Consider the following 144,179-nt stretch of genomic DNA (forward strand, 5'->3'; position numbering starts at 1 on the left):
TGGTTTGTTGAGCAGTAATTTGATCTCTGTTGTTTTAAAATGTGGAAATGCCATCTCACCTTGGCACCTGATACCCCCTCACTCACAGCAGTGATCCTCTTTCCTTCACCTCTCACTGTTGTCAGCTTAGCTACTTTATCAGTATAATTAGTCACCTCTCATAGAAATCTCTCTAGAAATCTTTTATAAACAAAAACAACTAGAAACCAAACGAGCAACTTTTGGGACAAGCCATCTCCTGTACCGCTGTCAGAGATCCTACTCGCCTGTTGCAAGAACACGTCTATCTGAATCTACTCTGCTCTGTCAGCAGCAGAGAGCACCACCTGTGAAAGAGGGCACATAGAAGTTTTGCACAATGTGAAAAGGGGGGGGGAGAGAGAGAGAGAGAGAGAACCCCCCCCCCCCCCCACCCAAAAAAAACCACCCAAAAAAAAAAACCAAGACAAGACATACTGTTGGTTTCTCTTTGAGTGATAATTAAAAATTTTAAAAAATATACCCCACACTCAAAAAAAAGGGAAAAAAAAAAAAATCACGGCACAACCATTGTCTTATCTCGTTGTCTTATAAAGCTTAATATCCTCATTAGTCCACACTGTGCTGGTCGAACGTGCCAGCATTAACAACTTTTCTGAAAGAAATCCTGTTACATCCCGTATGAGTTTGTCATACAATGCTGCTGTTATAAACATTAAAGCTGGTAAATAAACAGTCTTGCTCAGCAGCTGTAAGCCCACCCCTTGGTTGTAATTTTGAACATACTTTCTGTTGATCGTTACTGAAACCCCAGAGGGCACGGAGAAGCCTCTTTGCATACGCGAAAGACTAGCAGTGAATTATTTAAAAAAAAAAAAAAAGACAATTTCAAAAAAGCTCAGCACCAAGGAGTTGTAGTGATACTTCAGTTCTCTGCAGGATCATTTGCTTTAATTTTTCATTCTCCTCAATGGGTGAAATTACTGATGCCACTTGTTTTCTGAGCAGACATGTCAAAAACACTGGCATTATCTCACAAATTTTACTAAAAATACAAGCTACTGTAAACGAATAACATGTTAACATATTTGATAGAACTGCCTATATTTTAGGTTTTGGACCAAAAACACTGGGACATGTGTAACGGGCACTTTGCTTTCAAAATGATTTAGTGAGCAGTTGTTAAAAAGGAAAATATCCCCTCTTATTGGATTTGTCTGTAACCATCTGTAATCTTTCTTAGTTGTTTGAACAAGACACAGAGCATGTCACACAGTTTTCCATGTGTAGACATAGATGTTTTACAACACAGTGAGGAAAAACTGAATCACACAGCCCATCTCGTATGTTCTCTCGTGAGACGCTGCAGACACAATCATAACGCAACAGGAAGTAACAGACGACTTCTATCCAATTGAAGGTCAATTTTCCCTTCCGATTGCCATCAGTTAACCATACGATGCCTGCGCAGAGGGTTCTGTAAAAAGGCAGCAAGCCTAAATCAGATAAACACTGAGCTTTAATGAAGCCAGGGTTGTGGTGACAGGGGAAGTCTGTTTGTCAATGGTCTCCTACGGTGCTAAATATGGATCATGCTTCATCATCCAAAACAATAATCCAGTTCCAACCACTCTCATTTCTGTTGTTCTACTAGAGAATGAAAAGCTGGAATTATCCATCGTGAAAAAGGCATTCATCATACAGAAGCTGTAGGGGGGAAAACCCATACAATAGAGTTTGATTTAGTAAACACCATAGGCCAATATAGAAATTCCTAAAACACACATAATCACACAACAGCACACTCATCAGCACTAAGCAGCACTGTGCCGCTAAATGAATGTCTGAAATCCAAGCAGAGGAAGGGCTGTCTGCTATTTGGATTCAGCTGCAATGTCTGAATACCACGCACTATTCAGCTGATAAAGCAGACAGACACTCCAGTGTGGAGGAGGATAATGCCACCAATCAAACTCTTGATTCAAATAACAGATATTTTTCCTCCATTTTTAAGCGTCTGCTTCACAGTATTCACTATAAACACTTTCCACATGTCTAATAGTTATAACGGATGAGAAAACTTTAAAAGAACAGGACAGACTAGTAAAGAATTAAGCAAGGGTGGGTGAGAAAGACTTTTCCCCCACCCCCAGATCCAGCTCCCGTCCCCCTGATGTAATTCCAAGAACACCAACAGTGACATGCTTTCTCTAAATTAATATACAAGTCTTGTATCCAAATGATTTTCTTGATTCCCAACGACTGCAGCCATTGCACGCTCTTTTAAGATACTAAGAGAAAGTGAAAATCCGCCTAGGAAAATTCTTAGGTCATTAATTAAATCCAGTGTCATCATTTCCAGAAAATCCCTGAACCAGAGACTCCAGGGGGTTTCCGGCTCAAAATTAGCACATGAATTGGTTTGTGTGGTAGTCTTATTAGAGGGAGTGCTAAAAAGGAGGATTTCCTCTCACGGCACTATGCTGTGGCTTTCCCTCATGGCACATCAACACTTACTAAAGTATTCACAAACAGGTTTCTGGGATCCTATGCAAAAGAACTGTCTATTTTCTCTCATGCTGTATTATTCATTCATTAAATGAGTGTAGTAGTGGCAAGCATGTATCCAGATGGCTGAAATAACAAAAGGTAAGCACATCATCTAAGTTTGTTTTCTTAGCTGTGACAGTGAGATGCAGCTAAGGCTGTGTCTGTTGAATGAGCTTCAACAGTGAATGCGCTAGTATGTGGTGTGCTGGTTGATCCAGAAATTTTAATTTCAGGCCTCTTAGGAAAAAACAAACAAAAAAACCTCATCCCTGTGAATAAATTAGAAAAAGAAACCCCGGAAAACCAACTCTATTACTCTGTAATTGATTCATTATAATTTTTTAGGCATTATCTGCTGCCCTGAGTCTGAGATACAAAAATCAAATTCAGCACATCTACCTAGTTTAAAGTAACAACATAATCACCTGTATGTCCCTCATTTAGGGATGGTGATCATGCAAACTTGGGAGGCTTAAATGACAAGCTGAATATTAGATTAAAGGCAATGGAGGAAATCAAAGAAAACTACAGACTATAAATAGGTGCCCTTTCATTTCAAAGAGTCCCAGTTGCTACCTACTTTATTACAGTATAAAGGTCTTCATTCAGGCTGCAAGCTTTCAGAGGAGCAGATGGTGTCCTGTCTGGTACAGGGGTCACAGCTTAAAAATCTGAAAGACGGGTCTTGAATAAACACCATCGTTTGAGTTTGATTATAATTTCAAATCTGATTAAATGTTGTAACCAAAACCTGTTCTTTTGATCTGTTCATCTACCACAGCCAATCTTAGTTGAGAAAAATCTGAAGCACTCAAAAGAAACAAAAATCTGATGGGCATATTTATGACAAGAATAGATAAGAGGCACGTTGTTGACATAAAGAGCAAAAGAATTCAGCAGGGGTTGCTACAAACACAAACAGCTGGTACTTGGTGTCAAACAAATCCCACCCCCACCCAAAACCAAACTGAAGGAGGTGGGATAACACTGAAACTGCAATCAGTTGGCCACAGAAATCCCTTTTGTCATCAGCATTTAACACATTTCAGGACTTTAAAGAAGTCTGACTCATACTCACCTCACAGAAAGAAGATCTTGCTCGTTGCCTCTCATCGTCTTCACAAGAAGGAACCCACCGTGATGCCATCATTTAGCTTCAGTTAAAATGCTGATGTCTGTAAAGCACCACATGAAAAATGTAGCTCCACCAGGATGTTAAAAAAAATGCTCCAATCCGATTCACACCTCCATACTTGCTGGATTTCTTAATCCATCTGTTTGAGAGATATGAGATGACATATGTGTTTAGTGCATTTAAAAAAATGAATTCAAAGGCAGATTTAGGAATCAGCTGCACAGCAATTACATCTCACACTACTCCAAGAGTCTGTACAAACAACATGAATGAATACCTTGGTTGTTTATAATAGCAGACCACTCGTGATTAATTCTAGACAATCAGCATTATGCAACAGGGTCCTAACCAAACGCTACTTCTAAATGCTGTTTTTGTGTCTCATCCTTGGAGAGCTTCACACTCAGGTGCTTGAAAACAGGCTGATTCAGGGTAATACTATGTGACGGCACATAATAAAAAGGTAGAACAAACTTAATTTGACAGTCAACTGTAATAATAATTCATTTTAACTAACTTAATGAAGTCTAACAATGTTGTAGTAGCCAACACCAGGACTATAACCAGCGTAAAGCACAACAACGTGGAGAGCCAGCGGTGCATTAACTGAATAGCCAGCAACAAGTGGACTGGGGACTGTCGGGAGGCTGGGCGAAATATGTCCGTCGCATTCAAAATTGAGACACGAAACCCCACAGAAACTATTTCTTACAAAATAAAAACACACGAGCTTTATTTGCCGTTTGTGTTTCACGACAAAGCCGACGTTTGTGCTTTTTAGAGGATGGATTTCAATCACTTGATTGAAATCGATGTTTAAATGAGACACGAAGGGAGCATGCCGAGCTGTTGTTCCCGAGCGCTCAACAAAAGAAGCTTTTCCCTTTGTTACTTTACATAAAATACCACAATAAAAGCGGTCCAAACGTCCACACGAGGCACTGCTGCCCCTTTTGCGTGTTTATGGAAGCTCCCTGTAAAACTAGCAAAGTGGGCAAAAGCGACAACCAAGCAAACTGCGGCAACAGGCTGCTAACAGTTAGCCTCCATGCTAACGGTTGGAGTTAAAACAAAGTTACCTGTGTAGTTGAGAAGCGTCATTACAGGCTGTCAACGACGGCGATGCTTATCCATAAAAATCCACAGAAAAAGTACAAACATATCGTGTATGGTCCAGTGTGGAGGGCGTTGTCATAATTTAATAGAGTCTGAGTACAAACGACTTTCCGGTGATTAATCCAAACCTACTCAGTGGAGGCGCATGGTGCAGTTCGGAATTTTTTTTTTTTTTTTTTGTGCCTCCACTGTTCCCGACTCTCTGGGAGTCCACCTTCGGTCAACAGGACACTATCAGCCAATCAGGAGCGGGGTTGTATTTGACCGGGCCAATGAGGCGCGAGTTTACAATAAGCTTGTATCTGCGCTTGTAAACGGTGGCGTTTTTTTTAACCGTTCCCGTGAACTATTAGAGCAGTATTCCCGGGAGAACAGGGGAGAAGATGAAAAGATGCATCGTGTAACAAATCCGCAATTCAAGCCGTTCAAAAACTCGTCGTGGTTTTGGTTTAATACGCACAGCAAGGGTGAACGAGGAGTCACATGCCCCGGTTCAAAGTGAGGTCGAGCTGAGCTAGTAATGTGGAGGGCAGTGGTGATTTCACACATACCACACAGCATAAAATCTTTTCTTTCATCTTATCCACGAAGCAGATAGTTAACAATAAATGGACACTCCTTCGCTGCACTTTAGCTGCAGACTGAAATAAGTGCTCGGATTCTCGGGCCCCTGACAAATGCCCCTTTTATGCCTCTCCAACATAAGGAGCCACCTGTTCCTGGGACTGGCAGCTTTTGTTACAGAGGTCAGTTAGGGAGGAGAATTTCACAAAGCTGTCCTGTCCAGCCGGTTCTACTTTCAGTGGGTCCAAGTGGGATATATCAGCTCTGAAAATTGATATAAAACCTAAATACTTAGCATTATATCTTCAAGCAGCTGTTTTTCTTAGATTTATGGTGTACATATTATTTATTAATGCAATTTGAGCTTTTCTCTTACACAGTACCAGTATTGTACTGTTAACTTCATTTTAATTTTTTTTTTAAATAACTATATTGTTTATTATTGTGTATTGTAAATGTTGGGGTTTTTTTTTTTCAATTATTTTTAGTTTCCGTTTGTATGACTTTGTAATTCTGGAGAAATCACTCATTTCAGCCTCCATTAAAGTCAGCTGCACTAAAGCCTGTAGTTATTTAGATCCAAAAACATTTTTTTTATTACAATGTGATGTGTAATGCACATGTAGCACCCATGCACCCATAGTGCTGAAATTGCACTAATTCTTTCAGACATGTAATGCTGATATAAACACATATTTATGTCACACACATTTATATTAAAAGGTTTTTGTGCATTTGTTTAGCTGGACTACACAGCTCACTTGAGATTATATTGGGCTGAATGTGGCCTGTTAATTAAAGGTAGTTTGACACCCCCGCTTTAAAATATTACAACTATATTGAAGTTTGGTCCATAGTAAACTGAGAAATGCTATTGACATCCAATTGTAAGATATTATACATGAACTTTTTCTGTAATTGTGAATATTTACAGTGGTGCATTGCTGCTTTTGCTTCTGAAAAAGATCAGACTACTTCTTCCACTACTGTAAAAAGTACTGACTACAAATTTAGGGGTTGCAATAATGTAATTCAGTTGTAGCTCTTACTTTATCACTGTTGGAGGTCTGGTGAGTCAAAAAGGCAAAGTCTATTCACTGTCCCAAGAGATGGTTTTCTTTATGGCACGTTGTGCTCAGTGCTTAAGCAAAGGGAGTCACATGTCAAGTGCATACAAAGAGCACAGCAGCTCAGCACAACGAGCTCTCTTTTGTTCATTTTGTAAGTTCACTTACAGTTAAAACCCCCTTTTTAAAACAAAACAATGGCAACCTGATGTTTCAGGATGCTTTTGGTTTAAAGCTTTGCTACTTCAGGGCCTATATAGGTGCCAGTTTTCCATAAAATTAAGAGAAGCTCAACACCATTAAAAAGACATATGAAAAAAAGAAAAAGACTCCAAGCCCCTTTTGTATATCATCAGCCTAAGAAACATATTACACAAGGTCTTCTTTATATTCATAGCTCAGCCAAGGAACCATTGTAAATCAATTAGTACTAAAAACATTCATTCATAAAATCATGTGGGAACATTAATAGTAGAATGCAGAAATCTTAAAAAAAACATTTTATTGTATGTTAGAACATAAACTGATACAGAGAAATGACAAAAGTACTCTACAGCAAGTGAAAAAACAAGCAAACACACACACAAAGGAGGTAGTAATGGCACTTAGTGTTGACAAGACTTGAACTGTTTCTCCCCTGTGTGTTAAAAGTGATGGAAAATCAGATGAAACTTTAAAAAGGCATCGCACAGGTGGAGAACAAATAAAAAAAAACCCAACTTCCTTTCATTTTAGGTTTTGTTGGTATTCCTCACATGCAGTGGTTATTGAATGCTTTACATTTCATAAAAGAAGCAGTACACCTGGGATGATTGGATGCTTTAGATATAGAGTTAGAACAGCATTCCCCCCACTTAACACTACACGTTTTAAACCTGAATCACCTGTGTCAAAGCAACAAAGCTCCGACTTATCCTCAAGCATGCGCTTTTTGTGTTCAAATCTCCAGTTAAATGTTGCAGTGTGTGTTGTTAAAAATGTTAACATGTTCGGAACCAGGAATGTTATAACAACGCAGGCATGATTGGGATCAGATGTCACCATAGCAGCTGTAAGTCAATGGCATCTCACAGGAAGTGTCTGGGCTTGCTGTCCGATGACATCTGCTCGACAGTCGCCTCTATCGCCGGCCCTCTCTTTAAATCTTATATTTCATCTTCCCGGTGTCGCTGATCACGCAAATGTGCTAAAAGAAGCACCAAAGCACAGGTCTTTATTGTGTTACTGGATTCCCAATACAGTCGTCAAAAAAAAAAGAAAGAAAGAAAGAAGCCAGACACTGACTTACACTGAGATCTCTAAAATACTCATTGTAGTCTAAAGCATATCCAACCACAAAACGATTGGGTATCTCAAAGCCGACATCTGAAAGCACAAAACGACAAAGGCAAATATTTCCAATAGTTTGGGACTCGGCAAATGCAACAATTTTTTTAACTGTGAATGACTCACTGAGCCATAAAAGGGTTGGTCAGGTACGTACAGTCAGGAACACATGCTGAGCTATGCGGCACTCTCTTCACCAGCAATCTGAGGGAAACAAAAGCAGACATTATTTACAACAGCCGACTCAAACCGTCTCAGGAGACAGCGTCACTTCAAAAAAACCTGCGGTACCTGAGATCTGCATCACAATGTTAGTCTTTGCCTCTCTGTGTGTCTGTGTGTGTGTCTCAACTGAAAGGGGAAAACAGTGATTCGCAAAGCAGGAAATTGAGCTGGTTTTGTTTGGCGGCTTTACCCTGCTACTTTGATCATTTTGGGCCCGAAGGCTTCGACGTGCTTCAGGAGAGTCTTCATCGTCTTTCCGGTGCCTACAATGCCCTGTGAGGGTGGGGGTGGAAGATGTAGAAACTGGACTGAGAAAGTAATAACATGGCAGTGAGGAAAAAAAAAGAACAAAAACTCAATTCTTCTTTCTCTGGACTAGAAGTGATACAGAAACTAAGTGCAGTCAGTGTCACACTGTACTCAAATTACGCAACTGTTTACAAGCATTCACTAGGAATTACTTGAATTCACTGAAAAGAGGAATTTAAACACAAACATGTGATATTCAATCAAAAAAAAAAAAAAAAACGTCATCTGACCTCTTGCTCTACGATGTAGGCAAACGCTGAGGCGAACCAAAGCCACAACAGTACGCTCGATCATGTCAGTGTGCCGCTGGTCAGTACGCACTACAAATATGTGAAATGTGTGACTGTCCTCACACATTTTTCATCTGTCACTGAATATGAGCCAGAACAGACTAACAGCCTTAGCCTAATTATAATACTGCAGGAATTTAAGATTTTAAAACCTATTTTACTTATTTTTAAATGCACTTTGCTTGTTTCCTTCTCTCATTTCATTTAAATTAAATGACCCATATTTAAATTCCTTACACAAAATAACTATTATGATGTAGTATGATCTGTTTTCTGTCAAGTCAGCTCAAGAGCCTCTCACTACCACAGTGAATGCTTTATAAATACTTTATTATCACAGTCCTGGTAAAAGTGGGGTTTCTATACAGAGGTCAGTCACTACATTGGCTGCACTTGCCAATAATGCCAAATCCTGTGCTCAAAACGTTGGTATTACTTTTGACAGGTGTTTGAGTTTTGAATCTCATGTCTCTAAGCTCATCCAGTCATCTAAGACCACACTGCAGATTTTTATCAATCACAAAGCCCTGCATGGCCTGCTGAGGTGTTATATCACCTGATCTCTGATCACCTGATCCGGGTCTTTTAACTGCTCCACGCAGGGGCGTCTCCAGAATTTTTTCATAGGGGTGGCCATATGGGAGGTGGGGGGGGGGCACAAAAAACAGAACTTCCAGTTTTATTATGCTGTTGTCAAACACAGGTTACTTGAAAAATATGGCAAAAAAGAGAGGAAGAAAATATATATACGCTTAGTTAATTTCCTGATATTAAAGTTGATATCACTGAAAATCGGTACCTGTGTGTATTTGTAGGTACTGTTTGTTGGGATATGTACACTTCTTTAAAGTATTCTCCTATCTCTCTCGTATCTAGTGAAACATTTTGTAACCTTGTGTGTTTCAGTGCGTTAGTATTAAAGTCATTACTATCTATCAGTGCTTGTATTTTACCCCTTGTAAATACCATGGAGTGATGACTGCCATTTTACAATACTGATAGCAAAAAGGGTTTTTTACTGACCAACCCACTGCACAAGTCAAAACTAAGACAAGGTTGTCTTTTTAAAAATGCAATTGCATAACAAGTACACAGCAGTATCTATGTCTTATAAATATGGAAAATTCTGCCTGTGGAAATCCTGTCGGCTGAGTCATCGACCTCCTTAGAGCCTTTCCTGATTTTGACTTTTTATTTCCTTTTAACTCTGTTACTTCCTGTACAATGTGACGCACCTGATGTAATGTATTGGTTTTTATGAGACGCTAAGTCTTTCCATCTTGCTTTATCCCGATGACGTTGACACACAATAAAGATTTTAATATTACTTAAAGCTGAAGCGGCCACAGATTGCGAGTTCCCTGTCACACACAGTTGTGCACTGACTAAAGGGAGCTGTTTCAAAATGTTTACTCCTACAATCTTTTTACAGTAAGTATCATGAATGCCCACGATGATGACTGCAGGCCTACATTTCCTTTTTATTTTTTTGCAGTGCACCTATTCCAGTATGTAGGGCAAGGCAAGATTTTCAATGATGTTAGTTAAAACACACACACACACACACACACACACACACACACACACACACACACACACAAAGCAATAAATCTATTTGGTTTCTCAAATATGGGTCAGGCAATTAAAAAGTGTCCTCATGTTGAATTCAGGACCTTCAAGAAGAAGATAAAAATTTTAAATGAGTTTTCCTGACCTGGAAAACATCATCATCAACAACAACAACAACAACAAGGAACACAATAAGGTCCATTTGGTGAACACGGGGAAAAGCAGAGTAGCAAAAACATGGCTGACTCACCTCCACAACCAGAACATTCTTATGGAGCGAGCATGTCGAGGAGAAAAGAGAGGGCAGGAACAAACAATTACTCTTGATTGAAAACTGATAATCTGCTCCACACTTACTCCAAGACTAAAACTCACACGTTTAAAAAAAAGACAAAAGCCATTTAGAGGTGATTTAAGAAGCAATTAATTATAAACAGAGAAATACACTTTGTTGTGTTCTAAAGTGCAAAACAAAACCAACTGACAAATAATGTTTCAGGAAATGATCAGGCTGCAGCTGAAATAAAAGCAGAAGTACTGAAATATGGCCAATATCAGCTAAACCAACCACATTTTTTCATACACTACATCCGCGAGACTCTTTGCATTTATGATATCAGTGATTCAGCTAAACGAATGATCCTAATCCAGATTGGAAAGCTATGTTCCTGCAGCGCTGCCCTGAATGTCGCACAGAAATAGCTGAAATTCTGCGAATGTCTGTCTAATAAACTGAAGACGACTGGGCAGTGTCTTTATTAAGAGCCGCTATCTGGGCTTCGCTTCAACTTAGCTAGGACACGATGAAAAGTGAAACTCTCTAACTGCCGGAGTTTACTCCACTTTTTTAAACAAAGGGTTCATCCGAGGGTGCAGTCGTGCTTTGTTTAGGAATCATTATTCATCCAGATTTATTTAGAGCGCACTAAACCCTGGAGAAATGCAAAAGCAATGAGCTATACAAGATATGTAAAGCTCACTGTCTGAAAACTACATTTCAGGGAGGTCAAAAAGCAAATGAACAGTAATGTGTACACTGTTAAACAATTAGGTAACCTCTTCCTGGAAAGCATCACCTCATTCTGTTAGGACCTGGGACAAAAATTAGCAGCACGTCACAGTGAGCTCAGGGATTTCACAAGCACACTAAAGATTCTGTGAGGAAAGCAGTGAGTCAAGCCTACTACCTCATATCCTATTCAAGTTTTAGGCACCTGGCTACTGTGTGCATGTACTGCTGAGGTATGCGTATGACTGTGAATGTTCATATCAGCTGACTTTAATTATCTAAAAATACCACTGCTGACTTGTAACTCCCATAGTAACGGTTAATGATTCATCCCTCTGTATGCTTACATAGATATGTGCACGTGTGTGTGTGTGAGTGGGAGTTAAAGCTGCTTACTTGGCAAAAAGGTTGTACACAGATTCTTTTATAAGAAATATATGGGTATGAACAGCAGAGCTCACATAATTGTGAGATGGTTCAAATCTCTGGTGAAAATTGGAATTTAGGCCGGTTTTATTTATTTATTTTTTTCTAATAAACCAGATTTAGTAAACAGAAATGTGGTTTGAATGCTCTGTTATGCCAAACACATTTACTTAATGCTAAGAGGAGTGCTGTGTGCTCTCTATAGGCTCATCTTGTCTGTCTTTTTCTTTTCTTTCTTTCTTTCTTTCTTTAATTGTGTAATTTAGGCCACTTTCCCTGCTGAATAGTCTTTGAACCTTTTAGGACTTTCCAGATTGAATATAAGCACACAAATATTTTCTCATTAGTTTTTATTTCAATTTTTTGTTTTGAATTCTGCTTATTTTCAGTTAGTTTCTTGTTTCAGTTTAGTTTTTATTGTATAAAATGTTTACTTTTACTTTAGTCTGAATTAGTTTCAGTGTTAGTTTCCATCTTTGTATTCACCATTGTATGGTGGGCACATGTCCAAGGCAAGATTTGGGCAAATCAGCAGAGGTATTACAATAAAAACACAAAACCATTTGAAAGCAGTTGACTCACTGTCTCATGGACATCTAAAGACATCCATCAACGCCTCATCAGGCATGTTGTAACTACATTTTTACCAACCTAAAACTAAGGGTATTTCCTCTATACTTTTAATTTTATTTCAGTTAGTTTTCAAAGTTCACAATATTGTTTCAGATAGTTTTAATATTTTTTAATTTGTTGCTTTTATTTTTGTTTTAGTTGACTAAAATGTTTTAGTTTGGTTTAATTTCACTTTAATAATACCTCTAGTGGTCACTCAGCACTATGAATGATCTGCTGCCGTCACAGAACCCCATCATGCTGTAATCAGTGCTGATTATTCTTTCTAAATCAAACTAGTTACATGTCATGTAATCAGGGCCTTTAATGTTAGATTGAGTCCTTCCTAACCTGCTGTAAACAAACAAATAAAATGTTTTCTTTGTCATATATACAATTATGTATATATGTATTTTACAAGAAAACAGGATGAAAGCATCTAAAAGTTTTGCTTTTCTTATTTCCAATCCTGGAAATGATTTTACAACTCTTTATAATAAGGTGACTGTCATCACCACAAGTCTGCACTGTTTCACTGAGACCCTTTGTTAGGTGGCATGCACTATCAAAGGCTGGCAACAGCCTGCACACACACTCGAGTTCTGTGAGCTACCATCTCTAATTACAGGATAACACGACGAGCCGTAGAAGAGGGACTGTGTTAAGTAAATCTGTCATCCCCTTGATCTACCGAGGTACGCACTCAGTATGGCCTCCAATTTACACCATACATTTTGCTTCACTTGAGATAAAATGGAATAAACCTTTTGTCATAGCTGGCATGTGATCAGCGCTAGGTGTGTCAGAAACTGCCATCTTTGATCTCATTCACTGAAGTGAGGCAAACAGCACATTAGAGGGAAGGGTGCCCTCTTGAGGCTGCTGTCTATCAACAATCACCATCTCCATGCTACCTATTTTTACAAAAGCAGGGCCCATCATAAGGCTCAGACGTCTCAATGATAATGAAAATCTTACCTTTCCAGCTAATAAAGACAAGTCCTCTCCTCCGAGGATGTGAAGATCCTCTGTTGACTCGTCATTCTGTGGACATAAAATACAGGAGAAATATTTTCAATTATCCATTCATCTATCTATAAGAGATATGATCTCTCAAGAATGCACTGAGTCTATCCTGGAGCTTCATCTCATTTGGACATGGCTGAAAAAACACCTCACCCAGGAGGCATTAGGGGTGGGGGGAAAAATCGATACTGTGTAGTATCGTGATATTTTGTTTGCTAATAATGTATCGATACAGGGACAGCAGAAATCGATATTTTGTTACAAAAAAAGTTTTTGTGCTCTGACTTCAGAGCATGTTGATCAGCTCCTTTTTCTGAGTAAGAATCCTGACATTCCTTCACTGTCCAAATGTGTTTAACTTTTTTTGGCAGCAATAAACATGACAGTTTACTTATTTTAATTTAAGACATGTTTTATTTTAATTAAGTTTAAAACTTTTTTATTTAATGTAAATTTATATTTTGTTTTAATTTACTTTCAAATTCTTCAGTTGCTGAAGGGGCTGCATAGTTTTCACAAATTGCATAGTTCAGAATAGCTATAATTGTACCAGATGGTTGCATTCAGTTAAGTTGGACTAGACTGTAATACAAACCGTTCAGTTTGTCAACAATAAAACTGACTGAAATGAGAGAAAGACTGAGTGTGAGACTTTGATATTAGATAAAATGAATATTGATAAAGTTAACCTTTATGTACAGAATCTGAATTTCGCAGATATTTTAAAAAATCGCAATAATATCGTATCGTGCATTAAGTATTGTGATAATATTGTATCGTGGGATGTATGGTGATTCCCACCTCTAGGAGGCATGCAAGTCCAATGCCCGAACCAGCTCAACTTGTTTAATGAGGTATATCTGTTCAATTCCTCATTAACTCAGATATAATCAACTAATCACATGACAGCAACTCAAAGCTTTTATGTATGTAGACATGGTTAAAATGACCAGCTGAAGTTCAAATCGAGTTTCAGAATAAGGATAAAAGAGGAATTAAGTGACTCTGAGCATAGCTTGGCTGTGACTGTGCCAGACCGGTCTGAGTATTTCAGAAACTGCTGATCTACTTGGATTTTCCCACAGAACCATCTCTAGGGTTCATAGAGAATTGTCCAAAAAAGAGAAAATATTCAGTAAGTGCCAGTTCTCTGCGTGAAGATGCATTGTTGATGCCAGAGGTCAGAGGAGAGACTTCATTGATCTGATAGAAAGGCAACAGTAACTCAGATATATCTGTATGCACATCACACTGAACCCTGGAGCAGATTGGCTGTCACAGCAGAAGACCACACCGGGTGCCACCTTCGTCATCTAAGAACAGGGAATAATTCTCCACAGAGAAGTTTAACCCTGTGTAGCTTGAAGGTGTACCCAATAAAGTGGCCAGTGAGGGTATCTCACCAGCAGTACTTCACAGCTAAAAAAAATTGTCAGCAATCACATCAAATCATAACAGCACTTTCAAGGCAAAGTTAGAGGAAGACACCAATGTTCTAATGCATGAAAAATAATACACATCTTGTGACTAACTCTAAACTCACAGGTGATACTTTTGAGCGTGAAAATGCTTTCCACTTCTCACACAAATGCCACTCAAGATAAACTGTCAGCTTTCTTTGCTGGAGTGGGCAACAGCTCACCAAGTAACTCTTGAGACGAATGAAGTGTACCGTCATGGGGATTGTGCGGTTGGAGTTGTGGCTAAGGTCCTTGATCCTGTCCACCAGGTCGGCACAAAACTGGTAACCTCCTTTCAGCACGCACAGGACCACAATGGCGTGGTTCCCCAGGTCATCCATGATGTTTCTAGCGAGACGTTCTGTTCTGTGTACAATGAAGAAAAGGTGAATTACCTCTAAAAGACCTCTTTTCTCGTCAGTTAAGACAGTTTTGAAATCCCTGTCGGTCCACAACCATATGTGATGTTTAAATTTGTTTAGCTTTGTGTTATTATTTCACCATATTGAATAATTCTGGTTAAATATGCAAAGACAGGTAAACTGATTGATTAACCGTTTACTACATTTAAATAAATGTTTTAAATATTTTATAAGAAAGAAAAACAGATGGCTCACATGTGATTTAAACTGACTACTGGCAAAGCACTTTTTGACACTAATTGAGCACCTAAAACGCTTATTCAGCCAGTCGCACGCACATTCCTACTGCACTTTTTATTCTATGCCTAAGCAACTTGTTTAAACATCTGACCACAACTATACATAGTAGTACATGCCCATGCTTCAGTACTGTTCCGCCCGCTCATGCTGTTTGACATGAAATGATAATCATAAGGTGTTCTACGTGCGTAAATTCTAAAGATGGTTGATTTGAGCCCATTGCTAGCTGGTTGCCAGAGAACCTCTTTTGTAGATATAAATTACAACTACTGTTATTACATAAAACTGACATAGTTCTGTTAGTGCACGGGTATTAAGAACAGATCATTTTAGACCTTTGTTAGACGATTGCTGGGAAACATCATGATGTCATGATATCGGTAATAGATTAAAAACTTCAGGTGCATAAAATGTACCCGTGTGCCAAGTTTGGTTATTCGGCTCCTGATCGTGTAACGGCAGGTAGCAGAAACATAAACAAACCCACATACAGAGCTTTTGTGTTTTACAGTAAGATAAAAAGCTTTGTGTCACGTGACAAAAACACTAATTATTTAATTAAAAATTCATTTTCTGATTTCTTTTATAGACATACAGAAGTTAATAAGTACTATTTAAAACAAAGTATGATTGAACTCCTGCTGGCTTTTCTCTTTTTACCAAAAAAGTATGAATACACGCGGGGAGTTACTGTGGGATTTGAGCTTTCATTGGGGAGCTGTGGTTTTTTATTTGTTTTGTTTGTTTCTTTGGGGAATTTCTAAGCTTTACCAGGATTCATTTCAATAAAAGCATGCCAAAACCTCCGTCAAGTTCATATCGCATAATCTGTGCATGATATCCCCTGGATTTCCCCAGAAACTGTACAAAGGCTTTTATGCAGCCCCCGTGCAAAAGCATATGGGAACATTACTTCCTTGATGCACGATTTTATCAAAGAACAAAGAAAGCGACTTCCCAGTTGTAGCCATGTACCTGTCCATAATCACGCCATGCGGGATGATGACACAGTCTAAATCTCCGGAGTAGTGTGCTGGATAGCTGAAGAGATCTAAACTGTAGCCTGGCCAGTCATCTTTAATCTGCAGGGGGGGAGATAAACGCAAACATCATGTTTCTGCTGTACTACAAGGAGAAAAACAGCGGGTACGAGTTTTATCTTGTTTGCACCAGAAGCGCATGTGACTTTAAGCAATCTGCAAGGCGCGCAAAGTTGTCTGCCTGCGCAAATTGTGCATCCATACACGAGCGACGCTTTTCTTCGACACTTGTCCCTTCCCCGTCAGCCCCCTAATTTAATTACCACAATCCCCTCGCTTCTTCCTTCGGACTGGACGGCAAATTCTGCCATGTTGTTTTTCCACCGCCACAAAAGGAGCTTTTGTCTCAGGAAAGTTGATAGAGGGAGTTGGCACCAACAGGAGAGAGGAGGAGCATCGGGGTGAAGGAATGTTAGGAAACCGAACACTTTGCATTTCTCGCTGTCAAACAGCAACCATCCAGCAGGGGCGCTCTAACATTACATTTACATGTAGTGCTGCTTTTCATGGGGCCCCACCTTTCTGTGTGTACCTGTTCAAGGGCTAGTAATGAAGTGATCACTTTTTGGCACAAAACCGGGCAGTGTTGGAGAGAATACCCAAAACTAACAGTATACTACAGCATACAATCATGAGGAAAATCATGCAACAAAAAATATATATATTTATTAAATGTTTTTATTATTCAGAACGGGCAGTGCCGTGGAGATCGTTTCATGAAATCTGCCTTTTTCTAACCATGCATCATTTTTACAAAGTTACAAGTCTTTCAGCTGAAAACTTCTTCTGTAAAAAGGAGAGCAGCTCTGAAATGCAATCATCAGTATTCACCGGAAGGCTTGATATTTGTTGATTTTGAATTGCCATGTTTTTCACATATGCATATCATTCTGCTGTCACTGTTTTTCCATGAGAGGAAAATACACAGAGACTGAATCTGAGTGGTTTTCTGAGAGAAAAGAGTGAAAGAGATGGATCAGCTGCAAAGAAAACAGAAGAGGCGTCATCACTCTGGGGATATAACGAAAGTTTTTAGTGTTGTGCAAGAGTAACTGGGGGAAAAACCCAAAACTGAAATGCTGATTACTGATAGGGTAGGGTTTTACTTCAGTCAAAACATTCCCACTGGGAAATACTGAAAGCAATCTTTCCTGTTCCATATCACAGTGTGGAGGATGTGAAAGTTTTGACAAAATGTGTTAAAGTCGCCATCTAGTGGAAGAAGACAAACACTTCTGGCTCTTCTGTACACAGCTTTTCTTCTGATCAATCATTTTGTCTTCATGTAACTGAATCTTTAAACAGCCTGGATACATGACCCCTCTTAAACATTCATTAAAACGTTGCCTTGTGCCATTATAAAAATAAGAGATGAGTAACAGACTGTAATACAGAAAAATTCAGGGGCCACACCCTGTCTCCTGTGCATGATATAATCTGTGGGTTACAGTGTGTGAATAAGTGAATTTAAGATGAAGCATCCAGGCAATGTGTGAGTGGTAGTTTCACTGCATATTCAAGCAGTATGGGCTCTGCTGAGAAGAGGGAGACACAAGGTGTCTGAGCCACTCATCCATGCCCCTTCCACAGCAGCTGCAATTTAAACAGTGCTTCACTGACAGCTGGAAAACAGATGTCAACAGCAGCATTATATTTCAGTCGGCCTGTGCAGTGTCACCACCTCGGCGGTGTGAGAATTACGCTGCATGACAAAAAAAATCCCTCAAAAATTAAGTAAAACTCAGTCTGCGTGAGTTATCTCACTTGATGTTATTGTTTCAGATGACAAAGCTGCAGGCTTGACACTGGAATAATCTCGCTCATGAGCATCTACTGCAGCACTGCAGAGGCCAGGAGATGAGAAGTCTTGTCAGATTGTTTTTGAGGCCCTCTCTGCTGGTGAGCACAACCCGGCTCCTTCGCTGCCCTCGGGGTGCAGGGGAGCAGTTTGGCTTTGGCACTTCACACTCGCTCAGCAGTCAAGGCCTCTGACCGTCCGCAGACTATACCACCAACTGCTCCCACATACCCTCGGCCCTGTTGTTTGGCCAATTATGAATATTCACTTGCTATGAATGTAATTCTGTCAGACATGCAACTGTCCATTCAGATATTGTCAGCGGTGTTGTTTGTATTTGAAGAATCTGATCATTTTCTCATTTTCTATCAGATTTTGAGCCAAATCACGGACTTCAAGTGATTTTGCTTGAGCAATGTCCTGCATTGTTATCCTACTAAGACACATCATGAGCCACACTAAGAACTGAATTTTAAGCTTACAGAAAAACTCAATAGACCATAAAAATTTATGTAAGGTGTAAGGTGAGACTTCTTTGTTTGAATTTTGGGTTGATGAGGGGAATCCAATCAGAAAAAAATTGGGTTTTAAGGAGGAGGAAGGTAACTGGCAAGTGTAGATGAACAGAGGAGTCGCACCAAGCTGTGAATCATACAAAGCTACTTTGGTCCAAGAATAAATATATCGAGCTGGAAGAAACCAAAATAGGTCTCCTTTAAAGGCCTCCTTCCTCAGCAGGACACAAAGAGCTTGGAGCTTGGTGAGTATGACAGAGTAAGAGATTTTTTTTTTTTGTCTTGGTCTTTGGATTTGTCATGACATGACGTGAATCACATTGATTAATGCAATAACCTATTGTGCAACAATCTAAACCCCTGGGTCCTGACATTCATGTGAATACTATGCAGACATACTAAGCACAACCCACACAGCAGCAACAACCGCCATCAGCAGCAGCCTCCCCCAGCACGACAATTTGTCATCATGAAAAACTGCTCGAGCAACATGACAAGGAGCTCAAGGTGTTGACCGGGCTCCCACGATATCAACAAACATGACAAAAAATTATATTAACAAGACCAAATCTACTTCAGTCTGTAACAACTGCTGAAAAATACTACCAATTAAGAAAGAGCCTGTCAGTGTCAGCCAGTGAGAGGTGCTGATGAGTATATACAGAAGCTTTTGTGGCTCACAGTCAATACACTCTAAGTTTCTGGATGGCACAGTGGTGTAACACCACTAGTCACAACAAGAAGATTCCCAGTTTGATCCACAACTCCCTCAGTCCAAACACATACCTGTCAGGTTAACTGGTGATTCTAAATTGGACTTGCTTGTGAGGTAGATAAAGTGCTTTAAGTGTACAGAATAAATTGCTCTATGAGTGTATGGCTAAGGTACAACCTGAAGTTAAAAATGCTACATAAACACATGTGTGTTACATTCTCAGTACACACAAAACCCTCTGTTCACTGTAAATGCTTGGATTTGGTTCAGTGTGCTTTTATCTGAGTGCATGTGTCCAAATATGTTGAATATGTTTGGACAAGAGCCATCATGAATGGTAGGAAGATGTGGAGCCATTAAGGGAGTGGGGGCTCACTAACCTTGGCTGACTTTCAGTTATCACAGCAGTGATTACCATCGCGCCATTGACGCCTCCGTGTGAGCAAAAACGTAGAGTCGTTGCTGTCTCGTAAAGCCACAATAATAAAAAATGCTGGATGTATGATCGCTCTGCATTACATATCATTTTAATGTGTTGAAAACCCTTTTCCAACAAAGCAAGTCAAGCACAGTGGTGCACATTAACACATGTTGAAAACCCATGAGCTAATTCACAAGAATAGGAAAACAAACAAACAAACAAAAAAAAAAAAATAGGAGCCTACATTAAGCACACCATAAAAAAAATACAAATACAAACAAATAGGCCACACAACATAAAAAGTGTCTATAAACAAGGTTAGACTGCTCAGAAAACACATTATTTGACAGAATGACTCGTCCCTTCTTTAAGTACTTCATCGTTAACGCTTCCTTGTAAAACTTTGATACTGAGAAGAATCAGCCTGATAGGTATGGAGGCAAGCATGACTTTAAACATCTATATTTGTTTTGGTGTCAGTTCTAGAGTTACTAAAGCACTTCCAGCAGAATAATGCACTGATTTATATGCAAATGAACATCCTAACAAGGACACAATTCAACAAAAAATGCGTAACACGTCAAAAACTGTCCTCAGCTGAGCCGCAGTTCATCCACCTGCTCCTTCCGTCGTGACGGTGATCATTGGCTTCATGCTACGAGCATCTGTGGGCCTGCGCCGCAGCTTCAGGAGCAAAGATCCACTGTGCGAGCATGTAAAACTCTATTAGCATAATGACTTCCCTGTTTAAGTGGATTGCAACAAACTGAGTTACATGCGTCTTTGACAAACTTTTGTCTGCGATGAAAGCAATATTTCTTTTCATCTTTCTCTCGGAAAGGATCGGGATTAGTAACAAAGTCACCAAACACGGTGAGTAAACTGAGCAGTTTTGTTTTGGCATGATCAGAATCTGCTGCGATAAAGAAGAACTCAGAAAAACACAATTCTTACTTTTCCTATTAAATCTGTCATTCGTGTATCTGCAGAACCAAAACCAACATTGTGTAAAATCGTCTAGGTTAATGATTCTTAATGAATAATGTCAAGCTTGTCTGATTTGATGACAGGTATTTATTTATTGTTTTACAGATAACATACTTCACAGGGTTACCTTAGAGGTAAAAATCTCCTGACAGAACTTGGTTTTGACTCGTCGGAGACAGCGAGGGGAAGATGAACATACTTTTTGTCAAGCACACATTGTAAACAACTGAGCAATATTTAAGTCTAAATGGCGTACCATAGAATAGGTGAGAGACAACAAAATGTAAGTAAGAAGATGTGCCTCTTGCTCGCAAAGACAAAAGTTTCATTTTTACAAAACAAATAATGGTCACTGACATTTTTCTACTTTTTTTTTTTTTTTAAGTGGCTGAGAGGTAGAATGAAGTATTTTCAGTTAAAACCAATGATTTTATTTCTTTGCTTTATCTTATCGTCATAATGAGCGAAAACATTACGAGTGAATAAGGAACCCCAGCCCTCTGATTATAATGTGAAATCTGTACAAACATCTCCATTGATTGCAATATCGTTTAATTTTTTGAAATATTTTTTATTGTGAAACTTTTTGTTTGTATCCCAAAAGTCCATCGTTATAAGCAGAGGAAATATTATTGAATTTTTCTGGTTAGGATTTCGTGGTACCTCGCCGTACGGTGGGGCAGTGAATTCCGTTTTTTCTTCTTCTTTTTTTTAATACTGCGAATAGCAACGTCAGTTCATGTTTTTTACATTTTTTGTTTGTTTTTCGTGGATGGAGTGTAGAGATGGATATATTCAGTTGGAAGTATCTGAATGAACGCTTCCGGGTCCTTCTGTGGGCGATGTCACTGACGAAGGAGTCGGAGCATCTTGCCAGCCACCGTTTGTCTGTAAAGACACAAGAAGACAAAGTTAGCGTGAATATGAATGTGATATGAAATATCATCATTCTTTATATTAAGGATGGGCTGCTAAATTGTGTCAAAAATCTCAAACACGATTAGCTTGGTTATTGTTCAGGGTTGTTATTTAACTGACTTTGGAGTCATCATGCATTTACAGAGCTCTTTTCTTCTTTAGTTTTCTCCAAACCAAATCACTAAAATTAAAACAAATAAACACAAACTACAGTTAATATGAAATAAAAAAAAAAGAGTGGTTCTAGATTTATAAGAAAAGAGTAAATAGAAGGAAAAAAAACATGTTTTTTACCCCAAAATAAAATATTCTTAGTAAAAACTCTCCTCCTCCTGTTTGTGTTGTGAACAAGAGTTAGGTGAGGAGTTTACCTCACAGGTTCATGCAAACCATGAGGCTGGAGCCTGGAGGTGTTTAACTCGGCTGGTTCTGATCAGATATAATAAAAACAATCTGCACGTTGGCATATTGCTACTCACTAACACATTATGTCCTGTTTTCTTTAAAATCAAAATATGCCAGGGATGACGCTGGTCACAACTTCTACACTTCGGTTTTGTGCAGAGTAAATTAATACGTTATAATGCGTTAATTAATCTGCAGACTCCTGTCAGAGCGAGGCTGGAATATTTTCTTTATGTTGAGCCAAATGACCACACAGGACAGTGGTATTAATCTGCCCATTGGACTCTTAAACAGGGAGACAATAAGACGATTTATAGAGCTTTTTGCTGTAAAAATGAAACTTCATCATATGCTCTCATTACAAGGGACTACCGGTGCACTACACCCTAGTTTTATAAAGTACCCATACGCCATACAGCTACACTGTAACTGATTATACTCTAATATCTACAGGAAGATACTATAATAGGTGTGTGCATATGTGTTAGTATGCTGGGTCACTACTGTAATTCACTGAGGTAAGGTTGCTTGGAAAAACTAATGAATAGTGAAGATTTCTTTGAAAATTACAGTTTTACTTTAAAATATACACAAACCTTTTTACAGTGTGCTGTACAGACTCACCCGTCCCCCCAGATATGTTCAAATAGAGCCAAATATTGAGCCCAACAAAAGCACTCTTTGCCTTCTATATGACATCTATGTAATATAAACCACACTACTTAATATTTACATCTTTAGTGTATTGATTGAAGATAATAAATGTGGAACTACACCTGCCAATAAAAAGGAGTACGCTATAGGTAACGCCTTCGAAAAATATTCACAGCAGAAGGTTTTGCTTAGCAGGTTTTGTTGTTAAATATATATGAAGAATACCAGGTAAACCCTAAACGTAAAAACAAATATAAAAGACTTCCTCAAAAGCAGTGATGTTGCTCCTAAAACCTCTAAATGAAAGCACTAAAAACTGTCAAACGATGCTTTCAGAAAAAGAAATAAATTATCATGCCACTTCTTTCACTTGGACCTCCACATGGTCGACATAATGTGAGATAAACAGCAAAGATAAAACAGCGAATACGCAGACCTTTCATATATCTCAGAATATACCCCTGAGATGGATGATAAAAGAATAAATTATCACAATAAAAAAAAAGCTCTTTAAAATGGAAGCCTTCTCAAATCATCATAAAAGGTTGGCTAAAGACCATTAATTGCAATTTCAACGCTATTAGTGAGTGCTGGGAATGTGCTTTGGCAGCCTCTTATTTCCAAACCCTGTTATTTTGTGTAAAGACCGTCTGTCATCTTATTCAGAAGCAAGAAGAGGGAAAAAAGAAAGAATGAGGAGGGGAAAAAAATGCATTTCCAGTCTCAGAGAAAGTCGACACCCACTAGCAATTTGAGGGGCTGTAATTGCTGTTCAAGAATAAAGAAGGAGAGGTGAACCACGAGAGTTCAGTCAGTAAATCTTAGAAAGAATATAAAAAAAATATCATTTGGGCTAAATAGATGCACGACTTCATTCATAAGCTTCAATAAAACACTGCAATTTTTGTTAGTAAAACTGTAAAAGAGCCTCATATTGTTAAGAATTTCCGAAATAGTTATTTCTATTCTTTTCTAAAGCTTTCAAAGTAAGTGTTTCTACTCAGGCTGGATCTGCGATCTATTTCACAACAAACAGCACAATTAGTTTTAATTATTTTTAATATATCGATTACTGCAATTTGAATTTTGCAGGGTGGCTCATTTGAGTTTTGGTGGGGTGGGGCTTGCCTTGACAATAAAAGCACTTAAAAACCAAATGCGTCGTTGAGCATCCAGTTCCAATTTATTAATGAAGCCATTTATGGTAGCTGCAGTTTAACCACTCATTTATGTATGACAATTACACTGCAGTCATGATACGCTACGTTTCTCTGAATTACTAATTCATTTGATATTTGATGTTTAAAAAAATCCTCAAAGACTAATGAAGATAAAAGAAAAAAGCATTTAGAGCAGAACAAAGTTTTTTATAATCCTCTACTACCTCCACATATAAAAAGCGTTTTTTTATGAACAAAAAGCAAAATTAATAAGAAAAAGAAAGAAGCCAAATTAGCTGCGCGACTGAGGTCAGAGATTCATAATTTGGTGTGTTGTTATTAGTCTAAATTACAGATGTAAAATGAGCCTGTTGCATGCTGCAGCGCGCTGGACGCGTCCTCGTTCTTATTTTAGCACGAGGGGTGTTGCAGGCTTGGCTGTCAGTGCTGCTGTTCCTGTGGATGAATGATCTGGCCAATGTGCTTGGACTGTTAGCCCAAAGCCTCGCTCTTTCTGTCCCTGTGACTGTCGTATTGATTCTGTTCAGCCCCGCTCGGCCTGTCGCTGTGGATCTACATGCTAACACACTGCCTCGAGTGCTGCCTGTCCCGCCCTGCCCGGCCCAGCAAGGAGACCGAGACAACTGGCTGAGGCTTTGACAGGCTGCTTAACGAGTTATTTTAAGGATTAGCAGCAACTCTGAACTTCTTTTTTTTCCAAGCCAGTCTTGGAGGGGGAAATAAATATGAGTCGTCCTACAGTGGCAATGACAGAGCAGCGTCTGGTGCGACGATGACACCTGTGTCCTTGTTTCTGTCGACTGCAGGTGCCTCGCTAACGCTAATATCCTCCGACAGGCTAGGAGCATGTCCAGCTACTCAGCCTGGTAGCTGCCTCGTTGCCTGCCACCATAGGGCACGACTGGGGCAGAAGACCGAGGGGGGTTGGGGGCAAATGGCTGGACAACAGCCCAACCCCGGCAAAGTCTGCTAAGTGGCATTTTAGTGTGCATACAGATTTAGGCGATATCACCAACATTGTGCAGCTGGGGAATCACTGCAAAGTAAAAGAGCAAAGAAGCACTGAGAAGGACAGAATGAGATTGTTTACAGGTCTTACGTTGATGCCCTGTGGACTGTACATCTGGCTGGCTGCGAGGCTGTCACTGTATCCTCCGGTCTGGCTGATAACATGGCGAAGGGTATCCACCTGGAACAGCGGGGACACAGACAAAAGGACCAGTAAGACAAAAGCTCTGGATAACAAAGACAGTAATGCACAAGGAAAGGTCAGTCTGATAGTAAAAGGGTATCATAAACAGGAAAAGGTTACAAACAGCGAATCAGAATGATTTGGCCTCTATTACAAGCTCGATAACAGACGCCACAAAAGGACAAAAACACAGGAGTAAATATAGGATAGCTAATTATCAATGTATTTGTTGTTCTTGTTGTATATTCTTATGTCCAGACTTGTGTCTTTTCTTTAAACTATTTAAAGTCGAGCAAACACTCAGATGAAGTGCCACAGTATCACCTGCTGCCAATAAAACCATGGTGTGATGCAGGATTTGTTCTACTGTTAACATTTTGTCATGCTCTTTCCAGATTCCACAGTCCAATTCATATTTCTTTATATTTGTTTTCCCCAGAAACACACTTTCCATATGGATTTCACAACAAATCTGACTGCTCTACCAACTAGACAAACATATATGAATTTGTACTTTGTGCCTTTTTTATACTTGCAAATCTTTGAGATTGAGGTCATTCATTCGTGATCAGAAAAATAAACCCTTTCGGGTTCAATAATTAAGGGCAAACCCCGAAGACCTTTTTATCTACGATAAGGGCCGTCCCTTCTGCATATTCATGAACAACCTAAAGCGATTGGCGTGCTGATCAGAACAGAAGAGGAGGAATGGAGGGAGAAGGAAGTGATGCCGAAAGCACTGAAACCAAATGAGGCCTTCACTACGGGTGGTGATTCCTTAATCCGTGGTGAGAGTTGTAACACTGCGTTGGTCATGACTGTCCACTGGGGCAAGGTCAGGGAGCTACAAAGTGCACCAGTGGCTATGTGAACTCTTGTCAGAGGTGCTGATGAGTGTTGCACCATTTCCAAAACTGTCCGCAGTCGTCTACTCAACTGTGGCTTGACAATGGTTTCTACATTAATGTAGTGCTTCAGGCTAAGTATAACCTCCGTTTCACAATGTAGGTCAAGTTATTGTGGGCATCTAAACTCCCAGACTGGTCAGCGGTTAAACCACATCACAAACGAGCTCAGGAATGTGCCAGTTTACGGCCACATGGGATGCTAAACTTGGAGAGGCGCCTACCTGGGATTGTATGTTGGCCCCAACCTGCCCCCCTTGGTACGAGTCCCCATTGAGGGACTGCACACTCATGAACAAGTCTCCGGAGTTTGACATGTTAAAAGAGCCAGCAGAACCTGAGAATACACAGAGGCAGAAGAAAAAGAAAGACGCGCAGACAGGAGGAGAAGGATCAGAAGAAAGGGGATAGTAACAGAGAAGAAGAGGGGGACAGAAAAAGGAGTTAAAATGAAATCATGCATAAGCACAAAGGCATTGAATGGGTTAGTTTGAGAGCGTGGCAGGCATTATGAAAAAGACTTTTTCTACAAAGTTGCACACAATAGACGCACTGAATCAACCAGCAAGAACAATCCGACAGGTTCTCGTTGTAAAACTGTTTAAGATCCAATTAAAACGAGCCTCATGGATCATATTACTGTTACATGTCCGTGCTGCTAGTGTTTCATTAAGGAAGTAATAATTGATCTGCAGGAAGACCCAAAGAATCGTATTCGTCCTTTAATGGACCCCAGCTCCCCAGATGTAAAGAGACCATCGCGTAACTTGATTTCAACACCCGGTCCTAATCCAATACAGTCGCAAAGTCTCTATATGACAAAAGACTCCGCTTGCCCTCTGAGCAGCTTAATGGCATACATGAGGTCAACCGGACAAGAGGCAGGAAAAATTAACGTCCACAAGACCAAGAGGTCAATAACAGAGAGAGAGAGTGAGAGAGAAAGAGAGAGCGAATGAGTGAGGGAGGAAGATAACGACGGCAGAGAAGAAAGGAAGAAAAATGGAAGAAGAACGGCAAGAAAGCCAAAGTGTATTACTGGGTTAATTAAGGAGAGCGTTCTGTTAGTCTATAAGAAACATCACCAGAGACTGAATTCTTGAGTTGTGGCTTTGGTATGAGAACATCAATACGCTCCATCTTACGCTTCTATCTGCTCTGGTGAACAACAAATATTGATAACGCCTCTATTGATGGAACTTGTTTCACTATAGCCCAGCGGCCTTTAATCAGAGCCCGAAGCTCACCTGCTGAATTGGGAGTAGATGGGGAGTTGGCCTGGCTGCCGTGAGCGGACACGCTGGTTGCATTGACTGCAGTCCTCGCTGCATACATGTTGGCCTCTTCTTGGAACTTGCTGATGTTTTTCTTGTATCGGATCCTCTTGTTCCCGAACCAGTTTGATACCTGTCAAGACGGTAGCAAGATAAATAAAAGCAAATATAAGATGATACTCTGCACACCTAAAAAGTCTGAGTCATGCCATGTACACCAGTTAGCACAATAACCTCCTCTCTTCTTTGCACGGTATTTCATGTTGCTTGCGAATTAATTCTCATGGAACAGAGCAATATGGAAAGCCCTCCATCCACTTTCTTCTGCTTATACAGACACCCAGACCTCCCTCTCTCCAGCCACCTCCTCCACCTTATCTGGGGGAAAACTGAGGCCTTCTCAGCACTACAGAAATATAACAGCAGTATTCCAGTAGCACTCTTCTTGTTTTGATGAGGACTTCATGGACCAGATTTAACTTTTTCCTGCAGTTGAACTGCAAATGACTGTTACCACCTAACCTAGAACCCATTTCATGTATTTCTACAGAAAAATAATCTGCTATTGAAGATAAGTCAGAAAAATAATCTTGTATTGGTGCAAAAAACCCCAAAACAAAACAAAAAAATTTGCAGATGCATGACACTGCAAAGCTGCTGAGTCCAAAGTTGAAGCAATCACAAGAAATTCACTAACGACTCTTATATGCAGATTCTCTGACATTTACTGTCATAGAAATGATACCAATTCATGCTGCATAGTTACACTGGCTGGCTGACTGGCTCTCCAATAAAACAGCCCAAGGCAGAAGTGGCTCTGCACTTCAAGCAGGTAAATGATCAACTTTCCATATTCAGCTTTTGCCACGCTCTACATGTTTGAATTTGGTTGCTATTCCCTGTGAGTTTTTTAGCCCTATTCAAATTAGATTTTTGGGTGGTCGTCTTTATTACTAGTATTTATTTAAGAAGTGATGGAAAATTATAGCCAGCGTACCAACTGAGTAAAAAAACAAAACAAAAAACAATGAAACAACCCAAAAAGAAAAACGAGGATCCATGATAAAGCAAAAATGTTACAGTACAAAAAGAAAATGCATGCAAAAAAGAAGCTTTTATAGTTAAAGTCTTTGTAACTATCCAGTCTTTCCATGAAAAAACTGTGAATCATTTTTTCATCAACTGACTGTCAAATGCTCCTGGAAAGGTATTGGTAGCTTTGGAAACTACTGACAACTTGGTAAGAAAACCAACTGTTTTTAATGTGAGTGTTTCTAATGGTAACCCCAGGCTGACAGGGCTCCCGACCGCTGAAGCACAGAGCCCTGCTGATTTAGAATAATTGAATTGTTTTTGAGCAACACACTTACCACAGAGCCTAATTTTCTCAATTTGCCTAGGATCTTACCTGTGACACTGTGATGCCACATTTTTTGGCCAGTTCTTCTTTGGCCTCCTCGCTGGGATAGGGGTTACTGAGATGGGAGTAAAAATACTCGTTTAGGATCTCTGTCGCCTGTTTGTTGAAGTTCCTCCTTTTTCGCCTGATCAGAAAAAACACAGAAGAGAAAAATGACTCCTCCCTTGCACCATCAATAATCAATAACTGTAATAACAAAATCAAATGGAGTGATAACAAAAAAGCAGCTTAGAGTCAAATAGAAATATAAGTACATATGAATAAGATTTAGTTGGGGGCGCACAGACACACACCTGGCATCAAGAAAGCGTGAGCGCAGGATCATAACAGCTTCACAGGTGCTCTGCTTCAGCTGCATCTGAATGGAGCTGAACTTGCGGTGGATGATGCTGACCATGCGCTCGATCTCTTTGGGCGAGATGGGTCGTGTTCGAGACTGCTCCCTCAGCAGGTTCATCACATGGGTGGTGAACTCATTGCACGCCTGGATGCACAGACAGGCAGGATTCATAAAAAGAATAACTATCGCAGAGGCTCGACAGCTTCAGACAGAACAAAAGGATGAAATTGGATTCTGGTGAGCCTGCACCTTCACTGGTAAGCCTTGGCACGAGCAGTGCTGACAGTGTAACAGCAGTAGTGTTAGAGGTAATAAGAATAGTCTGAATTAAAGCGGCAGACACGCAGCGATGTTTCAAGCCAAACAAATGTGGCAGCGGAGTCATACAGCGGAGGCAGCGAGCACTTGCAGTGCTCTGAATATTAAAAAGACTTCTCTTCAATAGCAGAGAGAATGTGACAAGTGAAGAGAAATCTAAAATGACAGCAGGCTTTCAGTCCCGTTCATGTTCAAGAGGTTTAAACTGTCTCCCTCTCTTTTCACTCCATCTTTCCGTCTACCTCGTTCTCTCTCTGTCTGAATCAGTCACTGGATATGACTGCATTCAGAGTCAAGGTGTCTGTTGCTTGTCAACACCAGGGTTACGTCAGTCAAAGTGATGCACTGAGCAGCCGTTCTGCTTGCACACACACACGCTAGACACTACTCACTCATACCACGTGAGGTGTACATAGCGTGGTGACACAAAAATGCTCAGGTGTATATTGGCTTTGACAGTTAGCGATGACTAGCCTTCCTCGGAGAAGATGACAAACCCAGAACGCTTTGACTTCCACGGGAATGACAAGATGTTACAGTCTTTGGAAAAGAGCTGGTGTGTGACTGATATAATGGCTGTTTGCCTGCTGAAGATAGCATCTCCGAAAGGCTCGGCTTGCCTGTCCCACGAGTGCTGATTTCAAGAACATTATACTCTTAGACTGACAAAATTACTTAAACATCCTCAGGAAAATATCTCGTCTGTCCTTTACCAACTTATTCCTATTTAGGCTGGCAGCGTGGAGCCTCTCCCAGCATGCAAAGGGCAAGAAGATCTGGTCTGGACGGGACGTTAGAAAGCTAAAATGAAAAGCCAGATCCTCAACATTACAAAAACAGTGAGGTCATACTGACAGAACGGCAAGATCTTCCATCCACATTGATTTTTGGAACTGCTGAAATTTATGCCAACAATTCTCACAAAATACAGATTCTGTATCCATCAACATGAAAGTGCAACGTTTTGCCTTTTTTCAAACACTTAACACCAAAGAATAGAAAAATCACATTTTTGCTGACAAAAGGTTTTCTCTAATAAAATAATGAATTTACACACAGGATTCCTTGTTACATATATCCATATACACAATCCAGGAAAAAAGGGAGTTTCGTACCATTGACTGGCTCATGGGCACATCAATACGGGAGATCATCCTTTTAAAGGGGGGTTAAATTTATGTGTCTTTCGTTGAGCAAAGGGCTCAGTTTTCAGGAAAAAAGCCTCACTTACATACAGCTTATGTATGCACTCGCATTATACTAAAACAGCAACATAAATAACTTGTGCACACAGAGGACCTGAGCTAAATCCGTGATCCATGATAGCTGAGGAAGTGTTGAATGTGTTTTGAAGCAACGTGTAATAAAGAATGAGCTTGCTTTACCCCCACCTGCTCGTACTTCTCCAGCTCCGTGTGGTAAATTTGCCGGATCTGAGACAGCTTGGCCCGATAGTCAGAGTGCTCTGCTGAGTTGTCGGCGCCAACGCCGCCGGTGGCTGCCGCTGCGGCGGCCGCAGCTGCCGACCCGCCGCCTTTCTCCGGTCCGGCCACGCCCTCCGCCAGCAGCATGTTGTCCAGTCTCATCAGCTGGGGGTCTGGAGGCTCCTCCTCCTGGGCACCTCGAATACTGAGCACTGTGGAGGACAGAAGAAGAGGTCACGAGAGCAATGATGTAATACGGGCCGATCTGCATGGGTGTTCAAAATGACTGTGGGTATAAAAATTTTACAGCGCCTGAGAAAGGAGTCTTAAGTATTCTTCCATTTTACTGAGTAGACACCCTGAAATACAGGCGTCATTAAAAGAGTTCAAGTCCACGCCATAAAAACCTGCAGCCTTACACAGGCTGGCAGCTGAGCGAGAGCATAAAACTATCATTTCATTATTTTTGACTATCATTTCATGCAAAAAAAGAAAAAAAGAAAAACGACACAGACTCCTACCAGAGTTTATGTTTCATGTCTCTAGCTGAGGTTCAGTTTCTAGCTGAGCGCTTTATTATCCTGTTAATGTCTAAACAGAAAAACAAAACAATTATGAGTCCTGCCAGAGTTTGAGTTAAATAAAATAGTCCCAGTGCCATATTTACACACAGAAATGAAAAATGATGAGTACATTAAAGAAATATAGTAACATTAATCATAATTAAGAGTTCAAAATGCATCACTTAACAAAGAAAATATTCTTTCAGTAGGAATAAATCTAACATTTGTTTCAAGCTGTATCCATATCTCTCCCTTCTGTACACGGCCTAATAACAGCACGCCTCGGACGCTGGTGCCACAGCCACTGTTTAGATAGGACAGCGTCTGAAGCTAAACTGAAGCTTCTCATACCTACAGGCGCTCAGCTCTCGGCTGACACTCATCTCCCATGGTGTGGAGAGTGAAGTGTAAACACAGCAAAGACAGGCCTGCTGAGGTGGACAAGCACAAATGACATACCACACCACAACACGCACAAGTGCAGGCTCAGCTCGCACGAAAACTCTCCGCCGGTGGCTCTTCTAACACTATTTTAACTGTGCACAAGTGGTTCACCCTCACTTTCAAACAGAGAACGAGGTTTTTTTTACTGCCCTGCCTCTTTCTGCCACCAGAAGGCTCCCTCGGTAAAGAAGCAGAGCGTCCTGCTTTTCAGCGAGCAGCTGAAAACAGCCGACCAGGTGCAGCCCCTCCGTTCCATCCCCTGTCTTCAAGGACAAAGACAAAGCTGCCACGACATTTGTCATGCACACTTTAATCCACACATCAATCAAAATGCTTAAAGAGGACGGTCTTACATTACATACTGTACGTCCCTTCCGTGATGGCTGTAGGCAGTGAGGGGATGTGACAGGCTGTGTGACAGAGAAAGCCATATTGTAGCTAAACAGTCTCAGGTCACAGCGACGGCTCCTTTGTAATGAGGATGTAAGGCTGAGACGCCCTGTGACCTTTCCGGGGAGCAGGGGGTCCAGATGGATTCCAGGAGCCGCGTGGGGAGCTTGTCTACCACAGTCCACCTCTTTTCAACTGCCCCCCCGTCACCACCCCGACCACCACATCCACCCCCTCCACCTTTTTCCCCCCTTCCCTCCCTTTTTCTCCTCCAGCAATAACATCATCCATTCCCATCAGCTCCAACACGTGAGCAAGCGCAGCTCAGGAGGCAAATGTCAATGGCTATCAGACGGCTGGAAAAGGTCAGGAGTTCAGATGGGGGGGAGTGGGCGCATGTGCGCGAGTGTGTGTGTGTGGGCGCATGTGCACATGTGCTGGTAGATGAATATGTGGATATTTTTCATGTGAATCACACCAGCGGGAAATTATAACACTCGCCAATTTGATTCTGACAAAATAGTGGCACATCCCTACCAGAGGGGGAATCTAATGAGCCTAAGAGTGATTTATTCATTCCCTCCAAGTCCCCGAGTGCACAACTAAAAGCATGAAATGGATTAAATAAATACAATTAATAAGGAAAATCAAACAATTCACTGTGCTGTGGCATAATTACCCCAACCACAGCCATCAGCTTTATTTATTTCTGTTCAGTAATAGCAATGAAATCGATTAGACCTCAATGCCAGTCAAAGCGCTCGTCGTGAACTCTGCGACCACGGACTATACATTAACGTAATCACCTGACAAAGGCGAGTGCCCTCTATTAAAATAAGTCACCCGCTCCCAACAGTTGCACAACAACAACAACAATGGCAGCAAAAAAGAGAAGAAAAACTCTTTAACACACACTTTTGACTTTCTCTGGTGGCGACAAAGGAGCGGAGAACGCCCCACTCTGCGATTCTCTTATTCCACGGACAGTCACAGATTAGTATCTATAAAAGGAAGATGGCCATCATCTCATCTTGATCATTACCGACAGACTTAATTGAACAATGAGAGGACGCAATTCCCCTCTCTGTCGCTTCCTCCTTCCCTCCCTCCCTCCATCCTTCCTCCTGTCGTCTCTCCTTCCCTTTGTTTGCACGTTCTTGTGTCAATTCTTTCCCGAGATTTGGGCCACCAACCCCACAACCACCAAAAAAAAGGGCAAAAATAAATGTGCATCGCAAACTATTCTCGAGCCACTTCCTATATGATGAATGGACTTCTAAGAATAAGCCTTTGTTTTGCTTATTGACAGGATTAATTTATGCCGTTTTACTTCCTTAAGAGCTGGCTCATGCCCATCGCCGCACTGCCTGCTGTTTGCAGACAACAGGAGTGTAAATAAACATGACGATTAAGCCACCCACTCATACAGGGAGACTCAAGGTACAAGGAACGCACACACACACAAACACACATGCAAACACACTGGATGAACAAATGTAAGCACTCTTAATAATGAGGAAGCACACAGTAAAAAAAATACACAGCTACGCACATTGCCGGACTACCCTGAGCACCCAGCCTGGCGCCCTGCAAGCTTTTTTAAATGAAAACATGTTTAATTAATGACGTCAAAGTATTCTGTCACAATTAGGAAGATTTACAATCAAACAAGGCAGCAGTGATGTCCCTGACAGCCACGATGAAAGTTTAGCCTTCTTGCCTCTGACTGGCAGCTAGCAGCCAACACTGGACTGGATCCATTTCCCATCAATACAGTAATGCAATACACTCCACAGCCCCGTAGTGTGTATGTATGTGTGCGTCCTCTCTCTTGCCTAGCTCTTGTCCACATCACATGACCCCAGAGAGGACCAGGCAGTGGCTGTGCTCTGTATTGATTGTGTGGGCAAACGTCATCTTGGGTTTCAGCAGTTAATAAATCAGGCCTGCTCCTGACACAAACGCGTGTGTGTGTGTGTGTGTGTGTGTGTGTGTGTGTGTGTGTGTGTGTGTGGGCCTGTCACAGACCAGTCAGCAGGAGTGAAAGCGACAGCCACATGATAATGTAACATCACCACCATTCATCCCTGCCACACAGCATTCTGAGACAAAACAACAACAACCTAGGAACCTGAAAAAAGCAGCGTGATTTACAGCAGACATGACAAGTATCACTAATACAAATCCTCCCCCCCCCCCGCGCCTTCAAGGAGTTCACCATCCTGCCCTCATCTGCATCTGATACAAGCCCAATAACGCAGTCTTCATAAGAGGCAGCACTGAGCCATATCTCATGCAGACACGACGTAGAGGTGAACTACATTTCTACACAATGCTATTATCATCAGCGAGAGCACTAAATGAATATTGCGTTACATTACGTCCAATTTACGGTATGCGCTGTGTGATCATTCCTCCCGAATTCGATTTGGGCTTTAATAAAGAAAAGGACAATCGTTACGAATTCGCCAATCAGACATCTCGACAAAATATCAGCCGTGAAAACATTTAGATTCTTCATCCTTAAAGTCCTTTTTTGCCATGTTTCTGCAGGATGTGTGATTTATGCGCGAACTTTCTCCGGCTCCGTACGTTCTGTCAATGAGATAATGGAAAGCTGTTTAAAGATTACTGCGCCGATTTAGCGTCGCGCACCTATAACACTGTCTGACTCACAATGGACAGTTAAATGGACACATTTTAAATTCCATTCATTCTTCCTTAGTGTCAAAATATGGCACCTACATTACCCACAATTCAACGGCTCAAAATAATACTGCATAATAGCAGAGACGGCGACATGTGTCAGCCTCTTTCTAGTGCTCCTTAAGACCTGCAATCACACTGTGATGTGGAGCTCTCTTTAAACGTGGCCCAGAGATAATTCTCCTCTCCAGCGTGCATTGTTTCATTGAACTGCTTGCTTTTGGTTTATTTCTGATGCACTGAAACTATTTTAAATTTGATTAATATCGCGGCAGTTCAAAGGGTAATTCCTCTCAAAGCGAGGTGAGGAGCTCACAATTTTAGCCGCGAAAGAGTACGTATTTCAGCATCGATCTGTAATTTCCAAAGCCCTGTCGTTTTGTGCGAATTACAGCACCAAGCTCAAAGATATTAGGTTACTAAATCGACTGCAAAAACTGGAATCCTCACGACAGGGAGCTGCAGCAGGCGATGCCGGTCAGTTTTTGACCCCTGCATTCGTCACAATACTCTGTGATTGAATTTTCTGTCAACTCGCCGATCAGGTAATCACTGTTTCATCTGTACAGACGAGTCCGACGGCACTGATCTCGGCTTTCAAGCTCGACACTTCAATGCTCACAGTTACAAACACATTTCACTTGGTAGCGGGAAAGCAATCATCATAAAACGCGGTATTGTGACATTTTTCAAACTGACCCCACAGAGTTGAGGTAAACTACTGAGCAATGCAATTATCATTACCGAGAACACTGAATGAATATTATGTTATATTAAATCCAATTTACTGTATATGTGGTCATTTCTATTGAATTGAATCTGGGCTTTAATAAAGAAAGGACAATCATTATGAAATTACTAATCATAGCTCACAGCCTGCGCATGAAAACTCTTTAACACTGAGCTGTTTACAGGGGCAAGAGACGAGTTGGGGTTCTTTTTTTCTGACTTATTGTCATGAAGTAATTAAGGCTCGATTGCGTAACCAAAGCAGGAAGAGGATATAATGATGGACATGGAACAAGTATGGAAACCAATATGGAAGCAAATATGGAAACTGGCTGACAAGTGAAAAACACCCATGTTTGTTGGAGGAAAGCAAAAAAATAAAAGGAGAGTGAAAGAAACTGAAAGTTTAGCATTTTTTCAGTGTATTTGTTTTTTTTTATTCGCTTTAAAATTTTCCATTTACTGCCAATTAGTTTCCAGCTCATTTCATTTTAGCTTTTAAATTCCTTTTTAGTTGAATTTTTATCCGTATTCGTGTTTTTTCTTTATTAAGTGAGGCAGGGGTGGGCCATTAAATTTCCCAAGGGGCCATATAGAGTAACTGGGACACCAGTGAGCTTATAAAGAGATAAAAATTAATACTGAGCAGAAATGAGTTCAGCTTACTGGTCCCAGTTACTTACTGTTGGCCCATGGGAAAATTAATTATCCTTTTTTTTTTGTTATACAGCTAATTATTGTACGTATTTATTATTATCAGTGAGTAGGGGCGTGCTTGTCCGGTGCCGCTTTAAGGAGTCCTAAAATGTTTTCCACTTCAAGCTCAAAGCGAGATTTGTGGCTATCCATGAACTCATGGGAAACTTTCTCAGGCCCAAAATGTTCTCTCCATCACCAGATAATGGGAAGCTGTACAGCCTCAGTACACAAGGGCATAGTCATAAAGTACCGCTAAAAACAGCTTTATGTTTTATCAGCCATCTCGAGTATCATGTGCAGAAAAGGGGCAGAGCTGAAGTGTTGTATCTGTCACTGGGTGGGGGGATGGGGACACAAAAGGACAAGGAAAAACACCAGAGAAATACTGGAGAGACAGACAGAGATGAGGAGATGTGGATGGTGCTGGCAAGGAGTGATGGAGAGAGAATGAGAGGCGAAAAATAGAAATGGAATAGGAAAGCGAGGTGTCAATTAAAAAAATGAACCCCAGTGCATTTGGGAGGTGACAGCTGGTGGGAGACGAGCTGACAGGCGTCACATTAGGCGGATTTGGTGGCCGCTCCCCTCATCCCTTGCTTTTTTTTTTCTTCCCCTCTGTCTCTCCCCTTCTCCGGCTTTCTCCACTAGCGACCGGCAGTTTCTCATTCGGCGGCAGCAGCGGCGGCGGTGGCAAGAACTCAGCTTGGTGTTTTTCAGAACAAGTTCCCCCTGCAGCTACTCCTAATAACGGTAATTATCGTCATCATCTGAGGCTTAAGCAGGCCAGTTTGAGGCCTGAGGGGCTGGCCTGATAATGAGGCAGCCAGCGCCAGAGGAGAAGACCATTCAGTGCACCGCCCTGCCACCAACGCAGAGCACTCCCATTTAAAAGCCTTCATTAAAATAATTCATTATTCAAAATAGGCAATACATTAGCCCCTGGGTGTCTGTCTCTCTTAAGGTGTCTTAAAAAATATATATCTCCTTGATTGAATCAAACTCATGCTCAGCCCATGCAGTTCCAACTGCTCGAGGCTGCGTAGCAACTGAATAGCTGAGAAGTCACAAGCTTGTGGACCAGCGAGCTGCACAGGCGGCCTGCAAGCAGAGAGACAAAGATGTCTCTGTGGAGAGAGGACAGTCCACAGGATACCACAAAGTACACAAAGACTGGTCGTATTCATTTTTGGATAAACGTCAGGCAGGGTTTGGCTTTTTTTTAAAAATCTATTTATTTTTAGATGTTTTATAAGATTTTTTTCACAATAAGACAGGTGACAAGAAGAAGAGAAGAAGAGGGACGAATATACAGGTGCCAGAATTTTAACCATACATGCTGAATTTATCGTCTGCCCATTTTTTGAATCTGATATTCATGGACTTTAAAGAGAGTGGCCGGGCGTATGAAACATTGGCGTCAATCCTTCATGGGCTTCAGTACTGGCAGAAAAATTCTAGCCTCATAAAAGGGTGGGCCAACGCATCAAACAATGTCTCAAAACTACTGGCAAAGTAAAATGAGTTTCAGCACTGATGAGATATTTGATCCATGAAGCCCCATTTTTTAGGCGAGCTGTCAATATTTTTTTTCCCCTGCTGTTTAAGTAGCTAAACAAACCCCTTTTTTTCAGCCTCTAATCAAATGCCAGCGCACTGACGCTGTCCTGGGCAACAGTTGGTGAGGAGGTGATGTGTGAAGTGTTCGGAGCCAGGAGGAGGTTGTCCGTGATAGTTAGCGTCCTGCCCTAACTGCTGCCCTACAAGCCCTCCCAACGCACCAGGACGAGACACAAAACAAGAGGTCCACTAAAACAATCCTCCTCGAGTCCCCGCGGTGTGTGTTCCTGTGCATGGCACATTTCATAAGGCCTCGCTCTTTGACTGGTGATGAGTTTATGCGACGGTAATTAACAGTAATTAATCCTTAATTACAGCAATTAGCAGAGTCGCAGTAAATTAAGCCACATCTGGAGGCACGGAGCAGGGCGAGACGAGTAGGGGTGGGTTTTGACTAGCGGGGGGAGGCAGAACCCACGTGACCGAGATTGTTTAGGTCTACCTGGGATGCCCAGGGTTGCCATCCCTGCTCAAGGCAGTTTGACGGGAGCTGTGATACACTGTGAGATCTCAGAGGTGGATGATGGGGCAGGGTCTGATGAACACGAAAGGCTGAGAGACGAGGTTCATTGCTGAACAAAATTGTTTCATCTCAGGGAGAAAGGCTCCCTTAAGCTACCATGCAAGGACACCCACCATATGGCCGCTCATAGACAGTAGTGCTTGTGGTTCTGCTTCGCTGTGCTCGGCTTCACTCGACAACATGTGAACATGAATTTTTACACAACCGTCACCGCAAAGCAAACCTGGCTCACAGTCTGTGGAAGAAGGAGAAGGAAAAAAACTACACCCACTTTCTTTTTTTACAGGGGAAAATATAGAGAGAACAGAAACACAGAGATGCCGCCGGGACATTTTATTACTAACATGATGCACAGAGCCTATTCACAGTCACATGGCTCAGTCTGCGCTATCCTATACTATTAAAAAAGATTCTGAGTGGTTACTTAGATTATCCCATGATACATTTCATGCCCACTGGGAGCAATATCTCCAATGATGACAATGCGTCCCTCCATAAAGCACAAGTGGTCACTGAGTGCTTTGAATGGCATGATAATGATGTTAGCCATATGCCTTCTGCAAATAGATCCTTTTGTCTTTTCTATATATAGATAACCTACAGCATATACATTATCTGTGCATCAAGGAAAAGTGACATCAGAGCCAGATCCAAATGAGATAAGTGCTAGTGTTGTGTGCTTCTTGACTGGTCAGTAGTTCATTTGTTCTGTTTTAGAGACAACATTTGTATATTTCATGGATTAAATCACTGGTAGCTGTTCAGCTTCCCTCATTTGTACCATACAGCAAAATCTCTGAAGCTTTCCACAAGTTTAGATCACACTCCAGCAAATCCATAAAAGACACTTTTGTTGCCACATGATAAGTCACAGCAAAGCTAAAAATATCAGCACACTTTCCTGGAGGATGAATTTCCGGGATTTAAGCTATAGCCGCAAGAACAACTACTCTTCTTCACTCGAGCTGCTGCAATTAAGCACAACGTGGAGGAATTTTGGACCTGCAATGCTGTTTTATGCTTCTGAACTACATTTCAGAGGCAAATTTACTTTTTACTCCACAACATTTTCATGACAGTCATTATTTTGCAAATGGCAGATTTACAAAGAAAGCATATCTTAAATGAATATCAGTTAAAGAGTAATTAGTTTAAATGACTGCAACGAAAATTATGTTCATATTAATAATGTGAACATCTGTTTAATCAGCACATTTTTATTACTTTTGTTACTTAAAGTATTTGATTGAATTCAAATAACTATCACAGAAGCTTTATTAGTTAGTGTGTGGGCCTCAACGTATCTCTGCTAATAACAACAGAGTTTAACTTTACAGCTTTTCTCGATCGCTTTGGTGCAATTCTCACATCAGAAAAGACATTCTCACTACTCTTGCAGTTCTCAAATCAGTAACGCAGCCACATTAGACGTGATACACTTCTCACTTGAATCTCGCAACTCTAATTTATATGATGTAGTCCCGAAGTGGGCCATTAATTTTCCAAGGGACATGCTGTGTTGGACTGCACTGGTGTTTTCAGCCAAATTACTTCAAACTTGTATAAACTAATAAAGAACAAGGCCAGGAACACAGGGCCAGTAACAGCACTAAAACTGCCCTTCAGTTAGAAGCAAACATAAACACAGAGCATACTCTTAGCCTTGTGTCATGGCACCTGTGACATGGCAATGACACACGGGCTTGTACTATACGTATGCACTCATTGGTCACTTTATTAGGTACACCTTGCTAGTATGCGGTCGGACTCCCTTTTGCTTTGTTGCTGTGCTGCTCAGCACAACAAGGTGCTGGAAACAGAGAATTTGCTCCATGCTTACATCATAGCATCACACAGTTGCTTCAGATTTGTCAGCTGCTCGTCCAAGTGTGGTCCAAGTGCAGCCCATCTGTGCCACGTTCGATGTGCTGCGTGTTCACGGATGCTCTTCTGCACACCTTGTTGGTAACGAGTGGTTGAGTGAGTTTTTTTCTTGCCTTTGTATCTGCTTGAAGTAGTCAGGCCATTCTCCTCTGACCTATGATTACGAAATATAAGGTATTTTCATCCAGAGAACTGCCGCTCACAGATATTTTTAGACCGTTCTCTGTAAACCCAAGTTGTGTGGGGAAAATCCCGATCGATCAACAGTGTCTGAGATACTCAGACCAATCTGTCCGACACTAACAATAATGCAACGTTCAGTCACTTTAGCAGGCTGTCTTGACCATGTCTGCATGCCTAAATGCTTTGAGTTGTTGACCTGTGATTGGCTGATTACTTATTTGCATCAAGGAGCAGCTGAACAGGTGTACCTAATAAAGTGGTTTCTTAATGTATGTAGATGAATTTACTGGATTACACAACAGATGGTGCTGTGACCAGATTGTATTTATTTTCTTTGCCTGTTTTCTGATGCATACAGTTTCACAAGTATTTAGCTTTTGGAGATTTCAGCAATTTTGCAAAGTTTTAAATAAATCCTTCACATTTTATTTTTGTTTCTGGACACTTTTTAATGTACATTAGGCCTTCATCTTTGCTCTACTCTCTGTCAGTAAGATTTTTAATAAAAATGTTTTTAAAAGAATTTGATGTCTAAGTTTCAATACAGTGGTGAAATGTTTGTTTTTTTCATTCATCAGAGTTGAAGTGCTTGACTGATTTCTCATGTTTTGATATGTGTGAAAAAGAGAACTGCATTAAGAGTGCTGACAATGATTTTTCTGATGTGAGAATTGCACCAAAGCAATTGAGGAAAAACTGTAATTAGCAAAACAAAAAATGAACAACTTTAACAATTAACTGTATTTGAATTTGTTTTATCTGATCTATTCAGGTTTTGCACATAAACATGAAAAGGTGAAACAAGTAACAGTCTGTCTGTTCTTTAATAAAAAGAGAGGACAAATGTTTATCTAAAAGATAAAAATGACTCTTCTTTATAAAATCCTGAGGTGGGCCATTCGTTTTCCCAAGGGATCTTATGAGAAACTGGGACTGTTGTGGAGGGCCGCATCAAAAAGCTTATAAGGGGCAGTCTAATCACAGATACCCACACCACCGTGTATCCAGCCACCTCCTCCAGCTCTCCTGTAGGCCAACGAGGTGCTCCCAAACCAGCTGAGAGATGTAATTCCTCCAGCAAATCTGGGATCTGCCCAGGGGTCTCCTCCCAGTAGGACATGCCCAGAACACCTCAACTAGCTGCTTTCAATGTAGTATTGGAGTAGTATCAAGTTTCAACTCTACTCCGAGCTCCTCCTGGATGAATGAACTCCTTGTCCAATCTCTAAGGCCCGACACGCTCTGGAGGAAGCTAACTTCTGGTTTTCTGGTCACTACCCCCAGCTCGTGGCCATAGGTGAGGGTAGGAATGCAGGGTGACTGGTGAATCGACCAAATCACTGGCAAGGATCTTACGATCTTATCGCCGAATAAAATAATTTGTTTGTAAATGTCAGAAATCTGCAACTGAGCATTTTGTTGCATGAAGCCATTCTGTTTGTGATGCAAAGCCGAAAAACAAAAACACTCACATTTGAAAAACTGGAGTAAATGTTTGATCATTGTTTTTGTAATACAATATGTGCGATCAACTAATTTAATCAAGCAATTAATCACCATGAAGTATAATACTTGATTGAAACACATTATGCACTCAATATTTGCACACTAATAGATCCTTTGAAAGCAGAACGGATTCGCTTATCTCATGCTCGTCATCAAAACAAAAGTAAAGACTGCACCAAGGCTCACATTCATGCCCGAATGCTTGATGGGTTACAAGTTGCCAATAATGCTGCAACACTTGGGAGATATGCCCGAGCAGGAAATATCATCTTTCCCCGCATTTATCAGGCAAGCTTCACACCAAGAGAAAATAAGTCATAGTGGCTTTGTTCCTGCTGCGTGTGCAGTTTGTTAGGGTGCTGTCACAACTACAGAAATCCCTCTGAGGTTTGCTGTTTTGCCAGGCCTGATGTTCAAACGCAGACTAGTAATGCTCAGTGTGCCCTGAGCTGTAAGGAAAGAAAAACAATGTAAGCAATCACTGTCCACGAGTGAGACCACCTCCGCTGCATTCACTCATTTTTCTTGGCTTAAAATGTTTGTTAAGATCTGCTTATAGCATGCCATATGTGCGACTGTTTGCCTTTGACTTAAAAAAAAAAATAGCACCAGACACTTTGCATAAACAAAACAGAATACTTAGAAGGAAAATGCATGCACTTTTTTTTACATGGGGAACCTCACTAGACACTACTAGAGCTGCCTTAATTTCAAAATAATGCAAATAGATTTGGCTAATGACTGCTAAGGGAAGCATTCTCACTGAGTAAGGGTTAGAGCGAGGTCAACTTGGGACACCAGTTTAGAGCTGTAATAGTGAATATGATAGTACAATGGCTGTAGGCAGAGAGAGTGAGACACGAGTGTGTTTACAGCAGAGGTAGCGGTCCAAGCAGTCTAAGTGGCCCGGCTGGCAGGCCTACCACACCACTAGCGGATAAAGCCTAGTCATTAATCACTGGCCTGTGGGATCGTCCCACTGTAGCAGAATACTAGGTCAGGGGGAGCTCCTGCTGTCAATCAGCACTAAAAAACGTGCGTGAGAGTCTAAGTGGAGTGGGACTGTAAGCGGAGAAATGTGCTTTAGATAGGAACGTGTCATTTTCAGCCTGCAGCTACAAAAAGCATACAGTACTGAGAAATTAATGCATTAATGCAAACACCGGCGTGCAAGTGCTAGACGCCATTTACATGAAAAGCACATCAAGTCATCTGTTGGGAGTGAAAGCAGCATTTTCTGCCCTAAAAGCTGAAACTTGATTTTAAAAAATAGAGACAACACTGCTCTATTTTTATGTTTTTTTAAAGAAGAAGAAGAAGAACAAGGAGCAAACTGATATATGGTGCAGACCGTCCTGTGGCACTAAGACTGCACGCCGGAAACACTGATATCCCGCTCAGGTATGAGAAACCTGTGCATTGAGGGACTGCCGAATGCAGGTTCAACCAGTGTTTAGCCCTTTTTTTTTTTACGGTGCTTTCATAGGCTAATTCAGAGTCATCACGGCATGAAAACACTTGCATTGGCAGAAAACCAGCGTGGCTTTAACATGGGTCATGATGCTGGGCTGATGAGGTGATAAGAGAAGTGAGGAAAACGCAAAAATCTAAAGCCGGTGAAACGCACTGAGCTCCTCCGACCGGCTCACTGTAGATGAGAAGTGCAGATAGGCAGCATACTTTTATAGTCTCCGCTCTATGCAGCTTGTTTGGTTATCTACTCTGACACGCTGTACTCAGTTTACTCTTACATCATGCAGACCCTCTGCTCACGCTGTGTTCAGCTGTGTCTGTTTCGCAGGGGTCACAAAATGTAAACGTGAGGTCGTATCTTTCCTAGTAAACTGAGGGATTAATAAAATATACCGTGCATTCTTAAAATTAATGACAGCCTCTAATAAGATCATTATTACTAAAATGAAACTGAGTCCATATCAGTCACAATTACTGCAGTTCTACTTGTTTTTTTTCTCTCCATTGACCCACATATCCTGTGTTACTGCTCACAGATTTAAATAGACACTCTGAATATTTTCACTCAATTTGTTCTGCAAGCTGAAATTCCACATGCTTCCTTCAGGGGTTGAACCTGTGCAGATGGCACGAAGAAGCACTGCTAAGAGCCCTCCGCAGAAACTCGCTCAGATCGCTGTAACCATGGAAACAATGTCAAACATTTTATCAAGCTTACAGATGCCCAGCTGAAAGCGAAATCACTAACGAAAATGAATAATCCACCAAACACCACCATCATTTGACTAAATTTAAGGCGTCTGATTTCTTCTCACACTCAATTCACGTTTTTTTGTTTTTTAAGTGATAAAATGTTATCCTCTTGTTACTACTGCTGATGTCCGAGTTTCTGTCCTTATTGTGGTTTTGTGATTTACTTCAGCACATGACGACAACGCTAAGATCATTAAAACAGCAGAACGGCAAAAAAGGACAAAAAGGAGGGTAGAAACGGGTTTTTCAGAGGCACACCGTTAGCTGACACCCCTTCATGAAATGGGAAAAAGGAGCAATGAAACACCATTCTCCCAAATCTCTCTTATGTATTCAAATAGGTTGAAATCTTGTGACTGCGAAGGCCAGCATGTGACTCACATCATTTTCATATTTAAAACATTCAGCGTGGCCAAGTGAGCCCAAGAGACCATTCCCAAGAGAATAGAAATGCTTCATTGTAGGATCAAGATCAAAGTGTCCTGATGTGTAGTAACCATTCCCTCTAAGTGCGGACAAGCAGACTCAAAGCATGCCAGCAAAAATGCTGTAACAGCATAACAGAGTTCATGGATCCTGGATGGAGGTCAAAGGTCTGCTCTGCTTGTTTCTCAGTCTTTGTTACGTGGAAGTGCACTGACAGTTTTCCTGAAAAAAACAGCAAATTGATTTGGATCCGTTTATTTTTTCTAGTTTTCCATCTTTTCATTCATTCAGAATTAAAAAATTAATATTATGCTGAAGTTCCACTTCTTAAACTGGATCATGCTGCAGCTTCACCCGCCCTCCCCGGCCCCCTGGGTGAGACAACAGTCATATACTGTCGGTCAGCTTCTACACACCTGCATCCCCAGCTGGACCTCAAACTCCCTCCCCCTCCGCCCAAGCTCCACAGCGCTCTACTCCCAGCTGCCTGGGCTATTTATAGGCCTTGTTTCATTTCCACACCTGCAGGGGGGCAGAGTTGTCACAGTGGGCCCACAGAGGCTCTCTGGAGTACTGCACGGGAATGAAAATGCACCTTGCTGATGCAGGAACTTATTCTTGTCACTCTCTCCCTGCAGACTCGCACGGCACTATTTTGTTGTGCATATGCGGTGCAGTATGTGGTGCAAAGATAACGCGAAAAAAGCAATGCGTGTAAATAAGATTCCCCCGTAAGTAGCGTGAGGTGTATTGACATGGATTACACTTTGAATAATCAGGTGTTTGCAGTAACACGCACACACACACACACACACACACACACACACACACACACACACACACACACACACACACACACACACACACACACACAGAGCAGCTTGATATTATATCGGCACATTCCCTCACAACATCCTGCATGGACACTACTCTTTTTTAAAACTTGATTAAGCGGAACCAGCTAGGTGATATGCAACAACACCTTAAAGTTGCTATTTTTCCTCCTACATTTCTGTTTTTTTCCTGTCATGCTTTTCTACTCTGGATGTAGTGGGCTGAGGATCCAGTCAGCGGATTACATTATCAGTCTGACCTAGTTGCCAGCTATCTCCTGAGACCTGAGGAGCCAGGCTTTCTGCACAGCCTTCCGCTGCTACAACTGTGTAACTTTAATTTATCAGGGGGAAGAGGAGGGAGAAATGTGACAGGTTGACAGTTCTCTTTGCCTGCCACTCCGAGCACTCCCCTCTCCCCGCAGTGTGCTGGTTAAGTGTCCTCGCTATAGAACAGTGCATTACAGGAGCGACTATTATTCAGCGCCCTGGAAACTCATCAGCTAGGTTGGAACCCTCTTATTAACGCGAACACTTAAAGTGAGATTTGCACGGAAATATGCGATTCAGGAGGTGAGGCGGGGAGCTATTTTTTTCTATTTTGTCTAAAAAGAGCAAAGAAGTCGATACACGATGTAATACACGGGAAGTAGTCACGTCATTCGCTTATGCACCTAAGCAAAAGTCTAAAAAGCAGTCCGTTACAAATAAAACAACGAAGAAAAGCAATTCTTAATATCTCTGTGGAAATATAGGTGGTACTATTTAAAGTATAACAAATACTGGCTATAGCCCTGAAAATACTTGATCTGGGTCACATGTTAATACATATCACCCAGGCTGTCACTTTATGATTATCATTATAAAAAAACTAACCAAACCAAATGTTTTTCCTGTGTGTTGTTGTGGCAAATTAATTTAACAAATGCAAGGAGGTGCTCAGACTAATCTGGTGTGCAATATTACAGAAATAATTCTGACCTTAACCTCAGAATTCCAACATTTGTTTCAGAACGACTCAAATTCCTCTAAATTCCAATTTTATTGTTATCATTTAATGTCAGAATTCAATTAAATTTAATGTTAATTTCAAGGTTACAGTCAGAATCTCAGATTTTCTGACATTTGTGTCAGAGTAACTTTGGAATTGTACGGCTGGTGTCGGGATTTGGACATTCTGACTTACTTTTTCTCAGAATCCTACGATTTGTTTCAGAACAACTTCTTTTCTCAGCGTTCTAAAGCTGAAGTCAGAATTCAGACTTTTTCCTCAGAGTTCCGATTTTTAATAAATCAGAATTTATTCTAACTTACTCTGTTTTGTCATCAAAATTCCAAAATTGAAGTTACATTTCTAACTTTTTCCATTAGTATTAAAAATCTCAGACTGCTGACATTAAAATCAGAATTCTGATTCTTTGTCTCAGCATTTTAAAAAAAGTCATGACCTATTTTTGTTTGTTTCATGCGCTCTAATCCTCATGATTGAAATGGGATTGACATTTAGTTTTTGAATATCACTATTAATGTCGTTGCAGTTAACTTGACAACCCTACTTGTCGTATTTTAGGTGTGAAATGTAAGAACATTAGTGGAGTACTTTGGTTTCCTTCCACCAGTGTCATCTCACGTTAAGAAAAAGCCACTGCCTAAAGTCATATTAATAAAATCATATTAAAGCGCACACTAGCAGAAATTATTTCTTACTGTAAGAATATGGCCTCCATACTGGGCGACTACAGGAGCTTTCATTTAATTTCATAAAGTCAATCATGTAGCAATTAGTCAAGGAAAGGCATAATAGGCGCGCAAAAGAAACAATTTGGGGCTGTTATTCTGAAAACACAAAGGACTTTAAAAAAATCACAAAGCAGTTTTCAGAAGCAGAACTGAAATCATGACAAACTCAGACATGTGAAAGGCAGCGCGATGACAATATAGTCTGAGAACAAAAGACTGGACTAATCAGCCTGCAGATTTAAAAAAAGAAAGAAAGAAAGTTTCCAACAATAGCAGCTCTGACGTCTGGAAAAGGAAAGACGAACCGAAAAAATCGGTACGGCTCAATTAAATAAAACCTTGAAAGAAGAAGGGAAGTAAAAATTCAGGAGAGGAAATATTATTTATCCTCCATGTTGAGCGTGCGGTGATAGATGATCAGTCGAAATATCAAAACAGGCTGGATTAATGGAGCCATTCTGAAATTGTTAAATATCAACATCTCACATAATATTCAGGCTGAGGAGAGCCGAACGTGCATATGAAAGATTTTTGGGTCATGACTGTTTCCCCCAGGTGGAAGAAGAAAAAAAAAAAGAAAAAACAGCCAGTATGGTTTTTCTGTGAATATTTGGGGGTGGGAGGGAGGTGGAGGTGGGGAGGAGAGGAGAGGAGAGGGGAGGGGGTGCTGCCAGATTAGGCTACAGCCTGTGCCAAGGTTATAAACAGGCTGTTATCAGGCTTCCAAACAGAATAATCCTCCCTGTATCAGCGCCCAAACATATGGGGCCACACAAAGCAGCAGCAGCCCCTGACAGACACCCCCTTTTAATTACATAGAGGAGGGGGGCAGGACCTTTCTTCCAGTGCCTTTCCCTTCTCCGCTTTACTTTCTCTCCGTCTGGCTGTCTTGGAAATATATTTATTCTCAGATGTAAGATTGCATTTGTCATAAAAAAAAAGAGCCTACAAATGAACATTAGAGAGTTTAAATTGCCTCAACGTTTTAGGTATTTTAGATCAGACAGCTGGTAGATTAATCTATTAGATGACTGTAACAAACAGTGATAATTCATTTTTTTTGTAATTGTATACTATCTTTGGGATTTCAGCTGTTTTTTGGGCAAAAAAACCAAACAAAACATAAGAACATATGCAAACACACCTCAACAGTGAGTTCCTGGTTCAGTTCCTGTCTGTCTGGGCCATTTGCTGCATATGTCTTGTCTCTCTGCAAAGTATCAATCAACCAAATGCTCATCAACAATGAAGTGATCTTAGAAATGTATTTAAACATGTCATTTTATGCTTTTTTCACTTTTCATCCTTTGTCCATATTGTATAGCTGAAAAGATTAAAATGACTAGCAGACATTAGTAATGTGATGATTGCACCTTGGGTGATTGATCAAAGCAGCTATGATGGAGACTTTTAACTACTGTGTAAAATTTAATTCTTAAAATCGAGAAAATATTTTGAAGGTAAAATAACAGCTTGTTGCAGTAGTTTAGATATTAGAATAAAAATAAAGCTATCAATTCAAAAACATGCAAAAAAAATTGCGTTTCTGTTTCAGTCAGCGCTTAGCAGTTTGGAAGGGGGGGGGGGGGGGGGGGGTTCCTCCCATCTGAAAGAGATAAATTCCTCATTCTTTTATATACTGCCTACAGATTTTAAAGTCTTGTTCAATAAAGTTTAAATGTCACAGAGGTGTAATAATGGGGATCATATAAAAGCTGGGCTTGGAAAAGCTATGCAAAAATGATGGCGTCCCGTTCAGCTCGTGCAATAAACTTTTATTTGGCTGAATCGGCCAATAAAAGTGAGCTTTGAAGGTTGTCAATGGGGAATAATTGGTCCATTTTACAGGAGCGATCATATTTCTTTGAGGCTTCTTTTTTTTCCTCATAATGTGCGAATGAGTCTCGACACGAGGAGAATCTTCTCGTTAGGAATGTGACTTATCCACCAACCTTCAGCCAGCACAGAAGGGCATATAAACAGCGACACAAAAAAAAAAACATCTGGAAAACCGATGCAGGGCAGGTAAATGACACCATCTGCAGCTCTGGTCGCCTGCGCTGCAAGCCCTCCTCTTTTGTGAGATTTCACCATGAATGATGGAGATACACAATAACGGTGCACGCTTTTGGCAGCAGCAGAGCCCATTTCACACACCCCCAGACAGAGGGAAGAGTGTAGACCTTAATGACGTCCAATCTTCTCTGTCACGCCGGGCTGGAGGCTCACCGGGGCAAAAATCGACCGACAGTTCCAAGTGCTGTTAACCGGTTTTGAGAACTTCTCGCTGATTCACAAAGCACACCTTTATTTCAAACGCGGCTGTATGTCATCGCTTTCTTTTCCCACAATTAAAGTCGGGCGATCACAGTCACACTACATATGCAGACACATTCACAAATATTCAGCGGCACAGCTTGAAATGCTGGCTCTTATAAAATAAGATGCTCAGTCTGGAGGCAGTTTCGCTTGTTTCAACATACCTGGTGAGACATAAATGTCAACCACTGTAAACAAACACAGTCCAAAGAGGATGATTCGCTCAAAGAAAACAGAAGGGGTTACCTTCATTTGCCACAGACAATCATTCTGAGATCTGAAGGCCTTTTTTTGTCTATGAGCCTTTCAGACCATCTCTGTCTGAAGTCTTTTCTCTTTCTTTTTTGACTGTGACTTTAGCTTTTTAACAACAAAAACATGTGTTGCGGCTCGTAACAAATAAAATCAGCGGCTTCCTCTTTTGATATTTTCAAGCGGCTCCTTGAACAAATAACTCTTATGAACCCAAAGGTTTTTTCAATCCTGCTTTCTCCTAATAACTGAATGACATTCGGTAAAGTAATACTCATTTAAGCGAAGGAGAAAAAGAGTTTTGTTTTTGTCATCAGGTCTGGGCTAGCTCGCCGATTCGATTTCACAGCTGCAGAAGCATTTGGTAAGAAAATATCTGAGTGCAGCTGTAAGCCAAAGTGTCAGCGTCTATCCATCCTGGTAGAAAAGGCCCAAAATAATAATCAAACACTCGAGCCTCTTCGGAGCAACGCTGCCAGTGCCACACAAAAGCAGACAGACAAATACAATGAGTATCTCCACACCCCTGCTCTGACAGGAGGCGCTGGCAGAGTCGGGGTAAACGGACTGCGCTGTGCGGCACAGCAACCCCTAATGATCTCCCCTCTGTTTCAGCGGACTGAGAAAAGCCATTACCTCCCGCCACATTACCCTGCCATCCCTCACATGGTGGATGGCTCCTCTCTCCCATGAGCACCTTGCTCCAGTCATGGCTGGCAGTGCTCACCTCCTTACCGCCTCCTCCTCAACCCCGTCGCCCCCCTCCTCCTCCCACTGAAACCCCCAGCTCTATACATCACATTTAACACTTTGACACTAACAGTCTATAATGTTTCTATTCTACAAAATCACTCTGCCAACTCCAGGATAGCAGAGCAGAGTCTGAGGAAAATAAATACCACTCTCAGCCGCTGGCAGTAAATTCTAAAGGAAAAGGAAAAGTACAAAAAAAGAGGCTCTTATACACTCGGCCTCTTCACTCGCCATCTAAGAGGTCTTCTGGCCGCAGTGGAAGCGAGGGGGTAATTTCAGTCGATACACATTACAGCTCCCACTGACAGCAACAGCTCGCGCTTTTTTGCATGGAAGATCGTCGGCGTCACACAAAGAAGCCACATAAAACGTGGACGTTCTTCGCGAGCACTTTATCGGCGTATGAAATAAACATCTCGCTGCTTTAATTATTAAAATCAAAAAGTGGCATGAATAAATAAAAAGCAGCCTGAATAAGTGATGCGACAAGACAAAACTCCAGGCATGACCTTTGAAAGTGTCTCAATGTGTCAGCAGACCAAAATAGAGGGAGGTGCTTTAAGGAGGAGGTTTAAAGAAAAAAAAAGAAGGAAGCAAGGAAGGGAAGAAGGAAAGGGAACAACTGGGGGGGGGGGGAAACACCAGCCATAAATGAAAGACGTCAGAAGAGATTAGTCTACTCAAAAACAGAGGAGAAACAATAAACATAGAAGGCACCCACACCTCATTGCATTACAATTTGTTTCTTTTGTCTCTCTCTTTAATATAAGTGTTTACTTGGGCAAAATCCAATCATTTCATTCTCTCCGAGCGTATTTCATGTATATAAACAAACATTTGCTCGACCTCACTGGTGTATTAGCTTTAATGTATCGTCAGCAAGCCTGGCTTTGAGAGGGCATTAATTTCAATTCGCCGATTTAAACACTCCAGTTTGTCGCAATCCTTCATCGCAGTACGCCACCAAGTCAACACACACAATGGGCCTATTTTTCAATCTAATGGCGGGGGCTTACTTGCCATTAGTTGGGGGGGAGAGGAAAAAAAAACTGCTTTTGCCTTTTGAACAAGCCACTCAAAATGTAACCCTGCATTTCAAAATGAATTTGAATAATTAATTGCAAGTTAAAACAGCCCACGAACCCCAAGAAACGGGCTGGGGGGACGGCAGCTCGGAAATATATTTCTTGCCCCGAGGCCAGGAGATGTCTCATCTTAGAAAGCTGGAAAATCGCGTGTTTGAGGATAGAGTGTGTAATCTCCAGTGAATCTAATGAAACAAAGTAAAAGATAACGCCACATTTCATCACATTGGAGACAGAGAGCTTCCTCTGGCTTGCCCTTGAGGTGGCAGGAATCCATAATCTGAGGAAATCAGTCTTTTTATGTAGTTGAGGTATCACGAGCCCCTATTTGACCTGACTCTCGCGACAATTGATTTATGAGCGGATCGGATACTTGAATCAAAAGTCTACACCTCTCCCCCTCTCTCTCGCTCAAATGATTTATTTTGAAGACAAGGCTTTCTGGAGAAAATATTACAAAACCAACCACCGTCACAAGTCATTTCGGATGGCACGCGGCCCGTCGACGAGACAACGGGTCTTAACCAAAAATGTGCACTCGATGATAATAAAGCACATCTGCCATCAAAGCAACACAATCTCACACATGTCAATAACACACATTTACAGAATCTGCCTCTTCTCCCGCCGTCCTTGGCCCATTCCTTTGCAGCGAGCTTGTCTTTATTATTTAATTAAGCCACTACGGCCATTACATTAATAATTGAGTGTGAGAGGAGACCCAGGGCAGCCGCAGGCTCTGGCGCATTGGGCTTCCTGGTGAGGAGTGTATTAAAAATGTGTGTGTTTATGTCCCCGGGGCGTCTGTCCTGGCTGCATAAAATTGAATTGGTTATATCTAATATATCATCCCCTAAGGGTGACTGGGTGGGTGAGGAAGAGCAGGGAGAGCTGGGGATGGTCGCATCCTGCCAGCAGGGAACGAGTCTTAGAGATTCAGAGAGAGAAAGAGGGAGAGAGAGAGAGATGCATGAGGCTGTGACGTTAATGTCCCTCAGAATCAAATCGATGGCTGTCCGAATCCTCAATGAGCATGGCCTTAAGCTACGAAGCACAAGACAAGCCCAGAACCAGATTAAACCCACTCGTTACCGCAGTCTTTGTTCACTTCTGGTGTCTGGTGATGCATTCAGTGCATCAGTGAGAATGGGTGGAGGATTTCTTATGAAAACGGATTACAACCGGATACCAAATACATGCGAGAGATAGAAAGACAGACAGAGGAGAAGAAAAAAAAAAGCTTATGGCATTCATATGGATACTAAGAGGATGAATGTTGGTGACAATGTAAGTGTCTGAATGTAAAGGCAGGAGAAACATCACTCATGATCCCTTCCTTTCACAGACTGAGGGGCTGACTGCAAATGCACTCTCCCTCTCTGTCTTTCTCCACCTCTCCTCTTATCTGCTTTTCCCACCATCCCCCCGCTCCCACCTCCACATCCAACGAGCTCCTGCGCCTTTATCCAACTCCTGCACCTTTAAGGCCTCCAGACTCCAGAGGAATGAGCATTTTAACACCACCATTAAGGTCAGGGCCTAAATTATTGATCTGCCACCTCTATCAGCATAACGGTCACGTAGCCAGTATCACAATCTAACCCTCGGCCAGCTCGCTGCAGCTACCTCAATTAGAGAGAGATTCTCATTACAAAGAGAGACGGCGAAAGTGAGAGAGAGCGAGAGAGAGAGGGAGAGGAGAAATAAAAAGAGAGAGAGAGAGGTCCACGTCGGATGATGAAAAAAGGGGACAGAGAGCATTCTTTACACCCACCCTCCGCCTCCTCCTCCTCCTCCTGCCCCCAGTCCACCTCCTCCTTCCCCTTGAAGTCTCCCATCATCTCCCCAGACAAGACCCAAAGATGACAGGTCTTATCCTCACCAAAATGCGGGCGATAAGGCAGCTGTAAAAGAATAATAAAAGAATAATGCATGGAGGATGAAAGAGGAAGGCAGACAGGGAGTGAGGCGGAGAGAGAAAGAGAGAGAGAGGCAGGCCAGGGAGGGGGCAGCAACATAAATAAAGATGCGGCACTGTAGGGCTGGATCTCCTAATGAATTCGGAAGGTCCTGGATCAATAACATCAGCACGCTGACGACACATCACAAATGCCAAAGGAGCCGTCCGCTTCAAGCGGCGCCTGAAGAAAAACAGACGTTTACTGCGTGCCTCTTCTTCTTCGCAAAAATGACCGAGAGCGTCGGAAATCGTTGAAAACCTCTCTTTTAAAAACGAGCCGAAGTCGTGAAGTGTGTGTTTGTGCGCGATACTGCTGCAAGGAGCATCAGGAAGCAGGAAGCAGCTTTGATGCTTGGTAATGGGGATGATTTCCACCTAGGAGATGCGGTTGATAGTGGCCGTGCTATCAGTGCCATTAGTAATGCTGATGACAGATGGTTTCTTTGTCTCTATTCAGATTTATTTTCACAGCTGTCAGAGGAAAGAAGAAACACACTGAGTACATCATTACCCAGAGCAAATAGCCTGAAATGAAACAATCCCTGATATGACGGTCAAAATGTCTGCTGATCTGTGAGGGGGGGGGGGAATAAAAACTGGAGTATATGTTAGAAAGTGTTATAGCAAAGAGTCTCTTAAAAATGGATCAAAGCAGAAGTTGAGGTCGGTCTCGAAAACGTGCCCTCTCTCCCCATTCGCTCATACACAATCATGGCCTAATGGCATCCATTAACATAATTGCCAACATAACTAGTGTTCCGTGTCTGAGAGCCGTTCCCCAACTATACGGGGTAAAAAAATACAGATACAGAAAGATGAGAGGAGATGAAATTGAGCCAAACTGGGACCATCCCCAAAAACATATTGTGGGTGTTCAAGCTGGAATCGCCTCCTCCTCACCCGCTTTTCAAAGCTACAGCGCTTTGTGGAGACCCCCTGGGAAGACTCTGGCATCTCAAGGAATGTGATGCCAGTATGTGTGTGTGTGTGTGTGTTAGAGAAAATTTTTTGTATGCAGCACAGATAGCGGGTGAAAGAGCAGAGAGCTTCCTTCACATGTTGGTAGCTGCCTCTGCGTTCAAAGATTGGGCCCCGACGCACCAAACACAACCTGCCAGGCGAAATGAAATTCCCATTATTTTTAATTAATCCCTAATTAAAATATATTACTCCACAGATTCCACAAATCTCTCTTAATATGCAAATGTGGCCAATTCAAGGATATTTACATGTCATTAATTAAGGCAAGCACATTCTCTTAGTCTAATGAGCTGTGGCCCGGGTCTGCCAAGGAAAACTAAACACTGGGCTCAGGAGTGAGTAAGCACAGCCACGGGGGGATGCCGAGTCTCTGTTGAGTCAGGACTATCAAACACTAATGCCGGGGTGAAGTAGACAACAGCTCTGCTTGGGCTCACAGGAAAAAAATCCACCCTGAAACAGTCTGACATCATTAAAAACTGCTACCGGTGACGGAGCTTACATCTGTGTGCTTTTCTTTTTTAACAGCTGGCGTGTGATCTTCTCAATCCTGAGCATAACTGGCCAAACGCAGCAGCTGTAACATCAAACTGATGCACTTCAGCAGAGCTCTTTGGTTGCTATATGCTACAACTTCATGTACTTACATCTGCTGAAAGTACGGCTTAAACAAATAACAGCCTTTCAGCGCCGGTGAACAATCTTATGTTACTCTTTGATTTTGTTTCAGCTCCTTACCGAGGCCCCCTTTTTTACGACTACGTCAAAGTCTGAATTTTATCACCATGACGTAGTTTTTCAGGGATTTTTTTTTTTTTTTTTTTTGCATTTTTTGGAAACTTTAAGATCTTGAACTAAATTTAAAGGTGTGAGTTGGAACAGTGTTCGGATGCATAGCAAAGAGAATATTAAATTACTACTCTGAGATACAACCCCATTCCAACACTGGGAATGCCCCACAACACAGGACAGTATACGTGTTTACCACTGTGGACTATGTGAATTGGCATTGTCTTGATGATATAAGCAACACCTTCCCTGCTCCAAACCCATATTTAGGTAAGTCAGTATTAATAATGCCTTCACCATCTGCACTAATGCACTTGTGCTATCATCACCATGGATGTTCACTTTTGAACTGTGGTGCTTATGTAAAATTCAAACTGAACGCTAATTAAAAAAATTACATTAAAATGGCTCAATTTCAACATTTGAGATGTTGTATTTACAGGTCACAAATAATATTAGACAATCACTGAATTCTTTCTTTAAATGGCAACCTGTCTGCAGCGTACTGCCTCTCTCCCAGTGACATCCGAGACAGGCTGCAGCCCACCCATCCCCCCTTCCCACGCCTCTGAATTGGATAAGCAGGAAAGGAAATGGATGGATAGATGGATGGATTGCTGGCACATCTACTGTATGTCACTCGAGTTTTGAAACCATGCTCTTGCTGCACTGCATGTCAGCAATTTGACACCTTCACTGTTTACTCTGTATTCAGGAATTTAGAAACTGAAGTATTTACACCACAAATACTGTGTAACACATGTCCTTCAAGTTTTGCCATGAAAAACTGCCATGAAGCAATCTGAGATGTTTAGGGAAAAAAATGGAAAAATATTCACAAGTCACTGAAATATGCAACAAGGACACGCTTCTTCATTACAGGCCTCATAAAAAAATGAAATCACCTGCACCTTGACCAGAAACAGCACTGAAATTACACTAATGCTAATGATCCCGTAACATATTCAAATGCTTGAAGGGCAGACCTTATCCAATCATCAAACATCATAAACGTTTATACAAAAATAATAAATGATAACACGCATACACAAATGAGAGGACACTTGAGAAGCAAATATCAATTAACAATAATAATTACTGCAACTGGATAACAAACTCACATTCTGGAAAGACCTTTTATTGCTCATGTAAATACCTCCAACCCCTAAACACTCACCACCCTGCAAACACATGGCCCCCTTTTTTGTGCTACTGTGACGTCAAAGCCAATTGTCCATTAGTAGTTTAAAGTCAGCCCTCAGGGACCTCCTAACAGCATCGAAGCCCCAATCAACAAGTCACTGGTGTGATGTATTTATAAAGTAAATATCCAAGCTTATTGGATTCTTCCTTTGACCACCTCTTCATCAGGTCATTTTGCCGAATGTAGTTGTTTTCGACTTTTTAAACACTTGCCTGCTTTTACAAAATCGTAATTTCATACTTTTGTGTTATTTTACTTATTTTACTTTAACTGCACACCAGTGCATGAGGAGCATCAATCCCAACACCAGCTTCTTAATAATTAAAGAGAATATGTGTAGTGTATCCAACCATTTCCCCAGTTGTTACATGGATACTTTTCATGAATATCATGTTGTATGAGGTGATTTGAAGGAGAGTGAGGAAATGAGCTGGGGTAAGATGTACCTTGCTCATCTCCTTGTTCTCCCCTTTTCCAGCTGCTCTAATTTGACACCTTGAGCTGGGGGAGGGTGGGGGCGATGACGATGGGGCGGTGGGCAGGGTTAACTAGGTGGGGGAGTGCAAAGACATAGCGGAATTCATTAAGAATAGCAACCTGTCTCTCCCTTCAACCTCCCTCTGACGGTAATGATATCCGAGGTTAGCAGAGAGCACACCAGCCAGAAGATGGGAGGAGAAACAAAGACAGAAAGAGGGAGAAACCGAGAGAGTGGGGAGCTCCGGAAAATTAGAAAGACCTCAAATACATCTATTTCCAGTGGAACAAGTTCATGGTTCAGCTCGTACATCGGGCACTTGCACTGAACCATCTCACTGAGGACCCTGTTTGCCTGGTTGCTTCTGAGTGTATTTCTGCATCCTGTTAACATTCACATGAAATGAAAGAGGTTTCAAAAACTGTTATTTTGCCTCTGACAGTCCTAATGCACTATGATGACATACCAACAACCAACTGCAGACCTTCGAAAAACCCATTTACGCCACACTTTGTAGGTTGGATGGAGTGCAATCAGACCTTTTCAACATTGTGATTACCACGTACTGGCACAGTAATCTGTGGCTGAGGAATTGGCTGGCTAATGGCAGTTTCACATCAGCCATCTATAGGGACCTTGCAGACAGGTAAAGTGGTAGTTGCAAGATATTGAAATGGCCAGTGCCACCTGGGATGAAAGGCCTTTAAAAAAAGTATTAAGAACTTATTTTTTCCCCCCACTAGAAGCAGAGGCACTGAGTGTAAGTCGAGCAGCTTTATCTCTGCAGTGACTTAAAACATCAAACACCTCGCTTTCCCTCACAGCCACCGAAGCTGCAGCTTGATTTTAGAGCTGGAGGGGGAAATGATTGAGGGGTGAGAGGGGGAAAAAAGTTTCAAAGCTGAGCTGAAATCCTCGCTGAAACAGTGTCCCGAGACCTTTCAAACACTCATTTCCATTTATCTAGCAGCGACATTTTTCATGACGTACTCTCTGGCAAACTATCTGACTCATAAATCCAATTCAAGCCTATTACTGGAGAACTTTTAAAGCTATCCTTCATTAATGTTAATGGGGGTTTTTAGTGGAGGCCAGTGGTGGTTAGGACTACATGGCTGCTTTCCCAAGCTTGTTTAACAGGCTCCAGACAGAGATGGATGCTTCTTGCAGTCCGATAGGCTCTCAAAACCATCTATCACCCAGAGGACCCACCCACAGAGCTGGCGTTCCATAACAAAGGGCAGGCAGGAGAGCTCCTGATTGACAGCTTTATGCGTGTGGTGGCTAGTCAGACAGCAACGAGGAGACACGGTATCTGTTTGTGGCCTTGGCGCTGGCCCCCCTTTCTGAAAATGAGTTGTGAAGAACAGAACAAAATAATGAGTGAGCAGGGGAATCGATCAATATGCCGACACGCGAGATAAATGAGAGAATCAAACACACGCACACACACAGAAAAAAACCCCATCCCTAATGCTGCTGAGTAGGTACAAAACTAATCAGGCAAATGAAGCTGCCTGAGCAACATAAACTGTGAATGGAGAGCAGTGTTAAGGCATAAACAGTTATTATCACAAAGATCATTACCCTTACACCTCCAGACTCACTAATTACCACGGTAAACAGCCATACTCTAAAAATGTATGGCTGGAGCATGCAGTAAAACCCGCTGCAACATGTAAATGCAGGTACGAGTCACAAATAAAGGGCTAACGCGCTGCTCAAAAACACTAAAATCTATAATAACATATATTTTAAACAACGTTAAAAAAAAGGGCCAAGTGATTTGCGTCTGTCACAGCTGCAATCATTTTACGAGAGGCCACAGTAGCTCTCAGGGTGTATATATTCTCGAAAGGCAGGCCAAAAAAAAGGAAGGGGGTGGGGTGTTTCAGAAGAGACACACTAAATTTGGACAGTAAGTAGTATCACCCCGTCTGCGCGGTACACCGCACATTCGCAACGCCCCATTTAACCGCACACGGCGCTTCCCTCTACTGCCTTCATTTGCATACTTCAGAGGGGCCCTGACGGATGAAGACGGATGGGGCAAAATCAGCCTCACTGAAACAACTGTTTTATCAAGGTTAAACTATCCAAGAAGCTCTTAACCCCCACGCCTTTATCACACTACAGCTCTCCCAATATCAATCTATCAATATGATCTTATCGGGAGGGAGGTGGGAGAAGACGCTCTTCATAAACTCAAGTAATAGGAACATAAAGGAATTTTATGTGTTTAGGGGAGGAGACTGCTAAACATGGTGCTGAAGGACATCAATAAAATCCAATAAAACAGGCTGCAAGGTGGTGGCAGCAAAGCCAAATAAAAAATATTAGAAGAAGAGCTGCTCCCCTGAAGGCGTGAGAGGCATGCGCGGAGTCACGGGGTCGTCGCTTCATATCTTGTGAACGACTCGTGAAAGCATCGGCGAGAAAGCACTAAAATCCTCCTTTTACAACATGGCGTGGGCGAACCTGCACATACTGTCATGCGGTCTGCCTCAGGGAAGTCTGAAAATAAATTATCCATGTACGCTCACTCACTGAAACTTATTCAATGAAGTGGTAATAAATGCATGTCTAATATTACTTGTCTTTGTGTCACGTGACCTAGTTTAACGTAAAAACGAGAGGTCTTGTTAGGTTAAACTAACACAGTTTGCCTTCCTGTAACAGCAGAGGCCATGCCTGTGTGTATGTGTGCACATAGAAAGTGAGGGATTTCGAAAGGGTAGTCCATAAACCTAGACATGAAAATAAGAGTAATTAATAATGCACACAATGGGAAGATTCCTATAATTCTTCAAATGAAGTCAAGCTGACTACACCCAGAGAGTGACATCAGAGCATCTACCCCTAACCTTCAGGCCTACCCGTACCTATAAGGTAACTTAAGTGGTAATTAGACTTATACTGGAGGTTTTTGCTAGCTTTTACTGCCTGTGACGTTTATTCACACAGATATGTGAAAACACAGATGTGCAAGTTAATTTATCATGTCATTCTTTTTATCTTCATAGAGAGACAGCAACAAACGGCTGTTCACGAACACCAAACAAATGAATAATAAATACATACAGGTATTTTTCTTTTTGTAAGCTACACTTTTTATTGTATGAGATGCACAGTTTCAGTGTTTGATGAACACTTATTTACACATATTCGTAACAACAGCGTGCACATGTAAAGTACCCACAGTATCAAAAATGTACACGTAATGTAATGTTCCTGTAATTTCTTTCAAAATTTTTATTTAGCTTTTATTTAAACAGGTATTCCCATTGAGACTCGTTACAAGAGATACCTGTTTCAGGCAGGTACAATGTACAATTGTACCAGTTAAATGCCATGTCACCTTTCATTTTGAGATCAGCTACTACATATATAATTTGTAAGGATTTGAATGTTTAAAAATGCATTTTAAATATCTCCCAGAAGTTATACAAATGTCAATAATCCTAGTAACCAAGATTATGATTTTAAATATTTCCTAAATAATGTCGTAAACTGTAAGTATATAGTTTATATCCTTCGTTTTATCCAGAATAATTGCATCTAGGAAGAGTTAGGGAACATACATACACTGTGATCATCAGTGCCAAAATACTAAAACTACTAAAGACCAATAAAAACTACAAAAGACCATTGAAAGCCAGCAAGTCTTCATCTTAAAAGCACCAACAAAGAGCAAACCTTTGATTGTAATTGGAAAGCTTGTCCAGCAATTGTGGGCTGCTGCTCCAACTTAAAGTCAGCCTTACCCACTAACCATGATGGTGGAACAGTTAAAATGCAGTTCTTCTGAGGATATGAGAGACCCAGAAGGAGAGTAGAGACAGGGAAGATTTGAAATGTACCCAGGTGTCAACCTATTCAAATAAAAGGATCTTCAAATCAGTTCTGTATTTAACAGGTAGACGGTGCAGAGAACAGTGCAGGTGTGATTCTTTTCTCTTTTTCTGGTACCAGTTAGGAGTCCTGCACCAGCTGCAGGAATAAGATGTTTATGTTTGTTCCTCCATACTAAGTGCGTGAACACCTGAAACTTTTGTAACAATGCCAAAAACAACCTTGCGGCATGATGGCATCCAGGGTGGCAGTATTGCTAAAACAACACAAAAGCATCACACTGGCAAACTGTCAAACAAAGATTAAAACGATATAAACCTTACACAAGTTATGTTTCGATAGGCTCCAGCACAAGCACTTCTCAGGTGTCACTAGCACAGCGTTCACACCACATTCGGAGCATTAAGACAACTTTTATGGCCCAGAACAGCTGATGCAATTACAAACTGATACAGAAAATAACAAATTGCTAATAGCATAAAAATACCCATAAACCCGCATGAATATACACAAATCATAAGAGCAAACTACCTCCTAACTTTTAATCTTTTGAAGGGTAAAAACTCCGTTAGGAGCGGCTCGGTAATAAATGAACAGAAGTATATAATTTGCTGATTATGCTCAAGTAGAAAAAAGAAAATGACAGCAATTAACATAATTTCAGTAGGAGTTAACTGTCCAGAACTAACATCGCCAAAGGCAAGCTGGCAGACAGAAGGCACAGTGGAAATCCACAGCTTTCACTCTTTGGGTAGGGGATACAGATTTTTTACTGTACAGGGAAGCAGCAAGGAAGCATCACCGCATTATCAATCCTCATGGCTGTTACTGCGAAAATTGGGTACGTATTTAACCAAACAGAAAATGGTTTGGTTAGTTTTCACACTGAAAACATATAATAGCAACGAGGCAACGGATATCTACACAAAACAGATTAAGATAAAACTTTGAGTCAAACCTGCTGACGATTGAGAAAATCGGCGCTGCTTCTAATGTAATTTGAGTTTAACGACATTTTATATGACACGAGTGGCATTAATGTATTTCTTTCTAACAAAAAAAAAAATCTTTCACTCTAACACCCTTTTTTGAAAAAAATCCTGCATGTTGAGGTTTCCCTTTTTTGCCTGCCTCCTTCAGAAGCAGGCTTAAGGGCCCTTATCTTACTCTCAGAGATGGTATTTACACTGCCAGGTGGCTAGGCCAAGTGCTGACCTGTGCTAACATCCGTGCTCTCGCCCCACTGTGCTAAATGCTACCTGTGGTGTCACATTTGCCAAGGGAAGTGATCCAAAAACTGCAGGAACCCCGCGTCTCTATAGGCCCCACGGAATTAGCAGCAACAATCCCCAGAGACAGCCTGCCTGCCTGTTTCTGCCCCTGCAACACACACTGTGACACGCGCGCAGAAATAGTACATACCGTACACCGCACTGAAGATTGCCAGCAAGAGACTGTTTGATTTTGCAGCCACAAAAACAACTCTTTGTGTGGCTAAATTTATCATCGCTCTCCGCCACAGTATTTGTGTCTTTCTCTACAGTTCAATATCTCTTCTCTGCTTTTTTGTGTGTGTGTGCGTGTGTGTGTCTGCATTGTTCTTTGTCTGTGCCTTTCCTTCCAGCGAAGGTGCCGAGGTTACCAAGGCTCATCTGTGGCCCCTTTTGTCTCTCACGGCACAGGCGAGGTTTATTAACATAAATTAGAATAGCTCACCGAGAGAGTACCTTGTCGCTATGCGTTACCCACGGCAACCTCTCCTCCACTCTCAATCCACCTGAGCATGTGCATGTGTGCACGGTTGTGTGCGAGTGTTTGTGTGTGACATAAAGAGAGAGAAAGATAGAGCGAGAGAAAGAGAGCACACACTCCCCTGCATCTAAATGTGAAACTCTGAAATGAGGGAGACACATCCACACCCATCTCTCCCCTGTCCTGATTAAAATAAATGGTGCTATCTGCACTGCATGACTCACTACACCATGGCATTACTATCAGTAATTGAAACATCCAATCACTACTGAGCCATCAGCCTCACTGCTCTCCCCCATCTGACTTTGTGGCACCTGATTGAACGTCACACTGTATGGGAAGTAACACAATATATGCCCACGAGTTTATCCGAAGAAATGTTGAGGAGAGACACAAGAGTACCGCATCGAGTAGCTGTGTGTGGATGTACAGTACATATTTAAATGTGTGTGTGTGTGTGTGTGTGTGTGTGTGTGTGTGTGTGTGTGTGTGTGTGTGTGTGTGTGTGTGTGTGTGTGTGTGTGTGTGTGTGTGTGTGAACCACTCAGCATCCTAAGCAGATATCTAGTGAGAGTCAGGCAGCCTCATTGATTGGTGTTGATTCCATCTGGGCAGCGAGCAGCGACTGACAGTGGATCTAAGCCGCTGCGAAAGGCAACCATTAATCTTGGTCCTGTTTAAGCAGCATGTATTAATTTGTGTCATTTTTACTAAGTCAGCCAGGGAAGAGTGCTTGCCATTTTATGTTTGACTGTTCATCGAAGTCAGGGGGTCCTTTGTACGACCCCAGCATGCTGCCTACACACCACTTACATTTTAGTGGCAGGGTGCCAGGAAAACACACCTCCATCAAGAAAATCTGAATATGTTATAACTTACATTTTTTGGCACAAGAAAATATATGAAAGGTATTTAAAAAAAAGGCCAAAAACCCCCCAGTATAATTCAAAGGTAGGAGTGTATGGTTAGAGCCCCATGAACATATCAATAATAAGATCTGCAGGTGTTTCAACACCAACAGTATGAGGATATATGCGTTTGCCAGTCACGCTGCGTGAAGCAATTCCATGAGACTGTGGAAAATCCAATCAAATCCAAACAGCACCAATAACAAAAACAATGGGTGAGGCAATTGCAGTTGCAATAATGTCACCAGAGCTGTTTTGTAGACACTAAAAGCTGCTCTAGAGACAAACATCTGATAAAAAAGAAACTCCACTCTGCCATAGAGCAAATTTCCTCTCTAAAGCAATTTTATATTCGATAAGTGGGAAGGCATTCTTAGCGTAATGGATCTGAATATGATCTCTGTCAGAAAACTAAGAACACAGTCTCGAATAAAAGCCCGGCGTGCAGAATGGTCAGCGCTGCTGCATCAGATAACCAGACTGAAAAGTGCAGGAAACAAACTATAGAAAGAGACGCAATGAATTCATATTTCTCTTGGATAGGTGAGCCGATAGCTCCGTCTTTCTGTCCCTATTGCCCTTTCAGCGAAGGTGAAGCAAACAGACGTGGATGCCAGTTTAACTTGTGACTACGTAAAGAGGACAAAAACAGTGGAAAGGTAAACACACATTATCATTGTTTTTGTGTGCTAAAGAGGGCGAGAGGTCTGTAAAAATAAGGAGTGAAAGCAAACATAGAACAAGCCCAGCAACATACCTATATCTCACACACAGACACACACCCTTCCCATACATCGACACACAGAATATGACCATTCTACAGCCAGATCTGTTATCACGGCTAATTACAACTCCCACCTCACATATACAGGGCTGTAATTAGCCTCTTAAAACATGATTAACATGTCTCAATTAAGCCAGTCAACATTTGCATAATATATTAGCTGTCCTAATTGCAAGTGAGTTTATATCAGAGGACAGGAAACAGCAAAAATACTTGCTGTTGCCCCTGAAGTGAATATGTAGTGAGCATAAATATGAATATAGAGGAAATGCCAGTGAATAAAAGGGAGTCCGGTCTATTTACACATGTCATAACTCACTTCAAAAGCAAAGATAAACTGACAGTCAGCACATCCCCTCTCCGACTATACTTATAAAAATATACTACATGTTTATTATTATTCACTTAGACGAACATTTCTGGTAAGTAGAGGAAGAGTTTTCCGATAAATGCATAAATCAAAGCCAGGCAATATTTTTCTCGGGAAAACTTCGCACACATTTTGAAGTTATTTATTTGAAGTTATTTATGAGAGAACAGGCAGAGTCCTGTTCAGCCTTATTTCCGTGGAAACTAAAACATAGGGGGATAAACTGCTGCTTCGGCACTTCCAAGCCGGGGACAGATATACAGTCTCCCAGCTAGCGGGGGAAACCAAGGACATAGCCATTAGTTTCAGGACAGCGCCACATTGGAGACTAATGCCTCCATCTGTCACTGGAGATGAGAGGAGGGTAACAAAGAGAGGCAACACTAACCCCTGAACTCATCATGGACAGCCATGTCAATTAAATACTGAAAAACTGCAGGACTGGGAGCCATAGTGACCAGTTTATCCACGGCTGAATTGAGCCCAACCAGTACCTCTCCAAGTGTTTAACGCTAATGTTACAGAAAACGGTAATTTGACATTATCGCCGTGCACCTTTGGGCTTATTTCAGTCAAGCAAAGTAGATCTGACACCACTTATTTGATTAGTAATTAGTGAACAGTCAAAGTCAGGATCCATGATGCTCAATACTGCTATTTACTGCTATACTGATGTTACTGAATATGATCACTTATTCGTTTCACTCATTTATTTAAGCAAAATGCCAACTCTTGTTGGCTTCACCTACTGCATTAAGAAGCTTTGCTGTTTTTCATGGTAAATAATACATATTTTCAACAGCTGATCAAACAAAACAAAACATCTGGATATGCTGCCTTATCCCATCTGGATTTTGCAGTGATGGCATTGGACAAATATGTCATCTATTGGGGACTGACTAAGTCTACTGCTCAGTGTTACACGTTTTTTTTTTTCCAGTGCTCTGCTTCCTTAATTAAAAGCTTGGTAAACACAAGTTGGTGCGTTTTCCTGCACAGAGATGCTGATGGAGATTCTCATTGGTATGATTACCAAGCTAATGCTAAGTATGCTATCAGTTGCTACTCATCTCACCTGGTCATTTACAGGCTGCAGTGTGTCCTCGTTTTGCTGTTTTGTTTCAATCCATTAGACTGTTTTTTTAAGGTTAAAACAAAAACAATCCCATATAATCTGAATTACACATTGGCAGCCACCAGTTGTTGGGTTGTTAGAGACCATTTGGTCCAGCCGGTATTATTGGTTAAACTATCATATAGTTTCTAAGAACTCTAACTGACAACATATAGAACCAAAAATCAGCTTTTCTACAATGTAAAACATTATTTTCATAATAAAATTAGTAAACTTTAAAGTTTACCTCAAACTGCAGTAAGTTACAGATTTTCTCTTGCTTAATAAACTACTCTGAAAACAAAGTGTTATGCTACCAAAATGAGGTACAAATAATAACCCGACAGTAAGTCGCTGTGCACCCACCTTTACCTGACATATTTTACAAAAGCAGGTGCAACACATTTATATCGCAAGACAAAAATCAAGTCCTTACATCATTTTGTAAAAAGTTTATAAATTCACCAGATAACAGGACTTGAACCCTTTTTTATTTATTACTCATCCCCAAAGTAACTATCCTTTGCTCATACTGAGGCTCATTAGCTTTAACCACTTTACCTTTGTTAGCTTCTTTAAAATAACCATGTTCAGGGGGGATTTAAGTGTCTGATTAAAGTTTGTTCTCACTAAAGTTTTTCTGATTGTCCCCCCAAAGTGCACACACCACTTTTTGCCTGTGCCACTGTGCCCAAGTTTTACATGCAACGAATCAGGTCTGGACTGAGAACACTGAAAATCTGTGCCTGGCTGCTTGATCTGTGCATCTCTACTATCAAAGAGTACTCTTGAGCCATCAAAACAAAAGCCGCCTTCTTGACACTGAAAGAACAACATTTGCTCAAGAGTTCATGACACCTCCAAAGTGACCAGATCAACACCACTGTGAATATCTAAATTGTGTGTACACGTCCAATTAGCGGCACATGCATGGGGAGATGGGGGGGTTGAGAGCGGAGGGTGGCACTTAGCGGGATGGACTGATTCAGCAGGTCTCCAGCTTTGATAAGTTCAAGCGGTGTAATGCATTATCCGTCTGATCACATTAGTCATGCAGGAGCTCGCCATCTGACCCGAGCCTGCATGGGAGTAATGTGAGGCTGCTGACAAGAGTGGCCTGACGAAACGGTCGCAGGCCCACAGATAGACAGAGAGTGAGAGAGGGAGAGCGTAGGCCTGAAATCTGACACCCAGAAACACTGACTTGGTGGCTGGCTTCTCTTACTTAGTCAACCTGTACGTGCCAGCTTGTCTCGCCGTAATGGTTCCACACAAACAAAGACGCTCTCCGGTTCTCTTCACAGGATGTGAAGCAAGCACAGGAAAACAAATTCTAAGTGCTCTCAGGAACTGCAGAAACAATGATGATAGTTTAAAAAAAGAAAAAAGTCGAGAGGGGCCAGAAGACGGGCCAAACAACCCCGGTGTCGAAAGGTATGACTGTAAGTCGTAACACAAATCTCTGTCGCTGCTTTTCCATCGGCCAGCGTGTGAACCTGAGCTTGTTTAAGCTTGCTAAATACTCTAAATCTGTGACACAGGAACGACCCCTGCGCAAATAAACAGGGTGTGGGGGTGTGTGAGGTCATCAGTTAAGGCCTGCTATTGGCATGTGCTCCTGCCTTGTTTGTCAGCTGCTTGCCAATGGACACCTCACTGCTCTAATGTCCCATATTGCTGCTGTCAACACTCGCACCACAAAGAAGAGGCGCGTACAAGACACACACACACACAGACACGTGAACATGCAGCACCTATAGATGACGTAAAGAAGAAGGAGAAAAAACACTTCCTCTCTTCAGTTAAAGGTCGAGGAGAAAGCGTTGCTTCAAATCTGCCCTGCTGTACTCATCGCCCCCTGCTCGCTCTTCTTCTCGCAGACACTCTCACTGCAACAGTGTAAAAAGCAGGGAGAAGCTGACTCTTTATAAAGAATATAAAAAAGGCTGACAAATTACAGGCTGTACTCCGCTCGCATACACTGCACTCAGCACATTTGGCTGTAAATGCCATGGTGAAGGTTTGAGTCATTTTCTCTGTCACTGCAGTGAAAGGATTTTCAGTTTCGTCTGCACAAACCTCCTATGGGCGAAGATGAGCCGCGGCTCAGCTCTTCAAACGCAGACAGGGAGGACACAGAGAGGCAGCCATTCACTCTTGATTCCCTCACAAATTGCTTGGGTTATTCTTAACTTTTTATACGTCGTTCTGTCGCCATCAAAACAATGTAGCTATTTAGAGCTCGCTGATTTGTGGTTTGGGAGAAATGTTCCCCAGCCACATTTTAAGTAAAAATAACTGATCCGATGCATTAAAAAAAAGAGAGCGAGAGAGAGAAAATGTAATCCACATTGAATTGAATTATGTTCCTTTTCCAAACTTGGTGCTAAGCAGAGGGGAGGGCAATTTGCAGTCTGGGGGGAGCCTCTCTCGTCAGAAGCCCTGTGAAATCCTGGTTGCCAAGAACGGTGGGAAGAGAGGAGAGGCAGGGGGGAAAAGCCAGGAAAAGGTCCAAGTCACTTTGTTCTTCTTTTTGGAAACGAACTCTGGTTGAACCCGGGGAGACGCCAGACAGTTTACAAAGAGCCAGGCATTACTCTCTCACTTTTCCAAGCCTTGCAATTTAGAAGCAGGGCCCCAGCCTGCTATAGCTTCTTCCTCATGGGCTTCACGTTTTAAATGTGACGAAAATCAAGTGTCTACACGTTCTCCCTTCATTTTTTTTTTTTTTTTTTTTTGGAGGGGGGGGGGGGGGGGCTGTGCCAAACTCTGACTCATAAGAGTGAAGCTTCAGTGAACAACAGTTCATGTTAAATTAATGAAAACGGCATTGCCTCCATACAGCACAAGCCCCGTGTTTATTCTCAGCTGTCTGCATGGCTGCGACGCGACAACCGAGCAGCCAAAGTGACAAGGCTCTCTCAATAATCTCAGACAGCTTCAAAGTTGTGTTCACAGATAAGGTTATATTGGATCTTTTGTTTTATTTCCTCCCCTTCAAAAGCAGCGCTCTGCCACATCCCTCAGAGAATAGTCACAGGCTTTCATCATGTGAGGAGCTCTCCTTTTAATCTGCTGTTAAGAGAGTAATAATTCACACATTCTTTTTCATGACTTTGACCCAGGCTGCGAACATAAACAGAAAATCCCCCTGACCTGTCTCTGCATGCAAAACAGCTCACTTCAGCAAACACCATCAAACTCGGCCAAGGAAAACAGAGAAGAGAGGAGCGAGAAAGAAAGAAAGAAAGAAAGAAAGAAAGAAAGAAAGAAAGAAAGAAAGAAAGAAAGAAAGAAAGAAAGACGGTCCCAAAGAGGCCCAAATGTCCAATGACAGCGAGCTATCCAGTGTCAGTGAGGTTTGTGAAAGAAAACATGATGTAAATACATATTTACTGGTTTGGGAGAGTCAAGTCTAGATAACCGTGACCTCTGCTTTTCTTTAAAAATGCTTCAACGATCAAAAGAAGACACCAAAAAAAGAGAGAAAAGAAAACAAGTGATGCTGACACACAAGGAACTGGCCATAAAAGTGACCTTACCTGTTTTCTCCTTTATTTCACATAAGACGTTGAAGAGAGCCGGTTTCATTCTGTGGCAGTTGAGTGCATGTTTTCTAAAAAAACAAACAAAAAAACAAAAACAAAGGAGGGATGGGGGGACAGGACACCACTTTCCAAATCAGTATTCAAACAAGTGGCAACACAACTGAACTTGCTGAAATCCCCGAAAGGTTACATTTTCCCAACATATCTCAGCTGATTGCACTTCAAAGCATGCAAATATATAAAACTTACAGGAGCCAAAGCATGGGAAAAAATATATTTGTTAAAAAAAATCAATCCATACTTTGTGGGTATAATTCTTTTGAAAATAATTTAAATGCACAATGCATGACTTCAAATCTTTGGAAAACACAGATTTATCCTATGCAGCATCCAATAAAATTCACTCAGGTACTACAACTTGCCTCAAATGTTTGCTATATGTATATTTTATTGCTAGTGCAGGCTATAGAAAGGGATCTGCAACATGTTATTACAGCATAGGATTACAATGTAAGCTCCTTTGTAACAAGGCAGAAGACTCTCACTTTGACTGAGGTGCCTCAGTGCTCCACAGCTAAAACACACCCCCGTGTCAATCTCATATAGCCACGCAATCATTTATAGTTTCGATATATTACCTTAAAAAAATGACAGAAAAGTTTTTGCAAAGAATTTACCACGAATCGTGACAAGTTTTTGGGGTCTTTCTTTCGCTTTCGCGCAGTCACGGCACTTCGGTGGGCGTAATTGCTTTCATTTAGAGGCAGTCTTGATCCGAACCACAATGTTATGATCTCCCCCCCCCCCCCCCCCCCACCCCCTCTCCATCCCAAATATTTCCATTTTCACGTGAATAAATAAAGTGTTTTGTGAAGCCTCACCTCGCCTGTGCTTCGTCTAAGCTTTGGTCTGTGATGGTCATTATTTGCTGTAATATATCTCCGATGTCCTGCTTTCTTCCCTCTCCGTCCGTCCCTGCCGTGCCATCCTGCATATGCTGCGCCAGGCCGGGGTGTCCGGCCATGCCTACCCCGTGGGAGTGCATCAGCCGAGGCTGCTCGTCCATCCTTGACCACGGTCCCTGCTGCCTCCACTCCAACTTTTAAAATTTTAATATCAAAGAGGGGAAGAGAGGAAAAAAGAAAGAAGAGAAAATATCCTCGGAAATTCCTCTGGATTCCTCGGTGTCTCTCTCCCAGCCCACTCCTCCTTTTTCCTTGGTAAGCTTTTCTGGATTTGGGAGGAGGGAGACTGACAAACCCTCTCTCTCGCTTTCTCTCGGTCTCTCTCCCAGCTGGTTTAGGTGAAATCTGATCTGAATCGCTGCTTTAGGCTTTGGCCACTCCTGCACCGCTACTGTAGGGAAGGGAAAAAAAAACAGGATTGAACATTAAAGGCTCCTAATGTGATTAAAAGTGGAGAGCGTTGTGCTCCTCTTATGAAACCTCCGATATACTCAAGAGCTTGATGCGCCAAAACGCGCTAAAGACTCAACTTGCCTTTGAAGGTTTTGGATACAAAGTACCACCAACTGTTATTGTTTCGCTTATGTCTGGTAACTGACTCATAATCAGAGTGTGGATGAAAAGCCTCCGCCCCTCGAGCCACGATTGGAGAAGAAGAAGCGCGCAAGTCCCACCTCGGTCCTCTCCGAAAACGTCAATCATCTTCCTCGGGAAGGTGGGACACTGTAATAAACATAAAGAGATGTGACCGGACCGGGTGGCAATACAGTGATGGATCGAGGGTGCATATGTAGCCTAATAAATAATTGTGAGTGGCAGTGGAGCTCTGACCCAACAGGACAGCATGGTGGTGCTCGGAAAAGACACTCTGTCATCCGGACTATATATTTTCCTGCTGAATATTTACACCCGTGTAATCAGTCAAAGGAACAATAAATCAAGATGAATTTATTAGAGCATAGAGCAGTTTGTGGAAAGCGTTTTACAAGTCTTGAGTTGGAATATTGGACCACAAGAGTCGTAACAGAAAGCGGTCTAACTAGCAGCCTTCCTCCTTTGGAATCCAACACAACAGCCTACTTGTGAGAGCAATAAGAGCTAATGCTATTTAATAATATAATATATAATAAAGATTACTCCAACCATCAGTTACCCAGTAACAGAAAATAAATCTCATAAAATATCTGGATAATTGATTAAAAAGAAATGTGATCATTTTTCCTATCAGTTTACAGCTGTTGGGGAGTAATACTGCTGGCCAAAATAATTATTTTTTATAATCTAAAACCGCCTCAGTTTATTGAGATGGACTTTTAGGCTTTTGCTATGTAGGCAGTTCAGTATTTCTCACCCTTTCCTGTGTTGGTCAGTGGTATCCTTCATTCCTACTGGTAGCTGCTTCACCCACCTGCTGTTATGACTAGTTTAACTTGGTACCTGCGCACTTCATATTGCTAAAGGTTATTTTGTTAGTCCAGAACGTAGGCTGCTACCGAATGAACTAGCCCAGCTTTCTGTCATTGGATTTCCATTTTAAATCCAATTAAAAATTGCATTAATTAAAAATAAAGCCCTGCATGGGGAGCTCCCTGCTGAGTCGTTATTCCAGCAGTTGAAGTCTCTTATCATCTGATCAGGGTCCATCTGTGTTGCACACACAGTCCAGAGGATGTAGCATCCAAACAGCCCGTCAGGACACTGAATCTGTAGTTTGTTTTAAACAGCTGCCAAAAACTCAGTTTAATACCTTAGCTTTCTCAAAACCTCAAAAGTTCACACAAAATGTGTGCATGTCGGTCGTGTATCAACAAATGCCCTTATATCTGACCGTGTTCGTACGTTGGGTGTTTGGATGTGTCTTCATCCAAACACCTTGTGTTTTGAAAAATGCGAGGGCTTGTTGAATAAAATGTCAAAATTGTGGAATAAAATGTTTTACACGTGGGAAAAAATACAAATATGTAGTCTAATACTTACACAAATACACTGAGAGCTGAAAACCTATAATTTTACTCCTATTTATTTATTTACTGTTTACAACCACAACTCAGCCACTCAAACGTGCCCCCTCAAGTCACAAATTCACAAATTTGCACACTTTGACTTTTGCAGCACTTCTTGTGGTAAATGTGTTGCAAAACTATTACTATTATTTTGCCTGTCATCTTTATGAGTTACTAAACTTAACTGACATTCCTGGTCTCAGGTGGAAAATTACTGATAGTTTGTTATTTATTATTATTTTTATTTAGCAATTAAAGAAGAGGGCTTAAAAAAATCACTATGAAGTTGACACAGCAAATGAAACTATCAATATAAATTTTTTTTGTACCTTTCTTTAAATGTGTTTATTTTTCTTCCAGCTCAACTTTGCCATTTGAAGCCTGTGTGGATAGATTCACCTTTGAAGTGAGCCTCAAGTGGTCATTTGGTGAACTGCACTTTTTTTGGCCCCAACGCATTGGCTTCATTTTGTTTTTAGCGGCATCACACACGAAACCTCGCAAACTTTAAGACGAATACCTGCTGCTGAGAGAACTTTGGCTCTTTGCAAGGCTACTGCATAGATAGCATGCTAACACTAAAGTAGTCAAGAACCGAGAGGGATTTTAAAGCTGAGTGTATGCCGACCCCAGCCCCGCAGCCAGAGCCTGAACTTCGACAGGTAACAAAAGCAGTCATGTTTGTAGCCTCCATTTCTATCCGAGCATGCTTCTAAAGTAGAATCAACTTGGCTTTTTCATCTTTGTCTTGTGTTGTCAGCTTTGTGTTCATACCTACATGAGACATTATTTCAGGTCATTTTACGGAGTGACGAGAAAGTAATGCAATGAGTAGTGTAACAAATTACTGTGGTGAGTAATGTAATGTGTAATACATACTTTTCTTGAGTAACAAGCTCAACATTGGGAGCCGGTACAGTAGGAATGAAGACGAGCAGATGCAATTAAAAAAGGGCACTGTATCTGCTTTGTCGTATTTACTTTTTGACTGTGACAGCTATTTTCTGACATGTCATAGACCCAATGATTCATCAAGAAATGAATCAGATGATTAATACATCATCAAAATAATTTAGTTGCTGCCTTGCAATAGTATTTCTCCCATTAACGCCTGAAAAATCGAAATTGTAACGTGGATAAACTGCAGTTCTGTGCCTCGGAGTGTGGTCTGTTCTTCTTCTTTTTTTTTACTGGCCGGACAGAAATCGATCAGTCAGTTTTCTCATTACGTGCTGAATAGGGAGGTAGAGTAGTAATTGTCACAAGGGGCAGGGTGAGGTTGAGGGTAGTGGTGGTGATAATGTCTGACACTCAGGAGCTGCAAAGACTGCACAGCACAGCCTTGAAATGGAAGTCTCCAGTCCAGCAGCCATTCGGCTTTATTTTATTCCCTATTTAACTGTGTCATAACGTTGGAGGGGGCCTCATATTTATCTTGTAAATCTTCTGAAGGGAGATGGTGGTTCAGCTGCAATCGTGCATGCTTTAAAGTGAGAGAAAAAAAACCATTTAGGAGTCAAGACAATTAATTTTCTTTTCCTTATATTTTTTACTCCATCATTCAGCTAATATAAAACCGCAGTGTCAGGTTGGTTCTTCAAATCCCAATCTGTGTCAACCCCCCACTCATCAGTCTCCTAAGTTCTGATTTACAAATCAAGGCAGCATTGATTAGCGTGAAATATGATCGAAAGAGCTCATTCTGTTCACTCTAAATTCAAATTTATTCCACTGTAAGCCAATAGACAAAAATGACCTTACTGCTCGGATGCCGTTAGGAAAGTAAACTCTGAATAGAATAAATAAGACCTCATTTGTGGCTCTGATTGCTGTATTGAGATAAAGCAGCATTTTCAGCCTTAATGAAAGAGAAGAAGAAGGGGGAAAAAAATCGTCTGACACTGCATATTTTCCCTCCATTAAAACCAAATGTGTTGTTGCAGCATTAATATTCTCATAAAAAGTAGAGTTTGATTATAATTGCAGATGAATTTTGATGTAAAAATGTTCTTATAAACAGTCGATGTTTTCTGCAGAAGTTGCAGAGTTGTTTTTTGGAGACTAAAAATGCTAAGGAGTTTGATATTCCCAACAGAAATGTAAACTAGTTGAATTTGTTGGCGAAGCTGCTCTGATGAATGGAAGAAGACAGATCGTACCAAAGATTATAATGCATCCGGGACTGGAACTTAACTACGGCATGAACTATAAATAAAAATAAACAGTGGCGTAACATTTTAGAAACTCCCGTTACCTCTTGAAGCGTCCAAAACCCCCCACAAAACTTTATGCACTTTAAAAGCCTGATAATGTGTAATAAACCATGTATAACATGGGTAATTTAGTGGATTACACACTTCCAGATATATTCGCCTGGTTTACCAAACCAGGTGAACCAAATCACAATATTTCGAGCTTCATAACAAACCGATGCTGACTCCACAGCACATATTCTCTTATCTGGACCAGGGTCAAACAGCTCCTCCTGGAGAGAGAGCTGCGGGTCAGGGCAGGGTAAGTTATGTATGAGGTAGGAACACAGCGCGGGAAAGCAGCAACTGCATGGCACAGGAAGTAACCTTGATGAAAAATTCAGTTGTTTGCTGCTCCTGGCGTCCCTCAGGCATGAATAAAGTGAGGCCCAGACAGAGAGAAAAGACCTGGGCTCAGCTTGAAACTACTCACCGACCCACTGCTGAGGAGCACACACACACACTCGGCTAGCATTAGGAGATGGGCACGAATTAAACTTTAATCACGCCTCAAATAGATTAAGCGACAGGAGCCGAGTCAGCATTTCCAAGCCCCTGCTCTGCTTCAGTTGACCATCCTCCTCTGAACTCCTACTAAATTAAATACCCACCCGTTCCAGTTTCTTTGCACCTCAGATTAACGATTAAGGAAATTAAATACTTAAACCAGGAGTCGACAACAAAAGCTGCGCATGGTTAATGTAATATTATACATAAATCCTCTGAATGAACAGCTTCTGTTTCTTGGATTTCGACTGCAGACGAAGAAGAAGAAAAAAAAAACTAGATGCGTAAGGATGGAGATGCTTTTGAACCCTGCAGCAATCTCTTGCATCTTTGAGTCAGTGATCATTTTTACTGTGGAAAAAGCCGGATGTGTTTTTGTGCAGCCGAGGCTGGGTCAGGGTGAAGAATGACTGATATGAAGGGGTTGACCTGTCACACAGCATTTGACTTACTATCCTTGGAACAGGATAAAAGGGGAGCCAAATGTCAAGTGATACAAGTGACGCATCCTCAAACGCACATATCCGCACACAGAGAGGGATTTGGAGATGAATGGTTTATAATAAAAAAGCCCCAAAACCCACCAGCGATTCTGTGGATGGCATGTAAAAACAGTAAGATGATCATTTTCATGAAAATAATAGTCACCGGTGGCACTCGCAGTGCATGTCAGCCACAGGATTTCCATGCCCTTTTTTTCCCCTGAGTGTGTCTGTTCTTGCTGTAGGGCCCCTGTAAGCCCTTAGACCTCTTGGCAAAGCGTGGGTTGTGCCTGGTGGGGGGAGATGTGACGGATGCCGGAGCCTCGGAGCCCGCTAGCTACTCTGTGAATTTTCCCAGACTCATTTGCATTCATAAAGAGCCTATTCCTTGTCACAGAGTGTTTTCTTTTTTAGAATGCCTCCAAAAAATCCCGTGCGACTCTTGGTGGGAGTGCACCGGGAAAATCCGACTGTCAAAGACGACAAGACGAATGAATCCCTCTGTCAGACGCGTGCGGCTTCGACGATGACAGATGGAGGAGAGCTGTCCCTCCGTCGATCGGCAGGCTTCATTTTATAATGAATAAATCTGAATTTCGGCCCCTCCCGTAATTACAAGCGTTGCTTTATTTGACAGCTCTATGCGTTTGCTGATGGGGGTGTGATTGTTTGTGCGTTTGGTGGGTGGTGGCACCGACCAGGTGACAGCTTGATCTCATTTTTACATGGGCACAACTGCATTGCATTGTGTAGCGTGACTCTTGCTTTCCTGTGTTTAGCACCAGTCACCTAGAACGGTAGCTGGGTGTAAACATGCTAGTCATCGCAGCATTTCCCTCCCTCCCCTCACCTGCTCTGCCGTGAGCAAAATGTTGCAACGTTTGAAAAGTTGTTCTGTATGCAACCCTGCACTCTGACCTCTTGTGGACGAAGGGCAGGATCCTCATAAGGAATTCTCAGGCCTGGTTTCCCCGTTCTTTGATAAATGAATCCTGGTGGACCTTTTGTGTGTTTACAGCTGTTTCATAAAGCCATCACCACCATTGACATCACCAGCATCGAGCACTTAAGTTGGGGTCAATCAAAGAGAAAAGTCACAATCAGAATGAGGCGCATGATCATCTAATTAGTGAGTAGGCCTTGCCATGTTTCTTTTCACGTCATGTTGAGGCAGACAAAAAAGAATAGGGGTGTTCTTAATCTGCTACAGCATTTAGATGGGTGGTCGACATCTACATCTTCCACATGAACACAAGGACTCGAGGTGTACTGTTACCAGATGGCTTCACCTGCTGATTGTAGCTGATTGGTGCGTTATTTTTTGAAATAGGCAAATTGTTATATCGATCGAATACCAAATAAATACAGGGCCAGTATTTCTGACAGTTTCAACTTATTAAGGGAGCTTATGTAGGGAAGAGCAGTGTGTCATGACTTATGAGATAAATCATCGTCAATTTGCAAATTCTGAACACATTTTATTGACCACTGAATTACTGTGATTTTTACTATCCACAATAATGAGTTAACACACCTTTTGGCTTTTTATGTTTGGTGAAACTGGGTTTTATGGATACCTGGGATATAAATGTGCCTGTTTCTTGAGCACTTTGGGTCAACCTCTGTTGTTTAAATGTGTTATAGGATAAAAAGATATAACCACAAAAAGGGTCAGACATTTTTCATAGTGCATGTCTGTGGTATATTTTGTCATTTCCAAAAACATAATTAATTTACACACAATTTAGTGAGCTACATTCTGAACTTCGAGGGTAGACGCATCGATCATATCATGCTAGTGTTGACACAATAGCAGTGCCAACGATACTATCGATATTTGGATCGATCCGCCCATTGAGACAGCGATAAGGTGCAGACCAACCAGACCAACATTTAGGAGTACACAAAACATAGGAGAACAAAATAAAATGATGTTGCCCACAGGTGGCAGGTGGTCCACTTGGCCTATTACCCATAATCTGACTCTTCCTCAATTGCACTCAGTGCTACCACGGGCCTCTAAAAGGCACTCAAGATGCCTGGGTGGGGGCTCTTTTGGCCTGAACACCCTTGGGGAGAAAACACTTATTAGGATATGAACTTGTTTTCCTACACAGTCTTATTTTCTGTCGGCCTAACCAAAGGAAAGACTTTCACCAGTATCACCAAGGCAACACCTAAAGAAAACATCAGCCTTTAAAACATCACAAAGCTCTTTGTTTGAGTGTATTCTTTTATACACGTGTGTGTAAATATGTGCTGTTTGCATAGGTAATGAAGAGGACCTGCTTTACAGTCTGAATACGGGCGAGCTAGCTTACTGCTTTTAGATTATATGCCACGTAGCTTGTTCAGCTGCAAACTCCTGCAAGGATTACCCTTAATTATACTGTTCAACGTGTCATAAGTTAGTTTGGATCCAACTCAAAGTGAATATTCAGTCAACATGAGCTGGAGCTATGGGTCTGTGTTATGTTAGGCCAGTTCAAAGTTGTTAAAACATGGATTTGGAAGCGTGGTTTGTTGTTTCCCTGCCAAAACGTATGCATTAATCTTGGAAGATTAATACTGTAAATCTCTTCTGCTTGTGAAAGTATGAGTTGGACAAAAAGACATGATCAGTCAGTAAACCTGCAGACTACAGACAGCCCTGCTGATGTCATGTGTTTGGACCTCAGTGATCAAAGACCAGCAGTTTATATTAGTCAGTTTTTCCGAAGCCACAATACCACAAGTGCTTAATTGTACATTTTTTATTAATATTTTTACTGTTTCGGTTTTTTCTAAATATAAAACGAAATAGAATTTGCTGTAATTGTGATTTAAAGGTCTTGTGGAATTATTAGCACATAATTTACTGTCTAAATGTAATTTGCTGAGTTGTTGTTTGTAATAACCTTCCTCCTTCAATGACAGAAAATAAAAAGGCTTTGAAGAGCATTTTGTTTTTACCCACAAAACAGCCGAAAACAACAGAGCAAGTTGAATGTGAGCAGCACAGATTCTCAAAAACCCTCAAAGAACACGGTGCAAGTGGAGGATGATAAAAAAGGAGAACATCTGGTGAGCAGAGCACAGTGCCAGGACAAGACAAAGCCATGTGTCTGGCAATCATATACCTACACACACACAGGGAACACAAACACACATGCACACAGACCCAAACATTCATTCATGCATGCACACTCAAATCTGCCTGCCCCCAAACTTGCAAACAAGCAAAAAAAAAAAATCCCCCCTACACACAGACACACACACATACACACCCATACACCTTCATTGTGCCAGCGCTCATGCACAGCAGGGTGCAGTTAGAGCGAAAGAAAAAAAGTAGGATGTGATTGGAGAGTCCACTGTTCAGGCAAGACTAATCTGCATACTCAGAGGCTTAGAAGTGAATATGCATGAGAGAATAAAATGATATGCCTTGAAGCAGACCACCCGCTCTCTTTGGATTACTGTACCCACCTCCGAGCCTTTTATCTTCTTGTTGGCATGCAATCAAGCTGATTTAGTGTGCACTTGCTGATGGCTTTACACAACAGATAGGCCTTATAAGGTACATAACCTGTTGAGAAAGAAAAAAAAAATAATGTCAAGAAAAAGGTTGATTTGCGCTTAAAATGTCACCAAAAGTGGTTAAAAAAAATACTTTTGCCCATATGTTTTTTGGCCATAGTTTTTTTTTATTTTTTATGTCTGATTCAGTTAACTGTAAGTAGATTCAACCATCTGCAGACAGAGAAGCAAAACAGAGAAAATGAATATTTGGAAGAATTGCACAGTATGAGACACAGAGCTCTGATGACCCATCAAATATTGAAGAAATGTCTGCTGGAACAGACTTTAGACAGACTTCCTCTAAGACTGTCCCTGCCAATGAATGAATATTTCATTTCAGAAAATAAAGTGGCCCTGAGAGGCACCATTACCAAACATTCTCCACGTTTAGCTGAAAGTTAGGGTGAAATGATAAGAGCCGTCCATGCATAACACAATCTGATGGGGTAATGCATTGGCATCACATTAGCATGACTGTATTTGACTGAATGACTCTGTGTGTGTGTATGTGTGTGTGTGTGTGTGTGTGTGTGTGTGTGTGTGTGTGTGTGTGTGTGTGTGTGTAGGTTTTCCCAAATGACTAAAATGAGAAACTGGAGAACTCAAATCACATGGCTTTTCAATTTATCATCTTCCTCATTTAGTAAGAAGAAACAAAAGTCAAAGATGTTTAAAACTCACCTCGCATGCAGTTAGAGCTGTCGTTCGACGCTTTGGGGCAGTAATCTAATTTTGAAGAAAAAAAGCATGCAATATGTTTGAACTATGGGCAGCACAGTTGTGGAGAGGTTAGCGGGTTTAAGATTGGCCTTGTGATGACCTGTCCAGGGTGTACCCCGCCTTTCACCCTGTGTCTGCTCCAGGCTCTACTGCCCCTAGAGTAATATGTGCAGAGTATGGTTCAGCAAAGCCATGTTGGATTAAGCAATATCCTACCTGAAGAAGATGGTGTAAGGATGACAGACAGAAAAGCATACAGTGCTTAACAAATTTAATAAACCACCACCCAGTGTGAGGTTTATGTCCTAAATTAACAGTACTGGTAATTTGCTAATCGCCCAAAAAAATTTTTTATGTTACAGTCTGTGCAAGCTATTTAATCAAGATGATAGTTTTAATACTAAAATATAATTATTATTATCCATCAATTTTCTAATTCACTGTTTTACAAAGAAGGAGAAACTAACTGTAGAAAAGCACAAATTAATTTTTTTTACTTGCATTCCTGAACCGAAAAAATAATTTTATTGGTTAAATATTAAGCTTTAGCAATTTATGTCTTCTCAGACAAGTCCAATGTGCTCAAATTTGGTTATAAAAACATGAATTTGGTTAAATATCATTTTAAACTATTTGGTTATAAACTTGTTTTTGACAGATTTCTAAACTATTTGTTTTCCTTATTTTTATGACAGGTGATCTAATAAATTTGTTTATTTATCTTCATAGCTGTGCTTTCTATGTGCACTTATGCAAACGCAAATGGATGCTGATCTTTTTTCTTTTTTTTGCTGGATTGTAGGTCCACTCTGTCCTCTCTCCGAGGACGTGAAGTTAAAAAACAATTTTAAATCCTGAGTGGTGAGACCACAGGAATGTTTTCTGCTTTCAATTCATCTTCGCTGAGTTTAAGTGTCGAGAAAGCGGTGGCATTCCTGCAGCTTGTTTGTGTCGGTCTTCTTTAATTGTACAAAGTTCAATTCTCCACATTCACTATCTTTGACTAATAACAAGTCCTGCAGCATTCTTTTAAGCAATGTTGCGCTGAAATTGTTGAAGTATTTGACCATGCACCTTCCACTTCCACCTTTTTAAAAACACCTCATGTATAGCACTGTATTTATGTAATTCTTTTCACAACATCAGAGTCACATTTTTAAACATACAGATATAGCACATTATTCTTTTGTTTGCATCACTTCCGTGACCACACAGGACCAAACACCAATCAGTCTAACATGCGTGTTTATGGGAAGGAAGCTGAGCGATTCAGCTGGGGTTCAAACCAGGAAACAACTTGCTGTGAGGTGACCATTTTAACCACTATGCCACCAAGCATGCTACCCAGCTGTTCCCAGTTAGCATGTATAGTTGTGCTGTTTTTAAGAACTTCACAAGTCTTCCCGTCTTTTGCGTACGCCATCTGAACTAAAAAAAAGAAAAGAAAAAAAAGAAGGTACGTGGGTTGCAATAAAATCACGTGGGGCTATTAAACTATCATTTCTCAGTTTCAGTATTTGACACTTTCACTTTGGTTTAAATCATTAGCAAATAATTGCATTTTGTTCTAACACATATTTTACACATACTTTATTTTGGAAAGAGGTTTGCACACTCCTGCTGAAGGAGCTTGAATTTCCTTTCCACTGGATGCTACCCGTGCCACTTAATTCTCTTCCATTACATTTATTTAACAGCATTATTTACTAACTCCTTGGCTGAGGGTTGTTTAAAGTTTACATATAAAACAAACAATCACCTTATAAATTATGCATTATAATGGAATACACTACCTAAGCAAACCAGTGTTCAGTGCTCAGACGGAATCGAAATGAAGTGGTGGTGCAGCTGCATACAGTAGGATTCAATTGTGAGGGAAAACTGGACGCTGTTTTGCCCTTTTATGACTAAATTTAAGTGAAGGGAGATTGGAGGAAAAAGAGAACCTGTAGGAAGTCACACAGCAACTCATCACAAACATATTTCATGTGTACAGCAAGCTACACTGCATTGCCGAAAATATTCAGTCACCCATCCAAATAATTGAATTAAGATGTTCCAAGCACTTCCATGGCCACAGGTGTATAAAATCAAGCACCTAGGCATGCAGACTGCTTTTACAAACATTTGTCCAAGAATGTGTTCCTCTTAGTGACTTCCAGCATGGTACTGTGATAGGATGTCACCTGTGCAATATTCCAAAGCCAGCTGTTAGTGGCGTTCTAAAAAAGTAGAAGTGATTGGGAATAACACAGCCACAAAATCACAGAGAGGGGTCAGCAGAGTGTGCAGACAACCCCAGACGTCATGTGGCCTTCAGATTAGCTCAAGAACAGTGCGCAGAGAGCTTCATGGAATGAGCTTCCATGGCCGATCAGCTGGATCCAAGCCTTACATCACCAAGTAGAATGCAAAGCGTTGGATGCAGTGGTGTAAAGCATGCCGCCACTGGACTCTAGAGCAGTGGAGCTGTGATCTGTGGATGGACAAGTCCCTCTTCTCTGTCTGGTAATGATGAATCTGCATTTAGCAGTAGCCAGGAGAATGGTACTTGTCTGACTGCTTTGTAAAGTTTGGTGGAGGGGAATTATGGTGTGGGGATGTTTCTCAGGAGTTGGGCTCAGCCCCTTAGTTACAGGGAAAGAACTCTTAATGCTTTAACACAGCGGTTCCCAAACTTTTTTCGCTAGGCCCCCCCTTTGTTTTACAAGAAAAATGTTGCCCCCCGCGCATACACGCACGCACTAACACATCCTCCAACCACACACACCCATATTTTGCTCCATTGCGGTTTATTTCACACCTCAAACATTTAGTAAACAATTAAGCAAATACAAATAATCTGCAGGTAGTAAGAAAATAAACTACTAACACTTTTACGCTACGTCCGCGCCTACACGGGTATTTTTGAAAACGCAGCTGTTTCGTCCAAACATAAACGGCGTTTCGAATCACCAAAAACTGAGATTTTTTAAAACTCCTTTTTTGCGTTTAAGTGTGGACGAGGAATACAGAGTTCGTTACACAACGTTAAAGGTATGTGCCTTTTTTTCACGTCACGCTGTGCGCCACGTTATTGTTTACATGAGATGAATTGCAGAATGGCAGATAGTCAGATTAACAGCATTTTGTCTCTATCTTCAGGTTTTACACGCTTACATACACACACGCAGTTACTGTCCCTCCATTTAGAAAGGCAGAGGTGTCACGGTGTAATTGTTTTACATGTAGTTGTAATAATATTCGACATTGCTATCAATACATTTTTTAAAAACTGCCTCTCTGTGCAAAATGGGTTTAAAAACATAAACAACTGTGGGATGTCGTCTGTGAAGGTCCTCAGTCATCCAGGTCATCGTAGTCTAAGGAGCTTGCAAAGAAAAGCGTCTGGACTTCTTTAAGTTGCTTGAAGATGTTTCACCTCTCATCCGAGAAGCTTCTTCAGTTCTAAGGTCAAATGGCGGAGGGAACTCAAAACTGGATTATAGTTGGTGTCGTAAACCACCGCCTCTGTTCAAAGATGGTCGCTCACAGTGGACATAGATGGCTTCATTCACTCCTCTTTCAAACCATCTGTCCACTCTGTCCAAACTGTGAACACTGGCTCTTCTATGTTGTGCCATACGTACCTCCACAGGACAAGACTCAGCAGTCCATCTGCATCTTAAGGATAAAGGACACTCTTTCGAGGATGCCAATGTTCACATTGGTTCCCTCCCCAGACACCTTAACGCCCACTCACATCCTGGGCCATCTGACCTCAGGAAATCGCATGATAAGGTGAGGCCAGGTTTCACAATGAGCTCACCCGAAACCCTGGCTGATTGGGACCCACACCCAGTTTCACACCTTGGCTCAGGTGATTAGAGGATCATCAGGGGTCCTTTTGTCCCTCTGTGGGGGGTTACTCCCACTAGGTTTAAATCTGGGACTCTCCACCATTTGACCTTAGAACTGAAGAAGCTTCTTGGATGAGAGCTGAAACGTCTTCAAGCAACTTAAAGAAGTCCAGACGCTTTTCTTTGCAAGCTCCTTTGACAACTGTGGGATACCGTTTGTCCGTGATTTAGACAGGGGGAACAAATTGCGGCAGGATCAGCCTGATATTATTTGTATCCTGCTGTAAATTTCCATAAACACTCCTAAACCTGTGGAAAGACTTCCCAGAAGAGCTGAAGCTGTTATAGCTGCAAAAGGTGGGCTGACATCATATTAAACCCTATGGATTAAGAACTCAAGTTCATATGCATGTAAAGACCAATGATGAATACTTTTGGCAATTTAGTGTACGTATGACTTAAATAAACAGTAAACAATAGACAATAATTACAATGCTAATTAGATTCATTATCATAACCAGTTATATATTCACTATTCATCATTTTGGTTACATTTAATAGACAGCAAAGTAGAATAAAAACTGATGTAATAACAACAACGACTGACAGTGTCACACTAGATGAGACATTCATATGAGTCATACATGTGAGATAACCCCAACTACAATAAGACATGTAGTCACCATCGTCTTAACATAGAAGGTTGGAGTGTGTGGTACAGGAGCAGCAGAGTTTTAGAGCGACAAGAGCATGCACACGCTTTGCCCAACATCCTGCCTTCAATCATTTTTTAGTGCGTGTTTGCATTTAGACGCAGTCACTGACACAAATGTCAGAGCGTGCACGGTGTATACCGAGAGGAGCAGTAGAGGTCATCGCTGAGTAACAACACCTGCAGAATCTCTGCTTCCCCTTCTACCCTTGAATTCTCCTGGCACAGAAAGAAAAGACAAAGAGAGGGTGAGAGCCAGAAAAAGATGTCCACAGTGTGGAAATAGTTAAAGCCATAAAGACGTACAGTACCTCAGCCCTGACCCCATGCCCTCCTAGGCATCCCTCTGCGCAGAATTCTTATTCCCTACCAAACTGACAAAGTGTTTTTAATCTTTTCTTTCCCTCTCTCCTGGAGATTGGGGAAACAAAAATCAATAGCTCCTGGCAGGCGATCTAGCAGGCTGGTGAATTACAGGGTCTATGCTGCAACCACAGCGCTGCATCACAGGGACCTTGGAATGAGAGACCTTGGGAGAGACATCAGAGACACAAAGGTTGCAGGGTCACTCTTGGTCCGCAGTCTGAGGAGAGAGGTATTTACTGCCTCGGCCAGCTCGCCGCTATGAAAAATAACTGCCACTCAGCACAGAGAGGGATGGCTGAGGTGAGAGAGGGAGACAGACAGGCAGGGAGCCTGGTGGTGTTTGTATAAGCAGCTTAAATGTTGGTAGCTGCAATAAAATGTATAACACGCGTTATGTGCTATGTGCCGCACAGGTATGATGTCAGGCTGGAGACTAATGCTTTTTTCCTTCTTTCACACAAACAGGAAATGATTCATTAGCGTTTGGTGATTTAGAACGTGGCAGCGCTGGCCGATCAATATGCATGGGCCCATCTGTCAATACGTGATTTCTGCTGGTAATTAGCCGATGTGGGCCAGTGGTTGTGAATATTGCCTGGCAACTGACAGCCTGGTTGTTTCTGTCATCACTTGGGGGGTGCACAGGTGGTGGCAGCTCACAGTCGATCAATAAAATACTGTGTTTCAAGGCCCAAACCAGCTTCATAAAGACATCTACTGTGATAAAATATGGGGTTTAGAGGCGGTTCCAAATTTTCATTTCGATATAAAGGAGGGTCCAGATTTATGGCCAAAGAGTCAAAGACATTCAGTTATGAGACACAAATAACACCAATGAAAATTACAGGTTTAAATGAATGTTTCTGCAAACGTACATTTCTGTATCCAAGGCACTATTGAGAAAATGTGTCAGATCACTCAATTATAACTGCTCAAGACAGCTGGCAGCAAGACAATTAAGAGTGTGAAAATGATAATGATGATTATGATGGAGATTTTTTTAAAATTGCTTTGTTTTCAAAGCAGGAAGAGCTTTACGGGCATTATGTGCAACCCTGAGTTTGTAGCTACAACTGATATGAATTTCAGCATTGCTTCAACTGTTGGCTTAAAGTAAATCTAATAATTACCCTCCTATTATTCTCCACCAAAAACTATGCATCTCTAAATCTTTTATTCTACTAAATAATCACAGAGCATGTTCCTTTAAAGGCTGAGGGAAACATATTAGGTTACATTTACCAACCAAATAATTTGTCATGGAACCAACAAGCATTTGTCGCAAGTCAGCCAACACAACCACATTGACTTGAAGAATGGGATGCCATCCCACAGCAGTATGTGACCAAGCTGGTGACCAGCATGAGGAGGAGATGCCAGGCTGTTGTGGCTGTGTGTGATCCTTCCACATGCTACTGAGGCCTCCGGCTTGTCAAATGAATAAATTATTAAATTAAATTCCAACTCTCAACTACTCGACTCTGCTGGTCAACCCACAAATCCATTTTCCTCACATATGTGGCACCAAGAGGAAATAAATAGGCTTTCCAGTGGTATAAGATTTATTACCAAGAAGCACTGTTGCAACAAAAATACAAGAAATAGTCACTCAAACTCAATTTTCCTTACTTTTTGTGCTAAGTGTATATACCGTTAAAGTGGTCAACATTAAACATCTTTAAAGTTTCAACTGATGAGGTCAGCTGAGGCTTCAGTTCAAACACTTCATTTCTGGCATTTTTTTTTTCAACCCTTGGATCTGAATGATGTCAACAAAAGCTCTAGCTATGAGCAGAGAAGTCGAGAAATTTACGAGGGGTGGCCAACCAGAAGAAAGCTGCCTTAAAAAGTGAGTGTGTAGGCCTTTTGTTACACAGGACTGTGAAGGTCCATCTGGTAACCACCAGTCATGAGGAAAATGTATGTATTTCTTGACCCGTTGTGAGTGGTAGTTGCTAGCATAAAATTGGTTGCAAAGAGGTATAAGGTGCTGCACCAGAAACTTCTTTTCAGTTGCGTAAGTCAGTGACAGAATACCACAGTTTGTTTAGTTTGCATGGAATATCCCGACTTGTCTGCACAGACTTCCGAACTACTCACTTTCAAATTACAAGCTGCACCTTTTGAAATGTGTTGGTAACGGCAGTAAAGCAAACAGGTTGGCATTTACATGCAAAGCACGAGCCAGCAACCAAAACGCTGACAAGCAGGTTGGTGCACCCCCCTCTTTAAGACTGATTTCATCTAGGGACAAACAGCAACCATTTGCGCAACATTTTTGGAGTACACAATTTGCCCTAGTGGTGGTTGTTAGCTGAGGGTCGCTGGTCTGTTTCTAGACCTCTGTGTATGTGCCTTTAGCAATCAGTTTCACAGCAACTACTTGCAACCAGTCAGAGAAAACATATTTTTCCCTAGCAGAGGTTGCCAGGAGGTTGCAGACTGGTTGCAGATGGTTGAGGTGTTAAAATGGCATTTTTCAGGCAGAGTGGACTGATTGGCTGTACAAAACTAAAAAAAAAAAGAAAGATATATTTGAATTTTTACTCTCAAACTTCAGCAAAAAGAATAAAAAATAGCACTGGAAATAATAGGTCAACTTTAAAAATTTAAAGGTGGATTCACAAGTAGGTATGCTGTGCACAGACTGCAACATGATGCAAAAATGATCACCAAGAGACACAAAATGCCTACACAGGGAGACAAAACAACCATGAACAGAAACAAAAATGATTACAAAAGACAGGGCTGCTCTGTGCCTCTTTCAGTGTGGGTGTCTTGCACCTAGTATGTAGGAGGCATTGCTGGCCTCCTGCAGCTACGGACCCATTGTCTTATAAACCATCCACAATCATCACACACTGTAAAGCGGGGCTGTAGGAAAAAACAAAAGTGACCAAAATACTCGTGTTTTTATTACTCTGTCCAGAAACTGTACATACCATAAGGTCATGTCTTAAATAGTTGAATTTCTTGAGCTCCTTAACACCTAATTACCCAGAGCTAGCTGTCAAATTTAGATATATTGATTTCATTTAGGCCTCAGTTCGTTTTCTGCTACACTTGTAGCTGCAGTATAAGGAGCTTATTGAACGGTGCTGCCTCGTGTCAATAAAACAATTGCATTCGTTGAACTCTAAACATGAAATCCAGAGAAATTTACATTTGCTCTTAAACTGTTTATCTTCAGCACAACACCTGAGCTGTGACATATGTTATAATCCTTCATTTAATCCTCACAATATGTGTCCAGGTTCATAAGTTCACTCAGAAAGAAAAGCCAACAAGCAGGGCTGGTGTAAACTCCTGCAGAAGGATGCCTCTCTGTCTCTCACTGGCATTTGCATATTAGAGTGTTTTCTGGGGAAAATGAGCTGTAGAAATTAATTCAGGATTAATTGGTGCCTTTATCTCGTTAGGACAATCTAATTTAGGGGATGATGGAATTGTTTAGACTCCCTTTTGCATAATTGGATTGCGGTGAATGGCTGTCATTACCGTCTTTTTAGCATCGTCTGTGGGCCCCCTCTCTCTCTTGCAGGCCCCAGCCTCATAAAGAGCAATCATGTGTTACGCCAGTGTTTTGCTAACCCCTGGAACACACCAAGCACTCTGCAAGAGGCAAGCATGTGGCTAACCGCGCAGTAGTGATTAACTCTCTTTTCAGAGCCATTAGCATTACAGCAAGCAGCACACTGTTGGGGAGATTTCACATGAACACATAGGCGCACGGCTAACAGCACAGCGATCATCGCCTGTTGGAGACAGCAATTAGTTTTTAGTCTCAGCCCCTGTTATGTTCTGTGGTTTGTGTTTCTGACAGCATTACTTGATCCCCCCCCCCCCTCTGGAGGAGCTGGACGTGACATCTCAAAAATCTCTCAATGCTTTTTGAGAGGCTTTCATTTTCCTTTCTTTTCTTGTCCAGTGCATTTCCGACACATTTCACCCTTTCATTACTTCCACAATATCTCTGAGACAGTGTGCTGGGTTTTTTTCAACGTGGGATGAAAATCAATAGTAAAGGAGCAGAGCTCATGTAAAAGATCACTCACTGGAATACCTGATCTTCTCACTTCAACAACATTGATGTAACTATGGAAACAAGTTCTCAGGATGAACAGGGATATGTCTATCTACTGACAAAAGGCTTCTTTATGTCTCTCCCAGCCAGTTACCCCATGCCACAGCACAAGAGAAGCTTATATCTGGTGCACCCCCACTATGATACTGTCATAATTTTTCTGAAAGCACAAATTGTTTAGATATTATTCTGCGGCCGCTCTCTGGTAAACAAGGCTGAGTGAAATCTAATCTATGGTGCTGATACTCAGGCTGTGCCAGGCTAATTGAGTTGATGTAGTCTGTCCTTCTAGGAGCTGGTCATACTGTAAAGACAGACTCTATCAAGTCATATAGTTCATGTATTGTACTTACTAGACGTGTCTTGCTTTTATATTGTCACTAGGAGTGTCACGAGTCTCCAAATCCAAACAGTTTGGTTCACACCTTGAGGTTTTAGACATTGTTTAGGGGGGGAAAATATCTTTTTTTTATCATGTATTTTCATTTCATTGTTACATAAAGCATCTCCACATGGCAAAGGCCTCACTCACACAGGCCTAGAGACCACTTGGCAATTCACTGACAACCTCCACTAACCAGGGAAAAATGAAACTTGAAAAAGCGCTACACAAAGCAGAGACAGAGAAACAGTGGTGCACAAAAGGCACAACTTTTACTTTCATAGTGAACAATTTTCGTTTCACAACAGCTCGACTAATAATCAGAAAGTGCTTCCAAACAAGTTGTTATCTTTTAGATAAACTACAGGCGCCCTCTGCGAGTAACCAAAGCCACTGAAAGCAGATTATTAATATAGCACTTCCGACCAGTTTCACCTAGCGACAGCAAGCAACTTCCCACAGCCACTTGCCAACAGCTCTGGTATATACATTGTTCTCTAGCAATGTTTATGGTCTAGCAGTGGAACCATGAGTGCCTTTAGGTCTTTGTGACTGAGGATAAGCAATTGATTTGACTATGACGAAATCAAAATTTGCTGGTTTGAAGACAACAACTTCAAGCAAACACTCACAACCAGTGGAGGAGAGCTCATTTTTCCCTAACAACCAGTGGTTGCCGGAGAGTCACTGAGCAGTCTCTAAACCAGCGTTTAACACAATAGTGCCCAGCAGACTGTTCACAAAGCTGAGGGATCTAGAACTCAACAGCCGTCTGTGTGCATGGGTGTTGGACTTCCTCACTGGCAGAACTCAGGTGGTGAGGGTGGGTAGATGCGTCTCTAACAGCATCACCATCAACACAGGAGCACCACAGGGATGTGTCCTCTCGCCACTGCTCTACTCCCTCTACACTTCAGACTGTGTGGCCACCCACGGCTCCAACACCATTGTGAAGTTTGCTGATGACACAGTGGTGTTGGGCACCAGCTCCAACAACGATGAGCGGCCTACGTGGATGAAGTGAAGAATCTGGCAACATGGTGCCAGGATAACCATCTCCAGCTGAACGTCGGCAAGACCAAGGAGCTGGTGCTGGACTTCAGAAGGAGTCCGCACAGAGACTACAAGCCCATTACCATCCATGGAGCTCCAGTGGAGAGGGTCCAGTCCTTCAAGTATTTCGGTGTCCACATCTCCTCAGACCTGATATGGTCTGCCCACATTCAGGTCCAGACCAAAATGGCTAGGCACCGCCTGTATTACCTCTGACAACTGAGGAAGTTCAGGGTCTCACCAGGGATCCTCAGGACCTTCTATGCAGGTGCTGTGGAGAGCATCCTCACACAGAACATCACATCCTGGTTTGGGAACAGCTGTGTTAAGGACCAAAAAGCTCTTCAAAGAGTGATCCGTACACACCCGCCCTCTCACATCATTCATAAGTGACTGAGACAGGACTCTCTTCTAGACACTCTAAACCCACCGGCACATTGTACATTTTAAATTCTTTTAATTTTAAATATGTTCATATTGTCTATTTTGTAAAATGTTCAGATTGTCTATTCTTATTTAATTCACTTAATGTACAGAATTCACCTGCTTGCTGCATACATGCTACTACTGCACATTCACCTAATGTATATAATATATAAGGTACTTTCCACTCTCCCCCCTTTTGCACAAGTCGAGGAGCGTGTCAGGTTACATTTCACTGTGTGTTATACTTGTATAACTATGCTTGTGACGAATAAAGAATCTTGAATCTTGAAACCTGTGTGACTTGGGCCTAACTAGCATGAGCAATTTCTGCACCACTATAATTCATGCTAGATGTAGGCAGCTTCTTTCAATAAAAATAAGAATAAAACTGTCTTTTACCACAAAGCTTGGCTGCTAACGTCTCTACAGTTAATCGCAATCATGATATCCTCTGTTTATGTCAAGATCTGTAAGCTGCAGATTGTGTGGAGCTGAATGTGGACCCAAATGGAGACAAGACACTGAGGACAAGAGAGAAAGGGGAACGCTAAACAGCCTAAAATAATCCTGACTTACAGTTCATCTGCCATGGCTGTCACATAATCCTTCTGCTTTGTTTGTGTTATGTTCATGTTGCTGCATTTAGGTTTTACAAAATCTCCATGTTTTATTAGCAACCTATTGAAAGCTTAATAGCAGTGGCAACTTGTTGGGTGGGTATAGAGGGGTAAGAAGTATCACAATTTTTTATTTTCTAAATAAGGACACAGATGTCAGCAGATCCTTGGAGGGAGATTGCTGAAACTATCTGAATGGACGTGAGGGAATCTATAAACAAGTGGAAAAACCTGAGGGACGAATACATTTGCCTCCGGAAAAAAACGAGGAAAAAAAACTGACCACAGCAAAGAGGTGGGGCCCAGGAAGGAAAACAATTGCAGCATTTTATTTTTTTAAACTGGTTGGCGTCGCATATGAAACACTGGGACACCACCACACAGTAATTAACTCGTAATATATCACACACAAGCATAAATGTGGGCAACAGCATCAGCCCCTTAGGTTACATCATAGGCTCTCCAAAGGTTCCCTGCAGAAGTCTCAATCAGGCCTTACAGGCAACCGGCTAAGACGCAGCACATCAACACGGACTGTAACTGTAACAAGGAATACTCCCTATAAGCTTTTATGTGTCCTGTTAAAAGTAACTAATGACATAGCTGTCACAAAAATATAATATCAGAAGGCATTTATATGATTACACTAGCTGTTTTTCCGAGCTGGTGCAACAGGAAAAACTTTTCCAGTAGTATTTTCTCCACTTCGGTTCGGGACGGTTGTTTGCCAAGGGCACAAGTGAAGAGTTGGTCCTGGGGAGGCCTAGAGACCACCAGAGAGTCTGCAAACCCACCCACCCCACATAAGCATAGTAAACGTTGTTAGAGAGTTACAAACACACTCACAGAAGTGTATTTACATTCAGAAACTACTCTTTTTTTTTTTCTCTGCAGCTGTTGTTCCCACACGGATTCAATTTATTAGCGGACCAGCACTTTTAAATTGCAATTGTCTTATTAGATTTATCCACGTGAGGTCATGAGAGTCATATTTTTGAGTGGCCTTATGAGTAGATTGTAAAAGGGAGTGAGCAAAAAAATGAACTGTTTGGCCCGCGGAGGCTTGCCATGCAAAAATAAAATAAAAAAGCAACAATAATAACATAAAATAAAGGGGAGACATGTGTTTGCGAGCCATCTCACTGTTAAATAACAACCCTACCCTGGCCACGCTGATAAAAACTGCCTGGCTCTGCCACTGTTCTTACATATATCAACCCACGCTTCCTCTAACAGTGTTAAAACTGTCTTACCTTATGTCTGCTGTCACTCTCTCTGCCCCCCCTCTATGTTCATCATGCATTCTGTGTCATGTTTTGATGCATTTTAGCCCCCCTCTCCTCTAGTCTGGTGCCATTTCCATTCTTTGCATAAATGCAGTCTAACAGTATTAAGTATTCATGCGTGTTGGGGAAGGTGGTGCCTGTCCTTCAGGGTAAGTGTCAGGCCTGTGTGCGGCACAAGAAAAGCCCCGGGGAGAGGAGAACATTAGGATCCATCAGCCTGACAGACAAATCATTCTCTCATGTAAACATAAATATGAGGGTATGTTTCCACTGCCATCCCACTATCTGTTGCTAGGCTACCTTGCATTAAGCAGTGTAGCTGTCCCTGTTCATTTTGCTCCAGGGATTCCAGCAATACCATCATATAACCTGCTGAGTCTTAATGAGAAGGCCTGCTCATATGAGTGGATATGAACATGGCGAGATGTGAAATTTATTCAAAACGCAGGATTTCAGCTGTCTGTCAGCGCAGAGGCGGCGCGGAAATGTTTATGAAGCTGAAGTGTTTTGGAAAAAAAGAAGCTTTGAGGGAAATATTTCTCTGCCTTCTGCACAAACACACCTGACACAAGAAAAGGTCACAACGGATCAGTGCACGCTCACACGCATGCGCGCGCGCACCGACGCAGCACGCACGAGCACACACACAGCAAACAATATGTGACGCCGAGCTCCATAAAGGTCATTTGTTGTGGAGAAATCACTGATCCCCAAATGCATTAACAAAGTCAATTAACTATTCTCCCACAAAGAAGAAAGAAGCCCATCTCCAATAAAAATAGAGCGCGCAGCGTCGTCCGGGTACCCCCACAATTACAACAACTGCGTCCCCAGATAATTAGGTGCGCTGTAAATGGGGGGGGGGGGGGGGGGGGGGGGGTAGAGAAAGACAGTAGAAGGCAATGGTCACTGTGAAGAAAGAGCAAGGAGATGAGGGAGAGGAGCGCCAAACAGCTGGTTTGAATAGATTGTGTGTGGGATGAATTAAAAAGTTGAACCTTTCCCTGGTTGCATTCAGATGTCTGCCTCCTGGTGATTAATCATGGCCGTCAGGACCTGTAATCCTTTTCAATGGGAAACAAATGCAGCTACTGTCCTCTCTTTTGCAAAAGCGCCCAGGGCCCAGGGCCACAAGCCCGCCCGCCTGGTCACAATACCTGAACCACAAGAGGAGGCACCCAGGGGAGCACGGATGTGCGGACACACTGTAATCTGCTCCAAACATGATGGGATGAACAAAAACAGTGGATTTCAACAAAACTGTGGCATCCTTCACTGGTTGTCTACATCCTTTTTGTATCTCACAGTCAATAGTTGAGGCTTTTGGCGCAGCTTCAGGTCCGACTGGTTGAACATAACTGAAGCAGCTATTTTTTTTAAAGCATCTTTTTTAGCTGCAGGATCCTCTTTTTGAAACAGAAGAAGGGATGTAAAGGGGCTTGCGAATGGTGTCAGGGCATGTGACAGGATTTCAGATGACAGGGGAGTTTTTCTCTCTGACTGATATCGGTCCTCTCCGCTCGCAGCTGCTTTAGTCAGTGAACTTCATGTCACGCTCCTACATGGTGGTAAACAGCTGATCTAGTTTCGAAAAAGACAGTGAGAAAGTCAAGAGCCAGCAACATCGAGAGCCCCGGAGAAGAAAGTATGTCATCAGCATAAAAATAGAAGCCCGCTAACGAATTCCTAATCATATCCCCCGTGTCCTCGAGGGGCTATGCTAAAGAGGTTAAAACAACGAGCCGGTAGATGAGAATGTGTGGCGCATTTGCTCGAGAGATTATTTCCTGGCATTTCAAAGGTTTACACAGTTATTGATTGTTAAATACACCATTATCTCCACAGAATTGCACAGCGTGACTATTCTCTGTGCAGCCGTGTATCCTATCTGTAAATGTTAAAAAGTGCAATAATTGAGAGTGATTCCTCCCCGGTTTCTAACACCAGATAGGATTTGAGGGCTGCTCTGCGCCTCCTTCGCCAATCAATCAAGCAAAAAAAAAAAAAAAAAAAAGTAAAAAAGATAACTCGCAAGCAAAATGCACCGCTCAAAAGCGTCGCTCTCGACTTAAGCTCGGCTGAATCAAGTAATGCCTGTGCAGCGTTTTACGAGTGAATAAATCGAATGCCCCTCAAAAGAGAAGGCCCCATACTGATCCTAATGGTGTATGTGACCTCTGAGTAATCACCTGAAAAAAACTTAGCATTAAAAAAATCCATTGTAACCAACAAAAGGCAAATGTCAGTGTTCCCACTGTGTGAAAGAGTGCTTTTATATGTGTGAAAGGTTGTGAGGGTAGTAATTCAGTGTGGCTGCAGAAGGTGGTGCGTGTTGGCAGCGCGGCAGAGTGTGGAGAATGGGCCACGGCCAGCCGTTTCCAGAGCCTTTGTGTGTCTCTGTTTGACCAGGCGTCTCCTGGTCCACAGGAGCACAGCTTCAACACATCTAGCAAAAGAACAAAGAGGCCATTATCAGCTGTATCTCATCTCCACCCTGCCTCAACTCAATGACACCCGGGGACAAACAGCGGCAGGGCCCGGCCGCCCAGCTTTGCCGGGGCACTCAGTTTGAAGCGGACACTGAAGCGGACTGGGAGGTCCATTAAGCACAGAGGCGACGCCTTAGCTGTGGACAAACATCAACACAAAAGCATGCAGCGCTGGTTGCCAGGGAGATGCGAGAAAACAGAGTGCAGTGCAAGTGGTGACAAAGAGAAGGAGGGGTCAGGCGTGATGGGCCGCTGCCAGCTGAAAAGCCTCTGCAAAGTGAAACACAACACCCTTTTTTTTTTTACTTTGGGTTGCAAACATTGTGAAAGCTCCATTCACCGACACTCTGAGGAATCACTGTGCCAACAAGTCAGCTGCAGAATTATCTGCTATAATGAAGGGTGTTTGGTAATGAGAGTGGGATCTCTTGGTTTTCATGAGCAGGTAAATATTGTGCACATTTCAGTCTTTACACCATATCACAAAAATGCCAGTGAATCCTCAGATCAACATGGGACAATGCTCAGGAGGTTAAAACACATAATGCACTGCAGATCTGCTGTGAACCTGACAGACAAAGGGATTTAGACAGTTTAGCAGTTATTTGTAAAAACCAAACATATGTGCATATTTTGACTCTCAGTGTATCATTCAAACACCTGAACAACGCACTGGAAGATTTCTTTTTAAAAAAATGCCCATATTTTATATTTTCACATAAACCGAAAGGTTAGCTAGTAAGTTGAAAAGTATCCTCATGATTTCAACAAAAGGGCTTAAAATGTCTAAGCTTTTGGTCACATAGACCACTAGAATATAATGATACACTATATGTACATTGGGTACACAATGTTGGAACACACCTTTAAACCTCTGAACTCAGGTGCCACAGGTATATAAAATCATATACACTGGCCTGCAGTCTACCTTCACACACATTGGTAAAACATTGGGTCGCTCTGATGAGGACTGACAAGAACAGTGGGGCAGTAACTGGATGTCACTGTCACTTTGTGAAATTCCATGATCAGCTGTGAATGATATTATTGCAAAGCTTGGCAACTCAGCCACAAAGTGTCGGATTGTGTAAAGGTGCATGGTGCATGAGCATACCTAATGGTCTGCTGACTCAGTAACTGCAGAGCTGCAAAACTCCTCTGGTATTAACATCAGCACAAAAACTGTGTACTGGGAGCTTCGTATTATGAGTTTTCATGGCTGACCAGCTCCTGGAGGTGCAAAGCCTAGGTGACCGGATCCCCCGTACTCTGCTGAACTATTCAGACATTAAGCTAAGTATAAGCAGTGGAGGTCGGTGTGTAAACGTATTTAGCTGCGCCAAAATAACTACAGAAATCATTGTCATCCTTTCAGACACTAACAGGAACATAACTCACTACACGAACATGATGTTGTATTGAGCATGACTTAAAACTAGCGTCGTCAGGGAGGTGTTTAGTGAGGTCACAGAGGAAGAGATCTGAGGGTGGAATTTCTACAGAATTTTATACAGCGGATACATTTTTCACCATCACAAGAGTCGCCTCCTGTTGGTCGTTGGGCAAAATGCAGTTTGTGGCACTTTTGCGTTGGCTTTGCTTTTCAGACCTGGATGCAGCATCTATCCTTCAAGTTTCCAACTCCTCTGACTTTGTTAAACCACACATTCATTTCAGCGTAGACTGCTACAATGTTTCTATTTGTGTGCATAAACTGTGAAACTGCAAATGAGTGTGGTGAAGACAGTGTAGCTCAAACTTGTGCTATACAAAAAGTCTGTATGCATTAACTTACAAAGTTGTAATGAGGAGGTTGATTTGAGCACTACACATTCACGTTTTAACAAACGAAAGTACACACAATTAAAGTCTATCAATGGATAATTGATCATGACAATGTCTTTTTTCTAATTGCTGAATTTTAGGTCATTTGTACCTTGAGTGATTATATTTTCTCGCTGGTTTGTTACAAACATGCATGAAGAGTTGAGGTTTTGTGTTTAGAATATTCAAAACTGTGTAGGCCAAATTAATTAGGCTACGCTGAGAAGTCAAACATGCTTGAAGTTTATTTTCGTAAAAAATTTGCCTCATATTCTGCCGATGTTTCTTGCTTTCAGTTTTTATTCAGGGCAGACCGTACGTGGTGATTTATAGTGTATTTCTGCATCACAAGCTCTAGCTGCTCAAGCCTGCTTTCTGACTCTTTTTCACTTACAACCAGCGAATAAAACCTGTCGATACAATCATCCCCTCTAACCTCAGAATCTGACAGCATGTCTACTAAACACTTTTACTATAAGGCTCGGAGAAGGAGCTCATTTCTTTCTCTCTTTCTTTCTAACAGCGTCTTTTCCTCTCCTTTCCTCCTGTACTGCTTGTGTAAATAGCTCTTCCTTCTCTCCACCTGCCTGAGCTGCTGTGGCCTTGTCTGAATCCTCTGAATTCCCAGTCCACTGCAGCGTATCCGGCTGGAAACACCACAGATGCCAGCATTTGGTAAGTTTCATAGAAAAAAAAAAACAAGGAAAGTGATGGGATAAAGATGTCAGTTATGGCAAATAGAACTCTGTCACACTCCTGTAACATCTCTGTCACTGATTATCAGACCGGAGATTCAAACTCACACTCTCTCCCACACACAAAATGCCGGCCTCGTAAACAGAAGCGTATGATGAGCTCTAAAAAAAAGGGAAGGAACGCACAGCATTACAGGAGGAAGAGGAGAGGAAGTATAAGCAGCCAAAGCCCCACTCTCCAAAACTCAGAGTAAATAGTTGTAGCAAGACTGCTTAGCAGATTCATCCATAGACTGTATGGGTGCAGCTAGAGATAATTGCTAATTATTATACGTGTTGTGCATTTATAGTCTAACATACGGAAAAAAGAAAAGAAAAAAAATAATTTCACTCACACAACTAGAGCACAGAGGTCCTGAATTATTTGCTAGATAATTGTAATGAAAATGCTTCACATGCAGATCAAGAGTTCAGCTCAGTGATTGGAATTAGCTGAGCTGAATGCTAACATGGAGCTAACAGCTACAGCTTCTCATTTAGGCATTCATCTGTTAGTCAAAGTGACCACGCCCCTGGTAACGGTAACTAACCCATCACCAGGGGCCTAGAAACCAGTTGGCAACAATCTGGCAAACATCAATCATGAGAAAAAAAGTGTACTCTCTGAGTGGTTGCTGGCAGTTTTTGTGAAACTTATTGCTAAAGGCTGATTCACACAGGTGACCAGTGACAGGCCAGTGACGCCCTGGTTACTACTGGTTGCTAGAGAAAAAAGTGTATTCTACAACTGGTTGACGAATGGTCGCTGGAGGTTACTTGATGACACTAGGATGAATTTGGTTGAAAAGAGGTATACTGTGTTGCACCTCGAAAACATCCTTGTTATTGCTTTGGTAGCTAGCAGGTTACCATGGTCACCAGTAGTTTGAATGGAAAATGCAGACTTCTCTGCAAATGCTCGTCAACTAATCGGGCCAGTCACTTTCAAAGCAGTTGCAGCAATAAAGCACAAATTTCGGTATGAAAGAAACATTCTCATTCTGGTTTGCATCAAACTTTTTCAAGTTTTGCTACTACTCTGAGAGTAAATGACGGCTATTTGCAGACAGGCCAGTATCTTCTGTGCAAACTAGAGGCAACCCCACCCCACAGGGAGGTTTTTGGTGCAGCAACCTCTTTGCAAATGATTTCACATACTAGAGCCAGCAACCTCTCCCCAGCCGATCTGGAAATATGCTTTTTTTCCCCCAGCAACCAGAAGTTGCCAGTGGGTTTCTGACTGGTATGACTGAGGCCTTAAACAAGTGAATTACTTATGAATGGGGGGAAATAGTTAAAAAGCTTTCTTTTGCACTAGTTTTTAAACTTTTTTATTTCTGTTGTAAATTTGAGCATTTTGATGGAGACCCTGGCTCAAGTGGCTGTGAAGAATGGACGGATTTAGAAAGCTCTAATGCAGCAGAAGTACAGATATAATCTTTTTATTTTTATTCTTTTTAGTCAAAACGCCAGCCCTAATTCTGCTAATTCAGGCATGTTAGGCTAAGTAGCTGAAATCTGGAAAGTGTTTTAGTAACCCGACCCCAACACCGACTTCATATCTAATTTATTTCTCTATCCAGGTTCAAGCAAAGGGGGGACCTTAAGCGTTTGGATTGTTTTTCTTGAGGCCTTTGGGGTGCGAGATGAGGATCACAGGGTGAGGAGTCAAGGGGAGGACAAGGTGACTGATTGAGTCGAGGCGTTAGGTCACCATCAGGCAGCTGAATGAAACCCAACCAAGACCCTCCTCGCAACTAACTATGATCAAATACATCATGCGGCTTTTTCAACACACGTGTCCAGCTGGACGCGATATTGCTTCCACATGTGCATATGGACCCGGCTACGCAGCAACACACAGTAACAGGCTTATCAGCACACAGCTCACAGCGGAGCGCTGACAAAAGCAGCATTTTGGCGGAATAATGGATGCGTGAAATCAATCTGCGAGTTTCAAAAGGTCATCATGTGCAAAGGAAGCCCTATCATCTGCACAAAAAGAGCCTCAACAACGGGACATTAATTGAAAACGGATGAACACGAGTTGTTTTAAAATTCAAAACGTGTGTGCTTTATACATTAGCCGGATAATTAATGTGACGCGGCCGTCACAAGTCGCCACTGGGACGAGAATTAATGGACGGCAATCGCTCCATTTCAAAGAAAATGTATGGCGGAGTACATGATTTCTTCTCCGCAATCTTTAAACATTCATCCAGAAGTATTTTCAATGTAGAATTCAATTATGTAGAACACCTGAACAAACAATATCTCACACCCAATTATTCAGCGCCCTGGAAACCATCGGCAAACAAATTAGCAATGTTAATGTGAGAGAGAGACTTGATATTTTTGACTGCGTGCATGCACAAAAGCAGAAGCAGAGGACACCCCCACCACCACCCACCCACCCTGCGTGCTACCAATTCTGGGCTATTGTTGACTGATGAATTAAACAGGGTGGATTTCATTTGAGAGCAATAAAGGAAATTTCAGGTGTCAACCCTCCTGCTCGTCCTCACATTAGAGTGCTCTTTAGACTGCGATCAGTGTTTTCATTATTGCCAGAAGCTTCCAGGTCATAACAGCAGTGTTTTTGACTACAGACAGACATATTTCAGCTTCACTTTGAGCAGTCCTATCCTGGTTGACATTTCAGCTTCCAGACAGAACAATGAAAAGTTACCATGAGAAATCTTGGCAAGGCTATTGCCCTGTGTATTGATTGGGCAAAGGCCCAACATCCTCTCACTAAAAAGAGATTAAAATATCAGACTTGTCTAAGACATTTATAGAGTCTATGACCTCAGCCAATGCTAAAGTGGAGTACATACATCATAGTCCATCTCTGTGAGCTACACGGACTCTCGAGTAGCACTGACAGAAAGAAGAAAGAGGGTGAAAACTCAACTGCACCTTCACGGGCTAATGCAAGGAGCAGGGGGGTAGGTTTAGCTACAAATCGTGGGTGTAAATCAATCGTGTTGCTGTTTCATTAAAAATTCACACCACGTCGTTGCATGTAAATGTTAAACACTGTGAGCTGTTGTCTCAGATGCTTCTCTTACACCTTCCTCTTTGGTTAAAATGGATGAGAGAGATTCTGTGGGAAAGGCGGGGAGACAAAAGCTTGAAAGATGTGCGCATCCATTCACAGCTCCAGAAGACCTTCATTACAGAACAAGCAGGTCCTGTCAACGTCTTTTCATTACACGGCCCCATATATCCACCCCTGGTGTCCAAACAGTCCGCTCTGTCGCCTGTCAAGGAAAGGCACTCTCGGGGAAAGTCCTCCTATCTCCCTGATCCCCCTCGCCACGCCTGATTCCAGACTGCGAGGCGGGAGAGGCCAGGCAGAAAGGGAGGAATCGTGTTTGCCATCAACAGCTCAAGAGAGTAGCATGGCAGCAAGATTGATGACACCCTCCCCGAAAGTAACAAAAGAACTCCTGTGCACGAGGGCCCGCTTATGGGGCTTGATAGAGTTGTCATCCTCTTAATAAACAGCTCTGATATGTCAGCGGCAGTGGCAGCAGGGACTATACCAAGCTCACCCACCAAGCCACGAGGCAGGACCACCCACTGGCATCACAGCACTCTCACTCCAGATCTGGGGAGAGACAGTAGCGGTACCTCCAGATGGGAGGCCTCTGAGGGAATTAGCAGAGCAATTTGTTGAGAAGAATAAATAAATGACAAAACATTAATATCATTGTTGTGTCACAGAGACTGGAACGAGTGGTATTTGTTGATGATTTTAAGCTTCGTGCATAGGAAACAGCAACAGGTTTTTCTCTGTTTAGAGCAGGTACAAGTAAGAGGCCAACTGCTTCACTCCTGGCAAGAAGAAACTGGGCATTAGCTCGATGCAGCAACTTCCTGATGCTCTTGCGCTGCTAGGCACCTTGAAATGATCTGTAAGCAGTTGAAATCTACGTTAATCCCAGTTAATATATGTATGCAATGTTGAAATGTTCACGCTAAAGAACTACAGAGTATCAAAGAATTTATTTCGAATAGGGGATAACACAAAGTGCTTTACACTTTGTTGCTATCATTAGATTAGAAAATATCAACGGACAATGGAAATGTTTAGCTTAGCCTAGCTCAGAATAAAGAATGCTAGCTATTTGGTGCTGCTTGCTTTTACCCTGGGATTTCTAGGACTTAAGTACTAAACAATTAAGATTAACATATATGTGACTCAGCATGGGGAAAAAGCTGAAGAAAGAAAAAGGCAGAGAATCCCGGCTGTGCATAACACTGCTTGAAACCAATGGTTTCTGGGAACCTTTAGTTAAACCTTTAGTTTTCTTCTTCATTACTAAACAGCAGTAATTCAAAGATTACACAGAGTTTGACTTATTCAATATAAGAATTTATAGAAAATAAACCAATGTAGGTAAATGAAATCTTTTGTATATACTGTTCTGGAAATTTAAAAATCTACATGTGACAGAACGTACATTTTGAAATGTAAATTATGCCACATATTATACCAATTACATGTCTTTTGTAAATAGAAATATAAAGTAGCAGCTGGTTACAGATCAAAGAACCCACCAAACATCTTTTTGTTCCAAAAAAATTCTCTAACATTAGATTAAAGATGTAGTATATGTTACATGGTGAGCTTACACATAATGCCTTCATGTTTTTTTCTACAGTATTACACAAATAATAATACTTTTTGTTGCCACTGAAGGCAACATTTAACTTTGTGTTTTGTTCTTACAAGTAAAAATGATCAGCACAGCTAGCGAATCTAAAGTATCTCTTTACAGAAATATAGTTTTTCTAAAATAATTAATCAGATAAAACATTTAAACTTTTAGCCTTGATTCGGTACAAAGTTAGAAAACTGAATTTGACATGAAAGCCAAGTGCTGTGGACATCTTAGAAATAAAGCAAGTAACATTACAAGTCTCTGTCGCATATTTTATAAAATATTAAAAAAACAGAACAAAGCCGCAAACATGCCGTGTCATTTTGAGGAATGAAGATGACAAAATGGCATGAAAATGGAGCAAAAGAAATCATTTTATATAGTCTGCCATGAACAGTATTCACTTATTTTTCACCAGAAATGTTGTTGTCTCTGTCACGATTCAATCTGCAGCACACTCCCCACACGCTGTATAATACCTAGTTAAAGCCAGCAGGGTGTGAAATGGTATTTGGAAATAAATGAAACTGACTATGAAACAGTGGAGTTGGGAGATATTGCCGTGTCAAAATGACAGACAAGTGCTGGAATGGAGCAAAAAAGTTATTATCCCAAAGAACAGCAAGGGTGGATTAAATATAACCCATAATACCTCTCACATTTCTGCATTCATCCTCACCAGAGGGGAGAGAGCATGGACAAAGATCTGGCGGAGGCAAAAATCCCAACAGCAGCCGTGCTCCTGAGCAGTCAGAAGATCTCCGTGCTGCCGTGCCAATAACTGCGATTGCAAAGTGTTTGGTTATTGATGTTCCATATAAAGTGTTTTGAAGAAGCTTTAGAGAAACACAATCCCTCGAGGCTACTCCTGGCCTGATTTACAGCTGAACTGATGAGTCACAGAGGACACGCTGGGCATTGAAATAGTGACAAGTATGTTGTGAGCCTTATTAATTTTTAAAGTAGAGTGTTGTCCTGTGGTTAGCGGAGGACATGGTGATATATGGCGATAGAGGGAGCGCGAGGGTTGGGCCTAATTGTTAAAAGGTTGAGTGGGGTGAAGGTGCAAGGAGGGTGGAGGGGAGTTATTCATCAACCTCAGTGCTGAATGACGGAGCTGCAAACAAGAAGGTGAACACACCTTGTTTTACTCCATAAATCTTCTTGCATTTAATATCAGTATAGAAACTCTATTAGCTATAATGAACCTAATGTAACTTCAGTCTTCGGTGTCCTTCGGTTATATTGCAACAGGCCAGTCTGAATTTCATCATGTGAGATCTGACATACAGTCCATCAAATGAATTGTGAAGGTTAAGCACACAGAGCTGCACTGTCTAAAAAGATATTGCAAGTGCTTTGGTTTGTATGTTTTCTTGTTAAATACATTTAGCATCAAGTGCAATCTTAGTTACTGACTGATTTAAATAAGCAGCTCTGGACTCAAGAGTTGCTAAAGGACGTTTTAGACTGGTAGCTACTGCCCTCTGCTGGAATATCGGGTGAATTTTGTGAACAAGGATTAATTCTTTCTATGCACATTTCATTCACTGCCATTTGTTCGTTAAATATAAAGGAGAATTTAAATACTTTGAAGGTAAAGTCTTGGTTTAGAAAAGACTGTCGTATGAGAGGTGTGCATTGGTGGGCCGGTCTTATTGTACTGCTACTAATCCAGTTAAGGTAAATGAGGTAAAACTTTTTGGTTAAACTTTTAACCATCAACCTTTTTAAGGATTACTTTTTATAATTTGAAATCTATTCTGATGCTGGCGGGAACTGAGTAATTTTTTGCACTTGAACGGACCAACCAAAGGGCGGTGCGTTCAAGTGCATTACTATTATTCAGGAAACTGTTACTGAGAACAAAAAAGTGGATGTACACCATGAAATATCTTATATACACAACACACAAAAAAAGATTAAAAACATTACTAGTACCAACATTATGAAATGCCAGTTACACTTACTGGGCACTTCATTAGGTACACCCCCTCCCCCTTCCCCTTTGAATTCAAAGCTGCTTAACTCTTCATGACTCAGATTCAGTAAGGTGCTGGAAAGCTCAGAATTTGAGGTCCATAATTATATTTTAGCATCATACACCCATGATGTGAATCTCCCATCTCATCATATCCCAAAAGTGCTCCATTGGAGGTCAAAAAATGAACGTTAACAACAATATTTAGGTAGGCTCTGATGTTTAAACAAAGCTAAGGGGCCCGGTGTGTGTGAAAAAAATATTCCCAGCACCATTATACACCAACTGCAGCCTGAACCGTAACCATATGAATCATAATTGACATGGATGGTTCTTAGCTGACAGTAATGGCACCCAGTCTGGCCTTCTGCTCCTGCTGCTCAAGATTCAACATGTTTTGGATACTATGGTTGTAACGAGAGGTTATTTGGGTTACAGTTGCATTCCTATCAGCCCAAAGCGGTCTGGCCATTCTACTATGAGAACAACAAGACTTTGGATATTTTCTTTGTAAACTCTAGAGATGGCTGCGTGGGAAAATCCCAGTACATTAGCAGTTTCTGAAATTCTCAGTCGAGCCTGCCTGTCAACAACAAACACACCATGTTAAAAGTCACTAATAAGTCACTAATATCACCCTTCTTCCACATTCACTTAACCACGTCTCTATCCATAAATGTATTAATTTGCTGCCATGTGATTGGACGATTAGATATTTCTGTTAACACACAGTTGAACAGGTGTAGCCAATTAAGTGACTGAAAGTATTTATTGCAAAGAATTAATTTTTATTATGTGAAATTTGGTATTTAGGCACTTTTATGAAACGGGTTAAACAGACACTTTCAAATAATAGAATACATCATATTTTTTTCCCTTAAAACAAATTAGAAGAGAGACTTCTGTGCCCCCCCCCCCCTCCCAATAAATAAATAAAACTCTAAAAAACAAATGATCTCACCACTAAAAACAAAATCTTTGGAACAAGAAATAATACCACTAAGCATATAGCGCTCTATTTAAATCCACACTGTGCTCTGAGGATCATAGGGGGATTTGGGGAGAACTTCTATCTGTGTTCTGTTTTCTAAAAATTGCATTAGCTGCCTAATTTTGTTATTCAATTTATAATTTATACCATATGCCATATTTGATTTTCTATAGATCTGCTTACTGTTATGACGCAGAGACAGTTAAAGTTTTAGCCCCACCTCCTTCCCCAAAACAGACAAAAAGAGAAAAATGGTCACCAATATTACATCTATTAACTAAAAAAACGGCTCTTTTCTATTAAATTATTATCTACTGATTATTTATTCTGAGGTTTCTATTTACTAAAAGAAGCCAATTTATGGTTTTTGTTGTCTGTTTTTTGGGGTTGCCTGTTGCAGAATGATTTTCCTCCTTTGGGAGGTAATAAAGTAATATTTTCTTGTGTTGTATTGCATCACATCCTATAAGTTAGTACGAGAAAACCAGTTGGGAAAATGAGGAAAAGAACTGTGTCATAGGGATAGTACTACTACTACGTTCTTCTTCTCTCCTCTTATCTAAACATCCTCACTCCCTCACCGTTTTAGTGCAGCTGGCTTGTTTTTTCAATATTTATTTTAAAAAGTCATATACACCACCAAATACATTCTCCAAGGGATTAAGGAAGCTCTTAGATCACACACTGAGTCTTGATGAATGAAATATTAAAGCTGGATATTGTTTACTGATATACATCGTGTAATATGTTGAAAACAACATGATGTAACAGCAGCCACTGGAGTCTAAAATCATCAACCCTTTGAGGGCTGGATTCAAAACTCAAAGTAAAGTTTTTAGATCACAGGATGATCCAACATGCATTATAATGTGGCCCCCATGTACCTGTAATGCACTCCTGACATGTCCGGGTGGGCATGCTCCCGGGAGATCTCCTCACAGACGTGGTTCAAGGCAGAGATGATCTGCTGGATAGTCTGTGGTTCTGCTGATACTAAAATACTACCCAAAGGTTCTCAGAGTTGGAGTCAGGTCTGGGGGACCTGAGGGCCAGTCAGCGACATCAGTACCTCCATCATCCAGGAACTCTCTGCACAGGATACTGTTGGCTAAAGCATGGAGTTCTGTGCGACCTTCCAAAGATATGCCACCCTGGACCATCGCTGACCCTCTGCTGAATCACTCATGTGGGACTCATGCTCCAGACTCCTTTTAATCACATGAACCTGCTCTCATCTGTGAGGAAAACAGGGTGAAGGTGGTGGACCTGCTAATTATGGTGTTGTCTGGTGACCGCCAAATGAGCTGCATTTTGCTGTACTGCGACCAGAGATTCCTCTAAATGATGTTATACTCTCCTGCCACCCTCAGGGCACTGGATGTTATTATGTAATGCACTGGCATTGCTCCTCCTGTCCACATATCGTTCCTGCTGCTGGTCCGATGCCCTTCTCCTGATGCCTGGGCTATCTCCTGCTACCTCCTCTGCACTCCTGAGGTGTGCTTGAAGTCTGCAGACCTTGTGTCTGCACATATGAATGTGCCATGCTGGAGGAGCTGGTTTACCTGTACCACTAGTAACAAGGGCAGTAGCAAAAAGGAGAACTAGAGAAAAATCCATCAGCAGGGATGAAGAGGAGAGATGATGGATTCACTGGGTTATCCTTCCTAACCGGACAGACTAATATGCCTCAGTCTCAATTGTGTTATCCTGTAATGATTAACTGTTTCTTCACTTTTTGAGCAGTCTACAGTTAATTGATCCCCTAAAAAGGCTTTAGTGACAGTAAAGGTCCATTTTTAATCAATCTTTTCTCGTCAAGTAAAACTGAATTTATTCTACATGGGGAATAATGTGTCTCTGTTCATGAGGGTTATCCTCTTTAAATATTAGAGCTGAGTTCACAGAAAACTCACAACAGACTGGTGGAGCAGCTTGCATTGTGCCTCTGGGCAAATGTGACAACGATGAATCTGTGAAAACTCAAAGTGTTCTGTCTGTTTGGGTGCTGAGATCTGCTGAACATGGGCTGCAAGCTTTACAGCACTGTTGGGGTACTTATGACCTAGTTTCCAAAATGAGCTGATACTATTAAGAAAAATTCGATTCAGAACTGAGGACTCACGCTGTGACTTTGTATTTCAAACACACTGTGCCAATGTTTTGCAGAAGTCTTTTAACCAAAATTATAACTGAGACTTAAAATACAGAATGAAGCTTTTTTCCTTTGACACAGTAAACTTGACCAAAAATATTATATTCCTGAGCTTTCGCGTCCATCTCACAGTATTCACAGGTGTTTCTGCTATGACTTTGTTTATCATTGCAGACGGGATTGTGTAAAATATTCTCATCAGTCTAATGTTAATGATTTTCAACTTGTGCATCAGGTGTATTCAGAAAAATCACAAAGATGCTTCAGAAACTTTAGAGACTCCAAAGGGAAACCGAAGTTTTCCAGCAACCCTCTGGTCGAGCAAAGGTAAGGAGAACTTACCTTGCAGGTCTCAGGAGGGTCAGAGTAAGTCAGGCTTCAGGAAGCCTCCATCAGTCTCACTCATCATCTTCACTCCTCTGAAGCTCCAGCAGGTGGTGGTGTACACCAACTAAATGGAGCAGAACAAGAGGATCTGCTTATGATGAAGATTTTAAATTGTAGTTATGTAAGAAAACTGTTGTTCTTGTTTAAGGAGCTAGACGCTTTTGAACCAGAACAAAAGTCTGAAGGGTGTAGGAAAGGGTAAAGAAGTCTGGTGGTTAATGTGGTCAATTCAACACTTTGGATAAGGGACACAACGTTCCCAAGAGGTTAGCAGGATTTCTGGTGTCAGAAATAGCTGCAGGGCATTTCCTCCTCTCAGTCCACAGTCCCAGGTGGTGCAGGTTGGCATTCAGCCCCAGGTTCTCAAGAAGTTCTCATAAGAACTTTCATCATCTGCCAGGACAAAGTCTGGTCTGAGCACAAGAGGCAGAAGGGATGGACAATGATGGACAACAGATGACAAAACATCAATTTCCTGATAACAATGTTGTGCTCTTTGGCTGTACACAGTATCCTCGTGCTCACCCACATTAACCACAACAGCTGACCTTTTCATGCAGCGCCACCTTTACATAAAAGTTCAAAGTGAGCTTAAAGAAGGGTCTCTCAAGGATTTAGTTCTAAGGTTAGATCTTTGTGTGTTTTTTCCCCTTAAGGGAGAATGGTTATTTTTTTGATTGTTGGCCACTCTTTTGCTATCACAGGATTGGCATCTTATTAGAGCGTTGAATGATACATTATTCACCTCAAAAAAAATAATTAAAGATGAAATTATTCGCTGTTTAAATAGTGGCCAAGAGAAAATAAAGTATTTTGATAAAGAAAGGTCTTCAGCTTCTTTGAATGTGATGATTTGCTGATATAACCATTTACTGATATGATATATTATTAGATATTTGGACATGATGCAAATGTCCCAACTTTTCCATTATTTTCACTATCAAAATGACTTAAAATGTCAAAAATTAACTAGATTTCTCACCACTGATCATGTAGACCACCGCAGAAATCACCAAATGTGCAAAAATCTTTTGTGAAAAGTGCTTTTAAGTAGAATTTACACGTCAAACAGCTGGTTTTTAGCAGCTCCCCTCCTGAGCCAAAACATGCATTCAGTTAGAAAGGCACGCCAAGGCCAGTCGTTCATCTTCTAATTCAAAAGAATGTAAAGGTAAACAGGTTACCTGTTTGGTAGTTTCTGCATAATATTGCTGACAAAGGCACTGCAAATTCAGATGGGTGAGAAATTAAAATGAAACACCGGCTGTTAACACCTACAGTGAGGTGGCTTTGTTATGCTGCAGGAAGCAGTTAGGGTGCATGCATTGGTTCAGTCCTTATCGTCCCCCTTGGAGGGAAAGGTCACTTCAAATCAATACAAGGTTGCTCTGAGAGATCACCTTTATCTTGTGATGAAACATTTCTATCCTGTTGGGAGCAGTCTCCGTCTGGACAATACCTCCTTTTCAAAGGAGACGAGGGGCCACTGAATGGTGTGATGACTATGAAAATGTATGCAACTACAGCCTCAGGACATGGCTGCCAGGAGGTCAGAGAGTATTTGCAGTAACTGTGGCATTAAGATCTTTTAAAATAATCTGCCCAGAGGGTCTTTTAATATACAGCTTCTATCTGATGCTTTGCCAGCTGTGGCTGTTTTATCCAACTGTAGAATGAAAACTAAACTAATAAAAACAACTGGTAAAGAGGCGCATGATATACATCTGCACATGAGTGTATCATAAAGAAACTTGAAAATCCAGTTGAAAACCTCACTGCACCATCAGATGTCTGGTTGCGGGATTACATAACCTCCCACTAAAACCAGTTCGTTCATGGCACTGATTTCCACCACTCGGTGGCGTCTTGGACCGGAGACGCACCTGGCGGTGTGAGCGGAGCTGAATTGCACATTTTGCCCGGCACTGCAGCGTGTTTTCAAAGAGTTTGCCAGCCTCCATGTCAGGCTCCTTCTTTCTTTTTGTCTCGCTTCAGCTTCAGATTAAGCGCGAAGATGAGGATGCCCTCACGAGGGGGAGACTCACGCATAGTAACACGCGGCTCAGCTCCGGGTAGAGGGCGTTGCGGCTCTTCTTTCAGCCCTCCCCCTCCGACCAATCAAAGGCCAGACCCCGCTCTTATAAATTCTCCTGGATCCGGGATCTCAGTACCGGAGAATGAGAGAGCCACTAGTGAGACATCATTCAACAACACATTGGACCTGCCAGTCCTTTAGTTTTTATTTCAATTTTCTCGTTTCTCGAGGTAATTCGTCTTTATTTTTCCTACCTTTGTATTAGTTTACCTCCCGGTCAGGCAGCTCTTTGTGTGAGACTTCCCATTGTTCCAGACTTTGTGCAGTAACTTCTTTCTTAACCCGAGCTTCTGCCTTTCTTTGATTGCTTTGTATGGATGCTTCAGTTTATTTTTCCTAGGTGTGTTGATTTAGGTGTAGGTCAGAAGGTAATGTGTATGAAACAGGAAGCAAATGATGTAACATTGCCTCACCTGTTTTCGGCGATCAGCTACTGCGTGGATGGATGAGGTGTGTTTAGCGGAAGCCGTTTGTTTCCTTGTGTTTTCCACGGAGTGAGGTGGCATCTGCGGCGTTAAATGTAATCTTATCAGTAAACACGGATGGTGTAAAGTCGCCTTTTCTTTTGTGGCCAAAGCAGAAAAAATAGGAAAACGCTGGAAATGTGCCTTTTTTAAAGGTCTGTTTTTTTTTCAACCCCCCCCTTTTCTGGAAGAAAAAACAAAACGATGGGGCTGCTTTTGTGTGTGTGGGGGGTTTTTTTGCGCCCCGAACCCGGTTATGCAACATGTGATCCAGAGCGCAGCGCAGTCTTGTACCTGCTCTCATCTCCCCCTCTTCATCCTCAGGTGTATTATAGTAGCAAATAAGATGGCTACGTCCGCCAGCGCCAGTTTGAGTAAAGCTGTCAAGCAGCAGTACATGGAGCTCCCTCAGGGGGACAAAGTCCAGGCCATGTACATCTGGATCGACGGAACCGGAGAGGGGCTCCGATGCAAAACCAGGACGCTTGATTCTGAGCCCAAAAGCATCGAAGGTAAGCAGCATCTTCCTGACGCAGTCGCAGAAAGCCAGAGATGTTCTGCAGGCTATCACACTGCTCTGCTCCTCTTGTAGATCTTCCTGAATGGAACTTTGACGGATCCAGTACCTACCAGTCCGAAGGCTCCAACAGCGACATGTATCTGATCCCCGCAGCCATGTTCCGCGATCCATTCCGCAAAGACCCCAACAAGCTGGTGCTGTGTGAAGTCCTGAAGTACAACCGTAAACCTACAGGTAAACGGAGCTCCTCTGTTTTTGTTTGTTTTTTCATTTAAAAAAAAAATTGGGTGATGGATGGTGATGTGCGTGTAAGATCATCATAAATGTGACCACTTCAACGAGATAATGGCTATAAAATTATTTGAAAATCTGATAGCTGAATATTAAAACTGATAAGCTAACGCCAGACGGCCGGTGATTTTATTGGTCTAAAGGTGTAAAGTGGGCGGGGCATACCTTTAAAGGAGAACTCCGAGGAAGAGGGGAAAGGAGCCCAGCAAACTGTTTGTCAGCGTTGCTAAGCAACTATTTTGATAAAGTTGTGACATGACATAAACTTAGATATGCTTTGACCCAATGGTTCTTGGTATGAAGCTAGTTCTAATCAATTTAATGATTATTGCAGTCATGGTTGAAATATGCCACCCACTCATTACGTCTCATGAGCCAAAATTTGAGGTGTGTACATACCAGAGATACAGCATTGGTGATTATGGCAAATGAATGGGAATAAATGTGGAATTAAAACATAACTGAAGAATTGTTCTGTAGATTTACACTCATTTTATTTGAGATGAGAGAAGCTCACAATTACAGATCAGAGACCCTAAAAATATGCACTGTCGGTGGCCAAAGTGTTTTAGAACATTGTGTAATTTGCCATGTTGGTCTCTGCAGAAACCAACCTTCGGCTCACCTGTAAGAAAGTGATGGATATGGTGGCGGATCAGCATCCTTGGTTTGGCATGGAACAGGAGTACACCATCCTTGGAACGGACGGGCATCCATTTGGCTGGCCATCTAATGGTTTCCCCGGACCACAGGGTGAGAAACTTTTTTTTTTTTTTCCCCCCTCAATGAATTAATGTGCACGGATACATGGATCCTTGCCTGGATGATGTAACACTTTCAATGTTTGCAGGGCCATACTACTGTGGTGTTGGAGCTGACAAAGCTTATGGCAGGGACATAGTCGAGGCCCATTACAGAGCTTGTTTGTACGCTGGAGTCCAGATTTGTGGCACAAATGCTGAAGTGATGCCTGCTCAGGTAATTAAAGAAGCCAAACATGAATTTGGATTTGAAACCTGGTTTTTCTGGTTCTTAAGAGACAGTTAAAAGTATCACTTGTAATGCTGAGCTGTCTCTCCATGTGCAGTGGGAGTTCCAGGTCGGACCTTGCGAAGGCATTGACATGGGCGATCATTTGTGGGTAGCGCGCTTCATCCTGCACCGTGTCTGTGAGGATTTTGGCGTTGTCACCTCATTTGATCCCAAGCCAATCCCTGGAAACTGGAACGGTGCTGGCTGCCATACGAACTTCAGCACGAAAGAGATGAGGGAAGACGGTGGATTGAAGTGCGTGGCAAAAGCTTCATGGACTTAAGTTCACGTCTAGTTTAATTTATTTCTTTAAAAAGTTATTTTTGCATTTCTGATGTGACACTTGTCATTCCTGCTTTCAGAGCTATTGAGGATTCCATTGAGAGGCTCGCAAAGAGGCACAGCTACCACATTCGTGCCTACGACCCCAAAGGGGGGCTCGACAACGCCCGCCGTCTCACTGGCCGCCACGAAACATCAAACATCCACGAATTCTCTGCAGGTGTGGCCAACCGTGGTGCCAGCATTCGCATTCCTCGTAATGTTGGTCAGGAGAAGAAGGGCTACTTCGAAGACCGTCGCCCATCAGCCAACTGTGACCCGTACAGTGTGACCGAGGCCCTGATCCGCACCTGTCTGCTGAACGAGGAAGGAGATGAACCTGCGGATTACTAAATCCACAACTGACTCCGACTGTTTCTCCCCCCCCCTAATTTCTTTTAAACTAGTACTGTATTTTTTTTCCTCCCTTTCTCCCTCTGAGATGATTTTTAACCCACATTTTTAATGGCTTAAAGTTGACTGGTCAACTGAAAACATGACAAGGTGTTAGATCCTTGGTAGTTGTGAGCTGGTCATGGCAGGGTATGCCTTTCCCCTCATCTTTAGCAGGGATTGGCTTTTGTAACACTGTTTTGTAACCCATGTCATATCATTCCCTGTTTTGTCAGTGACTAAAACGAACTAAAGCACATGGACACTGCAGAGTAGCGCTGCTAAGACTGGACAGCATTTGTAATTGAATAAATCTGACTAGTTAGTGTACTGTTAATATGTTGAACTGCCTTTCAACTATCCAGTCTTCATTGTTACTAATTCTGTCATTTTATCAAGTGTCTACTTTTAAATGGCAACATTTGTCTTCAGAGTTTTGACACACTGGGTCATCTTTGTATCGTACACTTTGTAGAGGTCTGTACCCAGATGTAAGTTGTGCAAATGTGGTGGATCTGTCCATAATGCCGTTTGTAGATTTCCTCAAGGAGTTTTATCCTTTTGTTAACTGCGATATTATAATGCGCCTGATTTGGTAAAACATTACATTTACTGAACATGGTGATTTTTATTGAAACATTTAAAACTTTTATTTTTATCACAACACTGCTGTGTGACTCTTTGACTTCCCACACTTTCAACCGACTTGCTTCCTTGTAGAAGCTCAGACAGGTAGTGGTGTACTATAGCTGGTTAACCTCATCTGTTATTGCCTACCTTAGACTTTAAGGGTTGGGGGGGAACTAACATTTTAGGACTTCCGGTTTAACAGGTACATATCAAGACCAAGGTGTAATGATCCAAATAATATGGGTGCCAGTCGTTGTTTACAGCCCAACTATTAACCCAGAAAATTGTATAAAAAGCTATGAGCTTGCCAAGTTCCAAAGTGTTAGGAGTATAAATGGAGACCGGAGGACTCAAGTGCCAAAAAATATATTGCTTTTTGCCTACAGGTTCTATATGCAGATGCAAACATTGTTTATACAGCTTAAGTTTGCATTGCAGACCCAGTGGCAGCTTCTATCTTCTCATCTAACTTTTAAGAATAGTGTGCTTGCCAAAATATTGAATAATCAAAGTTGTCCAGCTATGGACAGCAAAGCATCAAGTTTTCATTGATAAACTTAGTTTAGACTGGAGCATTCATAAAGCTATCATGACAGTGTGAAAATCATGATTGATCCAAAGGTTTCTAGCTGCAGGAGGAGCTCGGGCTGCTCTTCACACATTTGTGCAAGCTGTTAAAACAGCTGGCACTGCTGTGCTGTTACTGTGAGTGTTAAAAGGAAATACACCAAGAGGAAACACTAGTAATGTTTCAGTCTGGCTGATGCCTTGGCAGGAGCTCAACAGCAGCTTTGTTTGGGCTCGTTTTTAGGATGGAATGAGAAGTAACTGAAAACTGGTGCACTCATGAGACAGCTATTAACTCCTTCAGTGAAACAGCCAGAGGCCAGTCTTCCCAGAAGTGCTGTGTCATTTAACAGTCAGACAGCACCGCAGATTGTTGTGGCTTGGATGTACTTTGTCTGCACACTGTTATTAACTTAAGAAACAAACTAGAAAAACAAGTCTTTCCTTTGAGTTTAGAGGATGGCAGGTTTGGGGTAAATTTCCACTAGTTGCAAATTTCTAGGTGCTGCCAGTTGATGCAAAGTAGTAAATTCAGCATATTTCTGGTGTTTACATATATTGTTTACCCTTAAGCGTTGCGATCTGTAGAGAACACGTATAAATTCAGCTGTGTTCAAATCCAACATGATGTCAGGAAAGAGTTGGGAATCTGCACTATACAGAGAAAATAACAGGATGGAAAATAAATCCTTTTTTTTTTTTTGCGCTAATATAATGAGACAAAAGAGTGACCCAATTTCCTAAAAAAGCACACAACATGGTCATTTGACGTGACAGAACATTTACTTCTGCTGTCCTCTCCTTTCTTGGGGGTAGGGAGAGGTAGGGCTTTGAGACCTTTCCCCTACATCCCAGCTGCCCTTACAACACAATGCTAGTCAGATCCCTGATTGGCTTTGCATGGCGCAGGTTAGCCAATCATAATGCCGAAAGCAGGTTTACTCATATTTCAGAAGACGGTGAATGGCTTGAAGCCAAGACATGTACTTTGTTTTTGTCTTTTCTGGGAAAACACGAAACCTCTCCACCCTTTTAAACGTTGTTTTGTAGAAGACTTTTCTGAGTTCACTGAGTTCGTAACAGAAAACCAATAAGGAAAACATGTGCAGGATGTAAAGTTTGAAGGGAAAAACAAGTATAAACTGTGCTTTAAAACTTTAGAAGATAAAACCTTCCAATCACTAAGTTGCTAATTGGGCATTGAACTGTATCTTTTATTGTGAGTTTATTTAGAGACTGTTGTGCACTACAGCTAAAAGTGTGTGTGTCTGTGTGTGGGGGGAGGGGGGGGAGTCATGAATTTATTCTTGCCATTTAAGCAAAAGGAGAACCAAAACACCAAAACATAGAGCATTCAGTTTACAGTTTTAATAGACAAGCAAAAGAAGGCAGACATGAACAAACATCCAGTAAAACACAAAGAAGGGTGCAAAAATGAAAAACACTGCATATCAATATAAAATAACCCACAAGCAAGACAGTCAATAAAATTATGACAAAAGCTTCGCTATATAAAAGCTTGCCTATAAAAAATGGGATCTCAGACTTAAAAGGCAATCACTGATTCAGCAAACCTTATCTCCTCAGGCAGCTTGTTCCAAAGCTGAGGGACTTGTTGACAGAAGCAAACAAACATTCCCTGACTGGCACACACACTGCAACAGTCCAGTTCTCCCAGTAAAACTTCATGCTTTCCCAGAACCACACAGTGACACCATGTTCTCCTACCCAGACTTAAATCCCATTTAATTAAAGCACGTCATTTAGCACCAGTCCCTCCCTTAGCTGTGTTCCCATTTGCATATGTGACAAAAAAGAAAACTTGATCAGTACGCTGTGTTCAGTTCCTTTCCTCTTACTCGACACGTGCATGTTGCCATGTCGTAAGAGGATGCTGGGAGTTCAGTGCACCGCTACAATCTGTGAAAGCCACCTAATGGCATTCAGTCACCATCTAAATGAGTAAATCCCTTCTACTTCCTGGCTTTGAAGCTCAATTAGGGGTGTTTCCATTTGCATGCAGAATCCAAACCTCCTTCTGCCTGGGAAGCTCAAACGATGGGGAGACACTGGACAAAGGATGGAGCGGGATGCTGCCCTGTTGCTATGGCAACCACCGGAATGTACAGGCTGGATCGTGGCGGTTCTTGTGTGGAGTGCCAGAAAACCCCCCACACATCCATGTTATGTAAGTAGGGGGGAAAAAACATCAAATGGGGTCTCATAAATGGAGCTGCGCAATAGCCCCCTGGCCAAACACAGCTTTATGATGCTGGTCAGCTAGCAAGCACTCACAGTATGGCATCAATAAATGCAAATAACTCTTATTCCATATTCACAGTGACACTTTCTGAGATCTAATGTAACAACGCACGGGGATCTGCAGGAAAATCGGTCATTGTTAGAGGTTACTGCTCTGTTGTCAGTGCATGCACAGTACAATCCTACTCATTTCTGTTGTGGTGTTGTGTAACAAATCGCACTGGTTCAAACCAGTGCTGGCGCTTCTTGTAGTCAGTGCGAAATGGATGGAGAGCTCCCTGTATCATAAAGTCATGGCTCTAGAAGGACGAGAGAGTGATGAAATTTGCAAAACAGCTTCAAAAGAAACCAATGCAGCTTTTTGTTTTATGCAAAATGCATCTTAAGAAAGCTGCAAGAGAGGAGATGTCAGTGGAGGACACATGTGTCTCCTGGCTCATTTCTTGGCGGGAAGCATGAATAATCCTATTTTAGAGAGAAATATACAGAACAAGAAAAATTCTTTTGAGTGTGAGAAATCATCAGAATTTATATCTTTGCAGGGAATAACTCCATCTTTTCTTTCTCTTTCTCCCACACATTCACTAAATATTCACTCTAACATACATTTACAAGCTGTGCTTACAAGCGCTATCAGAAATAAACATGCAAACTCATCCCTGTCTTCATGAGCAGAGATAACATGCAGCTGCATATTTTGTCCAGCTGCACTTATACTCAAAAATTTGGTATGTTCCCACAGACAGGCTCTGTGCACTGGCTACAAGGATCCTGATTGGCTGAGCACTCTGGTGTGATTGGACTTATGTTAGATCCCCAACAGCCACTCAAATTTACCTGGGCTGTGATTGGTCACGCCATTACATATGACACAGTGACACAGTTTTGGCTGTGCTCTGCTGCAGGAAACACAGTATGCTTTTGTCTCTCGTCGATGGTAAAAACATGAAATAGATGGAAGCATGATAAGAGAGGAATGGGGAGGTGTGTTTGCAGTCTTTTTGTAGGTAAAAGTGTCAAAGGCAAACATATTAATGTCCACATTTAAAGTAAAGAGAAAAAAATATATATACAGTGCTTGCACGTCCATCAGTTTATTGCTACTCTTGCTTATCTACCTGTAAGATTTAGTTGGACTTCAGGGTAAAATATCTGCACTTTAATTCTGCACTTGAGTACTTCTGCTCAGTCATCCAGCATCTGTTTAACTTTTCTTCTTCGCTGTTGCTAAAAATTACTGTTCATCCATTCAAGTGTCAGGAACGTGTTGAATTCATAATTAAACATCCTGTCACAAACAGTTCTGAGCAGTTTCACCAGAGTTCAAACTGTCCACACTTCCATGGTTTGAAAAGAGGGCTGAGGAATGGCCAAATGCCAGTACTCTTCCACCTCAAAATTCACAAGGGTTGCTCCCCTCCCCCAATAACTCCCTGCTGATTTATCAACAGGGGGTTGTCCCTTCTTTAACATATAAAACAAAGGATGGCCGGCAGACCCCTACAAGTTCCTTTTCTTGGTAATTTTCCATTTAGTAATAAGGCACGCAAGGAAAAAAAGCTTCCATGTGCTACTGAAATTTGGGGACAGGGACAAGTTTTTTTAAAATGACAATGCTCAAAACAAAAAAGCACACACCACAGCCTGCATTGCATATTATACAAGATCCAAAGACATTTGAAGGGATCCTGGACATCCTTTAAGGAATTTTGCTGGCAAACTAACAGAAGACACTCATCAGATCTGGGATCTAACCCTCATGTTTACTTTTTTAAATAATGTAAAATAAAATCTTAAGTCGACTTAATAATTCATTTCAAAGAAAACTTTCAATGTGTACATCGCATTTTGTGTTTTCCAGGAGTGTAAAGAAGTGATCTTCAAGCTGACAGTTGCGTGGCAGTCACTACCTCAAACCTGTTTGCTCAAAAATTTGACTAACAAAAAAAAAAAGTGTCTCGTTCACATCAGCCAAACACAAGCTTATTGAAAAGCAACACTTCAAGATGGCTCAGCCAAAAACACCCTCCTTCACACCCTTTCTCCTTGTACACATTTGTAGCTATTGTGTGTATTAAAACCAAGCTGAATCAAAGATAAAAGATTTCTCGCCTTTCATCCTCGACTGATTGTCACAGGATGAAAGGCGATGTATTGCATCACAGGGCTAATGCAGAGAGACAGACAACCATTCACACTCGGTCACCAGTTAACCTATCGTGCATGTCACTGGGATGTGGGAGGAAGCTAAAGTAGCCTGGGAGAACATGCAAACTGCACTGACCACAGTATGCTGAGAAAAAATACTCTCTAATTCTAGCATATGATTTGCTGTAGCTGTTGGAGTTGGGCCGGATTCAACCACAGAGACTCCTTTATGTGTGCTCCAAAGCCAAAAGCATGTCGCACAGTGTTGACAGTACAATGCAAATACTGGCCATTTACAAAAATTGATCGAGAAAGTTTCTCCCGGAGGAGTTTTTCACAATGAGCGAGTATCTGGAAAGAACACCAGCAGATCAGAGGACTATGGACAGTTCTGAGGTTTTAAACTCTTGGTTTACTCCACCACAACACAGACATTCTTTGTCTTCTCAGGAAGGGAAAAGAACACACGCACAAATATAAATGAGCATAGCCCACAGTACCAGTTGTTCCACTTATTTTTTATGTTGCCCCCAGGTGACAGTACACAACTAAAACAGGAAGACGTGGGTCTGCAAAGCTTTGCTTGGCACCTACAGTCCACCAAAGCACTAGCTGAGCTTTTTACCATGTTAATGGGAAAAGTTGCTTACACACTGGAAGTCCAGTGGTTTCACATCTAGGGATTAGTAAGATCACTCTGACGGTCATGAGAGGCTTATTGTGGAAGGATAGATGACAAAATAAAAGCAGTGCTTCCAAAGGTTACAGTTTTTATTCTTTTCTTAAAAACAGAATTGCACCTATAACACATTTATGGGTCATATAGTTAAATAAAACCATCAGGGGAAACTTATGTATGATATAACTTCTAACACATTACATACAGTTGAAATGGTGAAGAATCCAAACAATGTGCAGCTCTTTTGCAAGAGGTCAAAAGTCAAAAATGTTCAGAGCCTGAGGTCCAGTGTTTAACATTAGTTTAAAAATGCTCCCAGTAAAATGTGGTGGAACAGAAACACAAAGCAGCCTGAAATACAAAGTACAAAACTGTAAAAAAGTAAACAACTTAAGTAAATTCTCAGACTCACTCGGCCCTTCTGGGCAAGATCAAATTACTATTTGTAGAGTAACACTTAGAGTCAGCAGGTTTGAGCTTTAAAGGTTGGGTGAGACGGAGAGGCAGATGACATCACTTAACATGTAAAGCTTTGTGAAACTGTATGTGTATAGATGTTTTCAGGTAGTAAGAGCAAACAATAAAACCATAAACGTCTTGAGAAGACAGATTTCCACCATAGTAAGCAGCCCTGCATCCTGTGTTGACCTGTAACAGCCGAGCACACTCATAAGACTTCCTGAAAAGCATGTGAAACTCGAACCTATGAAAAATCTTTAAATAAGCTTATCATAATCATCTACATGTCTTCTATGTGATGCTGGCATTTCCCATAGCGCTTACTTGTTTGCACTAAGCTGGCTGATCCTGCCTGACAAACTCTATGTGCTTTTGTGCAAACAATAATCAGGTCACGACTAATGCAAAAATTGTACACCCTCATAAGAGAGAGTGTTGTTCAAGGACTCATTTTTTTTTCTTATATAGGAAATAAGAAAGCAACTAGAAATACTTGGCAAAATCGCTTCTCTATAAAGCTATATACCAGCAAAGGGAGTACATTCATTTTCCGTTTCCACTTTTTACGATTAAGATTGTCTCATTCAGATTTGGCTGTTTTTGAAAGACACGCTTAAATTAAACAAGACAAAGTATTAGAACACTTTAAGAGGATGACAACCTCAATCAACACAGCAGGAGCTTGGATACAGAGTCAGAGTTTATGCAACATCACTAGTATTGCTATCAGCTTATCAGATGGATAACAATACTAGGAGTAACTAAAGTACCTAGAAGAAAATCTGTAGTATCGTTTAACACTTCTTTACTTCTTCTATTTATTTAAAGCTGATTTGTTTCATACAAGTTCTTAAAACCAAAGCCTGAAGAGAATTTAGGTCACAGTTTCAGGACACTATTTTAAAAAAAACACCCCTTCAGCAAATATTAAAATACTATCCAAAAGCTTAATAATTAAATAAAGGGGACATGATGTGTTAACTACTTATATGTGTCCCCAAAAGTTGATTCTGCTCATCTGGACGTATCGTTTTCAGTGGGAGAAACGTTTCCCCAAGATTGTTTATAAGGTTGGGAAACCTGCAGACAGCTGAGACTGAAGAAGTCACTTGGATGAGTGACGAAACGTTTCTCCCACTGAAAACGTTACGTCCAGATGAGCAGAATCAACTTTAGGGGATTTACTTACCTGGATGATTGAGCATGCATCGAGATACTTACATGTGGTTTCTCAAAGGAGTAAGATTGATGAGATGAACTGACTACAACGGCAGTTTGAGCATTCAGACATTTAGCAAATAACATGTAAAAAGGGCGTTATAGTGTTCTGTGTGGTGGATTATGAACTTGAATATTTAAGGTTTAAAAAGTGAGCAAAACATTAACAACAAATATCACAAATTTTTCTTTCCAAAGGTAACAACACAGACTAAAAACTTCACACTTATCATTTGAGTTTACTTTACAGTAAATACTTTGCAGGAAGTAAAGGGCAGTGTAGGACTACAGGAGTTTGAGAAGAGATGTGTCCAGTGAATTAAAGCACAAGAGTTCAAAAGAACTTCTATGGTGAATAAAATGTTGACTATATTTAAAAATATTTACACTGCACTACCTTGAACTTTTTGGATCAGGGCTGTGTCATAAAATATGACTTCAACTTCTACAAAGTTTTAATATTTTGCTGAACAGCAAACTCCAGGGCTGAAACAAACAAAACACGGCAGGGCAATTCCTCAGGAGGTGTCTATAAAAGGTGAATGTACACACTGTGGCATTGCCCACTGTGAAATCTCGAGGTGAGCATTTTAAATATGGACGTTAGGGTTACACATGACCGTGACACTCATACAGTAGCGAATCATTAAAACCTGTCCTTTTTGACTCTTGTGGGAACCATGATTTAGAAACCGAATGACACGTTGCATGCAGCAACTCATGAAACTAGCAATTAAGACCATAAACTAATCAGGAAAGTTATTACTGTGTTTACTGGAAGCTGAGGGTCCGTTTTCCCGTACACTTCTACATAACCAGAGTTCTCTTTGAAACCAGAATGCAACTTTAATGCCCTTCTCTGCTCCCTTCACTTTTCAGACCACAAAGCTACATCCATCTTTTATATACAATCTATCCTCGAAACTGGGTGAATACCAACAGACCCAATGTTAAAGGTTTTTAAGAAGAAATAAATATTTTCTCAGATTCAAAGTTATTGGAATTCTAACTCTAGTCCTGCCCTTTGTCTTTCCATCCTCTCCCCCTGCATCACACACCCAGGAGATAAAGGATATTAAGACCGGGCAGAATTTTGCATAAAACAAACAACCTGGTTAAAGTCCGTTGTTGGTTATAATGAGGCGAGAGCAGGACCTGAAGGAAGAACACAGAGGTAAAACCCAGCTGCTTTACTCTATGTTTTTTGTGCGTTCACCTGAGCAGCTCTTTCTCTATTGAATCCTCATCTTTGTTCATAAGTGTTACAAAGTGTATGCTTATTCTTCCAGGATTTCTGTTGATCTTTTTCCACCTCCCTTTAAGCATACATACACAATGCATGCACAACGCACACGCATGTCTCTGGCGTCATAAAGCCGGGGTGTGTTTTTTAAGTAAGCTCAGTGACGGTGCTCCAGGCTGCGGAGATCAAACCACAGAGTCAGGCTGTTTCTTCATATCTAAGTAACGCGGTACATGTCTGACCTGAGGCTTTGATTACGTGCACAGTTAGATGGAAAACACAATATTAAACATTAATTTATTTAATCTTGACTGTGTTTGTCTTGGCTTTTAAAAGGCAGATACCACAGTTTGTGTTACATAAGATGACGTGGTGACAGATGACTTGTAAATGACTGAGTTTAAAATGTTAAAAGGATTAAATGTTCTTCAATTTTGAACTTCCTTTCATGGCTGATTGAACATGAATTCACACGAAATCTGTGATTAAATGTAGCAACAGTTGGCAAGCCAGTTTTCCTTGTGACCATCTGACGCAAGTTTTCTTCCAAATTCTTTAAAATCTCTAAAACTGACAAAACTTCCGAAAAACTTCTTGAGTCACTATTTAAAAGAAGCTGAAAACAATGTTGAGTAGGAGAAAAGACGAGCCCTATTGCAGGTAACTTCCATGTAGCACAACCCATCATTGGTTATTCATTCTTTCTTTGATTGTGATGGATCACAGCCGAGTATTATTAATAAAACCAATGCATCACACCTTATGGGAACTGCCCTAGTTAGTCATGCTGGGGTGGATAATTTATGGCAGAGTATTGACTCTGAGTCATCCTAACCAAAGAAAAAGAGCAGCACAGGTCTAAACATAAATTTTCTGTGTAATTTTGTTACATAAGTAAAGTCTAAAATTGAAAAAAAGTTCAGTTTAAAAACAACCACATTTTCATTTATTATTGATTATTTGAATACATAAACCTTTGATTTTATATATTTCAGTTGCAGTTGCTTCATGTTTATTAAGAGTGAAGAATCTTTTTTGTGAATGTATTTAATGATGTTTTTATTAGTTTTCCTGTTTAGTCATTTACATTATTATTGAATGGAGGACATATGTCAGAGGCAAGATATAGGAAAATCACTATCAGTATCATTTTTAGTTTAGATTTAGTTAACTATAATAAATATGTGTGATGGTTACATTCAACAAATCCAAAAAATGAGCACTTGGAACATCCATGAGTAATGGCGACCTGCACGCAAATTGTGTAACCCTGTGGATGTTTGGTGTTGTGCGCGGGCAGACTTTACACACATGATTAAAAGTGTAAAAATACACTAACCCTTTGTGTTTAGATCTACTGGATTTCGTACCCATTCACGTAACTGTCCCGTCTCTTGCCATTCACTTGTACATAATGAGAAAGACATTTTATTGTCCATGTGAGATGACACAAAAGCTCATAGCTTAAATGGTGTTTGTAATTGGATTGTTATGCAATGTTTAAATTGTGAAAGCAGTGCATTCTGGCACAGCCTGTTATCGTTTCGGTGTTTTGGCTCTTGATAATATCTTGTTTATGTGTAAACTCAACACAAGTTTCAATTTTTAACAGCTTATATCGTTAACTTTACATTACTGCTGCATTCATTTAGCAAATTAAGGTTACACTTAGCAGTCAGAGTATCTTTCTGCTCGCACACAGTATTTTGTAAAGTGTGAAGAAAACATGGTTTTAAATTGGAGTTAGGAATGCTGATGTCTGTTTGTTGGTCATATAATTATATTATGGAGAGGTATATTTAGCGATAGCTTAACTTTTCATCATGTAGTTTCACAAAGTTGAAGTTTTGGCAATTTTAGTTAACAAGCAAATACTTTACGAGCAAATAAAAACCATAGCCTGAAGGAAACCTATCAAACTTAATCAAATATTAATAAGACTGACTGGAATACAGCCTCAGCTATGTAAATGTTTCCTCACTAAAATAAGATGGCAAACACTAAACCTAATAAATGTGTCATGTCAATGACATTAACATTTGTCTCAGAGCACAACAGCACAACTCTGTGAGGATGTAAAATTCATCAAGTACACCTTGATTCCTGCCTGGATTCCCGTTTGTCTTCAGAACAGCCTTTGCACAAACTCAGTATAATTCAGATGCTCCATATTGGCATCACAGCATCACACAGTTGCTATGGTGTTTAAAGTTGGTACTAAGGGGCCCAAAGTGTGACAAGAAAATATCCTTTGCACCATTATAGCATCAACAGAAGCCTGACCAGCTGACACAAGGTAGGACAGATCCATGCCCATCCAAATTTTGCAGCAGAAATTCATCAGACTCATCAGGTCATACATCGTTTCTCTAATGCCCTATTGTCCAATTTTGGTAAGCCTGTGTGAACCGTAGCATCAGTTTCCTGTTCTTGACAGGAGTGGCACCTGGTGTGGTATTCTGCAGCTGTAGCCTATCTGCGTCAAGTTTGGACATGTTGCACCTTCAGAGGTGTCCGTCTGTATGACAGTACCTTAGTTAGAACAAGTGGTTATTTGAGTTCATGTTCCTGTCCTATCAGCTCAAAACACATTAGCACTGTGGCTCATTTTCTCTTTTTTGGACCATTTTTGTAAACCCTAAAGACGGTTTTGTGGGAAAATCCCAGTCAATCACCAGTTTCTCAGTTACTCAGCCCAGCCCAAATCACACCAACATTGCCATGTTCAAAGTCACTTAAGAGGTCAGATGCACAGCAACTTAAGAAAGACCAGCAAACAGAAAAACGCTGCAAAAGCACACATTACACAACCAAAGTTCAACCTGTGGACCTTTGTGGACTTTATGCTTTATTGAACTTTTGTTTTCTGTGCATTTAGAGGGTTTTTCTATTTGCAAGTGTTTTCTTAAGGCGCAGTGTATTTGACCTTTCAGGGCCACCGTATATATATTTTTGGTCATTCTGATGTTCAGTTTGAACTTCAGCAGGTCATCTTGACCATGTCTCCATTGTCTAAATGCTTTGAGTTGCTGCCATGCAATTGGTTTGTTAAATATTTGCATCAACAAGCAGTTGAACAGGTGTTCCTAATAAAGATGAGTATATAGATACTTTAAAAGGAATATCTAACAACTCTGACTTCATTACCCAAGAATAGTCGCATAAAACAGTATTCAATGTGATGTTATGTAATTTCATATAAAAAAGTGCTGGACTTACAATGTTGTACTTTTTAAAAACTGCAGCAAAGATTAAAAACAGTAATACCAAAAACTTATATATACAGTCAGTGATATAAAATGTATTGATGTTGGCATGAAAGAAAAACCTGTCTCAGTATAATTCTCTTGTCTCAGTCCCCCATCAAGTCCTCATACACAGATTAGTTGGTGGTGTTGCATAATTGTCTGCAGTGTGTCAGGGCCTGCAAGTCATCTCATCCAAGCACACACATACACACACACACACTTCAGAGGACCTCACATTGCTTTCCAGTAATTTCCTGGAGACTTACCCAAAACCAACCAAACTTAAACTAATCATTTATCCTAAAATGAAATGGTTTACAGAACGATGACCTGCTTTTTCCATCAAGCGTAGAGGCAGGTACTCACATTTTGATTATGTAAATAAAAGATATAACATAGGCAGCAGAAATGCACACATGTCACAAGCACAGGGGCGTGCTGTTTCTACGTCTTTCATTCTGCGTGCTGCTTTTACGTCACTGTTTACTTCACAGAACTGTGTCAATTCTCTCCGAAAATGTAAAGATGAGGACAAAAACAGTAGATAAATTGCTCACTAAGCACTTGAGGCTTGTGTCTAACCCAGACATTTAAAAATGATTGCACAAAAGCAGTGCCCTCTCCACCCCCCCCCCCGTACCCCATTTAGCTTCTGTAAGATTAAAGGCTGATCATGTATCTGATGGGGCCACAGCAAGTTTCTTACTGCCATTAGTCTGCTGCAAACGCCTAATCCCAGCAAATCCTTTATTTTCCCCAGTACATCCAACACACACACACAATGCCAGCCTTAAATGAGGCACAACAACAAGAAGGATAAATGAGTGAAGTAGGACCAAGGAATTAAAACTGCTGTGTCGCTGCTCAAAGGATTGTCATCACGGAGAAACAATTTTCTTCTAATCCACGGCCAGTAATCAAAGCAGACGACAATGACGCATTTGCCCACGAGGCTGTGTTCTTGGTGTCCGTCTGCAACCTGTTCAGAGTAATAGGATCACCGCAGTGGAGGGCAGGGGTTTTAGGGAGGTCACAACAGTGGGGGTGTAACAGGCTTCTGAGACAACATTGTTTAGACAGATGCATGTCTCTCAACGGTGAAGCCAAGAACAGAAACAAGTGTGTACAACTGATACAGAAGACTGAATGTGGATCACGTGTGCAGTTTGAGTTCATTTAAACAGGTTTTAGGTACTAAAGTCAAATCATGAGTAAAAACTTTATAGCTATAAAACTTATAACCTTTCTTATAGAACTTAAAACACTTCACAAAAAGAAGATTTTCAGAGACACAAAAACATTTTTTAACCTTAAACATAATTCGCATCAATATTTATTCATAGCAAATAATCAAGTTGGGATGTGGGTTTTAACAGACTTTCTCTCCCCAGCTTATGACCTTGTTTCCAGAACGAGATATCCGTGCTTTAGAAACAAACAAAAAACAGAACAAATTCTGAATTTGAAAATGAGGGCAGTAGTCTGTTTACAACTCTGTTACATCATCTCTGCTTTTACAGCACTGCGTAAGGATGTTTTTAACTTCACTTGAAATTCACATTCTTCCTTATTATCATATTTGGGCTGTTCAAAAGCTCTTGAACTCCTTTTTCATATGTCTTATTTAATGACCTTGTAGTACCATATCACCCCATTAGAGCACTTCGCTCTCGCACTGCAGGCTTACCTGTTGTTCCTAGAGTATTTAAAAGTAGAATGGGAGGGAGAGCCTTCAGTTTTCAGGCCCCTCTTCTGTGGAACCAGCTTCCAGTTTGGACTCGGGAGACAGACACTATCTCTACTTTTAAGATTAGGTTAAAAACTTTTCTTTTTGCTAAAGCATATAGTTAGGGCTGAATCAGGTGACCCTGAATCCTCCTTTAGTTATGCTGCAATAGGCATAGGCTGCTGGGGGACTCCCATGATGCATTGAGTTTTTCCTTTTCAGTCACCTTTCTCACTCACTATGTGTTAATAGACCTCTCTGCATTGAATAACACTTGTTATTAATCTCTGGCTCTCTTCCACAGCATGTCTTTTATCCTGTCTTCCTTCTCTCACCCCAACCGGTCGCAGCAGATGGCCCCGCCCCTCCCTGAGCCTGGTTCTGCCGGAGGTTTCTCCCTGTTAAAAGGGAGTTTTTCCTTCCCACTGTCGCCAAAGTGCTTGCTCATAGGGGGTCATTTGATTGTTCGGTTTTTCCTCGGTATGTATTATTGTAGGGTCTACCTTACCTTGATTTGGCGCTATATAAATAAAACTGAATTGAATTGAATTATTTTGTAAAGCGCTCACTCTTTTAAGTGAGTCACATGGTAAACTACAAATAAGCCAGTTTTGCACCCGACTATCTCACTGTGAAGGTATTTTGCTGCAGGTTAGCAGCAACGTAGTGTGATGAAACTTTCCAGGTCACGGGTGATGGGAAAGGGGCGAGACGTCCTCAGTGACGTATCACAGTTTTTAATACCTTTGAAAGCCCCATCATCCTATTTTATGCGGAGTCTTTAAAAAAAATGCAATTGAGAAAAAAAATAGTAAGCTAAAAATCAAACTAAATATGATATTTTTTTCCTTGGTTTTAATATTCTGACAGCATGATTTGATGTCAGCGGTTTACCTAGCTTTAATTGTATTCCAGCAGCACTTTCGCTGTGTTGTAATTTGGTGTTTTGGTGATAATATATTCCAAGCTGACAAATGTTTAAAGGCCCAGAGGTTCTAGTGTCCTTTATTGATGGAAATCCTCCGAAAACATCTGTTAATCAGCTATCAACCTGGGAACAGCTAACCTGACAATCTTTGCTATGCTAACAACGTCATAAACCATATGGTGGAGGGAATTATGTGCTGAACAGCTGCTGAGTCAACTGACTTCCTGAAGCCACAAGTCAGGGTTGACCTAAGTTCACAGTGAGGGCAAAACTCCAGTATGTGTCATAAGTGGTGGTGTGATATGTTTGATCTGCAGTTTTTATGTTAATCTGATAAGCTAGTTATTTTTGTCATATTAACCAACAACACATCACATACAGTTTTGCAGTGCCTTAGCCACAAAGGTGATGTCACTGGAAATACTGGAAATAAGAATGTACACAGTGACGTGGATTACCCCGCCATTTATTGTTCGAAAAACCTAAATCTGTTTGTGACTTGCTTGTCCAACACATCCCACAGATCTGAGGAATCTGGAGGCCATGTCATCATGTCAAACTTGTTGTGCATCTCAAACAATTCCTGAATCATTTTTCCTTTGTGCCAGGACCAATTATTCCGATGAAAGAAGCCATAGTCATCAGGGAATACTTTTCCCATGAAAGGGTATACATGGTCTGCAACAATGCCTAAGTGGGTGGTATGTGTCAAAGTACATGTGTCCCAGCAATACATTGCCCAAAGCATCACACTGCCTCCGCTAGCTTGCCTTCTTCCCCTAGTGTATCCTGGTGCCAGGTACCTAGTGTTCCCCAGGTAAACGTCACAAACACACCCAGCCATTCACGTTATATACTCCCTGATCCATTTCTGATCGTCATGTGCCCGTTATTGGCGCTTTCAGTGGTGGACAGTCGTCAGCATGGACACCCTAATGGATCTGCAGCTATGCAGACCCATACCTAACAAACAACAATACACTGTGTATTTGGCAGCCTGATCTACAGTTATTTGCCTGTTGGATCGAGTCACAGGGAACAACCTCACTACCCATAACCTTCACTCAAGGAGCCTTGAATGCCCATGACCCTCAGTCACCACTCTTTGTTTATTGGACCTCTCTTAGTAAATAAGTTGTCTGCCGTTTCTGTTCTAATCATCTGGTTATTAGTTTTATCAATTATTATTGTTAGGCATGCATATCTATAGCTGTGTGAATACAGATAGGCTGTAAAAAGTTTAGTTTGTAGTGTTGTTCGTTTTTACATGTGGGGGTGGTTTTGATAAGAGTTAAACTTCTACCTACAAACCTTCTAGACTTAAAGCATTTATTTACACCAACATGAGTTGGTGAATGTCTGATACCAACATCACTGATTTTTTTTGCTTAATTGTATTTATTAAATATTTTTTAAAGTTTAACTGTTAATTGTCATTGCACATCTGACTCTTTTTTCCCCATCTAAGTGTCTCTTTAGCTCTATAGACCAGTTAGTGACTACTAGTTGTCAGGGAAAAATAAGCATTTGCCAACCGGATAGTGAGCTAACAAATCTACTGTGCAAACTACTGTGTTGCTGTGTTGTAATTTGGTGTTCCTGTAATTATATATTCCAACCAGACAAATGTTTAAAGGTGCAGATGTTCCAGTGTCCTTCCTTGAAGTGTTTTTTATTAATAGGTTAATCAGAACAAAGACTTGAGTAGGGAAAAAGCTAGCCTGGCAATCTTGCTATGCTAACAAAGTTATAAATCATGTAGTGGAGGGAATTATGTCCTGAACAGCAGCTCAGTCAACCGACTTCCAGAAGCCACAAGTCCGGGTTCTCCCACGTTCGCAGTGAGCCAGTGTGTGTCAGTGGTGGTGGTGTGATATGTTTGATCTGCCTTTATGCTAATCTGATCATCTGGGTATTTTTGTCTGATGATGCTGTTATTGTGTCATATTAGCCAACAACTGTGTCATACAGTGCCTTAGCCGCAAAGCATGACAGACTACAACTTCAACAATATAAGCATGCTATCTGCGACAGCCTTAGTGTTGTCACTGGGATGGGCCTGAATACGGGAAACGAGAATGTAAACAAAAAGTGATGTGGATAGTCCTCACCATTTATTGTTTACGAATCCTAAACCTGTTTGTTTGACCCGTGTTTCATTTCTTTCGTGGCAAAATCACTTTAGGCTTGTATGGATCAGGATACAGGACACACGTCACTCAGCAGGTTTTGACATGCTTCTTGTTTTTCTGCTCTAGATGCATTGGATGTTTTTGGTAGATGAATTGGGTCACCATCATTAACCACCATAAAAACAGTACATAAATTAGTATTTGAAAAATATATTTAGGCTCCAATCAAATATGACTCTATATTAGCTGGAAACTGCCAAGTGAGCATTTGCCAATGAGCTGGCAAGTGGTTGCTGGAAGTCTTTGTGTAATCGATTGCTAAAACCGCAACCGCCTAGGCAGTGAACCCCTAGTAACCAGTGGCAGCCAGTGGGAAAAATGCTAAGTTGGTCTCACAGAGTTATTGCAAAACTTCAAGTTTTACTACTGCTCAGCGGTTAGTCAGGGAGCGGTTGCAGACAAGTTGTACCTTCAACAAGAGCTAGTGGTAATTGATGCAATCAGATAGCGAGTAATTAACAAGGAGGGTTTTTGTGCAGTTCTTTGCGACTAATACTTCCTGGCAACATATTAAATTTGGCAGGTTTTTCTGGTTGCCAGATAGCTCCCAGCCTGCGTGACTGGGGATTTACATTATATTCCAGTTAAAGGGATTGAATTCAAAGTTTAGCACTAACCTTGATGGTGCTGGACCGATCCAGGCCTGGTATTTCAACAGTAAATAAAGAAAGTACATATCACATTGATAATCACTAATGTGAACAGCTAGCAGGTTTTTCTGCAAGACAACCTGTGTCAACAGTGAATTGAAACAACTAAGATTACAAGGTCAGTAGACAGACCACAATCTATGTCACAAATATTTGGCTTTTCAAACAGTGCTCTCAAGAGAAGGGGAAAAACTGCTCTACCTTTAAGATAAAGAAATCTAATCAGTTTAGCAGTTCTTTAATGCAAACTTAATATGTATGTTTTCTGCTTTAATACTGTTTGTAGTTAGTACCTGTCAAATGGCTTACACAATATTCATAATAGCTATGAGAGCAAAGCAGTCCAATAGTCCAGAGCAGCCTCCACTCCCAGTTCATTTCATCAAACAAAAATGGTTGTCAGTGTGAGAACCACTAAGAGGCTCCAGACTTAAAAAAGAAGGCTGAAGGTTGAATCGTTCATTTCCTTACACACTGTACGGGGGTTTTGTTTTCTTTTTTTGCACCTGTTAGTTTCTGCTTCTCTCATCAGGAAGTTTCAGAAAATTTTCGTAGCTTTTGCTAAACAGACTCTCTTTGTACTAAGAAACAAAGGCTCATATTTTGGAAGAGTATTGGAAAGAAACATGCTGAGATTGCACATACAACCGAAATTTCAAAAAAGTTGGGATGCTGTGTGAAACATAAATCAAAACGCAATGCAATAATATGCAAATGTTATTTTAAATTATTACATTTTATTAACAATAGAGAAAAAAAAAGAAAAGTTTTAGCTGAGAAAATTCACCATTTTAGGGAAAATAGTAGCGCCTTCTGAGGCACTAACAGCTTTAAAAAAAAAAAGTTGGGGCAGGGCCATGTTTACCACCATGTGACATCCTCTCTTCTTTTTGCAGCTATCAACAAATGTCTGGGAACTGAAGGAGACAGTTTCTGGATTTTTTTGAGAGGAATGTTGTCCTATTCTTCTCATCATGTTTCCTGATCAGCCAAATGTTGTCAGTTGGTGAAAGGTCTGAACTGCCTGCAGCCCAGGTCAGCACCCAGATTCATATGCTATGAAGCCATGCTGTTGTAACAGATGCAATATGCAGTTTAACATTGTCTTGCTGAAATATGCAAGTTAGGGTTGGTTTAGGGCCCGGATGGCTTGGGGATAGAAGCTCCTCTTGAGTCTCTCTGCCCGGATGATGCAGAACCTTCTACCGGATTGCAGAAGTTGGAACAGTTTGTTGCCAGGATGGGACGGGTCCTTCAGTATCTGCGCTGCTCTAGTCCGGCATCTCCTGGTGTAGGTGTCCTGAAGCGGGGGGGGGAGAGAGCAATCCTGCAGCAGCGTTCTGCTGTACGGATCACTCTCTGAAGAGCTTTTTGGTCCTTAACACGGCTGTTCCCAAACCAGGATGTGATGTTCTGTGTGAAGATGCTCTCCACAGCGCCTGTATAGAAAATCCTGAGGATCTCTGGAGAGACCCTGAACTTCCTCAGTTGTCGTAGGTGGTAGAGGCGCTGCCTAGCCTAGTATGTTGCTCTAAAATCAGCATAGCATTGACCCCTGAAATTCACAGAGGTTATGTTCCTAAAGCACCTGAGAATTGTGAAAAACCACAAATTTTGGATGAAGTAAAAAAAATACCAAGAAATGCCATTTTTTAGAGGTTAAACCGTGCATATGCATTTGGATGACAAACAAAACAGAAAACATGAGATCACTAACTGAAACCCTCAAGGCGAGGCAATCTGTTATGATGTGGGTATGCTGGACTGCAACTGCTAGAGATGCAATAAGGAGAGATGAATGGCTGAATAGCTGATGGATGGGTACATGGGTATTTCACCATTCCAAGCCACGTTTTCCTCCAAAAAAAAACAAAACAAAACAAAAAAACTGCAGCACTAACTTATAAATGTTTGCAGAGGGGCTTTCTGCAAACATTTATAAGTTAGTTTCCAAGGAAAAATCTGAGAACAACTGATGTCACAAACTCTGAACAGCAGTTTTCAGCATTGATGCACCTTTTCAGATATGCAAACTGTTAATTTCATAGGCACTTATGCACCCCCGTACCATCAGAGAGGCAGGCCTATGACCCGATTGCTGATAATAGGGTGAATGCTCCCTCTCCCTTTAAGTCCAGAGGACGCAGTGTCCATGGTTTCCAAAACTGAATTTTAAATTTCAATTTGACCATGGGACAGTTTTTCTTCTTTGCCTCAGTCCATTTAAAATAAGCTTTGGCCCAGAGAAAACAGCAGAATTTCCATGTCACATTTAATGGTCTGTTACTGTTTGCTATGCCATTGGTGGATGGCACAGTGAAGTGTGGTCACAGACAGAGATTTCTGGATGAAACAGTGATTTCCAAGAGAGAAATGTGTCTGTTTTTAATGCCTGAAGATCACGGGCATTCAGGATTGATTTTTGGCTTCATCCATTGCGCACAGAGATTTCTCCAGATTTTCCAAATCTATCGTGTACTATACTATGTACTTTAGATTATGAGATATTCTAAGTCTTTGCAATTTTATTATTTAGATTAGATTTAGATTATTCTGAAATTCAACTTTGATATTTTGAAATTCAATTCAGAGACCGAATAAGAAAGTAGCAACATTTGATCCGTTTCTATGCTCTATTGTGAATAACACTTAGATTAAGGTTTGCAGATCATTGCATTGTGTTTTATTTATATTTTAGACGCCATCTCAACTTTTTTGAAGCACTATTGTCAAACTTAGAAAACATTCATGGATATTAAAACTCTTTTACATGTTGCATGACTTCTAATCAATGCACTTAGATAAAATCAGCCAATGCAGGTAATCCAATTCAACTTTCAAGGGTTCTCAGATACTAAATTAATGGGATTAATGGGGACATGGGATTTTTTAATTATGAAAGATTAGCAAATCTAAACACAGCAGTTCTAGGGTAAACAGCAGAAGCAGATGGCATTACACATTACAAAGAAATCTACCAGGCCTAATTGGCCAGTGCAGTGTGTTGCCGGTTGGCGTCATATGGCATTGTGGAAAAATTTTATCCAGTTAAACCTTTTTGTTCAATGACCCTGCATGTTTTCCCCAGAGGACTGTGAACTAGAGACTGGTCGCACCACCAGACTGATCTCAAGGAAATGAATGAAAGGGTTTTGTAAAGCTGGACTGAACATTGCTTCACTCACACGCTAAGCGAGGTTACACAAGAGGACACAAAGAGAAGCACCATGCATGCTCACTGCATGCATATTAGAGGAGGAGTTATGCAGCACAGGATGTAAAGTTTGCGTGGGCATATTGGTACTTTTGCATGTGTAATGCCACTTGTTGCCACTGGAATCCAAACTAATGGTCACAAATTTTACACAATCTCTCCTTCCAGCTAGAGAAGAAAACTAAAAACTGTTTAAGTCGATAAGACTATAAGTGATGGGTCTCAGTGTGGTGGGTCCATTACAGTAAACTACAGACCCACCTGCTCAGATTACAGACAACTTTTGGTACAGCTCTGTTACAAGACTGAACACTGGGCCAAAATCATGAGGAGAGTGAGACATGGGTTACAGCAAATGTTTTTGCAGACCAGATGTGGCCCAAAAGTCACAGTACACCTGACATCCGACTCACAGAGGAGCAGCTCTGGCTGAATTTAGGCAAACAGAAACTCCCTGAGTCAAGGGCAAGTACAGGTCCAGAAAAGAAATCAATTATGAGTCAAACAATAAATGCTGTGTGAGTAAATATGTAAGAAAAAAAAAAGTGTAGAGAACAAAACTTTGTATTGAGTTTGTACAGGAAGCCAACCAGCTGAACAAGCATGTGGCATCTCTGTACACGTGGAAATAGAATAGAAAAAGCTAAATATTATAATAGCATTCAGTGAAGCTCATTAAACTGATACAAACAGCTGCATCAAACTACATTTTATTTTACCAAGTTTTATATATATATATATATATTTTAAATTTCCATTACATTTTTATGTGCCATTAGATGAGTAGAAAAGAAAAAAAGACACTCAAGATAAAAAAGATACTCAAAAGCAGGCCGAAAAAACATGTTCAGGTTTAGTGTACATGGTGTTTGCACTATTTGAGTTCTTACCGTGAGCAGCACAACTTGAAGTGTCAAGGATAAAGACCAGTACACCCACTCTGAACTCTGAAGCTAGGGATTGCCCTCCAGTGGTGAAAGGAGAGGGAGTTTCTCAGTAAATAGGGCAGAGCAATTATCCATACCTTACTGCAAGTATTCATACATCAAGAGAAAATATAATTATATAATTGCACCGTTTTAGCAAAGAGCATGATAAAACTATCTTTACAGAACTTTTAAAAATTAGTTTTGTTAATCAGATATTTAACAGTGCAGTTTTGTTTGGTGTCTCAATGGCAACAAAAGTTAGTGAAGTTCGGGGTTTTTGTTTGCTGTAATTGAAAACATAAATAATGTGGACTCATTGCGCACATCTGGATTTCCTCTGGATGAATTGGGGGGGGGGATGAAAGTAGTCACCCAGAAGTCACCAAAGACTTTAAAGCTCCACACAAAATAAAAGACACATTCTTCCCCGGTAGCATACAGTATGTCTGGAAAGCAAATACCTTGACTTAGATTCACTTTTCTTCCTCTTCAGCATTTTCACATCTTCTTCTGGTTCCCTAAAGACAGTTTTCACAATAGCATACCAAAAAGAGGTCATTACTAAAGCTCCACCAGTCCTTTTGAACTCTCATATTGGCATTTTTGTAAAGGTTTTATTGTCTGCTTTTTATTCTTTTCTATCTTAAAACGTGTCATTTAATCACTTCCCATCCACGCAATGCTGCTAAAAAGACACTCAGGTAAGCACACACTGCTGCCCTCCAGCCGAACAATGTGTCCCAGGTTCCCTGTCATACCGTGGGAACTGTTCCTGTGGAGAGCACTACATTGTGGCAAAGAAATTGTCAAGAGGGACAGTGGGATAAAACAGGAGCTGTTCTTCGGCGTGGACCCAATTCATTTAGCTGACACACAGTGTCCTGTTCGTGTAACATCACCCGTCTCGACCTGAACTGGGCCGGAATGGAAGCATCTGATTGTTCCTCTCTGGGGTGCAACCGCAACTACAGACTGAAGGCACTATTATTCAAGCCTCTCTGCTATGCTGACATTTAGCTGAGTCATCTCAATTAAAGCCTGACACAAAAGACAACAAATAGCCTCTTTATGTTTCCAGGATTGGGTGGAAATCTCTTGAATCGTTGACAATGGCACCTGTTTTCTGTGAATGCATTTGACAGGATGTTATATAATGTATATATGGGGTCAAGCTCAATTTAACTTTTCCTTTTATTGGAACTGCTTGTCATTATTAGCAGGTTGTGATTGTAATTAATTTTTAGAAGTTGTAACAAAAAAGAAGAGGAAAAGGTGTGTCATTGAAAAGGTAGCTTGCTGTTATATACAGCTTTTTGCTTTTTCAGTATATATAAGTATAAGAAAAGGAAAAAGGCTCAAAATACAACAGGCACTTGACACTTTGAGAATTAATAATTCAAAAAATCAAAAGATCAAAAGATTGTAAAAAGGTTAGTAAAAATGTTCCTTTGCAACATTATTACAAATGACACAGTAATTTAAAATTACTATGCTGCTTTTAATGTGACAATCCATCTTTTTTATTTGTTTTTCTATGTAATGTGAAACAATTTGGTACAACCCTAAAAACTGAAGGCACCCGCTTTGTCACAGTCTTTCTTTTTTTAACAATCACACTTTTCCAGTTAATTTTCTAATCATTTAAGTCTATATAATATAATTTCAGGCCTGAGCGCATATGAGGAGTTTTGTTTTAAACTTGTTTTAAAATTTCAGACAACCCCCCCCCCCCAACTTTCACTGCAGTTTGACTCCTGAGTTAACTTTGACCTTAACTGCTGGTGTGCACCCTACTCTACTTGGGTCAAAGGGAGGTTAATTAGACAGCATGAAAAGGTGCCAACAGCCATGCAGGAAATTAAATAAGCGACTTTGCTCTTTGAGCTTTGGACTAAGCTTTAACTGCAGGAGCACTGAACACAGATGTCCTGCAGAATTTATAATGAGCTTGTGGTGCAGAGAGGTACACGTTCTGCTATCAAAAATGCTTTGAAATCAGTCGATACCTGGTAATCATATTATTACTCGGAAACACTGGATGGAAATCCATACACACTGTGTTTCCCTCTCAGATGTATCTTTGATTTCATGACTGTTTCGCAAAGCAGCCAATAAATGTTGTCAATAAATGCCCAAAGCCATCATAAGACAAAGACCCAACCAGTTCTGACACCATGAAATTCAGCTCGGAAGCCGATTGTTTGAGACTGTATGATAATTGGGGTTGGCCTTGTTTGCCATTTATGTAAGAGGGGCTTGTTTATTCATCATGAGTTCAGCTTGTACAAATGCCCCATCAGAGCTCAATGGCTTCATTATGGTGTGAGTGGCTAAAGCCTCTTTCAAACTTCAAACATAAGGAGCCTCCCGCTCAGGCAAACTGGCCCGATGATCTGCAGAAACTGAAATGTAATCATTCTGCACAGGCTAAAGCGGAACAGTGAGGAAATTTGAATAACATGAGGCCTGCTGTCTATTACTGTAACCCACAGTGTTATGCAAGCTCTATTCTCCTTTACATTTGATCATCAGTCTGGGGGACACATGAGCACATTGTGTTCCCAGTGCAGTGAGGGCAAAAAATTGTTTCTTCTGCAGCCATAGCACCGCAGAAATGTACAAACAACTGGCTGAGGACTTGTTTCATTTCCACTGACCTGTTAGCAGAGCTTCCATGTGTTGTATGACTCCAAAGAGAAAAGGGCTACACACACAGCTGGGTCATTGTTCTGAATGGAGGGGGCCCAGAGTGTGCAAAGCCTCTTTGGTAGCGTATGGCCATAAGCCTCTTTGACTGTACTCTCTGCACTGGCAGACTGTGAACCAGGTGGAGTACAAGCATCACTGTAACACCATAAACTGCAGGTTTAAACCCTGCAGAAAAAGTTCAGTACACATTCCAGCACAGGCTCAATATACTGTTTTATTTTAAGTTTTATTGTTAAGCTGTGCATGAGAAGCTAATGCACATTCCCAATGATGACATGAAAGGTGATGGGGATTATCTCAGTGAGGAAATTGGACAGGTGCTCTTCCCCTAGCCTGACTTGCTGAGCACACTGCTCTCCCAATTGGCCAATTCCATCCTGTTTTGCTCTGCAGATCATACGGGTTCCCAGTAGAGTCAGCCATGCCAGAAAAGAACATAATCCTCATGCAATGAGCTGCTCTGCAATCACTTTGTTCTTATTATTAGGGTTTCTTTGCACCAACAACGACAATGAAGCTCTGGCAAGCTGAAATGTGCTGGTACATCAAGTCACGTTGTAATGTTTTAGCTTATGGTCTATGACAGGAGCCACGGACGTAGGGGAGAAATGACAGCGGCCATTCATCGCATGCTTCTGTGAATGCAGTGTCTCTTTACGGCTTCTTGATTAAGCTGATCTCACCATCATGCTGGCTGTGTCACATGGCTTGCCATATGCCAATCACCGGGTAAGTGACACGGACACCGGGCACAGTAATCCTGGCAGCCCTCAAAGCCCTTTGAGCTCAGCTGAGAGGGAAAGTGCTCAGCCCCAAGTTATGTGAGAGGCACACACAAGGTTAAGAAAATGTTGAGGGGGATTTATCTACACATTCGGTAAATCGCCTATACACTCTGTTTCAAAGTCACAGTTTAAATCTCATCCATAACTTAACTTTGATTTTTTTTTTATTATAACCCAATGATTGCATTGATTGAACTGGTTAGATTTTCTCTTGATTAGTATTTATATTTTCAGGCTTTTTAGTTTAGCTATCTAGGCTCTGCAGCTCTGCACAGGGTTCCAGTTTACATTCAGTGCTTTGTTCATCCTGCCCCTCCTGTGTCTTGACAACTCCTTTTCATGTGTCTTGTATTTTGTGAATTCCTGTTTTATTTTGTTAGTCTTTGTCTTACGTGCGTTTCTTTAGTTCTGCTTCCCATGTCTTGTCTTCCTTGATTCTTGCCAGCTGTTTCTCAACCTGTTTCCCATGCTTGTTATCCCATATGTGTCTGCATCTCTCTTGGGTTTTTTTTTTTGTCACGTCCTCCCTCATCTCTGTTAGTGTACTCGCAGTCAGTGTGTTTTTCTTGGGTTTCAGTCCATTTTGTTTAATCCGTGAGCTGCCAGCAAATGAAGCTGAGGGATTTTTCGAATTAGTCCTGTTTTTAGGTCCTAACCTGCCTGCTGCATGACAAAGCATCACATCAGTTGTTTATGATGTATTCAACATTTTTTGGAGCATTGGGGAGAGCAGTTGTTTCCATTCATGTTGCCCTGCTTTCATTTGTGTGGCTCTCTACACATGCGAACAGGTACATCAGGAGGCCAGTGAAGGTTCAGCCTTTCATGAGCCCTACCATCTAGACTGAGATGATGCAATGGAAAAATCATCCATCCTCTTATCAATGAAATGTCACGTGGGTTTGAAATATCCACGTGGAGGATGCTTGAAATTTTAGGGGATCACTGAGCAGCTTCCATTAGAAAAAATAAGAATGTTGCCGCCTCTTCCTGCCTGTGAATACAATACTTACTTGGGTCGTTTCAGACGGAAATGATTGTTTACTTCAAGGGTTTTCTGGGAAAGGTAATTGCTTACTGTGTGCGTACTGTTTACTTTGTTGTGTAATCAGAAGCAGGTAAAACTGCAATTCTTATTTACCGAAGCTTTTATGTAAACGTCTTTATCCTAGCATTTGTGCTTTATATCATATTGAACACTTCATTTCAAATTATATATTTAATAATCAGTGTTGGGAAGGTTACTTTTAAAATATATCCCACCACAGATTACAGAATACATGGACCAAAATGTAGTTTGTAACATATTCTGTTAAGTTACTCAATGAGAGTAACGTATTCTAAATACTCTGGATTACTTGATATATTGTCATGCTTTTTACAACATGAATGTACTATTGCTGCATGATTTATTACCATTACTGAAGGTTACTCCCTACTGAGCTAGCATTGTTAGCTGAGGTCAGTTCATAGACTGCAGACTTGATGGATAGCTTTAACAACCTGCTCGCTGCAAATAATCATGTGCAGTTCTGAAAGATTTACCAACTAGATTTTTAAATCTTAACATAATATGAGTAACAGTAGGGTGGACATTAGGTAATGCTGCACTTTTTGCAGTGATCTTGTACAGAAAACTATTTCTGTATCAGTAATATGTTTTCTTTCTGTCTCCTTTCAGAAAGCACATGATCATTTGCAGCTAGCAGGTTGTAACGCAGCCTTCAGTAATAGTAATAAATCACACAGCAATAGTACATTTAAAATACTGAAGTGGGACATAACCCAGGTAGCTACCACAACTAAAACAAGATAGTTGCAGCAGGGAAATGTTTTTTGTTTTGTTTTTTTAGAAAGAACTCACTTTCAGATGTTTCTTTAGGTTGGAGGTGGAGTCTTTTGACGCTATGTGTATTCCATTACTCCCCAACACTGTCAACAATGTAATTCATTATTATCGTTGTTATATTATGTCCTTAAACTCCCTGAAAAGCCTTCAGTTGATCCAAAGTACTGCAGCAAGAATACTGACAGGGACTATAAAGAGAGAGGATATTTCACCTCTTTTGGCTTCTCTTCATCGGCTCCCTGTTAAATCCAGAATCAAATTCAAAATCCTGCTCCTCACACGTCTTGTATAATCAGGCCCCATCTTATCTTAATGACTTTATAGTATCGTATCACCCCATTAGAGCTCCTCCCTCTCAGACTGTGGGCTTACTTGTGGTTACTAGAATATTTAAAAGTGGAATGATTGTTGGGGTTTTCCTGTGTTTTACATTTATTATTGTAGGGTCTTTACCTTACAATATAAAGCACCTCGAGGCAAAACAATTTTCCTGAGCAGTCAGTGAGGTATGTTGCCTTCATTCTACATTGCAAAAATGAATTCATAAGTAAAGACAAATCCAAAAAGAAAGCATTAGCTTAGACGGGGAAACATGATCACACACAAGAACAATTGGTGATAAGAGACAGGTGGGGAGTCACACACAGGTGAAAGCCATGAATATCAGGTTAAGATAATCAATGAATACAAAGGCCAATAGTAAAAAGAACTTGAAATGAGAGAAAATAGCTTTTAATGTAAAACAGGAAGTAATCAAAAGACAGCTAACTATAGTGTAGTGGTTTACAGATTCGTCTAACAAGTCAAGGATCCCATTTTGATAGAAAACAGAAAAAAGAGAATGATTTAAATCCTAGAATGTCAAGCACTTGCACAGAGAAAAATGTTGATGTCTGTTGGTTGGAACCAAACCAGCAAAGATTAAGAATGTGCTGTTGTTTGCTAACAAATTAGCAAGTATGAGCGCTAAAGGGGCAGAAAGAGGGACCATGGCAGAAATTGAGCATATGCAGCATGAAAAAGCTGCTCATTCTGTAATTAAATGTAAATATAACACTAAACCCTATTCTAAACCCACTGCTCTGAGTCAGTCCTAGCTAAAAATAACATTTGAATGCCTATCCTGTAAGACATAAGGTATAGTCTACCACAGCGGTCCCCAACCCCCGGGCCTCGGACCGGTACCGGTCCGTGAGTCGTTTGGTGCCGGGCCGCGAGAGTTGAGGCTCAGGTGTGAAATGTATGGTTTTCAGGGTTTTTATCGGTTTTCAGCATTATTTTGTTATCGTTTTTGTCGTTAACTTGGTTTTCCTGGGTCTTTTCACGTGTGTTATGAATAAATATTCTTTTTTTCGGTACTGGTACTAGTTTTATTTTGTTGTATTTATCCGCGACACCTTAAAGGCCGGTCCGTGAAAATATTGTCGGGCATAAACCGGTCCGTGGCGCAAAAAAGGTTGGGGACCGCTGGTCTACCAGGTCATCCTCTCATTTGAAGCTGGCTTTCTCGTGCTGATACATTTTTAACAGTACAAACTTGGGAGGCAAAAGTCCGCCACCTCCATTGTCCTAACAGCGTCAGACTTCTAAGTAAGCACTATGTGCACATGCTGAAAGCAGCCTGAATTCATGAGTCAGCTGTGATGATGCCATGAGTCAGGGCAAATGAAGGAAACAGCTGCTTCCCTGTGTCACCCGACTGTTCTTTTCCCCCCACTGTGCAGCAGAAAATTTGACAACCATCTATTGCCCTTGTGAAGCTGTAAGCACTTGAGGTCTGCACTGACTTCATTCACACATGGAAAACCACAAGCTGCATTATTTACAAGACAACTGTTTTTTTTTCAGTTCTGAAATATGTGCAGGACAAATGCAAGATCAGAATGTTGTTTCCTTGCACAATGTGCAAACAGAATAAATCAACAATAAAATAAAGTGCTATGAGGATATGAGATACAGACACAAAATTAAATATGAGGCATCAAGGAAGATAAATTCATGAAGACAGAAAAAAAGTGGAGTGCTGGGTTTGAACTCTGATGACAGTAGTTTTTTGGGTTTTTTTGGTTCATTGTTTGGACACCTTATAGTGACTGGTTTCTAATTTCATGGGATTTCTTCATCCCTTCATTCCCGCATCTTATACACGTGCTTGTGAATCACAGGTAATTGGAAGAGAGAGGGAAGTTGCTTTGTTTGTTTGTTTTACGTGACTATCTACCACTATCTTGCACTGAAAGCAAATTAGAACAGGGACAGCATTGATTTCACTGCCTGCTGTTCAGGTTTGAACATATTAACTATCAAGGTCATTTCTCCTTCTACTTCATGTTATTTGTGCTCCATTGTGATTGTGGTATTAAAATCTATGCAAAAAAAAAAGTGTCGTTCCAATTTGTGCTTCCTTTTAAGATTCATAACTCTGCACTAACAAAACAACCAGTGTGAGCAAAACATTAGCAAAGCAGTCGCTCTAATTGTGTCTGGATAAAAAACTTAATATATTCGGGTAAAAAACATTTGGTAACTGAGAATTTTGGCAGCCAATGATTTTAGCTAGAGTCTAATATTAACTACTAATATGCTCACGGTGACTATGTTATTATCTTGGGCAGATATTGTACTCATAAACCAGTAGCATATGAGGGCAATCAGTGCAGGCAGTGCTTGTCCAAAGAAAACTAAAAATAGTTATCAATTAAAAGAACTCTAGTTAAAGCAATCTCTTTCCTTGTATGTCCAACAGAATTGTCATTAAGCTTCTCATGGTTTTGTGTCCATTCTTTTAATTGCTGCCATCTTTTTGTCACAGTTGCCTTTTGTCTCTGAAAGCAAGCTTAACTCCACTTCCTCTGAAATCTGTAGTTTGCATTGTTTTTAAGGTGTGTCTGAGTCCTGTTGATGAGGTCTGAATCTGGGTAAGCTGAAAAGCCAGCAACTTTGCAATATTAGCAAGTAAACAATGCGTGTGTTATTTTTCTTCTACAAGATAATTTTCCATTTACTAGTCATCTTAGCCAGCATGTGTGTAGAGGAGTTTTTGTAAGTTCTTTAGCACATTAGTGAGGAAAACCTTGATGATGAAGGAGGACACCAAATCCTAGCATGTGCAGCTTAATGAAACAGGCAAGTTGCACCAGACTGGACCAACAATTTCAGGTTACAATTTATGACCCCTGTAATCTCGTTGACTAGCAACTTGTAAGTCTCACAGTAATTCATATTCTTCTTTATCATCTATTTTAACTCAAAAAGGGATGATAATCTACGAAATAAACATTATGTTGTATTTGCTAAGATACTGGTGATTACCGTTATATAATGATTTCTGTCTCAAGGCTTTTATAGGACGTGCTTAATCTTATTTCGTGCATTAAAAATATTTTTCAGATTTGCCAATTTTTAATGCAGCTGTTCACAATGGCCACATAATTTCACTGGACAATTTTTTTTTTTCAACCAAACTCGATTTTTCGCATTCAGATAAAGGGAGCTGACCAATCAGATCACTGCATTTGGCAACAAGCGCACTAATAACTCAAAAAGCTTAACTGGAATTGTACATATGATAATAAAAACAATCTTATTTAACCTCAGACACGCAGCTACACGCTGCTGCACGTCAGTTGGCTCTCTAAAATGACAAAAAGAGCTCAAACTGACCCCGAAATATGTATGTGTGGTTGTGATA

At 41.2% G+C, this 144,179-nt stretch overlaps 4 protein-coding genes across 11 annotated transcripts in view; 1 reads left to right on the top strand and 3 right to left on the bottom strand.

Moving 5' to 3' along the window:
• The window catches only part of arhgap21b (Rho GTPase activating protein 21b), a 37,247-nt gene extending 32,225 nt beyond the window's left edge, over nt 1-5,022 (bottom strand). For 2 of the 4 annotated variants that reach the window (XM_085438315.1, XM_085438314.1), the window contains exons 1-2: nt 4,744-5,022; nt 3,608-3,803 (exon numbers count right to left, since the gene is read on the bottom strand). In XM_085438315.1, the coding sequence (XP_085294441.1) occupies nt 3,608-3,679 (72 nt within the window). In that variant the 5' untranslated portion in view covers nt 3,680-3,803; nt 4,744-5,022. The remainder of the gene's footprint in view (nt 1-3,607; nt 3,804-4,743) is intronic. The other 2 variants (XM_085438317.1, XM_085438316.1) reach the window with 1 other exon arrangement.
• A 1,879-nt stretch (nt 5,023-6,901) lies between these two features.
• On the bottom strand, nt 6,902-16,773 carry prtfdc1b (phosphoribosyl transferase domain containing 1b). 3 transcript variants are annotated; one of them, XM_085439625.1, is made up of 9 exons: nt 16,629-16,773; nt 16,301-16,407; nt 14,846-15,029; nt 13,156-13,221; nt 10,381-10,398; nt 8,153-8,235; nt 7,895-7,941; nt 7,700-7,776; nt 6,902-7,597 (listed from the first exon to the last, which is right to left on the bottom strand). In XM_085439625.1, exons 1-9 carry the CDS (start codon nt 16,674-16,676, stop codon nt 7,550-7,552), a joined length of 678 nt encoding a protein of 225 aa, XP_085295751.1. In that variant the 5' UTR covers nt 16,677-16,773; the 3' UTR covers nt 6,902-7,549. The 3 variants fall into 3 exon arrangements, with proteins under 3 accessions (XP_085295751.1, XP_085295750.1, XP_085295752.1); XM_085439624.1 differs by lacking the exon at nt 16,629-16,773 and adding an exon at nt 16,496-16,622; XM_085439626.1 differs by lacking the exons at nt 6,902-7,597; nt 16,629-16,773 and adding an exon at nt 16,496-16,622 and having other exon boundaries at nt 7,706-7,776; nt 7,864-7,941.
• A 3,120-nt stretch (nt 16,774-19,893) lies between these two features.
• Nucleotides 19,894-111,515, bottom strand: pbx1a (pre-B-cell leukemia homeobox 1a). Of its 3 annotated transcripts, XM_085439621.1 has the most exons (12): nt 111,472-111,515; nt 107,892-108,000; nt 70,950-71,138; nt 70,332-70,806; nt 69,445-69,518; nt 30,800-31,044; nt 29,044-29,234; nt 28,739-28,874; nt 27,304-27,463; nt 26,281-26,393; nt 25,059-25,148; nt 19,894-21,689 (listed from the first exon to the last, which is right to left on the bottom strand). In XM_085439621.1, exons 4-12 carry the CDS (start codon nt 70,514-70,516, stop codon nt 21,597-21,599), a joined length of 1,287 nt encoding a protein of 428 aa, XP_085295747.1. In that variant the 5' UTR covers nt 70,517-70,806; nt 70,950-71,138; nt 107,892-108,000; nt 111,472-111,515; the 3' UTR covers nt 19,894-21,596. The 3 variants fall into 3 exon arrangements, with proteins under 3 accessions (XP_085295747.1, XP_085295746.1, XP_085295748.1); XM_085439620.1 differs by lacking the exons at nt 107,892-108,000; nt 111,472-111,515 and adding an exon at nt 79,128-79,211 and having other exon boundaries at nt 25,050-25,148; XM_085439622.1 differs by lacking the exon at nt 26,281-26,393 and having other exon boundaries at nt 21,624-21,689.
• On the top strand, nt 110,092-113,716 carry glula (glutamate-ammonia ligase (glutamine synthase) a). Its single transcript, XM_085439623.1, has 7 exons — nt 110,092-110,201; nt 110,820-111,007; nt 111,088-111,249; nt 111,913-112,059; nt 112,157-112,284; nt 112,394-112,593; nt 112,701-113,716. The coding sequence occupies exons 2-7, from the start codon at nt 110,842-110,844 to the stop codon at nt 113,011-113,013; spliced, it is 1,116 nt and encodes a 371-aa protein (XP_085295749.1). The 5' UTR covers nt 110,092-110,201; nt 110,820-110,841; the 3' UTR covers nt 113,014-113,716.
• The last annotated feature ends 30,463 nt before the right edge of the window (nt 113,717-144,179 follow it).

The sequence above is a fragment of the Copadichromis virginalis genome, linkage group LG18, assembly GCF_057382275.1.
Source record: "Copadichromis virginalis isolate Kocher_CV1m ecotype Utaka linkage group LG18, C_Virginalis_male_GT1.1, whole genome shotgun sequence".
Taxonomy (NCBI): Eukaryota; Metazoa; Chordata; class Actinopteri; order Cichliformes; family Cichlidae; genus Copadichromis; species Copadichromis virginalis.

Coding starts and splice junctions, on each gene's coding strand:
- pbx1a (XM_085439620.1), bottom strand. CDS start 70,516: ATGGACGAGCAGCCTCGGCTGATGCACTCCCACGGGGTAGGCATGGCC. Junction 27,464..28,738: donor GTGGCATCACAGTGTCACAG/GTAAGATCCTAG, acceptor CCGTCTTGACAG/GTATCAAACTGGTTCGGGAA. Junction 25,149..26,280: donor GGGCCAACATACAATCCCAG/GTAGGCGCCTCT, acceptor CCGCTGTTCCAG/GTGGATACCCTTCGCCATGT.
- glula (XM_085439623.1), top strand. CDS start 110,842: ATGGCTACGTCCGCCAGCGCCAGTTTGAGTAAAGCTGTCAAGCAGCAG. Junction 111,250..111,912: donor GTACAACCGTAAACCTACAG/GTAAACGGAGCT, acceptor TGGTCTCTGCAG/AAACCAACCTTCGGCTCACC. Junction 112,285..112,393: donor CTGAAGTGATGCCTGCTCAG/GTAATTAAAGAA, acceptor CTCCATGTGCAG/TGGGAGTTCCAGGTCGGACC.
- prtfdc1b (XM_085439624.1), bottom strand. CDS start 16,567: ATGGATGCACAATTTGCGCAGGCAGACAACTTTGCGCGCCTTGCAGAT. Junction 16,408..16,495: donor TAAAGTCACATGCGCTTCTG/GTGCAAACAAGA, acceptor CCCCCCCTGCAG/ATTAAAGATGACTGGCCAGG. Junction 7,942..8,152: donor AAAATGATCAAAGTAGCAGG/GTAAAGCCGCCA, acceptor TGTTTCCCTCAG/ATTGCTGGTGAAGAGAGTGC.